A 120,588-nucleotide genomic window follows, 5' to 3' on the forward strand; every position below is an offset into this window, starting at 1 on the left:
TCAGGTCCGGTCTTGTTACACCAGGAGGACAGCTGGTCCGGTGGTTCAGGTCCGGTCTTGTTACACCAGGAGGAAAGATGGTACAGAGGTTCAGGTCCCCACCTGGATGATGTGCCAGAACACTCCCCACACACCAGCTCTCAGTGGGGAGGAGAGCAGAGTGATGGAGCCAGTTCAGAGAGGGGGGTTATTAGGAGGCCATGATGGGTAAAGGCCAGGGGGGAAATTTGGCCAGGACACCGGGGTAACACCCCTACTCTTTTCGAGAAACGCCCTGGGATTTTTAATGACCACAGAGAGTTAGGACCTCGGTTTTACGTCTCATCCGAAGGACGGCACCTGTTTACAGTCTAGTGTCCCCGTCACTATACTGGGGCATCAGGACCCACATGGACCGCAGGGTGAGCGCCCCCTGTTGGCTCCACTAACACCTCTTCCAGCAGCAGCCTCAGCTTTCCCAGGAGTCTCCCCTCCAGGTACTGGCCAGGCTCACACCTGCTGAGCTCCAGTGGGGCTGCCAGGGGTGAGCTGCAGGGCGATATGGCTGCTGGCAGTGCCTCAGCCGATCAAGCAGTGAGGCCTAAGTTTAAGAGATCACACGGCATTCTTCTGGGGTGAGTGTCAGTCAGTTTTAATTTCCTTCTTTTGGAGTTTCCTGGCACACAGATGGAGTGCCGCAGGACAGGGTGTGACTCCTCCCTCCCCCTCCCTCCCCCACTTCAGCTGCTTGAGCCAGAACTCAAACAATGGGGTTTTCTCAAGAAGACGAAAATAAAACCCACTCCAGGCATATTGTGTTGATTAAGGTACCTCAATCGCAATTTCAACACTCAGTGGCAATAAACAAGGAGAGACTCACCATTTGTAATGGCAAATGTCCGAAGACGGGCGGTCCATCAGAGACGAAGACAAACGAGATTAAAAACCGCAACGGGATCCGGTGGAGGGTCGGGGGGGAACGGGACCAAACGCTCCAGGTCCCAGACTTGCCTGGAACAGGAACCAATGCAGAGCCCGGAACAGAGTGAGCGTCTAGGTTTTTAAGGTGGGCTGGATAGGAGGCAGGGGCACAGAACCAACTCAGAAGCGAAAGAGCCGGAGCGCCCCCTTAAGGGGGAGGGGCTGCAACTGTGACAGTGTCTCTTTCTTAAAAGTCTGTAGTCCAGCTCCCTGTTTTCCATTGCCTGGTTCTATCGTATCGGGAGGCATACAACGCCGCCCACGAATAAAAAAAAGGTGCTTCTCCAGTCGGCGAAGGACTTATGGATATAAAGTCGCAGGTAAGCGAGGCCGTCTTCGGTGTAGAGCCGGACGACCCGCCGAGCAAACGGGAAGGCGAACCCTGTGCGGTACCGTAGGGGGTCAAGAGATGAGGGAGAAGATTCCAGAGGGCACGAGGGCAAGGCGAGAGAGGCGAGGTCCGAGCCGCGTTCCGAGGTTCGTAACCAAAGGTCGGCGAGTAGGTTTCCAATCCGGGAGAGGGTAAGGCAGGAGGCGTAGTCAAAAGGCCAGATCCGTGATTCAGAAGGTGAAGGCCAACCAGAAGGCTTCCAATCCAAAAAGGGCAAGACAGTAATAATAATATAATAATAAACTATTTTATATATAGCGCCTTTAAAGGTGGCTTCTCAAAGCGCTTTGCAGGATGACAACAACAATAAATAAGAAGAACACACAAGATAAAACACAATGACAATACACAGAGGAGAGCGTGGATGGTGGTACTAAGACAAGCAGAGGGGTGAAGAATGGAGCCAGTTCAGTAAAGGCTCTTCTACAGAAGAGGGTTTGGAGTCTGGATTTGAAGGAGTTTAGAGAAGGTGGCTCTCTGATATCCTTGGGGAGAGAGTTCCAGAGCTTGGGGGCATAACAGGAGAAGGCCCTGAGGTCACCCCCAGAGTGTAGACGGGCTTGGGGGGACAGTAAGGAGAGCAGAATGAGAAGAGGGAAGGTTGCGAGGTGGGGAGTAGGGCGATAATAGCTCAGACAGGTACTGAGGTGCCAAGCCATGCAGAGCCTTGTAGGTGAGCAGGAGGATTTTAAAGTCTACACAGAATTTGACGGGAAGCCAGTGCAAGGACTCCAGGATAGGAGTGATGTGATCATTTGCACTAGACCTGGTCAGGATTCTGGCTGCTGAATTTTGGACATACTGCAGTTTGTTCAGAGTAGATTTAGATACCCCAGCGGGCAGAGCATTACAGTAGTCAATTCGAGAGAACACAAATGTGTTGATCAGCTTTTCAGCCCACAGTTAGTGATAGCACAGGGCGTAGTCGAGCGATATTTCTGAGGTGAAAAAAAGATGTTTGGACAGTATGCTGCACATGGGGGTCGAATGTTAAGCCAGAATCGAATAGCACCCCAAGGATTTTCAATTTCGATTGAAGCTCAAGTACAGAGCCATCTACAGATAGGGCTACAGGACTGGCTTTACGGAGTTGATGGGGGGTGCCAATAAGCATGACTTCAGTCTTGTCGCAGTTAAGATGAAGGAAGTTTTAGACGCGGACGAAGGAAGGTTCCGAGGAGAGAGTTGCATCCAAAAAAAAGAGAGGCGAGGTAGGGGCTCCTAAGAACGACCCATACCGGGCGAAGAGCAGAGGGTTTTGGGGGGTTTAAGTTTTGTGCGAGGGGGAAGGTGTGCTGATTGATGGAGTGTCCTGGTTGGCTGATTGGCAGGAGCGGTGTCGTTTAGCAGAAGTGCGCGGGGGCTGGAGTGTTCCATCTGAGAATGTGGTGGGATGAAGGCGTGACACTGGCCTTGTAGCCTGGGATCTCAACTGGGAGGCGTTTTTGACAAACTCCCGCCCTCTATAGAGGGAAGTACCCCTGCGTTGTCTGGACAGTCTCACTCGCACGGCCCATGGTTCAGAGGAACTGAGGTCTCGTAGGAGACCTGATTGTCTTCCTCTGATCCAGTCCCATCCAGTTACCATCAGGCTCTCCGTCATTCTGGACATTCTGGAACTGCCCAACCCAGGCCGAGCTGTGCAGGTCGTCAGTGGGCAGGCCGACCTACGTGATGGACCACCCTATGCACCCTACGGAGGGGAGTGAGACAAACACGGGGGGAGAGGAGACTGGGATCGGGGCTGGTAGACGAACGGGGCGGGGGGGCGTGTCGACGGGGCGCTGGTGCTCGGGGGCGTGATCCAGGCAAACGAGTCCGAAGGGGAAATCCAGAGTAGGCGAGAGTCCAGAGCCGGGTGATCCATCCATGACAGAGACATGACAGAAGTTGAAAGCCGGAGCGGGATCCGGCAAAGGATCGGGGGGAATAAAACGGGATAATGAGGCCAGGCGCTCCCAGTCCCGGACCCACTTCCAGGCGTCCATCTTCCAGAGCTGAGCCAGGAATGGCGAGGGCGTCTGGCTTTTGTAGGGAAAGGGCTGGAACAGGGGGCAGGTGCCAAAACTCAGGACAAACGAGGAGGAGCCGGAGCGCCCCTTAAGACGAGGGGCTTCCGATCGGGACCGGCCAGACCCTTCCCTGTGGTTTTCCACTCGGGAGTTTTGGACCATCTCTGTAGCACTAAGCTCCCACCAACCGGGGGAAGAGAGGAGTTGGACATTAGAGACTGGGAGGAAGAGAGATCGGAGAAGGCCTTTCCCTGCACGTCTCCGTCTCCTGCTGTATCCCACACGCCCCAACAAAGTGGGACAATCCCACGGTTTGGACGGTCCGGATGAGGCGTGGGCTGATGCCGCGAGTACTCGTGGGATCATAGTGCTCACTGATGTAGACTGGGTCAATGATGCTCTCGGGCTTCAGTCTGGCGATGAGGCGGTCGATATTGCGCCTGGCCGGAATTCGGGAAGTTGTGATGGTCGCTTGGGATGTGTTCAGGCAAAGCACTCGCAGTGCGATGTTCCTCGGAGTTCGGGTCTCCCACTGTGTAGTACTTATATCTGTTCTGATCGGGCAGCTCAGGGAGAAGGAGTGCTTTCCCGGGATAGTTTCCAAAGAGATGAAATCCATGATCTCTTCTGGGATTGAACTGTCCCGACATGTCGCCATTATTATTAAATTGAATATTACGGGCATACCTCCACATTCCCTCCTCATCCCTCCACATTCCCACCTCATCCCTCATTCCCTCCTCCTTCCCTCCTCATCCCTCATTCCTTTCTTCATCCCTCCACATTCCCTCCTTCATCCCTCCACATTCCCTCCTCCATCCCTGCTCCACCATGGATAACTCTTCGCTCTGCAGGACCATGGGTCCCACGCCCTCAGCCAGGCAGTCCAGATCTCTCTATGACTGAGCTCTCAATAAATACTTTCAAACCATTAATATCTGGGTTTACATTAGAAACACACACACTGCTCTCTGGGTTTACGTTAGAAACACACACACTGCTCTCTGGGTTTACGTTAGAAACACACACACTGCTCTCTGAGTTTACATTAAAACACACACACTGCTCTCTGGGTTTACATTGACACACACACTGCTCTCTGGGTTTACATTACAAACACACACACTGCTCTCTGGGTTTACATAAGAAACACACACACTGCTCTCTGGGTTTACATTACAAACACACACACTGCTCTCTGGGTTTACGTTAGAAACACACACACTGCTCTCTGAGTTTACGTTAAAACACACACACTGCTCTCTGGGTTTACATTAGAAACACTCACTCACTGTTCTCTGGGTTTACATAAGAAACACACACACTGCTCTCTGGGTTTACATTAGAAACTCACACACTGCTCTCTGGGTTTACATTAACACACACACTGCTCTCTGGGTTTACATTAGAAACACTCACTCACTGCTCTCTGGGTTTATGTTAGAAACACACTGCTCTCTGGGTTTACATGACAAACACACACACTGCTCTCTGGGTTTCCATTAGAAACTCACACACTGCTCTCTGGGTTTACATGACAAACACACACACTGCTCTCTGGGTTTCCATTAGAAACTCACACACTGCTCTCTGGGTTTACATTAGAAACACACACTGCTCTCTGGGTTTATGTTAGAAACACACACTGCTCTCTGGGTTTACATGACAAACACACACACTGCTCTCTGGGTTTCCATTAGAAACTCACACACTGCTCTCTGGGTTTCCATTAGAAACTCACACACTGCTCTCTGGGTTTACATTAGAAACACACACTGCTCTCTGGGTTTATGTTAGAAACACACACTGCTCTCTGGGTTTACATGACAAACACACACACTGCTCTCTGGGTTTCCATTAGAAACTCACACACTGCTCTCTGGGTTTCTCTCTCTCTCTCTCGCGGTGTACAGCCGCCCATATGGCTGTATTTAACAAGGGGCAGCCCGCGATGGCCGGTCTTTGTGCCGTGGAGCGCTGAATTGAAAGAAGAGACGAGGACGATACACACGCGCCCTATTGTCCCCCATGACCCACGCGGGGGCTCAGTTCCTCCCCCCTCAGCAGCTAAAAGCTGGACAGTTGGTAGAGAGGGGTGTGTGTGTGGGGGGGGGGAGCTCTTTTGTGCTCATCTCAAAACGCCCAGGTCCCTGTAGCTCAAACGACCACACACACACACACAAAGAAATCGTCCAAATGAACGCACGGCGCGAACTGTCGCGATGAAAAGGTTCTTTCAAAACCTGGAGAAAAAAAAAATCGATCCGTCCATCGATCTGCCTCCGACTGCTCCCGGAGCAATTAGAGAATTCTCAGAGAGAGAGCAATTAAGAGGCTCGCTGTGTCAGGAAGGCTGGGAGTATCGCTAAGGATAACGCTCCATGCCGGTGTCTTATTTTTGTAAGCGGTATAGGAGCATAAAGGCATGAACTCCGAGACAGTTTCTTCCCGCCAGCTGTCAGGTTACTCAACTCTACCCCCCACCCCTGGCTCACACCGATGGGGTTTTTTCTCTCACACTGCTTTTATTTTTTTTTTAAAAGTTGGATGTTATTTAACTGGTTGTTGTTCGGTGTTCGTGTTATCGGCGATCCCTGCAGTGTCTTTGGATGGGAGCAAACACGCACCAAAAAAAAAGAGGCAGGTCGGTGATTTGAACCGAATACACCGAACTGAAAACGTTTTTGCTCTTCTTTTATGTTTTTTTTTTAAAAAAAAACAAGGACTTAAAGACGCCCTGAGTCTGCTCAACTCCCGACCTTACTAGTCCTTAAATCAAGGCTCCCCTCTTCAAAACCAGGAGAGACACACACACGGTCAGATAGTTCTGAGAGCCCTGAAACACACACACACACACACACACACGGTCAGATAGTTCTGAGAGCCCTGAAACACACACACACACACACACACACACACACACACACGGTCAGATAGTTCTGAGAGCCCTGAAACAAACAAACAAACAAACAAACACACACACACACACACACACACACACACACGGTCAGATAGTTCTGAGAGCCCTGAAACACACACACACACACACACACACGCGCGGTCAGATAGTCCTGAGAGCCCTGAAACAAACAAACAAACACACACACACACACACACACACACGGTCAGATCGTTCTGAGAGCCCTGAAACAAACAAACAAACAAACAAACAAACAAACATACACACACACGGTCAGATAGTTCTGAGAGCCCTGAAACAAACACACACACGGTCAGATAGTTCTGAGAGCCCTGAAACACACACACACACACGGTCAGATAGTTCTGAGAGCCCTGAAACAAACACACACACGGTCAGATAGTTCTTAGAGCCCTGAACACACACACACACACACACACACACACACACACACACACACACACACACACACGGTCAGATAGTTCTGAGAGCCCTGAAACAAACAAACACACACACACGCGGTCAGATAGTTCTGAGAGCCCTGAAACAAACAAACAAACACACACACACACACACACACACACACACACGGCCCTCCTTCCAGCAGAGCTTAATATACCTCACTGGAGCATAAACTGAACTCACGATCGGGTATTATTTGCAATTGGGTTTTGTTTATTTTTACTTCTCAGAAGTCGTATCTTAGTCCCGAAACGCAAAGGGCAAAGCCCAGGCCGGTGAAATATCACATAATTTTATTTGTATTTTACACCACAAATACAAAAAAAAAGGAGACAGACGAGTACGGTAGATACAGAAAGAGACGCACTTCGCAGCCAGAGGAATTCACAACTACAAAAGCTGAACATTATACATACAGATTCTATAGAATTTAAATGAAAAAGGAATTCTACTTGAAAAGCATCAATCGAGGGAGCAGTTGTAGACCTTTTACTAGGTGTGGATGACGATGAAGAGCCGGAAACGAACTCGAAAATCGCTCGGCGGGGTCAAATTCGGCCCGCCGTGACGTCAGCGCCGGGGTCAGAGGTTGCGGAGCAGAGAGGCACCCCGAAAATATAATCCTACCCCACTCCCTGCTGCGACGGGGTTCCTCGGGGACGTGACAGATCCCTTCTGAAGGAGGGTAAACGGACTTCATCTCTGCCCCCCCCCCCGAAAACACTCACCGGTAACCCGATCCGCGCTCTCCGACAGCTGGGCTCACACATCTGCTCCGGCCGGAACCGGTCACCGGAGAGGCCGCTGGACAGGCCGGCGGCCCTTCCTGACTGCAGGCTGCCCCCCTCTCCGGGGGGGCTACGGGGGCAGGCCCCTTCTGCAAACTGTCTGACCTGCCGGAGATGAGGTTTAAAAGCCCCCCCTCCCTCTGTCAGCCTCTCCCCCCCCCCCCCAAAAAAAAGCTAACCCTTAAAGCATCTGTCGAGCCCAGTTTCCTGGAGAACTGCGGACCCTCGTAAATGACTGGGCCAAGGGGCCGAGGCGTCCTGTACGGCGTGGACACCGTCCCCTGCAGCGCCACACTCAGCCCGGCGAGAAACGCGTCTCTCTCGGCGTCTCGGCCGCTCCGGCGGCTGTGAAATCAGCGAACGGGCGCAGGTTGGGAGAGGAAACGAGGAGTTTTCATCCTTCTTAGGAGACTCACACCCAGACAGGATTTAGGCACTCTTAGCGTGAGCGATCTTTTAAAGAATGCTTACGAGAAGGTTGGTTTTTTTTGTATATAATAATAATAATAATTGCTTACACTTATATAGCGCTTTTCTGGACACTCCACTCAGAGCTCTCCTGGAGGATCCCCTCCGCCCCCAACAGTGTGTACCCCCACCTGGATGAGGCGCCAGTCCGCTCCCCACACCCCAGCTCTCAGTGGGGAGGAGAGCAGAGTGATGGAGCCAGTTCAGAGAGGGGGGTTATTAGGAGGCCATGATGGGTAAAGGCCAGGGGGGAAATTTGGCCAGGACACCGGGGTGACACCCCTACTCTTCTCGAGAAACACCCTGGGATTTTTAATGACCACAGAGAGTCAGGACCTCGGTTTGACGTCTCATCCGAAGGACGGCGCCTGTTTACAGTCTAGTGTCCCCCGTCACTATACTGGGGCATCAGGACCCACACAGACCGCAGGGTGAGCGCCCCCTGCTGGCCCCACTAACACCTCTTCCAGCAGCAGCCTCAGCTTCCCCAGGAGGAAATGCTCAGGTAGTCCGATCGCTTTAAAGAGGGCTGCTTGGATACCGTTCGCCTATAATGAAGATCAGACCAGCTGATCGACTTAATCGACTTACTTTTCAGGTTGTAACCTCGCCTTTTTCTTGGGGAGGGGTGGTGGCGCTTCACAGGAAAAGCAAAGGTGTATTATTCCGTGTCGGGAAGAGAAGAAACGGGACGTTTCGGCTGTGGAGCCTTCTGTGGCTGGGAGGTTGCCGGTTCGAATCCCACGGCCGGCAGAGGAATCCTACTCCGTGGGGCCCCTGAGCGAGGCCCTTTACCCCCAGCTGCTCCAGGGGCGCCGTATAAATGGCCGACCCTGCGCTCTGACCCCCCAGCTTCTCTCTCCCTGTCTGTGTGTCTCATGGAGAGCGAGCTGGGGTCTGTGAAAAGACACATTCCTAATGCAAGAAATTGTACAGGGCCGATAAAGTGATCTATCTTTTTTTGTCGCCTTTCCTTGCTACCTCGCTTCGCCCCCAACGGCGTCGGTTTTAGTTTCTCAAAGAGGCACGACGAAGTGGAGTCAATTCATTCGAAAAAAAAATATCCCGCCCGCGATAAGTTTTAGGTTTGATTTCGCCACGTGTCCAGCAGGGGGCGGCGTGAGCTTGCTCTTGAAACGCCCCGACCTGCACTCAAACTCAAAACTCTGATCTACGGCTTTCTGACAGGCGCCCGAGCCGAGAATCGCAGAGTACCGTGAGCACAAGGGCACACGGACCACACTCCGGCCTGCGGGTGCAATGGAGGCCCGTCGTTTCACGGGGTTTGAGTGTGAAGCTCGGAAACGATACGAGACGAACCCGAGGGAGACGTGACTGACGGGGGGGGGTGGCCCGTCCATAGCCAGCGGTCTTTTAACGCTGCGACGGTTTTCAAGTCGCCTGCACTTTCTAGGAGACCAAAACCGGTCAAATGACTCTCTTTCAGTCTGGTGTGATGAATCCACACCCGGCCCCATGTTAGCTGAAGGAGGAGGTCGGTTTTAATCCTTCAACTGTCCAGTGCGCGTTCAACATGAGAGTGGTCCGCGCATGGGCCTCATTAATAAAGTCAGAAGGGAAATAAAACTGCTTTTTACTCTTTTTCCCATCCTTCCACTAATTTTCTAAGTGCTTTTTCCAACACAGAGTTGAGGGGGAGCCGGAGGCTATCCCAGCAGGCACTGGGTGGAAGGCAGGGTACAGCCTGGAGGGGACACCAGTCCATCACAGGACACACACACACGCCTGGGACAATTTTCCCACAAGCCAGTTGAGCCATGTCCGTGGACCGTGAGAGGAAGCCCGCCCAAACACAGGAGGAACATGCAAACTCCACACACACAGCACCACAGATCTGGAATTGAACCCAGGGCCCCCAGTGCTAAAGGGCCTCATTTGCTGTCTTTAGCAAACTTCAGCCTTCATTGTCATTGTTGTGCTGCTGCGTGGACGGCGGTTCTGTGCGTGACCTCTGCCCTACGACCCTGCGACCCTGCAGAGTGATGAAGCCAGTTCAGTAGCAGTAGGAGCAGTGTCAGTAGCAGCAGTAACAGTGGGAGCACTGTCAGTAGCAGTAGCAGTGTCAGTAGCAGCAGTAACAGTGGGAACACTGTCAGTAGCAGTAGCACCAGTAACAGTGGGAACACTGTCAGTACAAGTAGCAGTGTCAGTAGCAGCAGTAACAGTGGGAACACTGTCAGTAGCAGTAGCAGTGTCAGTAGCAGCAGTAACAGTGGGAACACTGTCAGTAGCAGTAGCAGTGTCAGTAGCACCAGTAACAGTGGGAACACTGTCAGTAGCAGTAGCAGTATCAGTAGCAGCAGTAACAGTGGGAACACTGTCAGTAGCAGTAGCAGTAGGAGCAGTGTCAGTAGCAGCAGTAACAGTGGGAACACTGTCAGTAGCAGTAGGAGCAGTGTCAGTAGCACCAGTAACAGTGGGAACACTGTCAGTAGCAGTAGCAGTAGGAGCAGTGTCAGTAGCAGCAGTAACAGTGGGAACACTGTCAGTAGCAGTAGCAGTGTCAGTAGCAGCAGTAGCAGTGGGAACACTGTCAGTAGCAGTAGGAGCAGTGTCAGTAGCAGCAGTAACAGTGGGAACACTGTCAGTAGCAGTAGCAGTGTCAGTAGCAGCAGTAGCAGTGGGAACACTGTCAGTAGCAGTAGGAGCAGTGTCAGTAGCAGCAGTAACAGTGGGAACACTGTCAGTAGCAGTAGCAGTGTCAGTAGCAGCAGTAACAGTGGGAGCACTGTCAGTAGCAGTAGCAGTGTCAGTAGCAGCAGTAACAGTGGGAACACTGTCAGTAGCAGTAGGAGCAGTGTCAGTAGCAGCAGTAACAGTGGGAACACTGTCAGTAGCAGTAGCAATAGGAGCAGTGTCAGTAGCACCAGTAACAGTGGGAACACTGTCAGTACAAGTAGCAGTGTCAGTAGCAGCAGTAACAGTGGGAACACTGTCAGTAGCAGTAGCAGTAGGAGCAGTCAGTAGCAGCAGTAACAGTGGGAACACTGTCAGTAGCAGTAGCAGCAGGAGCAGTGTCAGTAGCAGCAGTAACAGTGGGAACACTGTCAGTAGCAGTAGGAGCAGTGTCAGTAGCAGCAGTAACAGTGGGAACACTGTCAGTAGCAGTAGGAGCAGTCAGTAGCAGCAGTAACAGTGGGAACACTGTCAGTAGCAGTAGCAGCAGGAGCAGTGTCAGTAGCAGCAGTAACAGTGGGAACACTGTCAGTAGCAGTAGGAGCAGTGTCAGTAGCAGCAGTAGTAGTGGGAACACTGTCAGTAGCAGTAGGAGCAGTGTCAGTAGCAGCAGTAACAGTGGGAACACTGTCAGTAGCAGTAGCAGTGTCAGTAGCACCAGTAACAGTGGGAACACTGTCAGTAGCAGTAGCAGTAGGAGCAGTGTCAGTAGCAGCAGTAACAGTGGGAACACTGTCAGTAGCAGTAGCAGTGTCAGTAGCAGCAGTAGTAGTGGGAACACTGTCAGTAGCAGTAGGAGCAGTGTCAGTAGCAGCAGTAACAGTGGGAACACTGTCAGTAGCAGTAGCAGTGTCAGTAGCAGCAGTAGCAGTGGGAACACTGTCAGTAGCAGTAGGAGCAGTGTCAGTAGCAGCAGTAACAGTGGGAACACTGTCAGTAGCAGTAGCAGTGTCAGTAGCAGCAGTAACAGTGGGAGCACTGTCAGTAGCAGTAGCAATGTCAGTAGCAGCAGTAACAGTGGGAACACTGTCAGTAGCAGTAGGAGCAGTGTCAGTAGCAGCAGTAACAGTGGGAACACTGTCAGTAGCAGTAGCAGTAGGAGCAGTGTCAGTAGCAGCAGTAACAGTGGGAACACTGTCAGTAGCAGTAGGAGCAGTGTCAGTAGCAGCAGTAACAGTGGGAACACTGTCAGTAGCAGTAGGAGCAGTGTCAGTAGCAGCAGTAGCAGTAGGAGCAGTGTCAGTAGCACCAGTAACAGTGGGAGCACTGTCAGTAGCAGTAGGAGCAGTGTCAGTAGCAGCAGTAACAGTAGCAGCAGTAGTAGCAGAAGCAGTGTTAGAAGGGGCTGTAGTATTAGCAACAGCAGGAGGAGCAGGAGTAGTAGCAGCTACAATTGCAGCAGCAGTAGGAGGAGGAGCAGTGCTAGTAGCAGCTACAATAGCAGCAGCAGTAGGAGGAGCAGTAGTAGTAACAACAGCCAATACAAAGATGAACTGGAAGAGTAGACATGTCTCCAACGACCAGCTTTAGGTGTTTGGAGTTTTTTTTATTTCCTCCCAAAAGGCGTGTGCTCAGTCTCTGGGAGACCCCCGGGACTGTTGGGGGGGAGAGAGAGGAGAGAGAAATAAGCAAAGGCCTACTTGAAGAATTCGGAGCCGCGTTGCAGCAGGTGCAGAGGGGCCGCATTCCTGCCCTAAACCGGGGGGGGGGGGGGGTATCAAAAACATTCCTGAGCAGGCGAGGGCAGGCCGCGACCCCCCCGTCTGCCCTCCCTGCCCGCCCCCCTAACACCCCCCCGCCCCTCCGTCTGCCCTCCCTGCCCGCCCCTCTAACACCCCCCTAACACCCCCCCCCCCCGGCCATTCACAACGCGGACAATTCTGAAACCCCACAGAGCGAGAGCGTGTGTGTGTGCGTGACGTGGGGGGGGGACCTAAGAAGCAGCTGTCTGGCACACACTGGCCCCCCTGCACCCGCGGAGATTAGGAAACAAACAGCCCGCGAGCAGCAGCAACCTGAAAGCAGACGGAGAAGATAAATCCCCGTGTGTGTGTGAGTGACGTGGGGTGGGGATTTCGGTACAGCGCGCGTGTGTGCGTGTTCGTACTTAGTTCACCTGACACGCCAAAACAAAACGCGCCCTCTTTGAAAAAACAAACGAACAAGGAGAAAGAGAGATAGAGAAATAATGACCGTCCCAGCAGGGGCAAGCCCAACACACACACACACACACACACACACACACACACGGTCAGATAGATAGTTCTGAGAGCCCTGAAACACACACACACACACACACACACACACACGGTCAGATAGATAGGTCTGAGAGCCCTGAAACACACACACACACACACATAGACACATACACACACTAGGTCAGATAGTCCTGAGAGCCCTGAAACACAAACACACAGGCACACACACACACACACTTGGTCAGATAGTCCTGAGAGCCATGAAACAAACACACACACACACTAACACACACACACACACACACACACACACACACACACATGGTCAGATAGGTAGTTCTGAGAGCCCTGAAACACACACACACACACAGACACACACACCAGGTCAGATAGTCCTGAGAGCTCTGAAACACACACACACACACACACACACACACACACTAGGTCAGATAGTCCTGAGAACCCTGAAACACACACACACACTCAGTCAGATAGTCCTGAGAGCCCTGAACACACACACACACACACACACACACACACACACACACACACACACGGTCAGATAGATAGTTCTGAGAGCCCTGAAACACACACACACACACACACACACACACACGGTCAGATAGAAAGTTCTGAGAGCCCTGAAACACACACACACACACACACACACACACACACACACAGACACAGACACAGACACACACCAGGTCAGATAGTCCTGAGAGCTCTGAACACACACACACACACACACACACACACACACACACACACACACACTAGGTCAGATAGTCCTGAGAGCCCTGAAACACACACACACACTCGGTCAGATAGTCCTGAGAGCCCTGAAACACACACACACACACACTCAGTCAGATAGTCCTGAGAGCCCTGAAACACACACACACACACACACACACACACACACACACGGTCAGATAGATAGTTCTGAGAGCCCTGAAACACACACACACACACACACACACACACAGTTCAGGCCAGCCTGGACTGCTTCCTGCTACCGCACCTAGGCGCAGACATTTCAGATCCTAGAGGAACCCACGGACGCCTGCCGGAACAATCACCACCGCCCACCCCACGCGTGTCCCCCCCCCCCCCTCAGACGACCGAGTTTCCGGACCGAAACGGCCGCCTTTGAAACCCAAGCGCCCTACCGGCTGCCGCAATCCACGAGAAAATATTCCCGAGCCTGGGAATGAATCCGGTCAACTACCCCGAGGGTCTCCTGCAAGCTGTGTCCTGAGGGAAGCCGGGGTATCGGCCTGTTCCACGCCCCCGCCGCCCTTGGTGTAAAGAAGCCCCTTCTGTCCTAGTCAGCTGATCTCATCCGGCTGTTTCTGAGAAGAAACCTGGGGCTCGACGTTTCTGGGCATGCCTGTTCCATACCCCCGCCACCCTTCGGGCAAGGAAGCGCTCCCCGTTCTCGGCTTTTAGTACGCGCGTCGCAGTTTTGTGTGTCATATTACAGCTTGGAATTATACACTGATGCGTGTTGATACTTTTCAAAAGTGTATTTTCAGTACGAAAACTGTACTAGTTGTTAATCGCAACAGTATTTTGGCCCCGTTCGCCGTATTCTGCACTGTTTTTGTCCTGATTGTATACTTTTCTCTGTTTGCGTATTTGCACACTTTCTGACGCTTTTGCACTGGCACCTAGCTGTTGTCCACACTGTTACTGTTATTGTGTTATTGTCTTGTCTGCTGTTGTATTTATATACCGCACCTGGGAGACTCATGAGAAACACTGTTCGCTGTACTGTGCCCCCGTGTCAGTTTAATGACAAATAAAGTTGAATTAATTTATTTTGAACAGGGCCTTCCTGTTCCTGCCTTGGGAAAGTATTCACCACAGTACAGTGGAGTTCTTCTCCGGCCTGAGGCCGCGGTGTTGTTGTAATATACAACAAGATACAACAACACTCTCTGCGGGTACAACGTGTGGCGGGCTCTCCGGTCCAGTGGCGTGGCGTGGAAACCGAACTCGGCCTCCCCGCACCTGCCGCGTCTCTCGCCACCCACAACACCCGGACACCTGTCCGCGCCACGTCACGCCACCAGCCCCCCGGAGATATCAATGCCGGCGGGCGAGCGAGAACCGTCACGCAGACACACAGCGCCAACGAGCCGTGTCTTTGCCCCCTCCGGGGCATTTTCTCGCCTCCTGCGTGTTGTTCTGTGTCGCTTTTTTTTTTAACACGATTAAAAGGTGCCGGGCGGGAGATTGTGGGCACTTTCGGGGGGCACTTTCACTCCGAAACGCGCAAAAAGAGCGGGAAGCGCCGATGGAATGACGTCGATTGACGTGACGCACTTGAAATTAGTCCTAATGGCCGAACCCCGTGATTGATGGGGCGAGCCGAGCGCCCATCACTGCGATACCCCTAGTTTCTAGAACAGTCGCTAGAGAGCGTGTGGTTATTGATCTGGAGCCCCTAGAGTCGATCGCAAGTCACTTCGGTGCCTCTAGTTTCTAGAACAGTCTCTAGAGAGCGTGTGATTATTGATCTGGAGCCCCTAGAGCCGATCGCCAGTCACTTTGATACCCCTAGTTTCTAGAACAGTCTCTAGAGAGCGTGTGATTATTGATCTGGAGCCCCTAGAGCCGAGCGCCCGTCACTTCGAGACCTCTAGTTTCTGGAACAGTTTCTAGAGAGCGTGTGATTATTGATCTGGAGCCCCTAGAGCCGATCGCCAGTCACTTTGATACCCCTAGTTTCTAGAACAGTCTCTAGAGAGCGTGTGATTATTGATCTGGAGCCCCTAGAGCTGATCGCAAGTCACTTCGAGACCTCTAGTTTCTAGAACAGCCTCTAGAGAGCGTGTGATTATTGATCTGGAGCCCCTAGAGTCGATCGCAAGTCACTTCTATCCCCTTAGTTTCTAGAACAGTCTCTAGAGAGCGTGTGATTATTGATCTGGAGCCCCTAGAGCCGATCGCAAGTCACTTCGGTACCCCTAGTTTCTAGAACAGTCGCTAGAGAGCGTGTGATTATTGATCTGGAGCCCCTAGAGCCGATCGCAAGTCACTTCGATACCCCTAGTTTCTAGAACAGTCTCTAGAGAGCGTGTGATTATTGATCTGGAGCCCCTAGAGCCGATCGCAAGTCACTTCGGTACCCCTAGTTTCTAGAACAGTCGCTAGAGAGCGTCTGATTATTGATCTGGAGCCCCTAGAGCCGATCGCAAGTCACTTCGAGACCTCTAGTTTCTAGAACAGTCGCTAGAGAGCGTGTGATTATTGATCTGGAGCCGATCGCAAGTCACTTCGAGACCTCTAGTTTCTAGAACAGTCTCTAGAGAGCGTGTGATTATTGATCTGGAGCCCCTAGAGCCGATCGCAAGCACGCTGTTCCAGCTCGTGTCTCGTGAGTCGCCAGTGTGTCCCTCCTTCGTGGGGCCCCTCAACGTTTCCTAGGCCCCTAGGCTCTGTGCCTGCAGTGGCTCATGGGAAATCTGGCACTGGGACGAACGTAGAGGGGAAAAAAAAAAGTTTTAGGATAACAGCTTTAGGACAACCCAGATCTGCGTCCGCGTCCTGCGGAGAAACAGTGTTCGCCCAGACACTCTTAGGATTTGAAAAGCACACGTACACGGTGAGGATTTACTGTAGATCACAGGACTGCTTTCAGAACCGACGGCAAAACACGAGCTTAAACCACCCGGAAGTGAAACAGAGAACAGGAGACCCCCGCTTTACACAAAGAGGGGGGGTGGGAGGTTTCGTCACTGATGCCTCGTCACAGCGGAAGGAGGAGAAAGAGGGGACATCCCCTCGGAAGACTTTAGCTGGGATACAAAAGCTGTATCCGTCCATTTTTGGAAGCGCTTTATCCAGTACAGGGTGATGGGGGCGGGTGGGATCTATTCCGGCAGACAGCGGGATACACCCTGGGCAGGACGCCTGTCCATCACAACGCACACACACACACGCACGCACGCACACACACCAGGGCCAGTTTTCCCCCAGCAGTTTATTGGGAAGAAACCGGAGCACCCGGAGGAAACCCACTTGAACGCGAGGAGAACATGCAGACTCCACACAGACAGCACCCCAGGAGTTGAACCCAGGGCCCCAGCTCTGTAAGGCAGCAATGCTGACCACCGCACCGCCCGCAGGGAGTAAGATATATGTAAATCCCTTAACGCCCGCAGGGACAGGAGTCGCTTCAAATATGTATCCCAGGGGTTGTGGGTGATGTCTATATAACCCCAAAGGAAAAAAAAATACTAGATGTGTAGCAGAGGACTGGTGGAATTGCAGAAGACACGAGCTTAAACTACCCGGAAGTGGAGCAGGGAACAGGAGAGGCCACTTTACACCAAGGGGGGTGGGGGCGTGGAACAAGCCGCTCTGCCAGGGTTCTTGCCGGACACAGATCGATGAGGTCGTGGGATCGGTTACCTACTAACTACCAGCCGAGGCAGATGGGCTCCCCTCTGTAGTGACCCCTCTCATGTTCCTATCCCCAGGAACAGAGCTGGGGGGGGGGGGGGGTGTCACCGCCCAGCGAGATCCAGGGCTGGCGCAGAGCACCCCATATCGAGCATGAAACAACACAAGAAAACCCCCCATAGGTACATTATGCAGGTCTGATTCTGTTTGGTTTTTTTTTTATTATTGGTTTAAATATCCAAGCAGATCCGAGACACCGAAGTACAAAACACGAACGAATTTGGTCTCCCCTACCCCCGCCGCCGCCTCATTTTCTGTCCTGACAGAAACGCGTCGCGTTTAAGAGCTCTCGTTGCAAAAATAAAAAGACAAGTACATTTTTTTTTGTCATCATAAATACAGAAATATAGGCAGTCCCGCCAGTTCCATATAAAAAAAAAACCCCAACAAACAACAACAACAACATATAAATAAATATAATTTAAAAGACTCGTTCCTCGCACTGGGGAACACACGCACAGAGACAGTAAGGCTACGTGAGGCTGAACAGTTTTTTTTTTTCCTCCTCATCTGCGCACTTTCTTGGTTAGTTTTTGCGTTTTAAGGCGATTTTCTGGAGAGGTTCCTGACCCCGAAGGAAGCCAGTTTGGGTGATGAATAAATAAGTGACGTTCCTCGGGGGAGTCGCCTCAGACAGCGGCCCGCGCCGTGTTTTGCGTGGGGTGGCACGCGTGGAGGTGCCGCGTCAAGCCGGGGCAGGAGAAGAAAGTCTCGGCGCAGAACCGACACGGGTGGAGCTCTCCCCCGGCGGGGGCCGGGGACTCGTCGCCGCCGCCGCCGCGCTGGGCTGGCGGGGTCCCCGGGCTGGGCCCCGCTCGCTTGTCCGGGAAGCCCGCCGCCTGCCTGGCGTGCAGCGCCAGGTGTTTGCGCAGGTAGGCCTGCCTCCTGAATTTCTTCCCGCACTGCGGGCAGTCGAACAGGAGCTCCTCCTCCGGGCCGGCCTCCGGGGGCGACAGGTCCGGCCGGCTCTGGGAGCTCGGCGGCGGCAGGCTGGGGTGTCTCTCCTCCGGCTGGCCCGCAGCGGGAAGAGAGCCGCCCTCCGCCGGGGCGCCCCTGGGCTTGTGCCAGCGCCGGTGGGAGGCCAGGTTGGCCGGGCAGCTGAAGGCCTTGTCGCAGTCGGCGCAGCGGTACTCCACCCGCACGATGCGGGAGCAGCCGTGCTGGGCCAGGGAGAGCGGGTCGGCGTAGCGCTCCCGGCACAGCTGGCAGACGAACTCGCCCAGCGGGCTGCGGGCGCGCCCCCGCGGCCGGGCGCCGTCCCCGGACCCCTCGGTGATGCGCAGCCCGAGCACGGGCGAGGTGGTGACGGCGTCCCGGCCGCCGGTCCGGGCCCTCTTGGGGGGGGGCGGCGGCGGCGGCGGCGGGCCGGCGGGTCGCTTGAGGTCGCCGGAGAGGGCTGCGCTGCCCAGCTTGCTGGTCATGTCGGCCAGCGACGAAGGGAAAGCGACGGGGGTCCCCCCCAGGGTGGTGTAAGCGGCGGGGGTCGGCTCCGGGAAGGACTCGGCTTGGACCGGGGAGCTGGAGTTGAGCTTGCGGTCGAGAGGGTCTGCGGCGGCCGGGTGTCGCTGTTGGGGTCCCGCGCTGACGGGCCGGTCCGGGCTCAGGGACGGGGCGCACAGCGCCTCCGGCATCCCTCCTCGCCGGAGCCGGTTCTCGACGCTCTGGAAGCGGCTGGCGCCGAGCAGGGGCAGGGCGGCGGCGGCGCTGCTGCTGCTGTCGGAGCTCTCCAGGCAGCGAGGCATCGCCGGGGCGGGGGCCGGGACACAGCAGAGCCCCGGCGCCGGCGGCCCGTCCCGCCCGGGCCCCTGGCGCACCCGGTAGGAGACGGGACCCGCCTTCGCGGTGCGCTTCACTAAAAAACCCCTCGGCATCGCCCGTCCGCGTCAAAAAAAAATAATCAATAAATAAATAAACCGGTCTCCTCCAGACCCCGAGACTGCAGGTGGACTGTAGGGGGTTCTGTACGCAGCGCCCCAGGTGTAGCTCGGCTAAAACGTGAAGAGAGGGTGGGGTAGGGAGGGGGGGGGTGAAGTCAGACAGCCACGCCGAGCTCAGCCGTCTCTTCGCTCAGCGCCGGCACTGCCGGCTCCTCCACGCCGCGGCCGCTATTTAAGGGTCGCGGGCGCCCATTGTCCGCCGGCGGGGCCGCGCAGATGGCCGCGGTCCGAGCGCCGAGCGCGTCGCCCCGGCAACCCGCCCCGCCCCCGGGAGTCTCCGGGGAGCGAGCGGGCGGGCGAGCGAGCGAGCGAGCGGCAGATGTCGGGTTCCCCCGACGCGTGGTCTCCCCCCCCCACCCACACACACACACACCTCCCCCTCGTCATTATGCAGACAAGCCACACGCCGAAACTCTCCCGCGTGTGTGTGTCTCCCTCTCTCTCTCCCTCGGGAGCCTCCATTCAGCGTACACGCGTGCCGCGCCTTTGCCCCCCCCCCTCCTCCGTCGCCGCAACAGGGTGGCCGAGCAGAGACGGGAGTGGGAGTGGGAGTGGGAGTGGGAAGGGGGGGGGCAGTTTTAAAGAAAAAGTGACCGAGCCGACCCCTCGGGGGAGTCGCGCGTTGGTGGGGTCGGCAGGGTCTTGAACGGATCCTGGAGAGACGCGGAAGGGAAATTAAAAGGGCTGAAAGTGGAGGAGTCCCCCCCCCCCCCCCAAAAAAAAAAGCAGTCTGGAAGCCTCACCCTCCCTGGCGCACGTCTGACACCCCCCCGCAACAATAGCGACCAGCCTGGCGGGCCTCCATTGTCCGCGAGACGGGACAGCCCCCCCCCCACACACACACACCCCACTCTAATCTCTAATCTGCCCTCGCAGGGCGCCCAAAAAGCGGCTGGGGGGGGGGGGGAGTCGGGACAGTCCGGTTTCCAATGCCAGGCGAGTAACACTCAGTGTGGCCAACGCAAATAACACGAACATGGAACAGAACAACCAGTAAAGTAAACTCTATGGACATTTACAACAAACACATGTCATAAAATATTTACATATATACTGTAGACAGATGGGGCATTACTGGGAGACAGGCTCACTGTTCCTCAGGCTGGGACAGGAGATCACACACTGTATTATTATTATTGAGAGACGGGCTCACTGTCTGTTCCTCAGGCTGGGACAGGAGATCACACACTGTATTATTATTATTGAGAGACAGGCTCACTGTCTGTTCCTCAGGCTGGGACAGGAGATCACACACTGTATTATTATTATTGAGAGACAGGCTCACTGTTCCTCAGGCTGGGACAGGAGATCACACACTGTATTATTATTATTGAGAGACAGGCTCACTGTCTGTTCCTCAGGCTGGGACAGGAGATCACACACTGTATTATTATTATTGAGAGACGGGCTCACTGTCTGTTCCTCAGGCTGGGACAGGAGATCACACACTGTATTATTATTATTGAGAGACAGGCTCACTGTCTGTTCCTCAGGCTGGGACAGGAGATCACACACTGTATTATTATTATTGAGAGACAGGCTCACTGTTCCTCAGGCTGGGACAGGAGATCACACACTGTATTATTATTATTGAGAGACAGGCTCACTGTCTGTTCCTCAGGCTGGGACAGGAGATCACACACTGTATTATTATTATTGAGAGACAGGCTCACTGTCTGTTCCTCAGGCTGGGACAGGAGATCACACACTGTATTATTATTATTGAGAGACAGGCTCACTGTCTGTTCCTCAGGCTGGGACAGGAGATCACACACTGTATTATTATTATTGAGAGACAGGCTCACTGTTCCTCAGGCTGGGACAGGAGATCACACACTGTATTATTATTATTGAGAGACAGGCTCACTGTCTGTTCCTCAGGCTGGGACAGGAGATCACACACTGTATTATTATTATTGAGAGACAGGCTCACTGTCTGTTCCTCAGGCTGGGACAGGAGATCACACACTGTATTATTATTATTGAGAGACGGGCTCACTGTCTGTTCCTCAGGCTGGGACAGGAGATCACACACTGTATTATTATTATTGAGAGACGGGCTCACTGTTCCTCAGGCTGGGATAGGAGATCACACACTGTATTATTATTATTGGGAGACAGGCTCACTGTTCCTCAGGCTGGGACAGGAGATCACATACTGGGCTGCCAGTTCAATTGAGTTCCCTCCTCCCTCTCCCAGTAGGATTGGGACCCGTTGTGATTCTGGCAGGTGTGGGAACTCTGGGACTAGATTTCTGAATTTCGGGAAGAATGTTTCTCTAATCCCAGAGTATCTGTCACAGTGCAGTAGGAAGTGCACCTCTGTCTCCGTTTTTCCCCGATGGCAGTGGAAGCACAGCCTGTCCTCTCTGGATAACTGCGTGACAGTTAGTGAGCTTAATTAGAATTAGAGAGGACAGGCTGTGCTCCCACTGCCAGCGAGGAGCGACACTACGTTTCTAAACAGTTTCACTGTAAGGGCTAAATATCCTCCACCCGTAGACTTCGTGAAGCAGTAAAATGTATTTTCTAGATTCGGGCCTAGTTACGACTTTAGTTACGAAGTAAAGAAAAGTCCCAACAGTTTCTAAAGACGGCAGCGTTGTTTTGTTTTTGTTTTTGGTGGAAACTGGATTAGCGCCCACAGAAATCAGACGCCAAGTTAAACTACAGCGCAGTTACTAAGATCATAAGACCGGTCGGCGCAGCGAGCCCGTTCGGTAGCGAGTTGAAAGCTGTTCCAGCCGTTGGCTGGGCAGCTTGTTCCCCCCTCCCACCACCCTTTGCATAGAGTGGTATGCCCTGTCCTGACTGGAGGATCTCATCCAGCTGGGTCTTGAGAGATGCCAGGGTATCGGCTTCAACCACAGGGCTGGGCAGCTTGTTCCCCCCTCCCACCACCCTTTGTGTAAAGTGGTATGGCCTGTCCTGACTGGAGGATCTCATCCAGCTGTGTCTTGAGAGATGCCAGGGTATCGGCTTCAACCACAGGGCTGGGCAGCTTGTTCCGCCCTCCCACCACCCTTTGCGTAGAGTGGTATGCCCTGTCCTGACTGGAGGATCTCATCCAGCTGGGTCTTGAGAGATGCCAGGGTATCGGCTTCAACCACAGGGCTGGGCAGCTTGTTCCCCCCTCCCACCACCCTTTGTGTAGAGTGGTATGCCCTGTCCTGACTGGAGGATCTCATCCAGCTGGGTCTTGAGAGATGCCAGGGTATCGGCTTCAACCACAGCGCTGGGCAGCTTGTTCCCCCCTCCCACCACCCTTTGCGTAGAGTGGTATGCCCTGTCCTGACTGGAGGATCTCATCCAGCTGGGTCTTGAGAGAGGTCAGGGTATCGGCTTCAACCACAGGGCTGGGCAGCTTGTTCCCCCCTCCCACCACCCTTTGCGTAGAGTGGTATGCCCTGTCCTGACTGGAGGATCTCATCCAGCTGGGTCTTGAGAGAGGTCAGGGTATCGGCTTCAACCACAGGGCTGGGCAGCTTGTTCCCCCCTCCCACCACCCTTTGCGTAGAGTGGTATGCCCTGTCCTGACTGGAGGATCTCATCCAGCTGGGTCTTGAGAGATGCCAGGGTATCGGCTTCAACCACAGGGCTGGGCAGCTTGTTCCCCCCTCCCACCACCCTTTGTGTAGAGTGGTATGCCCTGTCCTGACTGGAGGATCTCATCCAGCTGGGTCTTGAGAGATGCCAGGGTATCGGCTTCAACCACATGGCTGGGCAGCTTGTTCCCCCCTTCTACCACCCTCTGTGTAAAGTGGTATGCCCTGTCCTGACTGGAGGATCTCATCCAGCTGTGTCTTGAGAGATGCCAGAGTATCGTCTTCAAAAACATGGCTGGGCAGCTTGTTCCCCCCTCCCACCACCCTTTGCGTAAAGGGGTATTCCCTGCCCTGACTGGAGGATCTCATCCAGCTGGGTCTTGAGAGAGGCCAGGGTATCGGCTTCAACCACAGGGCTGGGCAGCTTGTTCCCCCCTCCCACCACCCTTTGCGTAAAGGGGTATCCCCTGTGCCCCCCAATCCAGAACAACACAGGCGGCTTTCATCATGACCGTCTTCACCATCGCCGTCGTCACGAAGGTCTTTTTGCACCTCGACGGGAGCGCGGATCGGAAACGCTTCTTTTTTGCGCGAAAAAACAGTCCCCTTCATCGAGAAAGAAAAGGAACGCGTGGATTTACTTTTTTTTTTGCGCAATGCGGCCCGGTGCGCGAATTAAAGAGCTCCACAAACACGGACGCTGCCAACATTTTGACAAAGGGACACGGGCTTCTCCTTAAAACAAGAGGAAGCGGCTTAATTCCCTCCGTGGGGAGTGTTATACTCATCCCGGTCCGCTTTCGGGCTCGCTGGAGTCTGTTTTGGGGGTGGTGTTGGGGGAGGGGGGGGGGGTGGGAGCTCGCGTAGTGCTCCCGGCGGGATGCGAGAGGTTAATTCTGGGATTCGGGGGGGTGGATGAAATTTTCCAGCTCTATGCTAATGCGGGTCGCGGGGGGTCAGGCTGGGCGCGTGGCTGGGACTCCGAGGCACACTTGCCAACTTCCAATTTCAACAATGGAAGAAAAGGAAGACCCTTCCCCCCCCCCACCCACCCACCTCCTCCGCCATCCCAGGAGAGAGAAAAATTCCAATAACAATTAACATTCCCTGGAGACGGCTAGCCGTTACCGCCGCGCGCGCGTTTGCTCAGCGCGAACCGGGCTGGGGTGTGTGTGTGTGTGTGTGAGTGAGAGTCTGCCTGCCTGTCCCTCTCTGTGTGTGTGTGTGTGTGTGTGTTGTCTGCCTGTCCCTCTCTCTCTGTGTGTGTGTGTGTGTGTGTGAGTGTGTGAGTGAGAGTCTGCCTGCCTGTCCCTCTGTGTGTGTGTGTGTGTTTGTCTGCCTGTCCCTCTCTCTCTGTGTGTGTGTGTGTGTGTGTGTGTCTGCCTGCCTGCCTGCCTGCCCCTCTGTGTGTGTGTGAGTCTGCCTGCCTGTCCCTCTGTGTGTGTGTGTGTGTGTGAGTGAGAGTCTGCCTGCCTGTCCCTCTGTGTGTGTGTGTTTGTCTGCCTGTCCCTCTCTCTCTGTGTGTGTGTGTCTGCCTGCCTGCCTGCCTGCCCCTCTGTGTGTGTGTGAGTCTGCCTGCCTGTCCCTCTGTGTGTGTGTGTGTGTGTGTGTGTGTGTGTGTGTGTGTGTGTGTGTGAGTGAGAGTCTGCCTGCCTGTCCCTCTGTGTGTGTGTGTGTGTCTGCCTGTCCCTCTCTCTGTGTGTGTGTGTGTGTGTGTGTCTGCCTGCCTGCCCCTCTATGTGTGTGTGTGAGTCTAACTGCCTGTCCCTCTGTGTGTGTGTGTGTGTGTGTGAGAGACTGCCTGCCTGTCCCTCTGTGTGTGTGTGTGTGTGTGTGTGTGTGTGTGTGAGAGAGTCTGCCTGCCTGTCCCTCTGTGTGTGTGTGTGTGTGTGTGTGTGTGTGTGTGTGTCTGCCTGTCCCTCTGTGTGTGTGTGTCTGTGTGTGTGTGTGAGAGTCTGCCTGTCTCTGTATGTGTGTGTGTGTGTGTGTGTCTGTGTGAGTCTGTCTGTCCCTCTGTGTGTGTGTGTGTGTGAGAAACCTCGTGGGGTGCGTGGGTTGGACCGGGGTGCCCTCGAGACCCCGAGACACAGGCGGGGTCCCCCGGAAACGATTTGCGAAGCTGAAGGATGAGACGTTCGGATGTTTCCTGCGTGGGAATAGTCAATAACGCAGGACACGAGCGGGTGCCCGTCACCTGCGTAAACTCACAGCGACGCCGGACGGCGCTCGGGGTGGGTGTCACAGTGTTCTAGTTCCTCATGCTGGTTCCTCCCGGTTCGGGAGGCGGGTTGGAGCTCGGGTCCTGCTCCCGTCGAGGTTCGGGAAGGACGCCAGCATCCAGGGGCTACAGGGCGACACCACCTTGACTGCCATAGGGGTTCTCCTTCGGTCTGGAGCTCACAAGCCGCGCGATCACAAACTCCTCACACCTGGGGCGCTGGCTCGCCGCTCTGGGACTCAGGAGAGCAAACCATGACATTCCCTGGTTTAGAGGAACTGAGTCTCTTTAGTCTGAAGGGAGTGTCCCACACTGACAGGCTGCAGGAACTGAGTCTCTTTAGTCTGAAGGGAGTGTCCCACACTGACAGGCTGGAGGAACTGAGTCGATTTAGTCTGAAGGGAGTGTCCCACACTGACAGGCTGAAGGAACTGAGTCTCTTTAGTCTGAAGGGAGTGTCCCACACTGACAGGCTGAAGGAACTGAGTCCCTTTAGTCTGAAGGGAGCGTCCCACACTGACAGGCTGAAGGCACTGAGTCTCTTTAGTCTAAAGGGAGTGTCCCACAGTGACAGGCTGAAGGAACTGAGTCTCTTCAGTCTGAAGGGAGGGTCCCACACTGACAGGCTGGAGGAACTGAGTCTCTTCAGTCTGAAGGGAGGGTCCCACACTGACAGGCTGAAGGCACTGAGTCTCTTTAGTCTGAAGGGAGTGTCCCACACTGACAGGCCGGAGGAACTGAGTCTCTTTAGTCTGAAATGAGTGTCCCACACTGACAGGCTGAAGGAACTGAGTCTCTTTAGTCTGAAGGGAGCGTCCCACACTGACAGGCTGGAGGAACTGAGTCTCTTTAGTCTGAAGGGAGCATCCCACACTGACAGGCTGAAGGACTGTACTCTCGTACACATCTAAAAATGTGCTCACACCTGAAGAAGGCTCCACGGCCGAAACGTTGTGTTCTCTTTCTTCTTTTTTTCAGCATGGAATAAACCTATTACTTGTTCCTTTGCAGCCTACGCATGCTGACGCAGCTACCCACCTAAAAATGTTGGCGCATTCATTCTCTAGCATCACCACCCCCACCCTATCTCCATCCTCGCGGCTACCCCTTGTTTAGAGCGACACCAGGCGCCCCACTAACACGAGCGCGTGAAAATGGACACGTTCGGTGAAAGCCAAACAAGTGTCGCGCGTTCCACTCGCGATAACCACCTGCTTGAGTGTTTTTTTTCGCAGCGCGTGGTTCGAAGCGCTCATTATGTCCCCCTGTAGTCACCAGAAAGTGCCGTTCAATATTTTACACAAAACGACTTCAACCGGTCGCTCGGGCGAAGACGAATGTTTGTTTCCTAGAGAATGACGCGTCAAAGCGTCCGTCGTTTTCCAATATTTTTGAAACTGTCGCTGCAGCTGCTCAGAGAGAGAGCGGCCCCTGTTGACGTGTTTACACTACACGAGAAGGAGCAGGGCGTAATTTAAGGGCATTAAAGATACATAGCTCGCGGTCTCGCTCTGCAGATGCCCGACAACGCTGCTGGAACTGGTTCAGAGCCACAACTGTTCGAAAAAAAGAAGGTTAATTGCTTCGCTGGAGCCACCCTTCGGACGGCTGTGCTGATAACACTGACAGGCGCTCAGGGGTTTCGGAACAGACCGGCAGCCCGCCGCTTCCGCCGGCGGAGTGACGTCACCGCCGTGACGTCGTCAAGCGCCGGCGCGCCAGGCGGATTTCTCTCGAAATGACGAGACTGTGGATGGCGGGAGGGGAGGGGGCACCCTAAGACAAGAGTTCTCAGTTCTGGTCCTGGGGAGCCGCATATCCGCTGAGTTTCGGCGTAGACGAGCGCTTTACTCAAGGGGTTCCTTAACCTGGAGAGAACTATCACCTCAGAGACCTGTGGACAGAAGGAATCCGAAAATCTGTGAAAATAGAGGGCAGAGGACTGAGTCTCAAAAACCTATGATATTGATTATCGTGTAAAGGTGGGTGGCTCTGTGGCTGAGGCTGGGAGGTTGCCGGTTCGTATCCCACGACCGGCAGAGAAATCCTACTCCGTTGGGCCCCTGAGCAAGGCCCTTCACCCCCAGCTGCTCAAGGGGCGCTATACAATGGCTGACCCTGCACTCTGACCCCCAGCTTCTCTCTCCCTGTCTGTGTGTCTCCTGGAGAGCAAGCTGGGGTCTGCGAAAAGACACATTCCTAATGCAAGAAATTGTATAGGGCCGATAAAGTGATCTTAAAGGAAAAAAATGGATCGGTCCTGTTTTGGAAGTGATTGAAAATGACTTGGAAAAATGCGCCTGCACAAGCAATTATTCTTATCTTAAGTGTCGCCTGGTCTAACCCTAACGAGACGTCTTCATATATACTGTTTGCTCATTGCACGTCCCAGGCGTGAGTGTGTGTGTGTCCTGCGATGGACTGGCGTCCCGTCCAGGCTGTACCCTGCCTTGCGCCCGTTGCTTGGCCGGGATAGACGTCGGCTCTTCCGCGACGCTGAACTGGCGTTGGTTAGAAAGTCGACTGATGGAATATTCACAAAAAAAGCAAATTCGCCGACTGCCCGATTCGAACAGACCGCGCAGTGAGGCAGTGCTGACGATCAGATATTCCGACTTTCCGACTTGTCTCTGTCGGTCGACGATAAGAAAATGAACTAACCGAGGGCACGTGTCCCGTTTCTTTCCGTTTAAAATGCGCTACGATAACACACCGTTGTCTGAATTCTCAGATTTTTGGGAAAATTCCCTGTTCATGCCTGACATATCTTGAGACGCCACCGACCTGACGTCCAACGTCTCTCACAAGTTACCGCGCACGGTGAGGGGGGGGGGGGAGGGCTTAACCCTTTCCTTTCGGGGAATTTGTTCAACTTTTGGGGGGCCTCCACCCTCACTCAACTTCGGGAACTGTGTCTTTCGCGAAGTCGGGGAGCTCTTGGCGTGTCGGAATGTCTCTCTCTCCCCCGCCAGGACATGTCCGGGCAGACAGGGGACACCTACGGCTTCAGCCCCCGCACAGATTGAACCAACAAATAACGCAGAGACAGAAAACAGGACAAAACCCAGCACGCCTTTTCCAGTACACTCTGTGTTTTTGAAATTCACAGCGGGCTGTGGATGATTAAAAAAAAAACGGTCAATATTGTCATTTGTTTTAAACGGAATAAGGACTACGTGGCGCCAGTAGGCAGGTCTTCACCGAAACGCGTTAGCGTCCCTCAGACCTGCGGCAGCAATTGAGAGCGATTGATTCCGACACGCCGTCGACACAGAAGCTGACGCGTCGTCCTTTTGCTTTGTGTCCCACGGGTGGGTAACGGTTAAATCCTGCCTCACTGCAGATGCGGGCCGATATTATGCCTCGACATGTCGCAGAGTTGACAATATCAACAAGCAACTCCGCTGCGCTGGTCTCAAGTCGCTCTAACGATAAACCTTCGCTTTCAACCTTTGGTGTCCACTATATATATATAACATCCGAAAGACACACGAATTGTTGTTTTATACAACAGCAGGCGTATGTTCTATACACCTTTTGGAGGTTATATGTGATGTGATCATCTCCACAGCACACAAAAAAATAGACTTGAACTGGGATTTTTGACACCGGACCCTTTAAGTAAAATCTTCGCCCGTCCTTTTCTCTAAAAGACTTTTTTAGACCCTTTCTCTCTCGATAAGGACTATTTTCTGTTTGAAAACACACTATAATATCGCTCTCACACGCACTACAGTGGACCAGCCTGTACACGTCTACAGTCATGCATGCCCCCTTCCCGGCATATTTTGGAAACCAATTTGGGGGCGTAAGATGGGAAAGACATTAGCGGTCAGGGGTGTCCTTACGACCTCTTTTTCCCTAAACGGGGACGTTAGTTCTGTGGCAACACGAAGTGAAATAAAGGCCCCAGGATCGTGTGTTGTCGGTATCTCGACAGCGGGCAGCAGCTGAAGTCTGCCACAGCTCAAGCCCCGTCTTGCGGGGCGACTCCGGTGGATTTGGGCAGGGAGGGGAGGGAAACAAAACACAGCCAAGGAATTCGCCTCAGTCTCCTCCTGGCACCGAGACGCCAGCGAAGGTGGAAACAAAGAAAGGCGAAAACATCTGTACTTTGGAAAAAAAACTAGCTTTTTTGTATTTGGAAAAAAAAAAAGAGCTCCGACAACAACAACATCAACAACCCCCTCGGGTCTTGTTGCTACGGGGTTTGGGGTTGGCAAGGGAGCGCGCGGGGGGAGGAAGTCCCCGCCAGGCAGGGCGCAGCGGGGCCGCTGATTGGCCGACGGGGCCCCTCGCGGGCCATGTGTCACCTCTCAGCCGCGGGCTTGCGGCGCCATTTACATACAGCTGCCCTCGCCGGCCGGCCGGCCGGCCACAGGCCTCCTGCTTCCGAGTTCAGAAAGAGAACAGGAGGAGGGGTGGGCACGAATGCGTTTAAGAAAAAAGAAAGCAAAGCAACTACCCGCCCCCCCCCCCCTATCCCCTCCGCATTCCTGCTTCGTCTTTACTGTCCTGAACAAAATTAAATAAACCCCTGAGGGCCGGTGCGTGTGTGTGTGTGTATGGCGGGGGGGTGCCTCTCATTGTAAAGCTGCAAATTGCGATCAATTAGGCAGGGCTGACGGCGAGGACAGCCCGCTGCCTCCCGCGGCCGGCATGGCGAGGAATGCCGAGGCGAATTCCTCCCGACAGGAGGGAGAGAGACGGACACAGGACGTGTGTGTGTTAGAAGGGGGGAGGATAAAAGGTGTCCCCCCCCGTTTCAAACAGAGTCATCACAGGCTTTGTCTGTGATCGCTTCCCCCGTGGAGCGTAGCGAGCTAACCCGCGAATTCGGGTTCGGGTGGGATCGCGTTAACACACAGCGTCTCATACACACACACACACTCGCCTCCCCGGTGGGTGACACCGGTTTCCTGTGCTTCTGCGGCAAGCCGTTTGTCCAAATACACCTCACAATCCCAGGAGGAGTCCAGTTAAAGTTATTCGAAAGGAGTAGGGGTGTCACCCCGGTGTCCTGGCCCAAATTTCCCCCCTGGCCTTTACCCATCATGGCCTCCTAATAACCCCCCCCTCTCTGAACTGGCTCCATCACTCTGCTCTCCTCCCCCCTGAGAGCTGGGGTGTGGGGAGCGGACTGGCGCCTCATCCAGATGGGGGTACACACTGCTGGGGGTGGAGGGGATCCCCCTGACCTGGAAAGAGCTCTGAGTGGGGGGTCCAGAAAGGCGCTATAAGAAGTGTAAGGATGATCGTTACCTTGACAACAAAAACGAGTTTATTTAAAACGCGAATCTCCCAGAACTCACTCTGTCTGCTTTGGTCTCTGTGCGTGTAAACCCAGCGGGATAGAATATACTGCAGACCAGGTCGTTTCCATGCAATTAGGAATTTTAGGCGTTATTGTTAAATCTATGAATCACCAACAATATCCATGACTATATACTAGACCATTGACGCTGGAAAGTCACACATATGCAGATCTTCACAGAAAGCATATGCAGAAATGTGTGTGTTTTTACTGGACTTATAATTATATAATTATAATCAGCTATATGAGTTTATTTGTATATCCATTTAACCACTGGATCCAAATTCAGGGTTGTGGGGCAGCTGGAGTCTATCCCAGCAAGCAACAGGCGCGAGGGAAGATACACTCTGGACAGGACGCCAGTCCATCACAGGATACACACACGCACACATTCCCAGAAGCCAGTTACCCCAACAGCACGTTCTCGCACTGTGGGATAAAAACCTGGCGGACATGCAAACTCCACCCAGACAGCACCCGAGGAATCGAACCCGGTTCGCCCGGAGTCGGATTCGTCTCGCGCTTGAACGTGAATCGTACGGCGGGATTGGAGAGTGCCTGCGGGTTTTCTTTCACAAGCCCACGGCTCTGAAGGAGGCCCCGCCCGCGGGTTACTGGTTTCACTGGAATTTTCAGCTGGTTGCAACTGGGAATTGCTCAGGGGCCCCACACGAGTAGGATTCTTCTGCCGGCCGCAGGATTTGAACTGGCAACCTCCCAGCCACCGGCGCAGATCCTCAGCCACAGAGCCACCACTCTGCCCACCTTTATAGCAAATGTTAAATAAAAAGATGAAGATAATGATAATAATTGCTTACACTTATATAGCATCTTTCTGGACCCTCCACTCAAAGCGCTCTACAGGTCATGGGGATCCCCTCCACCACCACCAGTGTGTACCCCCACCTGGATGAGGCGCCAGTCCGCTCCCCACACCCCAGCTCTCAGTGGGGAGGAGAGCAGAGTGATGGAGCCAGTTCAGAGAGGGGGGTTATTAGGAGGCCATGAGGGGTAAAGGCCAGGGGGGAAATTTGGCCAGGACACCAGGGTAACACCCCTACTCTTTTCGAGAAACGCCCTGGGATTTTTAATGACCACAGAGAGTCAGGACCTCGGTTTGACGTCTCATCCGAAGGACGGCGCCTGTTTACAGTCTAGTGTCCCCCGTCACTATACTGGGGCATCAGGACCCACACAGACCGCAGGGTGAGCGCCCCCTGCTGGCCCCACTAACACCTCTTCCAGCAGCAGCCTCAGCTTTCCCAGGGATCTCCCCCTCCAGGTACTGGCCAGGCTCCCACCTGCTGAGTCTCCAGTGGGGGCTGCCAGTGGGGAGCTGCAGGGTGACAGGGCTGCTGATAAAGATGGATGAACAGTTCACTCGTAGAAGCCTTTCAGGGGTGAACTCGCACGTCATTTAGGCTTTATCGAGCAAGCCTCAAGAAATATTTTCCGGAGGGTTGTTGGTTTTTTTTGTATTCTACCAAGACCAAAACGCGTCAGGGAGCCAAGCTCCGACGCGTCAGGAGGAAAAAAAAAAAAAAAAAAAAAACGATAACGATAACTTGTTGTTCTCGGATTTAAGCGCGCTTCCAGATACGGTCGGTTCCACTCGTGCTCTCGGGTCGGACATGGCGATATTCCGCTGTCCTCAGAATAACGCAGTAGTGACCATCGCCGCTTCGTAGCGCCGGAACCCAGGGTTCGATTCCGGCCCCGGGGTGCTGTCTGTGTGGAGTCTGCACGTTCTCCGTGCGTTGGCCCGTTGCCGAATTGGATGAACCGCCTTAGAAAAGAGGTGGTCAGACGTGAGATCGCCGACTGCCGCCTAAATTCTGTCGTTTTTTGTTTTGTTTTTTTCCCCGCCCTCGTAAAAGTCTAAATAAACAGTGGCGATGCGCACCGCATCGACGCCAATCGCACCCGCCAACGTCTCATCCCCTTCGGCTCTGAACCTGCGCGCTGTCCCGTGTGGCGGTGCTCTCAGCGCGCCCCCTGGCGGCGGTGGAGCCAATCCACACCCCCCACGCAGGCTCAGGCTGTTCCCGGGCAGGAGCGCTCCGCCTAAGCCAAGAAAGGGAGCGTTAGCAGGTGTTGTGAGATTCCACGACACTGCTCGATAGATAGTGTCGGGGGGAGGCAGAAGTAGACACCCCACTCGACAAAGTCACCCGCTCCGCCGTCTTCCCGTGAAGCCCCGTGGATCTGTCTCGCGCGCCGCGCTCTCCACTCGTGTCACCCGTTTTCCTGTCAAACTTGGGGGGGATTGCCAAGCGGCTCTCGGCAGAATCGTTCAACCCGGCGCGGAGTCGCTCGGCGAGTCGGCCGGCGTCTGAATTTTTTTTTTTATATATACCAGCGAGACGGTGGTGAGTTCCCCGGGCGTGACGCGAAAAATCCCACCCGGTCTTGTCCCGTGACGAAACGAATGAGGACGTTTTCATTTAATTTTAAAAATCGAAGTTTTAGTGACCATAGAGAGTCAGGACCTCAGTTTTACGTCGCATCTGAAGGACGGCGCCTGTTTACAGTCTAGTGTCCCCGTCACTAGACTGGGGCATTAGGACCCACACAGACATCAGGGTGAGCGCCCCCTGCTGGCCCCACTAACACCTCTTCCAGCAGCAACCTCAGCTTTCCCAGGAGTCTCCCCCTCCAGGTACTGGCCAGGCTCACACCTGCTGAGCTTCAGTGGGGCTGCCAGCGGTGGGCTGCAGGCTGTCAATGGTCATAAATAGTGCTCTCTGTGTGGAGTTTGCATGTTCTCCCCATATTTGTGTGGGTTTTCTCCAGGTGCTCTGGTTTCTTCCCACAGTCTAAAGACATACTGGGAGGTGAACTGGCTTCTGGGAAAACTGGCCCTGGTGTGAGTGTGTGTGTGTCTGTGTGTGTGTCCTGTGATGGACTGGCATCCTGTCCAGGGTGTACCCTGCCCTGTACCTTGCTGGGATAGGCTCTGACACCCTCAGGGGACCCTGAGATTTGAAGAATTGGTTAGAAAATGGATAGAGGTATAATTTAGCCAGCAGCCATATCACCCTGCAGCTCCCTACTGGCAGCCCCACTGGAGACTCAGCAGATGGGAGCCTGGCCAGTACCTGGAGGGGAGACTCCTGGGGAAAGCTGAGGCTGCTGCTGGAAGAGGTGTTAGTGGGGCCAGCAGGGGGCGCTCACCCTGCGGTCTGTGTGGGTCCTAATGCCCCAGTATAGTGACGGGGACACTAGACTGTAAACAGGCGCCGTCCTTTGGATTAGAAGTACAACTGAGGTCGTGACTCTCTGTGCACATTAAAAATCCCAGGGTGTCTCTTGAAAAGAGTAGGGGTGTTACCCCCGGTGTCCTGGCCAAATTTCCCCCCTGGCCTTTACCCATCATGGCCTCCTAATAACCCCCCTCTCTGAACTGGCTCCATCACTCTGCTCTCCTCCCCACTGAGAGCTGGGATGTGGGGAGCGGACTGGCGCACTATGGCTGCCGTCGCGTCATCCAGGTGGGGGTACACACTGGTGGTGGTGGAGGGGATCCAGAAAAGTGCTATATAAGTGTAAGCAATTATTATTATTATAATACCATCCTGAGTTATAATACAATATTACAGTACATTGAAGGAGGAGACAGGTGTCTGAGTACATCAAGTTTATTGCCAGGATCTGTCCAGTTAACGTACTTGTACAACACTTGATCGATCTATCGCTGTCAATAACAAGGAATAACAACACCAATGGAAACAGTTTTTTTTTTTTAAATCCAAAATACAGGCAACTCTTATTTGAGCCCCTCATAGTGAGCACGTATGTTCACACCTGTTCACAACTGTTCACACCTGTTCACAACTGTTCACCTCTGCCGGCTGACCAGGATCCCACTCAAACCCACACAAACACACACACACACTCACAGGCATGGGCACTCGTGAACGATGTGGGGGCTTAGCAATTGTCTCCCCAAGTCCTGGACAGTTTCCAGAGGGAAGAAAGTTTGGAGGTGCCCTCGGAACTGCAAGGGTCACCCCTAAGCTTTACGCACAACCACACAGTCACACACACTATAACCCTCCACACGGACATGATCTCACACGCTCTCTTCACACGGTACAGGATTTCACATGTAGACGAAACATGATGCTTGATTTCACATGTCGATTATGCACGGAGCCTGATTTCACATGCATTCTTCACATGGTGCAGGATTTCACATGTAGGAGACACATGTTGCTCAATTTCACATGTAGGCGACACATGGTGCTTGATTTCACATGTAGACTACACATGGTACATGATTTCACATGTAGGCGACACATGGGGCTTGATTTCACATGTAGACTTCACATGGTGCTTGATTTCACATGTAGGTGACACATGGTGCTTGATTTCACATGTAGACTTCAAATGGTGCTTGATTTCACATGTAGAATACACATGGTGCCTGATTTCACATGTAGGGGACACAAGGTGCCTGATTTCACATGTAGGAGAACAAGGTGCTTGATTTCACATGTAGACTACACACGGTGCTTGATTTCACATGTAGACTACACATGGCACATGATTTCAAAGCCATCAAAGTCCTCAGGAGCTCCTGGGGTCACACGTGTTCACGCATCTACTATGGTCAACATTTTAGTAGATGTAGAGTGGAGTTAAAGCTTGAGGACTATAGGGGACTGGGGTCGGCAGACACTTTGTCGAATGTCTTGAGTAAGCCATGTGGAGGAGAGTTAGCCCTATAGCTCAGCTACAGCCCTCAATGAGCTCAGCTCGTCTGGACGGCACCTCAAAACTCCTCAGTTTCTCCCCTGAAAGCACACTTAAAGGGGAAGACTAAGGGATATCCTGTCTGGAGGTGTTCTGTGTGGCTGGTCATTGAGATTAGGGGACGATCTGTCTCACACACACACGCACGCACGCACGCACGCACGCACGCACACACACACACACACACACACAGAGCAGACAGATGTAAAACACCGAACTCTCTCTGTATACGCCCCCCAAAACACACACACGCACGCTTGCCCTCCGGGTCAGCCACTGCCGAAATCAACCCACTTGAATGGTTCAGCTCTCTCCCTGACTGGGGCTCGACTCTGGCAGACACACGCGCACAGCTCACAGACCCCCTCAAAGTTCTGTCCCAGGGTGGGCCGGCGCCGTTTCCCGGTTGAGCGACAGAGACCTTTGCTCTGAAGACACTGACCAGCGATGACCTGCTGCTCCCAGCCCAGACTCATCAGAGGTTAATTCCTCAAGCTCAGGCATATCGGCAGCTGCCAAAGGGCTGGAGGAAACGTCCTAGGGGTCCTAAGGGTTTTGGAGAAATCGGACTCTGGCCTGGGACGGGGAGAGTCATCACTCCTGACCTGGCTGGAGTGTATTTAAACAGAGTCCTGCTGTGCAATCCTTGTCAGAAATAAGAGGGATCACTTTATTGGCCCTATACAATTTCCTGCATGAGGAATGTGTCTTTTCGCAGACCCCAGCTTGCTCTCCATGAGACACACAGACAGGGAGAGAGAAGCTGGGGGTCAGAGCACATTTATACGGCGCCCCTGGAGCAGCTGGGGTGAAGGGCCTTGCTCAGGGGCCCAACGGAGTAGGATTCCTCTGCCGGCCATGGGATTTGAACTGGCAACCTCCCAGCCTCAGGCGCAGAGCCTTAGCCACAAAGCCTCCGCTCCGCCTGTACCAAAATAGCTGTGGTTCGTCACGCCTCAGGGGTATCTGAAAGCCAGGGGGGTAAAGTTATCAGGAAGCCGCTGAAGCCAGAAGTGGATGGATTTGCTATGAGTCCAATACCATTGGTAAAGGTCACTCATAAACCCCATGGTGATAACACAGGGTGACCAGACTATAAACCCCTCTGTGACACTGGAGGTCAGGCCACCGATCCAAGGATTGTATCCCTGCGGTTCCTGCTGATCCCGACCCCCCAGTGTGTAAAGCTGGGGGGGGGGGGGTTCCCCGTTCTGGTGACCCCCACACACACACCTGGCTAGTTTGTGTCCCAGCCGAACCCTCCTCGCTGCCCTCATCTCTGAACTGGCTCCGTCACTCTGCTCTCCTCCCCACTGAGAGCTGGTGTGTGGGGGGAGCAGACTGGCGCCTCACCCAGGTGTGGGGGGGGGGGGTACACACTGCTGGGGGCGGAGGGGATCCCCCATGGCCTGGATCGCGCTTTGAGTGGAGGGTCCAGGAAAGGCGCTATATAAGTGTCAGTAATTATTATTATTCCCAATAACAAGATGGATCTGAACTGTGTGACCCCCAGCTCTTACACCTGCCGGCGCCTTAACTATCTTGTGTCGGTCGGTGAACTAAAACCCCAGATTTGTGACTGGAAGCTCAGTGCAGGTATTCCCCATGAAGCGACGTCTTAGAATCGAGCCAGGCCTCGGCGTTCTGATGGAGGCGGAAGGAAATGAAGACCAGCAGGTGTGTTCGGGTCATCAGCACCTGGTGAATCCATTTCTTTGCAGTCGACTTTTTCATGTGTCGAGTTTTTTGGTGCCCACCCTCATCAGACAGCCGTGCTGGGCTGGGGGGGGGTCCCGCAGAGCTCTCTTTCAGAGCTAGCCTGCAGGTCATGTCTCCTCCACCCTGAGAAATCTACCTCAGGGAGTCTGGGCGTCGGGGGGCTTTCTCTGAGGGCTAACCGGGCCAGTTCACATGTCCCGAATGGGGATTCTGCAGGAGACGGGGCTGGCCTGCTCTTTTGGAACCATGTGGAAGACACGGGAAGCCTTCCTCCTCCCTGACTCCTGCTTACACTTCACATCATCATCATCATCATCATCATCAGAAGTACAGTAATAATTACATAAAATATGGCAAGAACATCATCATTGGGAATAGTCCAGAATTTTTCTTTTTTACAAAACAAAAACAACTTTAAAATCTCCCAACTCACCCCCCCCCCCCCCTCCCCACCCAAATGTAACACACATATTTACATCCCCTAGGTCATATTAAAACATTTAACAAGGAAATCTACATTTGCATGATAAGTTAATATTGTATATAAATACACATATATATATAGATATATATTTATACAGGGTAACCATAAAATTGCATCACAGGTTTTGTTATTACTATCTCTGTTAAACTTTTGCTAGCTAAATGCGTTGTAAACACAGTTTCTCAACAGGTGCCTGTAGTTCACAGGTCCTGCCACCGGGAGGCGCCAGCGCTCCAGCAGTCATTTGGAGGCAGTTCAATGTTTTAAACGCTGGGCCTTCGCGTACTTGCTCCATCTGCGTTTTCAGGTCGCTCTCGCGTTTTGCCAGGTCTTAAAAAGCTTCCCAGTTTACTGACCGGATCAGGTGATCTGCTGAGCCCTGTCGCTGGGGTGAGTCTGTGTGAATTAAGGCAGCTCTGTTCATTCAATTGAAGGAAACCTCATTTTCTCACAGTATTGTTGTGTCCTATTCGATCATACTGCAGTACATCGAACTGCAGTACATACTGCAGTACAACCAGCAATTAAGCTTACACCCAGCCATCAATTTTCTAAACCACTTTATCCAGTACAGGGTCGTGGGGGAGCTGGAGTCTATCCCTGCAGGCAACGGGCACAAGGCAGGGTACGCCCTGGACAGGACGCCAGTCCATCACAGGGCACACACACACTCACAGCAGGGCCAGTTTTCCCAGAAGCCAACTGACCCACCAGCCTGTCTTTTGGACTGTGGGAGGTAACCAGAGCACCTGGAGGGAAACCCACACGAACACGGGGCAGAACATGCAAACTCCACCCAGACAGCACCCCAGGTCCGGAATTGAACCCGAAGGGCCTCCCCAGCGCTGAGAGGCCACCGTGCTGCCCAGCGTTTACGCCAATCGCCCCCAAGATTTAAAACCAGTCTTGCCTGAGATGTCGTGGAACTGGGATGGGGGGGGAACGTTGCTCTAACTACAGGGCGCCCTTTTCATCCCGAACGTTTCCCAGGCACCTGTTAAGAAAGCTCCTCTAAACACCCCGAACTCATGGCACATATCGGGTCGTTGTCCAGTTACCCCCCCCTCTCCCCCCCCCCCACAAAGTATGGAAATGCGTATAGACATATATCTATATACACATAAAGATATACATTTCTATTTAATTTAATCTTATATATCTTACTCTGCTGGTACCTGGTAGTCACAGTGAATCAAAAATCAAACTCAAAATTACAATCGGAAGGAACGGTATATACAGAACAACGCAGGTACACGCGGCTCCACATGTGACAGCCGGGATCGGGCTTCCTGGGTGCGAACGCAGAGCCGAGATGGCCCCCCGGAAGATTTATTTTAAAATGCGTTTCCTGTCCCTCTTTTCGGCGCTCCTGGGCCCCGAGTCCCACCTCCGAGTTTCCTGATCGGGTTTTCCCAGCAGTTCGCAGAAATCAGCCGAAAACCCGAAACTGCGTCGCGCGCTCTCCGAACGGCTGCACTGGGAGGTGGGCAAGGAGGGGTGGAAAAGTATGGGAATCCTGAGCCAGGCGCTGAGAGGGCAGTCGTGCCCATCTCCAGAGGCATAATACTTCCATAGCGGACCCTCAGGAGAGCAGGGGGTGTGGGGGGGGGTGTTTTCCAGACCTGGTAACCCCTCTTGGCAGCCTTCTTCCTGAGAATCCCTCCCGATGTCCTGGCGCGTTTTCCCAGCCTGGGGCCTTTGCTGGAGCGTCCTGCCCCCAGCAGAGGACCAGTACCCGTACTGGACTGTACTGGCCTGTAGCACCCATGACAGGAGACCTGGTTCGCAGGTGTGCGTGTGTGTGTGTGTGTGTGGGGGGGGGGGGGGGGGTTGGGGGTGCTGCGCACTGTGGGGTTCACAGTGTGGAGCCCCATTTGGGGCTCAGTTCCACTTCACAGTATGAGAAAGAGATCTGTCGTGTCAGAGCACCAAGTTGGGGGCGGGGAGTCCTTTGCCGATTCAGGGGGTCACACCCCCGGGGGTGTCCCGGGGGAATTGCATACGTTCGTCGTCGATTGCACCGGATCTAGGGGTTCGGGGAGTGGGGTTCGGTCCGATTCCGAGCGGGGATGTCCATCATGGGGGGAGAGAGAGAGAGAGAGAGGGGGAGAGGAGGGGGGAGCCCCGACAGTGATATCGGGGTACGAATAGTCCCATCCACCCCCGCCAGGGCACCAGGTGAGCTGACGTTAGACAGCTGATGCAGAGGTGACCCCCTACAATGATGTCAGGGTGCAGACAGTTCCAGCCAGAGAAATCAGGGCAACGGGGGATCTGATCTTAAGGTCAGAGTGGGCCCCGACAATGATGCTGGGGTGCAGACAGTCCCCCATCTAGAGGAATCAGGGCACCAGGTGATCTGGCATTCTAGACGACTGGTGCAGAGGTGACCCCTACAATGACGTTGGGGTGCAGATAGTCCCTATCTAGAGAAATCGGGGCACCAGGCGATCTAGACGACTGGGGCAGAGGTGAACCCTATAATGCTGTTGGGGTGCGAACAATGCTTTTGGGGTACATGCTACCGGCTTGCTGGTAATTTACCTGTGGGCTTCTTGGTGGATTGAAATCACGGTTTTGCAAAACCAGCTGCTGGTCAGAACGACTCTACTCCGGTTATTTTCGAGTTTTTCCAGTTTCCAAAATGACCGTGGCCTCCTCCCGAAGCAGGGTTGACGTGGTTACACTCCTCCCCCCCTCCTGGCCCTGGCGGGTTCCTAGATTTCGGGGTGCAGTGCGTGCGCTCGTGCCTGCTGCGAGCCGGGCCCCAGACGCTCTGGGCCTGGACAGTTCTCATCGAACTGGGGGTGGTCAGAGGGGCTCGGGCCCCCCCCCACCACCGATTGGCAACTAGATAGATATCAATCAGGTCTGACAACACGGGGGGCCTCAGCCTTGTCTGGGAGACCGATTTGCTCCATCCTTCCCTCGAAACGGGCCAACCAACCGATCGATCGCTGCTGTCCTGGCTGGTTTTCGGGGCCCGTTCTTTGGGTCCGGGTGTCAGCCTAACCCCTTCCCACAGAAAACCACTCCCCAACCTCCCCCGTGTGCGAACAGCGGGTCATTGCGACTGTCCTGATGGATCTGGCCCTCGATCGGGGGGGGGGGGGGGGGGGGTACTGGGTGCTGGCGGGGCGGCTGGGGTGTGGTCCGAGCTGCTCCGAGGCTGGGGCAGGGAGTGATGGGGGGGGGGGTGTTTAGCAGGGCTTGTTGACGTTGCAGAGCAGCTCGGTGACCTTGATGAGGCGCGCCACGGTGCTCTGGGACTCCTCCTGGAGGCGCTGGTTGTTCTGCCGCAGGTCCTGGACCTCGGCCTGCAGCAGGGCCTTGTCCTCCTTCTCCTGCACGGGGGGGGGGGGGGGGAGGGAGAGGAGGGGTGCATCACGCAACAGAGAGCAGCCCCCACCCCCACCCCCCCCCAAAGACTGGAGTTAGTGAGGGCACAGGTGGGCACGGGGCAGGGTGGCACACCGACCACAAACACACCCACCGCCGAAGGTCATGCATTCACCTACAGCACAGCATCACCAGAAGAGGGCGTCAGGGGTTAGAAAGTTTACCATGGGCACCGGCCAAAATATTAGGAACCCCCCCCCCCCTTCCACCATATGGCATTCTGGGCATCAACAAGCAGGGCAGGTATGTGATCTAGCAGGGGCAATTTGAGACGAAGTTAGGGAACTGGGGGGGGGGGGGGAAGTGTAGCTGCCACACTGAATATGCGTTGATATTCAGTCACTGTATGAGGTCGGCGAGCTGGCGAAATCGCAGCCAGGGGCAAACACAGCACCTCTGTGGTCTACGAGCAGAGAGCATCTTCGCTTTTGCCCGGTTTTACTCGAGCGTCGTGCAACTCTGCGGTTGGCGCTGCTGCCCTGGCTGGGCATTTAAGCTGACGTCTCTGCAACGCCCTTGCGCTGGGGCAGACGCCACTACGCTTGGGCACATGACAAATGAACTGAGCTCCGAGCACATTTTGCCTCATCCAGGTGGGGGTACACACTGGTGGTGGTGGAGGGGATCCCCATGACCTGTAAAGCGCTTTGAGTGGAGGGTCCAGAAAGGCGCTATACAAGTGTAAGCAATTAATATTATTATATTACTACTCCCACTTCGGCTGAAGGGCCAGTTTGCAGCTGTGGGCTTTCTACCATGGTAAACGTTCCGTTTGGAGAGGAAAATCTGTACTCGGATTAATGTTGAACAAAGAAGGTGGATTAATAAAGGAGGGGAAAGAAAGCACGACACCTTTTAAACGAGATCTGTCCGAGGTTTGAGACTGTTAAAGGGGAACAGCGAGACTATGTTTTAAAATTTGGGGGTAAGAAAGAACCTGCACTGAGGAGCGTATTTCAGACCACAGTGAAAGTATAATGGACACAGAAACGAGTTTTAACCTCCAATTTACACCCCCAAATCAGCTAAATTTGCAGGTCAGCTCAGCGCCAAGTTCTGGGCTTCAGAACGAGGCAGCAGGACTTCCGGTGAGGTGAAGCGGCCCTCTGACACTGTAAACAAGCAGGCTTGTGGATCCAGCTCTTCCAATCCAGTAGAAATACTGCTCTCCTCTCCCAGACGGTTTCACTGACAAATACTACTCACTGGTTAGCTCTGCCTGCGGATCAGGCTGGAACATTTCTGTGGTGAAATGTCTGCTGCACAACCTGGACTTATTCGCTCGTACATCTCAGTACATTCGTCAGTACGGGGACTAGTGAGCAGGAAGGGCCGCTTCACATCTCAGTACATTCGTCAGTACGGGGACTAGTGAGCAGGAAGGGCCGCTTCACATCTCAGTACATTCGTCAGTACGGGGACTAGTGAGCAGGAAGGGCCGCTTCACATCTCAGTACATTAGTCAGTACGGGGACTAGTGAGCAGGAAGGGCCGCTTCACGTCACAGTTCATGGGATTTGTAATTTTTTTTTTCTCTACCGTCAATTCATTTATCTCGTTAACGAGACTTAAGAGCCGGTCTGAGAAAATTGGGACTGCAGTTCCCCTTTAAGGAGAGTACGCACTCGGTCTGGCCAAATTATTAGGACCTGTGTCTAATGTACTGTACTATAACGGCACTGTATAGCCACTATATTAGGACCTGGGCCTAATATACTGTACTACAGCTACGCAGTATGGCCACATTAATAGGAACTATGTTTAACATGCTGTAATTTATCTATACTTTCTGGCCACTAAATTAGGACCGGGGTTTGATATACTGTATCTAAACTTCCTGGCCACTAAATTAGGACTGGGGTCTGATTACTGTATCTATGCTGTCTGACCACTTCATTAGGACTTGTCTCTAATATACTGTACTGTGTTTGCCTGGCCTCAGCTAATTGGGGGGGGGGGGGGTCTTGGTCCTAATAAACTGGCCAGACTGGCAGGCACTGTATGCGGATCGCTTGTGGTCAACACGTCAACACAGAGAGGATGAAATGGGATCGGCCGTGTATTATCATCAATCTACATGATGCGTGGTTGGACGTGTGCGTATGTCAGCATGGGTTCGACGCCAGAAGACGAATGGAGACCCCCCCCCCCAACCCACGACCCCCACAAATGGCTGGACCGCCAATTGTTAGCTCAGCTCCTCATGCACGCTCTCTGGATCCCCAGCAGCCTACCGCGCGAGAGGGTGACCTCCATGCTTGCTCTCCCTGCTAGGTGGCTGCAGAACAGGACCGGCCTCGACTGCGATCAGGGGCTGAGCCTAGCATGCCCGGCGGACGGGGGTTTTGGTGTCAGCGGTGGGATCCCTCCTGGCGCGATTGGCGCCATCTAGTGGAGTCTGTGCTGACATGTCAGGAGACTCGGAAAATGAAAACTGGAGTGTCTCTCACTGGGTTGAAGTCACCGATTCAAGAGGCGTGTGTTTGTGTGTGTGTGTGTGTGTTATTACCTTTTACTTCAGATGAGTTTGTCCACTGTGCCAACACTGTCTGTGTAACTTGTCTCAGCAGAACCAGGTCCAATTTTTCTCCATCACAATCTACATTTGGATCGATTTAGGCTGCTTGTCCATACCGGAAGGTTTGGCACCCTTTAAGGTCTCTGGACATTCGTTTGGTGGCAGCGTGTTAAGCAGGAAGAGCCAGAGTTAACCACGTTAGCATCATCTCGGCCTAGACACCTGCCTTTGAAAGGCTGGCCTGGACTTCAAGGAAGAGGGACGCGGGGCGGTTCGCTGTCCCGAGCAAGAGGGAAAAACAAAACGAAACAATGGATTTCTGCTGTGAGATTAAGTCGTTCAGAAAATATCAGGGCACCCTTTCTGATTGGGCTGGTGCAGGGGGCGCCTTCTGAGATTTCCTGCTGCTAGCATCCCAGGCAAGAGACATACGCCCGTGAGGGAGATTCCAAACCAGAGGAGGGCGTTCTGCCCATTTAGTCTCTTTGGTCGTTAGTGGCTAACTGATCTGAGGATCGGAGGGTCTCATCCAGCTGTTCCTTGAAATTGGCCAGGGTATTAGCTTGTTCTACACTCCCGCCACCCTTGGTGTAAAGAAACGCCTGCTGTCCTACTGGTGCGTTACAAAACCAGCTGTTTCTTGAAGGATGCCAGGGCACAGGGTTTTCAACATTGCCTGTTCCACACTCCCGCCACCTCTTAGTGTAAAGGCGTGCCTCCTGAACTCGGCTTTAATCGCACTTCCACATTTCGAGAGAGAGCCCAGCTACATCCTCGCCCTACGGCTTTCTAGATTGATGATAATACCGTGTTAGTAATGGAGGAAGAGGGTTAACAAAATGCATGAGGTTAACAAAACGTGTTTGATTGCACAAGGCAGGCACAAAGAAAACTGGACAAAGAAAATGACTGGTCAGAGGGCTCATTAAAGATCTGTACCGAGATTTACAAGGCAGTTGGCTCGAGAGTAATTTTTGTGTGTGAAGGTGGTTTTTGCTGCAGCTGTTTCAGATCAGGAGGTCAAGCTGTCCAAAAGTTTTGCTTTGGAGCTCTAAATGCATGCTTTTGTGGCCGGCTCTGTATTCCTGATTCTGTGCCATGAGTTTGTATCGGATTTCAACGCCTGCTTTTTTCAAAGCTCTCACTGAGCCAATCAGATGAGGGGATTCCTGCTTGACATTTCCACTTCCTCTCTAACAGGAAGTGACCTCTTCCTCGCCACTACCAGGTACCGCTGTCTCCCCAGGAAGGAGAACAAGACCTTCGGGATAATCCTGGCTTGGCCAAGCTGCACGGAAACTGGATTTCATGATCTTTTTTCTCTTGGAATAGGTGGACGTGTGTGTGTGTGTGTGTGTTCAGATCTTTAAGGAGTCGATGTCAGTCAGCAAGCCAGCCTCTCCCCCCGTCCTCCATTTGCCCACCTCCAGTCCTCAAAGACCCTCTTCTCCGCCACCTCTCCCGGGCTCTGAGCTAGAAGTACTCGATCCATGTCTCGTTAGCGACAATTCGCTCGGGGAATTCAGTAATTCAGCCGTCTGGGAATTGGGAAACTTTGAGACAGGACAGGTTTTTAAAGCAGGCCCCCTCCGAACGGAATGCGTTTGTGTTGTAACTTTGCCCGGGGGTGATAAGTCCATGGATCGCATTGCACAGGTCAAGGTTGAAGAGCTCTTTTTAAGTCTGAGCAGTCAGTGTTTCCGGGGGGGACACATTTCAGCGTCACACCCGGCTGGACGGCAGTGTGCTTCCACGATGAGGCTGGTGCGGCGCTAATATGCTTCCCCGCTCCTTCAGACAACTTCCTGTGAGGGAGGGCGAGAGCAGCCATTTTTGTTCCAAAACACAAATCCACAACAGGACTCCGCAGTCCTACAGCACGGCAGGGAGGCGCTGCCTGCTCCCAGATCAGTTATGAACGGAGCCAGATTTTCATGAGGAGAGCGTTCATCTCTCTTCCCCAAGACAGCCATGGCTAATGTCCACTTATAACCGAATAAGATTTCAGGGTGACCAAATTTCGAAAGCCAGAAAAGATCTTGGAGACGTATATATTTTTAAATCATTTTATATGCAAACACAGCGCCTGGGGGGTCACTATGACCTGCAGTATGAATTCTAATAATGAGCATTCTTTTGTTATCCTTATAGAAACCTCTGCCTGGGGCTGAAAGTTCCCCCTCTTCATTCCCTCAGCAGGTAACAGCATATCTCTGATCTCTGACACTGCGATGCAATGAAATACGTCCTGCGAGTGCTCAGAATCGGGGGTGCATCATCACTGGGGTCGGAATCGGGAAACCAAACCGGACTGGAGGTCCAGCCCCTGGACTGTGATCGCGCCACAACTGGGGTGGCTGTGGTTCTGGGGTGAATACTAGATGCCCGAGGTTGTCCTGCTTGATCAATGCCTGCCATCTGGGGGGGGAAGGGTGTCTGGGGGCCGAGATGGGTGGGGGGGGGGTTACGCTGCTGGTCGGTCGGACCGCGGGTTTGGAAGATCCGATCGGATACGGGGGAGAATGGGAGAGGTCGGAGAAAAGGATCGATGGGACCCCCTAAACCTCCCACTCCCGAAACTGGAGGCTGCACCCTCCTCTTCCTCCTCCTCTTCCTCTATCGCCTCCGTTAAGCCTCGGCCTGGAGCAGCTGGGATACCCCGGGACACTGGTCGGTTTTCGACGGGCATATTTAGAATTTAGAGGTCTCTGGGGAGAGTGGGGGCCCTACGCCCGGGTCAAAACTGGGGTTCCGGAGAGCGCTGTACCCCACAGCTTTTTGGAATCTCTCGTCACCTTACTGAAGGGGTGCTGTCCTGGGTGGGGTGGGGTGGGGTGGGGGGGGGAGTCTGAATCTGTCAACTAGAGCAACGTGCGGCTCTGGAGGAGGAGAGTCTCACGTCAAGGTCTGGCTTTTGTGTTGGCGTCAGAAGCCCTGACAATTCCTCGACACTACCGGGTAGGATGATGGGAAAGAGGGGGGTCCTGTCCCGTGGGGGGCTGGGAGGGAGGCCCGTTCCGATCGCAGCTGAAGTTGGCGGTTCCGCCTGTGTGTCTGGGGGACCCAGATCGCTCCGTCCTTGTCCCACTGTGCCTGCCATTTTCCCTAAAACCGTTCCCTCTGCCGGGGCTCAGCGTACGCTTAGTGTTCAGAGAGCGCGCATGGCTTGGCTGGCTAACATTTGTTCCTCCTGTCCGCTCTGGAATTGGGGTTCCTGCGCCCCCACTTCTCCCTGCACCACCCCCCCCCCCGGCTCTCTGGCTTAGTGGTGGGGTCTGCGGCGGTTGGGGGGGTACCCCGTGGAGCGGTGTGGCGATAAAGGAACGATGAGGGGGTTCACTGTTTGTGCAGGATGCTCTGGGGGGGGTCGTGGTTGGGGCTGTGGTTGGGCATCTGGAGGGGCAGTACCTTTTGGAGATCGTCCTGCAGGCGCTTCAGCATGGCCTCCAGCTGAGATACTTTCTCCACCAGGGGGGCTGGAGAGTCACTGCGGGGGGGACAGAGAGAGACATACACGATCAGAGGAGCCAGAGCTGCAGGGGACAGAAGACAGACAAGATCAGAGGAGCCAGAGCTGCAGAGAACAGAGAGAGACAGACACGATCAGTGGAGCCAGAGCTGCAGGGGGCAGAAGACAGACAAGATCAGAGGAGCCAGAGCTGCAGAGAACAGAGAGAGACAGACAAGATCAGTGGAGCCAGAGCTGCAGGGGACAAAAGACAGACAAGATCAGAGGAGCCAGAGCTGCAGGCGACAGAAGACAGACAAGATCAGAGGAGCCAGAGCTGCAGGCGACAGAAGACAGACAAGATCAGTGGAGCCAGAGCTGCAGGGGACAGAAGACAGACAAGATCAGAGGAGCCAGAGCTGCAGGGGACAGAAGACAGACAAGATCAGAGGAGCCAGAGCTACAGGCAACAGAAGACAGACAAGATCAGAGGAGCCAGAGCTGCAGGCGACAGAAGACAGACAAGATCAGAGGAGCCAGAGCTGCAGGTGACAGAAGACAGACAAGATCAGAGGAGCCAGAGCTGCAGGTGACAGAAGACAGACAAGATCAGAGGAGCCAGAGCTACAGAGAACAGAGAGAGACAGACAAGATCAGTGGAGCCAGAGCTGCAGGGGGCAGAAGACAGACAAGATCACAGGAGCCAGAGCTGCAGAGAACAGAGAGAGAGACAGACAAGATCAGTGGAGCCAGAGCTGCAGGGGACAGAAGACAGACATGTTCAGAGGAGCCAGAGCTGCGGGGGACAGAGAGAGACAGACATGATCAGAGGAGCCAGAGCTGTAGGGGACAGAAGACAGACAAGATCAGAGGAGCCAGAGCTGCAGGGGACAGAAGACAGACAAGATCAGAGGAGCCAGAGCTGCAGGCGACAGAAGACAGACAAGATCAGAGCTGCAGGGGACAGAAGACAGACAGACAAGATCAGAGGAGCCAGAGCTGCAGAGAACAGAGAGAGACAGACAAGATCAGAGGAACCAGAGCTGCAGGGGACAGAGAGAGATCAGAGGAGCCACAGCAGTAGAAGAAGTAGCGGACTAGTTACTTCTTATCCAAGACTACCAAGCTACTCAGCCACACTGCTGAACCCAATAGCTTCAAGACACAGCTAAATGAGATGCAGGACAATCAGGACAGGAGGCACTTCTTTATGCAAAGGGTGGTGGGGGCATGGAACAAGACACCCAGCCATGTTGTGGAAGCCAACACCCAGGTTTCTTTCCCGAAACAGCTGGGTGAAAATCCTCTGATCAGGACACCAGGACAAAGGGTGGCGCCCAGCCAGGTTGTTGAGACCAGTGGTGGCTGCGGCCATCTTCTACGCTGTTGTGTGCCGGGGCAGCGGCAGCATGACAAGAGATGCAGATAGGCCCAATAAACTCATCAAGAAGGCCGGCTCTGTGTTGGGGCTGAGCCTTGACCCCCCCACCCCCCCCGGAGGTGGCGGCTGAGAGGAGAACGCTGACCAAGCTCACAGCCGTCATGAACAACGCCTCTCATCCGCTTCATGGGACTGTTACTGGGCAGCGGAGCACTTTTAGCAACAGACTGCTCCAGCTACGGTGTTCAAGGGAACGTTTCTGCAGGTCCTTCCTCCCGGCGGCTGTCAGGGTGTATAACGCTGCCCTAGGACTAGGCTAGCCCCTCATCTGCTCATCTATGGACTTTTTGGACAATCAGTCTGTATAAACCTATGCACATTTTGCACATATTTTATTGTTTTTACAGTGACTACGAGCATCACACTTTGCACACGCCTATGTATTTATTTTTATTTATTTATTTCATTGCCTTGTGTCTTATAACTATTCTGTCTGCTTTTGCTTGTCTTGGGCTGCTGTGACACATCAATTTCCCTACGGGATTAATAAAGTCTTATCTATCTATCTAAACGCGCAGGGGGATGAGTGTGCCCCTTCTCTGAGGAGTCCCGGTCACGCTCACCTCTCTGTGCTCTCCTTGGTCTTGGAGTCTGTCGGCTCCGGTCCCGGCTCCGGCCCGGCTGGGGAGTCCGGCGTGGCCTGTGCTCCGTCTCCTGCCCTGTGACCTGGAAACGGGGGCACAGGACAGGTCACGGACCGGGAGGAGGAGGCCGATCCACCCCCCTGCCCCCCTGGCCCTCGCCCTCCGCCAAGTGCTCTAACAGCTCGGCCACACTGAAACCAGTACAGCGTGGAGGCTTGCTCCAGACACCCGCCATTCTTTGTGCAAAGGAGGATCTCGGGCTGACGTTGCCCTTTCTCGCAACTTCTGCTTGGCCAGCAGCCATATCGCCCTGCAGCTCTCCACTGGCAGCCCCACTGGAGACTCAGCAGGTGGGAGCCTGGCCAGTACCTGGAGGGGGAGACTCCTGGGAAAGCTGAGGCTGCTGCTGGAAGAGGTGTTAGTGGGGCCAGCAGGGGGCGCTCACCCTGCGGTCTGTGTGGGTCCTAATGCCCCAGTATAGTGACGGGGGACACTAGACTGTAAACAGGCGCCGTCCTTCGGATGAGACGTCAAACCGAGATCCTGACTCTCTGTGGTCATTAAAAATCCCAGGGCGTTTCTCGAGAAGAGTAGGGGTGTTACCCCGGTGTCCTGGCCAAATTTCCCCCCTGGCCTTTACCCATCATGGCCTCCTAGTAACCCCCCTCTCTGAACTGGCTCCATCACTCTGCTCTCCTCCCCACTGAGAGCTGGGGTGTGGGGAGCGGACTGGCGCCTCATCCAGGTGGGGGTACACACTGCTGGGGGTGGAGGGGATCCCCATTACCCGTTAAGCGCTTTGAGTGGAGTGTCCAGGAAAGGCGCTATATAAGTGTAAGCAATTATTAATTATTATTAGTATTCTTTTCATAGTCTGGTGACCGGACACACACACAGTCTTCCAAGTGCGCCTTATGCCCCAATAAACACAATGCTTCCTGGTATTTCACTGGCCTATTTATTGCTTCTCCAAGTCGCCCTCTAATTCCCTGCCTGCCCCCTAGTGGACAGCGTGCTCTCCACGCAAGTTTGTTGTCAAAGCTGAATTTCACTGCCTTCATCGTGACTTTCATCAGGAGTGGAGCTGTGGTTAGGGTTACGAATAGCAGCAGGGATAGGGGGAACTGTAGGGTTCGGGGTACAGACAAGGGTTGGGATTCCAGTTTGAGAATTAGGGGAATCAGTAGGATTTGGATTAGCCATGTTATGAAAGTTTTTGCACCGGTTATGACTTGCTGCTGGAGAAATCTAGTCATATAGTGTCATGCATGTTGCTATATCGTCTAATGCAGCTTCTTAGAAAAGTATTGTGTGGCCGGATTGAAAGGAGAACCGCCCTGTACTGTAAGTGCAGCAGACACTGTGTACAGGAGTGCGGCTGGGCACCCCACCCTCCTCTGCCCCTCCCCCTCCACCCTGCCCCACCCCTCCACTCTGCCCCGCCTCCCCCTCCTCTGCCCTGCCCCCTCCACCCTCCTCTGCCCCGCCCCCTCCACCCTGCACCATCCCTCCACCCCACCTCCCCACCCTCCTCTTCCCCACCCCCTCCACCCTGCACCACCCCCCTGCCCTGCCCTCCACCTCCTCTGCCCTGCCTCCTCCACCCCGCCCCCTCTGTCACTCCCTGCCACCCCCCTGCCCCGCCCACCCCCTCCTCTGTCCCGCCCCCCTCTGTCACGCCCTGCCCACCCTCTGTCATTCCCCTGTCCCACCCTCTGTCATTCCCTGCCCCGCCCTCCCCCTCCTCTGCCCCGCCCCCTCCACCCTCCTCTGCCCCGCCCCCTCCACCCTGCACCATCCCTCCACCCCACCTCCCCACCCTCCTCTTCCCCACCCCCTCCACCCTGCACCACCCCCCTGCCCTGCCCTCCACCTCCTCTGCCCCGCCTCCTCCACCCCGCCCCCTCTGTCACTCCCTGCCCACCCCCCTGCCCCGCCCCCCTCTGCCACGCCCTGCCCACCCTCTCGGGACAGCGTCTCCAGGATGCTGCGGCAGGTGGACTCCACGTCAGAGATGTACTGCCACTCCTCCTCGGTGGTCTCGGACTGAACTGTGGGGAGGAGGAGGAGGAGAGAGGAAGGCCGGGTGATATAGAGAGCACTTGCAGACAGGCGACGGGGGGGGGCTCTGTCTCGCAGCTCCCAACCAAAGCGCTCACGCCTCCCGGTGCTCACCCACGGGGAACAGGAGGCCACACACCCAGTACAAACACAAGCCCTGTCCCGAGGGCTCGTCCAGTTTAAAGACACCCCCCCCCCCCCCACCCTTGTTCCAGTACTGACCTACGACACACTGCCCCCTTTTCCCCGCAGTTACAGGATTTAAGACAAGTTTGGTCAAATTTCGGCCAATTTCGTGTCTTATAATACGTTTTCAGCACTCGGAGTTTCCCCCAGAAGCCACTTATGATCAAAATGGCATTATTCTAATTAGACACAGGCGCACGGCTGGTCCACCCTTTCCAAAATGGATCAGGGGGAATCCCCCCCCCCAGGATAATCCTGCCCCAGCTCCTGATTTTATTAAATTTAATGCGTGTGATCAGGTAATGTTACAACATCTGTCGAGCTGTAAATTTAAATGGGTCTCCGGCAGGCCTGGGGCTGGCCAGCAGGGGGCAGTGTTTCCAGGCTTGCCAGAAACCGTGAGGTAGGTGGATGGAGGGGAGGGGAGGGGAGGGGGGGGCGTGTCGGCCTGCTCATCGCCCCTGTCGGCAGCGGAGAGAATCAGGGCTCTCCCTTGGGGCGGGCGCTGTGGCCGCGAGGGAAGGGGGGGGGGGTGGCAGATGGCAGGCAGGCTGGGCGCTGTTAGCGGGACGTGTCTGAACTCCCATCTGTTCTCTCCTGCCTCTCTCCGAAAACTGTCAGGGGGTGGGGGGGGGGGGGGGAGGACACACACACACACACACACACAACATTGACCGCAGCACGGATTCCTGGACATACAGACACACAGCTCCTCTCCCGTTAGGATCCCGGTGAGGGGGGGGGGGGGGGGGGGGGCGCTGAGGATTCTGGGAGAAACGCTGGGCGGCACGGCCCTTCCACGTCCCGTGCGTGACAACAGCTCCATGCAGAATAAAGACTGTTTTTGCCCCCCCCCCCCCCGCCCCTGCCTTGAGTGGGGTGTGAGGGGGTGCAGAGCACAGCGGGGGTCGGTGGGGTGCGATAAGGGGGGAGAGCAGGGGTGGGACAACAAGGGGGGATCAGGTTGGCCTAGTGTCCATGTTGCCTTTCAATGCGTGTGCACGTAGGTGTGCGTATGCCGATGTGTGCGAGTGCGTGTGTGTATGTGCCCGTGTGCGGGCTTCTGTGTGCTTGTGTTACGTGCTGTATGTGTTTCTGTGTGCCTGCGCAAAAGTGTCTGTGTTTGCATGTGTGTGAACTGTGCGCGTATATGCACAAATGAGTGTGTGTGTTAACTGTGCGTGTGTATGCACAAATGAGTGTGTGAGAGTGTGTGTGTTAACTGTGCGTGTATATGCACAAATGAGTGTGTGTTAACTGTGCGTGTATATGCACAAATGAGTTTGTGTGTTAACTGTGCGTGTACATGCACAAATGAGTGTGTGAGAGTGTGTGTTAACTGTGCGTGTATATGCACAAATGAGTGTGTGTGTTTGTTAACTGTGCGTGTGTATGCACAAATGAGTGTGTGTGTTTGTTAACTGTGCGTGTATATGCACAAATGAGTGTGTGTTTCTTAACTGTGTGTGTATGCACAAATGAGTGTGTGTGTTAACTGTGCGTGTATATGCACAAATGAGTGTGTGAGAGTGTGTGTGTTAACTGTGCGTGTATATGCACAAACGAGTGTGTGTGTGTTTGTTAACTGTGCGTGTATATGCACAAATGAGTGTGTGAAAGTGTGTGTGTTAACTGTGCGTGTATATACAAATATGAGTGTGTGTTTGTTAACTGTGCGTGTATATGCACAAATGAGTGTGTGTTTCTTAACTGTGTGTGTATGCACAAATGAGTGTGTGTGTGTGTTAACTGTGCGTGTATATGCACAAATGAGTGTGTGTGTGTTTGTTAACTGTGCGTGTATATGCACAAATGAGTGTGTGAGAGTGTGTGTGTTAACTGTGCGTGTATATGCACAAATTAGTGTGTGAGAGTGTGTGTGTTAACTGTGCGTGTATATGCACAAATTAGTGTGTGAGAGTGTGTGTGTTAACTGTGCCTGTATATGCACAAATTAGTGTGTGTATGTGCATGAGTGTACACGTGTGTTTGTGCTTATGTGTGTCTATGCATGAGTGTACGTCCATGTGTGTCTGTGGAGTGTGTGTGAGTGTGTTCGAGAGTGTGTGAGGGTGTGTATGGAGTGTGTGTCAGTGTGTGAGTAGAGAGGCAGACGTACTCTCGGCGATGGGGTTCCTTAGATCCAGGGTCCGGAGGCTGCGTTCTACGCTGTCCAGGGAGTCCAGCAGGCAGGGGGACTGAGGGGGGTTGCTGGCAGACGGGGCCTCGTCACTGTGCTCCACCCCCAGGAACTGGAGAAGAGAGAGGGCAGAGTCAGACATACAGCTCACAGCGGCTACCTCACTGCCCGGCTGCCCTCCAGTCAGCGGAGTGGTCACTCAGTGTGGGCTTCAGTCAGTCAGTGGAGTGGTCACTCAGTGTGGGCTTCAGTCGGTCAGTGGAGTGGTCACTCAGTGTGGGCTTCAGTCAGACAGTGGAGTGGTCACTCAGTGTGGGCTTCAGTTGGTCAGTGGAGTGGTCACTCAGTGTGTGCTTCAGTCAGTGGAGTGGTCACTCAGTGTGGGCTTCAGTCGGTCAGTGGAGTGGTCACTCAGTGTGGGCTTCAGTTGGTCAGTGGAGTGGTCACTCAGTGTGGGCTTCAGTCAGTCAGTGGAGTGGTCACTCAGTGCGTGCTTCAGTCAGTCAGTGGAGTGGTCATGTCTTTGGACTGTGGGAGGAAAGTGGAGCACCTGGAGGCAACCCACAGAAACTTGGGGGGAGAACATGCAAACTCCACACAGACAGCACCTGTGATCCACAATTGAACCCAGTGAAGCAACAGTGCCAATCACTGTGCCTCCTATGATTTTGAAATACTGCATCTATGGAGGCTGATCGCTTTACCAGCCCTGCCTCTCGGCATCAGGGGGACCGCTCACCCACGGGGCCCACCTCACCTGTTTCTCATGGTCCTCGTCCAGCCCTGTCTTGGGTGTGACCGCCAGGATGAGGTCAGGGGTGGCGTCCAGCAGCCCGGGGATGTTCTCGCAGACCGCGGCCTGCTCTGGCTCAGTATGCACGCCCACGTTGTCATAGAAATGCCTGCGGGAGAGAACACGGGGGGGAACGTGTCATTATCCACTACCTCGGAGCTTAATGAGCGAAGCCCCGAACGAAGAAATCCGGTTGCCTTGAATGTGCCTGCATTTTAATCAGAACCAGTCTGGATCGACAGAAACAACAGAATAATTCTACACCCATGTGCACCCCTACACTGACAGGCTGGGGGAACTGAATCTCTTTAGTCTGAAGGGAGTGTCCCACACTGACAGGCTGGAGGAACTGAGTCTCTTTAGTCTGAAGGGAGCGTCCCACACTGACAGGCTGAGGGAACTGAGTCTCTTTAGTCTGAAGGGAGTGTCCCACACTGACAGGCTGAAGGAACTGAGTCTCTTTAGTCTGAAGGGAGTGTCCTACACTGACAAGCTGGGGGAACTAAGTCTCTTTAGTCTGAAGGGAGTGCCCCACACTGACAAGCTGAGGGAACTGAGTCTCTTTTGTCTGAAGGGAGTGTCCCACACTGACAGGCTGAGGGAACTGAGTCTCTTTAGTCTGAAGGGAGTGTCCCACACAGGAAGTGGACCTTTTCAGTCTGTAAAACAGAAGACTACAAGGGGATTGTTACATATATTTAAAATCCTCAAAGACACTGACAAGTCATTCCAACACTTTTATTCAGAATGAACAGTGAAACAGGCATCAGAGGGCACACATGGAAACTATGTGAAAGTGCATATAAAACTAAGAACAGGAGGCACTTCATCTTTACCCAAAGAGTGGTAGGAGTGTGAAACAAGATACCCAGCCACATGGCTGAAGGCAGCAAACTGGCTGCTTTCAAGAAGCAGTTAGACGGGATCCTCTCGTCGGCAACGGAGACACGTCTGTACACAAACGGTGGGGGGAGTGTGGCACAACCTCCCCAGCCATGCTGCTGCAACCTGGCCTCCTGGAAGTGTAGCTGCTCTGAGAAACTGTGCGGCAGAAAGGAATCACGTGGGCCTGTTAGTCCACCACATCTTGTTGCTAAATGTGAGTTCCCGAATCTGCAGCCTCTGGATGACACACCAGACTGAGCAGCTGTACAGAGTGCCTGTTAGTGCCACTGAGAAAAAAGTTATTGAGCTAAATGCGATAATGTAATTGCAATACTTAATTCTTATTGTTTAAATGCTCTAATATCCCATATTATTCAATTCATTTTGGGGTTCTGTGCAATGATAAGATAAGAGATAATCTCACTTTTTTGGCCCTATACAAGTTCTTGCATTAGGAACGTGTCTTTTCACAGACCCCAGCTTGCTCTCCAGGAGACACACAGACAGGGAGAGAGAAGCTGGGGGGTCAGAGCACATTTATACGGCGCCCCTAGAGCAGGTGGGGGCGAAGGGCCTCGCTCAGGGGCCCCGCGGAGTAGGATTCCTCTGCCGGCCGCGGGATTCGAACTGGCAACCTCCCAGCCACAGATCCTGTGCCACAGAGCCACCACACCGCCCTAGGGGCTTAGGGTGACTGGGGGGTTCTGGATTAACAGGTTTCTGGGGATCTGTGTGGATTCCTGCAGGACAGGTGGTGCGTAACGTCTGGATCTGGTGCTGGGAGCTGGTTCGGTCCGGTAGGCCGGTTCTACCTGTCGCAGCTGTCCAGCTGTCCGGGGGGGTGTTTCTCCAGGGAGTGGCTGCGGGTCATCCCGGGCAGCTCGGCAGGCCCGGAACGGGGGCTGTCCTGCAGGGATGTGGCCCGGTGCAGGGACAGGCTGGGCGGCGCCAGGTCCTGCCCTCCTCCTCTTCGTCCCTCTCCGGGGCCGTCCGGCTCCACTCCGTCGTCCCCATCGCCCTCCTCTCTCTCGGCGTCCTCCAGCACCCAGGCCTCTCCCAGGATGCCCTCTGCCTTGCGGTCCGTGTCCTGGATGGCCCTCAGGTAGAGCTCTGAGTAACTCCTGTCCCCCAGACAAACCAGTCAGAACCTGCCAGTGCCCCTTACTGGGACTGTACTTCACTGTACATCTGTCCATCACCCCTGTCCCTCTCCACCGGTCCTCTGTGTCTCTGTCCATCACCCTCCAGTCTCTGTCCATCACCCCCTGTCCCTGTCCACCGGTCCTCTGTCTCTGTCCATCACCCCTGTCCCTCTCCACCGGTCCTCTGTGTCTCTGTCCATCACCCCCTGTCCCTCTCCACCCGTCCTCTGTGTCTCTGTCCATCACCCTCCAGTCTCTGTCCATCACCCCCTGTCCCTCTCCATCACCCCCTGTCCCTCTCCACCGGTCCTCTGTGTCTCTGTCCATCACCCTCCAGTCTCTGTCCATCAACCCCCTGTCCCTCTCCACCGGTCCTCTGTGTCTCTGTCCATCTGCCCCTGTCCCCCTCCGCCACCCCTCAGTCTTTGTCCCAGACGTCCGTCTCTCCCTTGTCCCTCCCTTTCCCTCTGACCCATCTCTTCCCCCACTCTGTCCCGTCTCTCCTCCCCCCAGCTCTGACCTGCGCGGTTTTCCGTTCTCGTCCGGCGGGATGACGGTGAGCCGGATCTTGGTGGCGGCGCGCAGCAGCTGGAGCCTCTCCTGGGGCGTGAGGGAGACCAGGAGCCGGTCGCAGAGGCGGGCCACGCGGGCCCCCACCTGCAGCCCGCTGCTCTCCGCGTAGCTGAAGGGCCGCAGCTCCGTCACGAAGCCGTCCTCGCTCAGCCTGAAGTCCAGCTGCCCCACGCTGTCCCGCAGGGGGGTCAGCTCCTGCGCCTCGCAGCCCCGGGTCACCAGCTGGAGCGAACAAGAGGGTCAGAGTTCACGAGGGGCGGTGGGTATGCGGGTCAGAGGTCACGAGGGTCAGAGGTCCAGATGATTGGAGGTCGCAAGGGTCAGAGGTCAAGAGGGGCGGTGGGCATGAGGGTCAGGGTCACGAGGGACAGAGGTCCAGATGATTGGAGGTCACAAGAGTCAGAGGTCACGAGGGTCAGAGGTCAAGAGGGGCAGTGGGCATGAGGGTCAGAGGTCACGAGGGACGGCGGTCCAGATGATTGGAGGTCACAAGAGTCAGAGGTCACGGGGGTCAGAGGTCATGAGGGGGCAGTGGGCATTAGGGTCTGAGGTCACAAGGGTCTTAGGTCCAGATGATTGGAGGTCACAAGAGTCAGAGGTCATGAGGGTCTGAGGTCCAGATGATCGGAGGTCACAAGAGTCAGAGGTCATGTAGGTCAGAGGTCAAAAAGGTCAGAGTTCAAAATGGATCAGGACCTGGGCAAGCACAAGCTAACTGGCACTTCCATGCGGGAAGAAAAAGGAACGCGCTCGAGAGCTCACCTCTAACCTCTGGATCACTTCCTTCATCTCCTCCCCCTGGCTCTCCGGCATGCTGATGGACACCGCCTCCCCCCGCTCGTAGAAGATATCCAGGCTGGCCCCGCCCCCGGATCCGCCCCGCCCACCGCTCCAGCCAATCACGTCGCGGCAGGAGCAGTTGAAGACCACCTGCCGGGAGCTCCTCTCGATCAGCACCACGGACTCGGCCGAGATCCCAAGCAGGCAGGGCACCCAGTCGCCCTCCCCGTCCCCGGCCCGGGCCCCCGCCGCCCACACCAGGGCCCCCGCGCTGTGCATCTCGGCGCCCTTGGAGCCCTTGAGCTTCTCCTTGCGCTTGCCGCCCAGGGAGAGCAGGGGGAACTTGGTGGAGGAGTCGATGGGGGTGGTGGTGACGTAGTTCTCCGCCAGGTCCTTCAGGTACTCCTGGCGCGTGCGGGTGGCCATGGAGCGGAACTTCTCCGACTTGTCCGCCCCGTTCTCCGCGTTGATGGCCTTGGCCAGCAGGAAGTCGCGGAAGGCCGGCGACTTGGGGAAGCGCGCCCCCTGGGGGAAGAGCGGGCCGAACAGGGGGATGTCCTTGGAGCGCGTGACCGCCACCCTGGGGGGGGGCAGAGCGAGAGAGAGGGAGAGAGAGGGAGGAGATTGAACGAGACGGAACGGTAGCAGTGTCACCCCCGTAGCCTGGGCTGTGTCTCAGCAAGGACAGACCTGGTCAGTCCTGGGATGGGACAGCAGTGACCAGTGTGTGTGGATCAGCAAGGACAGGCCTGGTCAGTCCTGGTCAGTCCTGGGATGGGACAGCAGTGACCAGTGTGTGTGGATCAGCAAGGACAGGCCTGGTCAGTCCTGGTCAGTCCTGGGATGGGACAGCAGTGACCAGTGTGTGTGGATCAGCAAGGACAGGCCTGGTCAGTCCTGGTCAGTCCTGGGATGGGACAGCAGTGACCAGTGTGTGTGGATCAACAAGGACAGGCCTGGTCAGTCCTGGGATGGGACAGGGGTGGTGTGTGTTACCTGTAGTAGGTGTGATTTGTACAGGGGTGGTGTGTGTTACCTGTAGTAGATGTGATCTGTACAGGAGTGTGAGTGTTACCTGTAGTAGGTGTGATCTGTACAGGGGTGGTGTGTGTTACCTGTAGCAGGTGTGATCTGTACAGAGTGTGAGTGTTACCTGTAGCAGGTGTGATCTGTACAGGGGTGGTGTGAGTTACCTGTAGCAGGTGTGATCTGTACAGAGTGTGAGTGTTACCTGTAGCAGGTGTGATCTGTACAGGGGTGGTGTGTGTTACCTGTAGCAGGTGTGATCTGTACAGGGGTGTGTGTGTTACCTGTAGTAGGTGTGATCTGTACAGGGGTGTGTGAGTGTTACCTTTAGCAGGTGTGATCTGTACAGGGGTGGTCTGTGTTACCTGTAGTAGGTGTGATCTGTACAGGGGTGTGTGTGTTACCTGTAGCAGGTGTGATCTGTAAAGTGGTGTGTGTGTTACCTGTAGTAGGTGTGATCTGTACAGGGGTGGTGTGAGTTACCTGTAGCAGGTGTGATCTGTACAGGGGTGGTGTGTGTGTTACCTGTAGTAGGTGTGATCTGTACAGGGGTGGTGTGTGTTACCTGTAGTAGGTGTGATCTGTACAGGGGTGGTGTGTGTTAACTGTAGTAGGTGTAATCTCTACAGGGGTGGTGTGAGTTACCTGTAGCAGGTGTGATCTGTACAGGGGTGGTGTGAGTTACCTGTAGCAGGTGTGATTTGTACAGGGGTGGTGTGAGTTACCTGTAGCAGGTGTGATCTGTACAGGGGTGGTGTGTGTTACCTGTAGTAGGTGTGATCTGTACAGGGGTGGTGTGAGTTACCTGCAGCAGGTGTGATCTGTACAGGGGTGGTGTGTGTTACCTGTAGTAGGTGTGATCTGTACAGGAGTGTGAGTGTTACCTGTAGCAGGTGTGATCTGTACAGGGGTGGTGTGAGTTACCTGTAGTAGGTGTGATATGTACAGGGGTGGTGTGAGTTACCTGTAGTAGGTGTGATATGTACAGGGGTGGTGTGTGTGTTACCTGTAGTAGATGTGATCTGTACAGGAGTGTGAGTGTTACCTGTAGTAGGTGTGATCTGTACAGGGGTGGTGTGTGTTACCTGTAGCAGGTGTGATCAGTACAGTGGTGGTGAGTGTTACCTGTAGCAGGTGTGATCTGTACAGGGGTGGTGTGTGTTACCTGTAGTAGGTGTGATCTGTACAGGGGTAGTGTGCCCGTACAATGATGAAGACGTGCTGAAAGTGTGACCGGATGGTTTTCGGGGTGAAGGGGTGGGCGCCGGGCTCCTGGAAGACGATGGTGACGATGTCGTTGCCGATGTGCCTCTTCCTCAGCAGCTGGGACAGAGAGAGGGAGAGAGAGGCTGTCTCCTTGAGAGCCATTTCTTAATGTAGAGGATAAGCTACATTAACATGTAATGTGGTCAACATGGGGCTATCAAGCATACAGCGCTATGGAATCGGACATGCTGCGGGCTACTGGGAGCCCCTAGTCTGCCAAAAGGGGGCGCTGTGGAGTGGCAGGCTTACCCCACCCCGTCCTGCAGAGGCCCTGGGCGCAGGCCTACCTGTTGCGTGTTGTTGGCGGTATACGGGAGCATGGTGGACACGTGGAACATGATCTCATAGTCCTGGTAGCGCGTGTACAGAGAGTGAGAGCCAGTGGAATCCGCTGTGGAGAGACACGGGAGAGCACAGCTGCTGGTTAGGGTCCAGTCAAAGGTGGACACAGAGAGGCACAGTGCAGTGAAGCATCCACGGTGTGCTACAGGTGTGCAGTAGAGTGCAGTGTAGTACAGTATGTGCAATAGAATACAGTGTAGTACAGTGTGTGCAGTAGAGTTCAGTGCTCTGTGTACAGTGTAGTACAGTGTGTGCAGTAGAGTACAGTGTAGTACAGTGTAGTACAGTGTGTGCAGTAGAGTTCAGTGCTCTGTGTACAGTGTAGTACAGTGTAGTGCTCTGTGTACAGTGTAGTACAGTGTGTGCAGTAGAGTTCAGTGCTCTGTGTACAGTGTAGTACAGTGTGTGCAATAGAGTACAGTGTAGTACAGTGTAGTACAGTGTGTGCAGTAGAGTTCAGTGCTCTGTGTACAGTGTAGTACAGAGTGTGCAATAGAGTACAGTGTAGTACAGTGTGTGCAGTAGAGTGCAGTGCTCTGTGTACAGTGTAGTACAGCGTGTGCAGTAGAGTGCAGTGCTCTGTGTACAGTGCAGTACAGTGTGTGCAGTGCTCTGTGTACAGTGTAGTACAGTGTGTGCAGTAGAGTGCAGTGTAGTACATTATGTGCAATAGAATACAGTGTAGTACAGTGTAGTACAGTGTGTGCAGTGCTCTGTGTACAGTGTAGTACAGCGTGTGCAGTAGAGTGCAGTGCTCTGTATACAGTGTAGTACAGTATGTGCAGTAGAGTGCTGTGCTCTGTGTACAGTGTAGTACAGCGTGTGCAGTAGAGTGCAGTGCTCTGTGTACAGTGTAGTACAGGGTGTGCAGTAGAGTGCTGTGCTCTGTGTACAGTGTAGTACAGTGTAGTGCTCTGTGTACAGTATAGTACAGTGTGTTCAGTAGAGTGCAGTGCTCTGGGTACAGTGTGTGCAGTTGAGTGCAGTGCTCTGTGTACAGTGTGTGCAGTAGAGTGCAGTGCTCTGTGTACAGTGCAGTACAGTGTTTGCAGTACAGTGCAGTGCTGTGTACAGTGTGTGCAGTAGAGTGCAGTGCTCTGTGTACAGTGTTTGCAGTACAGTGTAATGCTCTGTGTACAGTGTAGTACAGTGTGTGCAGTAGAGTGCAGTGCTCTGGGTACAGTGCAGTACAGTGTTTGCAGTACAGTGCAGTGCTGTGTACAGTGTGTGCAGTAGAGTGCAGTGCTCTGTGTACAGTGTTTGCAGTACAGTGTAGTGCTCTGTGTACAGTGTAGTTCAGTGTGTGCAGTACAGCGCAGTGCTGTGTACAGTGTGTGCAGTAGAGTGCAGTGCTGTGTACAGTGTGTGCAGTACAGTGCAGTGCTCTGTGTACAGTGTTTGCAGTACAGTGTAGTGCTCTGCGTACAGTGCAGTACAGTGTTTGCAGTACAGTGCAGTGCTGTGTACAGTGTGTGCAGTAGAGTGCAGTGCTGTGTACAGTGTGTGCAGTACAGTGCAGTGCTCTGCGTACAGTGCAGTACAGTGTTTGCAGTACAGTGCAGTGCTCTGTGTACAGTGTGTGCAGTAGAGTGCAGTGCTCTGTGTACAGTGTTTGCAGTACAGTGCAGTGCTCTGTGTACAGTGCAGTGCTTTGGGTACAGTCTAGTAGAGTGTAGTACAGTGTGTGCAGTACTCTGGGTACAGTCTAATACAGTGCATTCTGTGTCGAGGGCTGTACACTGACTTTTTTCCTTTTCAAACTACCCTGGTCTTTGAGATCAGATCAGATGTTAATTGAATCTGCTGCAGGACCCCAGAACCAAACTATGTACCCTGGGTGGCCCTGTTTCTCCATGTCAGTACAGAGTACAGTGTAGTACAGTGTGTGCAGTGCTCTGTGTACAGTGTAGTACAGTGTGTGCAGTAGAGTGCAGTGCTCTGGGTACAGTGTAGTACAGTGTGTGCAGTAGAGTGCAGTGCTGTGTACAGTGTGTGCAGTAGAGTGCATTGCTCTGTGTACAGTGCAGTACAGTGTTTGCAGTACAGTGCAGTGCTGTGTACAGTGTGTGCAGTAGAGTGCAGTGCTCTGTGTACAGTGCAGTATAGTGTTTGCAGTACAGTGCAGTGCTCTGTGTACAGTGTAGTACAGTGTAGTGCTCTGTGTACAGCGTGTGCAGTAGAGTGCAGTGCTCTGTGTACAGTGCAGTACAGTGTTTGCAGTACAGTGCAGTGCTGTGTACAGTGTGTGCAGTAGAGTGCAGTGCTGTGTACAGTGTGTGCAGTAGAGTGCAGTGCTCTGTGTACAGTGCAGTACAGTGTTTGCAGTACAGTGCAGTGCTGTGTACAGTGTGTGCAGTAGAGTGCAGTGCTCTGTGTACAGTGCAGTACAGTGTTTGCAGTACAGTGCAGTGCTCTGTGTACAGTGTAGTACAGTGTAGTGCTCGGTGTACAGCGTGTGCAGTAGAGTGCAGTGCTCTGTGTACAGTGCAGTACAGTGTTTGCAGTACAGTGCAGTGCTGTGTACAGTGTGTGCAGTAGAGTGCAGTGCTCTGTGTACAGTGCAGTACAGTGTTTGCAGTACAGTGCAGTGCTGTGTACAGTGTAGTACAGTGTGTGCAGTAGAGTTCAGTGCTCTGGGTACAGTGCAGTACAGTGTGTGCAGTAGAGTGCTGTGCTCTGTGTACAGTGTAGTACAGTGTGTGCAGTAGAGTGCAGTGCTCTGGGTACAGTGTAGTACAGTGTGTGCAGTAGAGTGCAGTGCTCTGGGTACAGTCTAATACAGTGTAGTACAGTGTGTGCAGTACTCTGGGTACAGTCTAATACAGTGCATTCTGTGTCGAGGGCTGTACACTGACTTTTTTCCTTTTCAAACTACCCTGGTCTTTGAGATCAGATCAGATGTTAATTGAATCTGCTGCAGGACCCCAGAACTAAACTATGTACCCTGGGTGGCCCTGTTTCTCCATGCCTGCTCCTCGCTTGTGGAACAGCTTCCCTGATCATCTCAGACACACAGTGTCAACTGAGACCTTCACAAGTTCCTGAAACCTTTCAATACCAGTAAGCCTGTCTCCTTCCTTCTGAGTCATTGTTCTCATTTCCTTATTTCTTAGTTCCTTGACTTCTCTTTGAACTTTCTGAAGTGAAGAACATTGAGATTTACAGTGTGGTTAGTAAAGTACAGAGCAACGTGTTCAGTATAGTATAGCACAGTATAGTGTGGTCAGTAAAGTACAGAGCAGTGTGTTCACTATAGTACAGTACAGTGTGGTCAGTAAAGTACAGAGCAGTGTGTTCAGTATAGAACAGTATAGTGTGTTCAGTATAGTACAGTACACTGTGGTCAGTAAAGTACAGAGGAGTGTTTAATGTATAGTCCAGTACAGTGTGCTCAGTAAAGTACAGAGCAGTGTGTTCAGTATAGTACAGTACAGTGTGGTCAGTAAAGTACAGAGCAGTGTGTTCAGTATAGACCAGTACAGTGTGGTCAGTAAAGTTCAGAGCAGTGTGTTCAGTATAGTACAGTACAGTGTGGTCAGTACAGTACAGAACAGTGTGTTCAGTGTAGTCCAGTACAGTGTGGTCAGTAAAGTACAGAGCTGTGTGTTCAGTATAGTAGAGTACAGTGTGGTCAGTAAAGTTCAGAGCAGTGTGTTCAGTATAGTACAGTATAGTGTGTTCAGTATAGTACAGTACAGTGTGGTCAGTAAAGTACAGAGCAGTGTGTTCAATGTAGTCCAGTACAGTACGGTCAGTAAAGTAAAGAGCAGTGTGTTCAGTATAGTACAGTACAGTGTCATCAGTAAAGTACAGAGCTGTGTGTTCAGTTTAATCCAGTACAGTGTGGTCAGTAAAGTACAGAGCAGTGTGTTCAGTATAGTACAGTACAGTGTGGTCAGTACAGTACAGAGCAGTGTGTTCAGTGTAGTCCAGTACAGTGTGGTCAGTAAAGTACAGAGCAGTGTGTTCAGTATAGTACAGTACAGTGTGGTCAGTACAGTGCAGAGCAGTGTGTTCAGTGTAGTCCAGTACAGTGTGGTCCGTAAAGTACAGAGCAGTGTGTTCAGTATAGACCAGTACAGTGTGGTCAGTAAAGTACAGAGCAGTGTGTTCAGTATAGTACAGTACGGTGTGGTCAGTAAAGTACAGAGCAGTGTGTTCAGTGTAGTCCAGGACAGTGTGTTCAGTATAGTCCAGTACAGTGTGGTCAGTAAAGTACAGAGCAGTGTGGTCAGTAAAGTACAGAGCAGTGAGTGCAGTACTGACTCTTGGTGTCCAGCTGGGCCCGGTATTTCTCGAAGCCCTTGAGCCGGACCCGGTCCCCCAGCAGGTCCAGGAACTCTTCGAAGGCGGGCCCGGCGCTCTCGTTGTTGTACATGTCCTCCTCGGTGCTCTGGTGTGAGCGGCAGTACAACACCCCCACCTTCCTCTGGAAGTTGAGCTGCACAGGGGACAGGAGGAGAGGGAGACATGAGAGACCCATGGAGACATCACGTCACATGAGCGCAGCCTGCAGCTCACACATCACGTCACCTGAGCGCAGTCTGCAGCTCAGACATCACGGCACCTGAGCGCAGCCTGCAGCTCAGACATCACGTCACCTGAGCACAGCCTGCAGCTCAGACATCACGTCACCTGAGCGCAGCCTGCAGCTCACACATCACGTCACCTGAGCGCAGCCTGCAGCCCAGACATCACGTCACCTGAGCGCAGCATGCAGCCCAGACATCACATCACCTGAGCGCAGCCTGCAGCTCACACATCACGTCACCTGAGCACAGTCTGCAGCTCAGACATCACGTCACCTGAGCGCAGCCTTTAGCCCAGACATCACGTCACCTGAGCGTAGTCTGCAGCTCAGACATCACGTCACCTGAGCACAGCCTGCAGCCCAGACATCACGTCACCTGAGCACAGCCTGCAGCTCAGACATCACGTCACCTGAGCGCAGCCTGCAGCTCAGACATCACGGCACCTGAACGCAGCCTGCAGCTCAGACATCACATCACCTGAGCGCAGCCTGCAGCTCACACATCACGTCACCTGAGTGCAGCCTGCAGCCCAGACATCACGTCACCTGAGTGCAGCCTGCAGCTCAGACATCACATCACCTGAGCGCAGCCTGCAGCTCACACATCACATCACCTGAGCGCAGTCTGCAGCTCAGACATCACGGCACCTGAGCGCAGTCTGCAGCTCAGACATCACGGCACCTGAGGGCAGCCTGCAGCTCAGACATCACGTCACCTGAGCGCAGCCTGCAGCCCAGACATCACGTCACCTGAGCACAGCCTGCAGCTCAGACATCACGTCACCTGAGCGCAGCCTGCAGCCCAGACATCACGTCACCTGAGCGCAGCATGCAGCCCAGACATCACATCACCTGAGCGCAGCCTGCAGCTCACACATCACGTCACCTGAGCACAGTCTGCAGCTCAGACATCACGTCACCTGAGCGCAGCCTTTAGCCCAGACATCACGTCACCTGAGCGCAGCCTGCAGCCCAGACATCACGTCACCTGAGCGTAGCCTGCAGCTCAGACATCACGTCACCTGAGCACAGCCTGCAGCCCAGACATCACGTCACCTGAGCACAGCCTGCAGCTCAGACATCACGTCACCTGAGCGCAGCCTGCAGCTCAGACATCACGGCACCTGAACGCAGCCTGCAGCTCAGACATCACATCACCTGAGCGCAGCCTGCAGCTCACACATCACGTCACCTGAGCGCAGCCTGCAGCCCAGACATCACGTCACCTGAGTGCAGCCTGCAGCTCAGACATCACATCACCTGAGCGCAGCCTGCAGCTCACACATCACATCACCTGAGCGCAGTCTGCAGCTCAGACATCACGGCACCTGAGCGCAGTCTGCAGCTCAGACATCACGGCACCTGAGGGCAGCCTGCAGCTCAGACATCACGTCACCTGAGCGCAGCCTGCAGCCCAGACATCACGTCACCTGAGCACAGCCTGCAGCTCAGACATCACGTCACCTGAGCGCAGCCTGCAGCCCAGACATCACGGCACCTGAGCGCAGCCTGCAGCTCACACATCACATCACCTGAGCGCAGTCTGCAGCTCAGACATCACATCACCTGAGCGCAGCCTGCAGCTCACACATCACATCACCTGAGCGCAGCCTGCAGCTCACACATCACATCACCTGAGCGCAGCCTGCAGCTCAGACATCACGGCACCTGAGCGCAGCCTGCAGCTCAGACATCACGTCACCTGAGCACAGCCTGCAGCCCAGACATCACGGCACCTGAGCGCAGCCTGCAGCTCAGACATCACATCACCTGAGCGCAGCCTGCAGCTCACACATCACATCACCTGAGCGCAGTCTGCAGCTCAGACATCACGGCACCTGAGCGCAGTCTGCAGCTCAGACATCACGGCACCTGAGGGCAGCCTGCAGCTCAGACATCACGTCACCTGAGCGCAGCCTGCAGCCCAGACATCACGTCACCTGAGCGCAGCCTGCAGCTCAGACATCACGTCACCTGAGCGCAGCCTGCAGCTCACACATCACATCACCTGAGCGCAGTCTGCAGCTCAGACATCACAGCACCTGAGCGCAGCCTGCAGCTCAGACATCACGTCACCTGAGCACAGCCTGCAGCCCAGACATCACGGCACCTGAGCGCAGCCTGCAGCTCAGACATCACATCACCTGAGCGCAGCCTGCAGCTCACACATCACATCACCTGAGCGCAGTCTGCAGCCCAGACATCACGTCACCTGAGCGCAGCCTGCAGCTCACACATCACATCACCTGAGCACAGCCTGCAGCTCACACATCACATCACCTGAGCGCAGCCTGCAGCTCACACATCACATCACCTGAGCGCAGCCTGCAGCCCAGACATCACGGCACCTGAGCGCAGCCTGCAGCTCAGACATCACATCACCTGAGCGCAGCCTGCAGCCCAGACATCACGTCACCTGAGCGCAGCCTTTAGCCCAGACATCACGTCACCTGAGCGCAGCCTGCAGCCCAGACATCACGTCACCTGAGCGTAGTCTGCAGCCCAGACATCACGTCACCTGAGCGTAGCCTGCAGCCCAGACATCACGTCACCTGAGCGCAGCCTGCAGGTGACTGCGAGACTGCGAGACTGCGAGACTGCGAGACTGCGAGACTGCGAGACTGCGAGTCTGCGAGTCTGCGAGTCTGCGAGACTGCTGGACTGCTGGACTGCAGGACTGCGAGTCTGTGAGGTGGTGAGTCTGTGAGGTGGCGAGTCTGTGAGGTGGCGAGTCTGTGAGGTGGCGAGTCTGTGAGACTGCGAGTCTGCGAGACTGCGAGATGGAGAGTCTGCGAGTCTGCGAGTCTGCGAGACTGCGAGTCTGCGAGTCTGCGAGTCTGTGAGCCTGTGAGACTGCGAGACTGCGAGACTGTGAGACTGTGAGACTGTGAGACTGTGAGTCTGTGAGTCTGTGAGATGGCAAGACTGCGAGACTGTGAGACTGTGAGTCTGAGACTGCTGGACTGCGAGACTGCAGGACTGCGAGTCTGTGAGACTGTGAGACTTTGAGGTGGCGAGTCTGTGAGTCTGTGAGACTGCGAGTCTGTGAGATGGTGAGACTGCGAGACTGCGAGACTGTGAGACTGTGAGTCTGTGAGTCTGTGAGTCTGTGAGTCTGTGAGTCTGTGAGTCTGCGAGACTGCGAGACTGCGAGACTGCGAGACTGCGAGACTGTGAGTCTGTGAGACTGTGAGCCTGTGAGCCTGTGAGACTGTGAGATGGCGAGACTGCGAGACTGCGAGTCTGCGAGTCTGCGAGTCTGCGAGTCTGTGAGTCTGTGAGTCTGTGAGATGGCGAGAGTGCGAGACTGCGAGACTGCGAGACTGTGAGTCTGTGAGTCTGTGAGTCTGTGAGACTGCTGGACTGCGAGACTGCAGGACTGCGAGTCTGTGAGACTGTGAGACTTTGAGGTGGCGAGTCTGTGAGTCTGTGAGACTGCGAGTCTGTGAGACTGTGAGACTTAGAGGTGGCGAGGCTGTGAGTCTGTGAGACTGCGAGTCTGTGAGACTGTGAGACTGCGAGACTGTGAGACTGCGAGACTGCGAGACTGCGAGACTGTGAGTCTGCGAGTCTGTGAGTCTGTGAGACTGTGAGACTGTGAGACTGTGAGACTGTGAGTCTGTGAGTCTGTGAGATGGTGAGACTGCGAGACTGCGAGACTGCGAGTCTGCGAGTCTGTGAGTCTGTGAGTCTGTGAGTCTGTGAGACTGCGAGTCTGTGAGACTGTGAGACTTTGAGGTGGCGAGTCTGTGAGTCTGTGAGACTGCGAGTCTCTGAGACTGTGAGACTTTGAGGTGGCGAGTCTGTGAGTCTGTGAGACTGCGAGTCTGTGAGACTGTGAGACTGCGAGACTGCGAGACTGTGAGTCTGCGAGTCTGTGAGTCTGTGAGTCTGTGAGTCTGTGAGACTGTGAGTCTGTGAGTCTGTGAGATGGTGAGACTGCGAGACTGCGAGTCTGCGAGTCTGTGAGTTTGTGAGTCTGTGAGTCTGTGAGTCTGTGAGACTGTGAGTCTGTGAGTCTGTGAGTCTGTGAGACTGTGAGTCTGTGAGTCTGTGAGTCTGTGAGACTGTGAGACTGTGAGACTGTGAGTCTGTGAGATGGAGAGTCTGTGAGTGTGAGTGTGAGTCTGTGAGTCTGTGAGACTGCGAGTCTGCGAGTCTGCGAGTCTGCGAGTCTGCGAGACTGTGAGACTGTGAGTCTGTGAGTCTGTGAGTCTGTGAGTCTGTGAGACTGTGAGTCTGTGAGTCTGTGAGATGGAGAGTCTGTGAGTGTGAGTGTGAGTCTGTGAGTCTGTGAGACTGTGAGACTGTGAGTCTGTGAGACTGTGAGTCTGTGAGTCTGCGAGTCTGCGAGTCTGCGAGTCTGTGAGACTGCGAGACTGCGAGTCTGCGAGACTGCGAGTCTGTGAGTCTGTGAGACTGCGAGTCTGTGAGACTGTGAGTCTGTGAGACTGCGAGTCTGCGAGTCTGCGAGTCTGCGAGACTGCGAGTCTGCGAGTCTGCGAGACTGCGAGTCTGCGAGACTGCGAGACTGCGAGTCTGCGAGACTGTGAGTCTGTGAGTCTGCGAGTCTGCGAGTCTGTGAGACTGCGAGTCTGCGAGTCTGCGAGTCTGTGAGTCTGTGAGACTGCGAGTCTGTGAGTCTGTGAGACTGTGAGTCTGTGAAACTGTGAGATGGTGAGACTGCGAGTCTGTGAGTCTGTGAGACTGCGAGTCTGTGAGTCTGTGAGACTGCGAGTCTGTGAGTCCGTGAGACTGCGAGTCTGTGAGTCTGTGAGACTGCGAGTCTGTGAGTCTGTGAGACTGCGAGTCTGTGAGACTGTGAGACTGTGAGACTGTGAGTCTGTGAGACTGCGAGACTGCGAGTCTGCGAGTCTGTGAGTCTGTGAGTCTGTGAGTCTGTGAGACTGCGAGTCTGTGAGACTGTGAGACTTTGAGGTGGCGAGTCTGTGAGTCTGTGAGACTGCGAGTCTCTGAGACTGTGAGACTTTGAGGTGGCGAGTCTGTGAGTCTGTGAGACTGCGAGTCTGTGAGACTGTGAGACTGCGAGACTGCGAGACTGTGAGTCTGCGAGTCTGTGAGTCTGTGAGTCTGTGAGTCTGTGAGACTGTGAGTCTGTGAGTCTGTGAGATGGTGAGACTGCGAGACTGCGAGTCTGCGAGTCTGTGAGTTTGTGAGTCTGTGAGTCTGTGAGTCTGTGAGACTGTGAGTCTGTGAGTCTGTGAGTCTGTGAGACTGTGAGTCTGTGAGTCTGTGAGTCTGTGAGACTGTGAGACTGTGAGTCTGTGAGATGGAGAGTCTGTGAGTGTGAGTGTGAGTCTGTGAGTCTGTGAGACTGCGAGACTGCGAGACTGCGAGTCTGCGAGTCTGCGAGTCTGCGAGTCTGCGAGACTGTGAGACTGTGAGTCTGTGAGTCTGTGAGTCTGTGAGTCTGTGAGACTGTGAGTCTGTGAGTCTGTGAGATGGAGAGTCTGTGAGTGTGAGTGTGAGTCTGTGAGTCTGTGAGACTGTGAGTCTGTGAGACTGTGAGACTGTGAGTCTGTGAGACTGTGAGTCTGTGAGTCTGCGAGTCTGCGAGTCTGCGAGTCTGTGAGACTGCGAGACTGCGAGTCTGCGAGACTGCGAGTCTGTGAGTCTGTGAGACTGCGAGTCTGTGAGACTGTGAGTCTGTGAGACTGCGAGTCTGCGAGTCTGCGAGTCTGCGAGACTGCGAGTCTGCGAGTCTGCGAGACTGCGAGTCTGCGAGACTGCGAGACTGCGAGTCTGCGAGACTGTGAGTCTGTGAGTCTGCGAGTCTGCGAGTCTGTGAGACTGCGAGTCTGCGAGTCTGCGAGTCTGTGAGTCTGTGAGACTGCGAGTCTGTGAGTCTGTGAGACTGTGAGTCTGTGAAACTGTGAGATGGTGAGACTGCGAGTCTGTGAGTCTGTGAGACTGCGAGTCTGTGAGTCTGTGAGACTGCGAGTCTGTGAGTCCGTGAGACTGCGAGTCTGTGAGTCTGTGAGACTGCGAGTCTGTGAGTCTGTGAGACTGCGAGTCTGTGAGACTGTGAGACTGTGAGACTGTGAGTCTGTGAGACTGTGAGACTGTGAGACTGTGAGTCTGTGAGTCTGTGAGATGGTGAGACTGCGAGACTGTGAGACTGCGAGACTGCGAGACTGCGAGACTGTGAGACTGTGAGACTGTGAGTCTGTGAGTCTGTGAGATGGTGAGATGGTGAGACTGCGAGACTGCGAGACTGTGAGACTGCGAGACTGCGAGACTGCGAGACTGTGAGACTGCGAGTCTGTGAGTCTGTGAGACTGTGAGACTGCGAGACTGCGAGACTGTGAGACTGCGAGTCTGTGAGTCTGTGAGCCTGTGAGTCTGTGAGACTGTGAGACTGTGAGTCTGTGAGTCTGTGAGATGGTGAGACTGCGAGACTGTGAGACTGTGAGACTGCGAGACTGCGAGACTGCGAGACTGCGAGACTGGGAGTCTGTGAGACTGTGAGACTGCGAGACTGCGAGATTGCGAGACTGCGAGACTGTGAGTCTGTGAGTTTGTGAGTCTGTGAGACTGTGAGTCTGTGAGATAGCGAGACTGCGAGACTGCGAGACTGCGAGACTGGGAGTCTGCGAGTCTGCGAGACTATGAGACAGCGAGTCCTGCACGTACCCCCTGCTCGTCCAGCTTCAGCAGGGTCTCCCGGACCTTGGGCGAGGTGGAGGCCAGGCGGATGGAGTGCAGGTTGAGCTCGGGGATGATGAACTCCAGCAACTTCTTGGGGGACAGGCCCCGGGGGGTCGTGTGGCGGGCGGCCGAGAGCACCGACTCCTCCAGGATGGAGCCCCTCAGAGTCTTGAGCTGAGAGGCAGAAGGCAGAGACAGAGACAGCGCGTGAGAGAGAGAGGGTAAGATAGATACTTGATCAATCCCGTGAGGGAAACTGCAGTGCAACAGGAGCTTGACACAGACAACACAGCCACAGTGTCACGAATGATACAATAATACGAACACAACACATACGATACAATCAGTACAGCGAGAAGTTACTCCCAGTCCAGAACACACAAGGAACAAACCAGAACAGTCCACAAAAAAGTCGTATTGCACAATCTGAATATAAATATAAATGGATTGCACAGGTCCCTGGCATCTATTGCACAAAAACAGTTGTAAACAGGAAAGAAAAAGAGCAGATGTATCAGTTTACTGCTCAGTCCAGACACAGGTCCCTGTCAGTGTTGCCTCTGCCCAGACACAAGGTGGAGGAGTTGTACAGTCTTGTGGGCCAGAATGACCCTCTGTAGCGCCCCCTGTCGCACTGTGGATGGATCAGCCTATTGCTGAACCTGCTCTTCATTTCCACAAGCATGTCGTAGAGGGGCTGGGAGACGTTGTTGTCCATGATGGCCTCTAGTTTGGACACCATTCTCCTCTCGGACACTACCTCCGGGGGGTCCGGGCCAGACCCAGTGACAGAGCTGGCTCTCCTGATGAGCTTGTCCAGCCTGTTAGAATCCACTGCTCTAATCCCAGAGCCCCCACCGCATAGAAAAGGGATGGGGGGGGGGGGGGGGGGGGGGAGAGGTTTACCTCTGTGGTGCGGAAAATGATCCTGTAGTTGTACTGCGCTCCGCTGGAACCCTCTTTCTCCTCCCTCCGGAAGCTGATGGCCACCGGCCCCAGGCGCTCGTCCGTTCCGAAGAAGTTCTGGTGATCTGGGAAGAACCCCACAGCAGGGTCACTCGGCCTGCCTGCAATCACATTGCTATCCTTTCCTTCTGGGGGGGGTCTACCTTAGGGTAGCAGGGTGGCATTGCTGCCTCGAAGCGCTGGGGCCCTGGGTTCAATTCCTGGGGGGGGGGGGGCTGTCTGGGTGGAGTTTGCATGTTCTCCCCATTTCCTCCGGGTGCTCCAGTTTCCTCCCACAACCCAAAGACACACTGGTGGGTTAACTGGCTTCTGAGAAAGCTGGCCCTGGTGTGAGGGTGTTTGTCTGTGTGTATCTGCCCTGTGACGGATTGGCGTCCCACCCAGGGTGTACCCTGCCTTGTGCCCATTGCGTGGTGGGACAGGCTCCGGCTCCCCCGAGCTGGACGATGGATTATGCCATACAAAGTGCTCCTGTTCCCCTGCTTCTAAATCCCCCGAATTTGGATAACCAGGCAGCTCCCTGCTGGAAGACGCCAAGAGACTGTACCCCCGCTCTGCCCCACAATGCTCTCTGCTTCCTGACGAGACGCCTTCGACGCTTGTTGACAGGGACCTGAGTGGCTGCAGCTCTCAAGACAGCTGCTGCTGTTTTCAGCAAAAACCTTTGACGCGGACGAACGCCAAACTAGCAGGAAGAAGGTGGGGAGGTGTCAGCTCAGAGTTTCCTCACCCATTCCTGGTCTCCGGAAAACTGAGGGAACTCTGTAGTGGAAAACTGAGGGAGCTCTTCAGGGGAAGACTGAGGGAACTCTTCAGGGGAAGACTGAGGGAACTCTTCACGGGAAGACTGAGGGAGCTCTTCAGGGGAAAACTGAGGGAGCTCTTCAGGGGAAAACTGAGGGCGCTCTTCAGGGGAAGACTGAGGGAGCTCTTCAGGGGAAGACTGAGGGAACTCTTCAGGGGAAGACTCAGGGAACTCTTCAGGGGAAGACTGAGGGAGCTCTTCAGGGGAAAACTGAGGGAGCTCTTCAGGGGAAGACTTAGGGAACTCTTCAGGGGAAAACTGAGGGCGCTCTTCAGGGGAAGACTGAGGGAGCTCTTCAGGGGAAGACTGAGGGAGCTCTTCAGGGGAAGACTCAGGGAGCTCTTCGGGGGAAGACTCAGGGAGCTCTTCGGGGGAGGAGTCGGGGAACTCTTCGGGGGAAAACTGAGGGAGCTCTTCGGGGGAAGACTCAGGGAACTCTTCGGGGAAGACTCAGGGAACTCTTCGGGGAAAACTGAGGGAGCTGTTCAGGGGAAGACTCAGGGAGCTCTTCGGGGGAGGACTCGGGGAACTCTTTGGGGGAAAACTGAGGGAGCTCTTCAGGGGAAGACTCAGGGAACTCTTCGGGGAAGACTCAGGGAACTCTTCAGGGGAAAACTGAGGGAGCTCTTCAGGGGAAGACTCAGGGAGCTCTTCAGGGGAAAACTGAGGGCGCTCTTCAGGGGAAGACTCAGGGAGCTCTTCAGGGGAAGACACAGGGAGCTCTTCGGGGGAAGACACAGGGAGCTCTTCGGGGGAAGACTGAGGGAACTCTTCGGGGGAAGACTGAGGGAGCTCTTCGGGGGAAGACTGAGGGAGCTCTTCGGGGGAAGATTCAGGGAGCTCTTCGGGGGAAGACTCAGGGAGCTCTTCGGGGAAGACTCAGGGAGCTCTTCAGGGGAAGACTCGGAGCTCTTCAGGGGAAGACTCAGGGAACTCTTCAGGGGAAAACTGAGGGAGCTCTTCAGGGGAAGACTCAGGGAACTCTTCGGGGAAGACTCAGGGAACTCTTCATGGAAAACTGAGGGAGCTCTTCAGGGGAAAACTGAGGGCGCTCTTCAGGGGAAGACTCAGGGAGCTCTTCAGGGGAAGACTCAGGGAACTCTTCAGGGGAAGACTGAGGGAACTCTTCAGGGGAAAACTGAGGGAGCTCTTCAGGGGAAGACTCAGGGAGCTCTTCAGGGGAAAACTGAGGGCGCTCTTCAGGGGAAGACTCAGGGAGCTCTTCAGGGGAAGACTCAGGGAGCTCTTAGGACCCCCAGAGACGAGGCGCGGGGCTCACCTTTCATGTAGAAGTACTTGCGGTAGTAGTGCGCCCCGAGGTCGGCGTGCTCGATGAAGTACTTGCTCTTGCCCTGCTGCTGCACGTGGCTTTCCCGCGGCTCCTCCAGCACGGAGACGGCGTCGTCGGGGCACCGCCCGGGCCCCCTGGCCCGCCCCAGCCCGGCCCGCTCCTCGCCCCCGATCTCGTTGCGGAAGTGCGGGCAGCTGAGCAGCAGGTCGTTGTCGTTGCCGTCGCCCTCGTCCAGCACCAGGGTTTCGCGCAGGGACTCGGGGTCCTCGCCGGTGGCGCTGCTGCTCCCGCCGCCGCCGCCGCCGCCGCCGCCGCCGCCGCCGCCGCCGCCGCCGCCGCCGCCGCCCCCCCCGGCGCCCGGCTGCGGGGAGGGGGGCGCGGGCAGGGCCGGGTTGCGCTGCTGGGAGGCGGCGGAGGCGCCGGAGGTGATGTTCTTCTTGCGGCCGATACTGTCGCGGTTGGAGGCCGCCTCCGTCAGGTCGAAGAGGATGCTCTGCACGTCGTAGTGGGCAAAGTTGCGCACCCAGCCGCCGTCGGCGGGGAGCGGCGCCTGGGGGGGCACGGGGGACGAGGGCTGGGATTTGGCCTTCTTGTTCGGCGGCTCAGGCTTGGCGGCCTTGGGCAGCTTCGGGGGGTCGCCGCAGGGGGCGGAGAGCATGCGGAAGAAGCCGTCGGTCTCGGAGGCGGCGGAGGGGGCGGCGGCGGCGGTGGAGGGAGACGCCTGCAGCCCCAGCAGGACCAGGGGGTCCCTGAAACGGAGGGCGGAGGGGCTGAGGGCGCCCTGCTCTTCGGCACTCGTCGCCCGCGGGCGGCTCTGCTTCTCCAGGGACGAGAGGCTGCCGTACTCCCTGTGCAGCACCACCCCGGAGTCGCTCTGGGCGGCCGGGCCCCCCGCCGAATTCTCCCCGCCGCCGGCGTGGGCCCCCAGGCCGCCGGCCTTCCCAGAAGCCTCCAGGTCCCCCAGGGTGACGTCGCTGTTGCTCCTCTGAATGACGTGGCTGGAGGAGCGCAGGCCGCTCAGGCCCGCCGCGCGGCCCGCCGCCGGGCCCTCGGGGGCCCCGTCCTCCTTGCGGGGCGGCCACTCGGCCACCACCCGCGCCCGGATCCCCGGGTCCCGCTTGGGCTCGAAGCTGACAGCCGCCAGCGGGGGCCGGGGGCTCTGCCGACGGAACTTGCGGATGAAGAGGTCGTCGGACTGCATGGTGTCTCAGCCGCCCCCCCCCTCCTCCTCCTCCTCCTCCCTCCTGCCGGCCACGATTCCCTCCCTGGGTCCTCTTCTCCCGGGGTCGGGCTTTCTCGGTCGCCGGCGGTGCCCTCGGGAGATCCGGGTCTCAGCTGCGCGGATTGGGATACAACCCGGGCAAGATCGCAAGTGGGATGCAGGGCCAGGGGGATCCCTCCCGTCCAACCATGGGGGGGCGTCGGCGAGCCTCCTAGGGACTCATCACCCTGGGCCACCCCGAGTGTGCGAGAAAGACTTTGGCGGGAATCGGGGGTGTTCTGACAGAAGGGGAAAGGTCTGGTGCATCTACGGGTATCGGGGAGGATCTACGTCCTGGGCAGGCTGTCCTGCTTGACCCCGCTAACGAGCGCACAGTGGGGGGTGGAGGTGGTTGACTCCCCTTTCAAAACGAGGTTGTCTTGGAAAACCAAACCTCACGGGCGGTGGTGGGTGGTCTGAAACGCGGGAGGATGGCCCTGACCCGAGAGGTGCCAACTTCGGCAGCCCTTCCGAGACGATTCTGGCCCAGAAAACCTGGGGGAGCCCTTGTTTTCAGTTCGGGGAAAAACGAGCACCTGGGTATTCCTACACCAGATCTGCGGCAGGACCGAGATGCATAGAGCAGAAGCTGGTGCCCTCTTGGAAGCGAGAGGGGACAGATCTGATCTGGACACCACTTCTGGCCACCTCTTGACCAAGAACGACTTCCAACCAGCCGGGAGCTCTTCGGAATCAGGAGACAGAGGGACTCTCCTCTTCTCCGAAGCCTGATCCCAAAGATTTGCAGGCCCCTATGGATCTAGGTTCTCCACTGGGCTGCCTTCATCCACGAAGTGCCGAGCGGACCTCCGGTTTGCTTTTTCCTGCAGAATTCGGGGCTTTGCTTTTTGGGGGGACACCTGTGGAGAAAGGAATGTTAGACAGGAGTCAGAGAATCCCTGCACTGTCCCTGGATCAAGTCCCTCATCCCTCATCGTCCCAGAAGGTACCTACAAAATCCTAGACCCTAAATCTAGTGTACTCCCCACCCGGTTTAGACAAAGTGATAAGCTTAGGTCACAAGTTTGTGAATCACAAACATTTTTCACAGCTGCCCATGAGGAAAAACCCTCTTTATCTGCTAGATTCTGGTGTTGAAGTGTTGTCCAGGATGTAATTCCCAGGAGTCCTCCTGGGAAAAACTAAGGTTGCTGCTGGAAGAGGTGTTAGTGGGGCCAGCAGGGGGCGCTCACCCTGTGGTCCATGTGGGTCCTAATGTTCCAGTATAGTGACGGGGACACTAGACTGTAAACAGGCGCCGTCCTTCGGATGAGACGTAAAACCGGGGTGCTGACTCTCTGCGGTCATTAAAAATCCCAGGGCGTTTCTCGAAAAGAGTAGGGGTCTTACCCCATGTCCTGGCCAAATTTCCCATTGGCCCTTTCCAATCATGGCCTCCTAATAATCCCCCTCTATGAATTGGCTTCATCACTCTGCTCTCCTCCCCACTGAGAGCTGGTGTGTGGAGGGCATTCTGGCGCACTATGGCTGCTGTTGCATCATCCAGGTGGGGCTGCACACTGGTGGTGGTGGAGGGGATCCCCATTACCTGTAAAGCGCTTTGAGTGGAATGTCCAGAAAAGCGCTATATAAGTGTAAGCTACTATTATTATTATTATTATTATTATTAATTCTGGTATCGTTGAGCTGGGCCAAATTCTGGAATCGTTCAGCTGGGCCCAATCCCGGGATCCTCACCACTGGTGCTGGAAGTTTTTACACCGAAAATAAGGTTCTCTTGGAGACCTGACTGGGAAAACAACTGTAGAATTTGATCTGTGTAGCATCTGCTCTGGGGATTCAATTTTAGTCTGCTCTTTGCAGGGAGACAGACGTCTGCTGCGTGTGACATTTCGGAATACCTGAATGTAACTGGGATGACAGTTGTCATAGGAGAAAAACAAAACACTGGAACATATGTGCACATCTTTGTATGGGCTCTAATGCACATGCAGTGATCACTCCTCGACACCCAGCTGTAGAAACCTGACCTGAACAGGGTTGCGTCTGAAACAGATACACCGACAACTGACCGTGGGGGCACGGAGGACAGGAAAAGGAAAACTCCCAAGGCGGGGAAGAGACCTCTGTGGGTCCCAGGCCCAGCGCTCCAGGCAATGAGTCTGTGGTACATGAATCCTAATGGATGCTCTCTGCAAAGTCCAGGGTTAGTATCGTGCTCTCCAGGGTCTGCTGCCTCTGGGCTTGTGTTTCAGGACTTGATGTAATAAGGAATTAAAAGCTCTCATACCTCATACTTTATTCCCACGTGCCCTGTGTCCCTATACAGCCAACGCCATCCTCTCTGTATGTCCCTGTGCCAGATGTGCCCAGCCCAGCTGTTTCCCTGCTCCAGAAATAGCCGTCTCCACCCTTGCAGACAATGACAATGGTGGGCTGGGGGACTTTTCCTGTGTTGAAACGCTTGGAAAACACAGCCCTGCCAGCCCCACAGGAGCCCTGTCTCTGTCCGGTACTGCCCCCCCCCCCCCCACTAGAATGCAGCCTCTCTAAATATGGCTTCAGTCTTTCCTCGGGTCTGCTACTGGTACAGCTATCCACAATAGTTCAGTGACCTGGTACCTCAAGCCTTGTCCAGCCAGCAGAAACAGCTATCCACAGTGCCCACAGTGACCTGCTACCTCAAGCCTTGTCCAGCCAGCAGAAACAGCTATCCACAGTGCCCACAGTGACCTGCTACCTCAAGCCTTGTCCAGCCAGCAGGAACAGTTGTCCACAGTGCCCACAGTGACCCGCTACCTCAAACCTCGTCCAGCCAGCAGAAACAGCTATCCACAGTGACCTGCTACAGGTACAGCTATCCACAACAGTCCAGTGACCTGCTACCTCAAGCCTTGTCCAGCCAGCAGGGACAGCTGTCCACAGTGCCCACAGTGACCTGCTACTGGTACAGCTATCCACAACAGTCCAGTGACCTGCTACCTCAAGCCTTGTCCAGCCAGCAGGGACAGCTGTCCACAGTGCCCACAGTGACCTGCTACTGGTACAGCTATCCACAACAGTCCAGTGACCTGCTACCTCAAGCCTTGTCTAGCCAGCAGGGACAGCTGTTCACAGTGCCCACAGTGACCTGCTACTTCAAACCTTATCCTACGAGCAGAAACAGCTGCTCACAATGCCCACAGTGACCTGCTTCTGCTACAGCTATCCACAATAGTTTAGTGACCTGCTACCTCAAGCCTTGTCCAGCCAGCAGGGACAGCTGTCCACAGTGCCCACAGTGACCTGCTACTGGTACAGCTATCCACAACAGTCCAGTGACCTGCTACCTCAAGCCTTGTCCAGCCAGCAGGGACAGCTATCCACAGTGCCCACAGTGACCTGCTACCTCAAGCCTTGTCCAGCCAGCAGGGACAGCTGTCCACAGTGCCCACAGTGACCTGCTACTTCAAACCTTATCCTACAAGCAGAAACAGCTGCTCACAGTGCCCACAGTGACCTGCTACTGGTACAGCTATCCACAATAGTTCAGTGACCTGCTTACCTCACACCTTACCCAGCCAGCAGAAACAGCTGTCCACAGTGCCCACAGTGACCTGCTACAGGTACAGCTATCCACAATAGTCCAGTGACCTGCTACCTCAAGCCTTGTCCAGCCAGCAGGAACAGCTGTCCACAGTGCCCACAGTGACCTGCTACTTCAAACCTTATCCTACAAGCATAAAGAGCTGTCCACAGTGCCCACAGTGACCTGCTACCTCAAGCCTTGTCCAGCCAGCAGAAACAGCTATCCACAGTGCCCACAGTGACCTGCTACAGGTACAGCTATCCACAACAGTCCAGTGACCTGCTACCTCAAGCCTTGTCCAGTCAGCAGGAACAGCTGTCCACAGTGTCCATAGTGACCTGCTACCTCACACCTCATTCAGCAAGCAGAAAAAGCTGTCCACAGTGTCCATAGTGACCTGCTCCCTCACACCTCATTCAGCAAGCAGAAACAGCTGTCCACAGTGTCCATAGTGACCTGCTCCCTCACACCTCATTCAGCAAGCAGAAACAGCTGTCCACAGTGTCCATAGTGACCTGCTACCTCACACCTCATTCAGCAAGCAGAAACAGCTGTCCACAGTGCCCACAGTGACCTGCTTCTTCAGACCTTGTCTAGCGAACAAAAACAGCTGTCCACAGTGGTCCAGTGACCTGAGACCTTTCACCTCGTCCAACGAGCAGGAATACCTGTCGACAGTGGTCCAGCGACCTGCGACCTCGTCCAACAAACTACCAAACGGGCGAGACGGGTCGAAGGGCCTCCTCTCGTTTGTGTCTCATGTACTGGACTGGGGGTCCCCAGAACCAGAGTTGGACCTTTATCAAAAGGATATATAAGACGCGGCATTTTTTGCAAGTGGGAATAGTACATTTATTTTAAAACCTTCACAACAAGAGCAACAGAGGCTAGGGAAGCTAACGCGGTCAATAAAACAGACCCCTGCACCGAGATCACGTCAGCGGTGCTGTCAGCCAGTAGCTTGATTTTCCAACCGCAAACGCCTGTCTGCCGAGGTTCCAAAATGACGCACCGAAGCTCAGAACCCGCCCACTCTCTAGCCCCGTCTGGTGCTGCGCCTGATCGCTTTTCTCTCTATTTTTAAATGCCGCCTTCGCATGGCTTTTCAGGGCGCCTCGAAACCTCTGTTACTAGAATGGCAGACAGCCTCACCAGCAGCTCCTGGAATATCGGCGCCCCCGAGCTCAGGGGCAGCTCGCGCGCGCACGCAGGCCCTTCGGATCCTACAGAGATCAAGTGGAAGTGTCGTCAGGTACACTGTACGAGCCGAACGAGACTCACAGGTACGGGGGACACCTGAGGCACATTCCAGGGTTAGAGGAAGAGCCCGGCGCAGGGCATGATGGGAAAAAGGAAGCGTCAAAGGCTGGGTTGCGTCACCAGCTGGGGCTGATGTCTATTTTTCACACCCCCCTCCCCCCAAACCGACGAGGAAACCACGTTTCCCCTCCCCCTCTCTTGCCCGAACCCGACTTGGTGAGGATGTCTGAAGGGTCGGTGAAGAGCAGGATGTCGTTAGAATCGATGTTTTAGAAATCTCATAACGACCTCGGGAACTTCTGAAAAGCGTTGGCGTTTCGGACACGTCCCGTGCAAGTTAGTGAATCATGAAAGATCGGTATTCCAATTATCGATTTTATTTTCCTCATTCTTAAGGTGGGGCTCTAGGAATCAAGATTCATACTCTGTTTTTTTTTTCCCCGTCAACAAAGATTGATTGAGCTCTCTCTCTTGCCCGAACCCCAGGGGTTCCAGCCGTACCCCAAGGACGACAACACAAGGTCCGCCGTTAGCGTCTTAATGGGAGCTCCCCCAACCCCACCCCACCCCACCGCAGAGGGGGGTCGCTGAAGCTGGGAAAAATGTGTCCTGGGTCGCTCGACTTCGGGGCCCAGCATCAGCTGTCCCCCACGGTCGGCATAAACACACCGAAGTGGACCGCCGAGTGAAAAAGGAAAGGCGTGGGTGTGGGAATGTGATGCTTCTCCATTCCTCTGCTGCCCCAAGAAGCCGGGTTCCGTTCCCACCGGCGCGGCTCGGAGACGGTGCTTACCCACGCTGCCCCGGCACGCCGACACAACAACACGACAGACGGACGGGGGGGGGCCGAGATGCCCGGCGATAAGGATAAGTGGCTGCGAAAGAGCGAGGGAAGGGAGGAGATAACCTTACCCGCGGAGAGATCGGGCCCCGAGCCGAGGGACAGGGGCCCGGGGGCGAGCGGAATGGATTTGAGACACGGGGAACCCCTTAAAAAAAAACAACGAAACAAAAATCGGTCTCTCTCTCCGTCACGTCCCTCCGGCCCGTCAACCTTCTTGTGTTTCTCTTTCTTCAGCTCTCGTTTCTGTCTGAAGGGCACTGGGGTCGGGGGGGGGAGGGTTTGACGTCAGCGTCTCCGCAGATCGGAAACTTTTGCCTCTGCGAAAGAGCTCGCCCTCTGTCACGGCCCCCCGCGCGAGCCGGCTCTGGGCTCTGGGCTCTAGGCTCTAGGCGCGTGCGAGAGCAGCTGTTTCCTGCCCGCGTCGCGCCTGCCCGCGCCGCGCGGCAGGCAGGTGTTGCCAGCGAGAGACGTGCTGCGCGAGAGCAGGACACTTGTTCACGGTGTTGACGCGGACTTCGGGGCGGGGGCTTGTGGGTTTGAGGTTTCCTAGCAAAGGACCTTGCGAAATACTTTTCTCCCTTCCTCAAAGCTGGTTTTGCAATTTTTTGTCAGTTTCTTTCGTTTTCCCCTTTACAAGTGAAGCCTCCCCCCTCATCCTTCTCCCTCCCGCCTTTTTTTTCTTCCCTCCAAAGGGATAGGGAGGCCGCCATGCTGTGCGGGTGCATTGTGGGACGACGGCGGAGTGGAATGGAAGACGCGGGCACGGGGTGGCGAGGAAAACGCGGGGTCAAATCCGCGACAAAAAAAAAAACAAACCGCAGCGGCGACGCGTCCGGTATCGGGACCAGCCCGTGAACTGCCGTGCAAAATCCCTTTCTTCACCCGCGTCTCGTCCTCCGCGCCGCCAGCTTTCCAAGCGCTGCCCGCCATGTCAGGGCGCGTCGGTTCCCCCTCCCCTCGGCGACGGGCGCGCTCTGATGACGTCACGACCGCTCGCCCGGCCGCAGGCGCGCCGGGAATCGCAGAACGGACTCGTCTTCCCGGCGCTTCTCCGGGCTGCCCCCCCGAGCAAGTCGGCAAGGAAGCTGAGAAGAAGGCGGTGATGCGGTTCGCTCTCTGTCCACCGACAGGCGCTCTTGGGTAAGAGCGAAAGAAGATGCAAAACGAGCCGAGTTCGGCAACCAGTGTCTGCTTTTCTTGAGTACTAATAAAAAATGCCCATAGCTACACCTCGCTGGCAGCCCCACTGGAGCTCAGCAGGTGGGAGCCTGGTCAGTACCTGGAGGGGGAGACTCCTGGGAAAGCTGAGGCTGCTGCTGGAAGAGGTGTTAGTGGGGCCAGCAGGGGGCGCTCACCCTGCGGTCTGTGTGGGTCCTGATGCCCCAGTATAGTGACGGGGGACACTAGACTAAACAGGCGCCGTCCTTCGGATGAGACGTAAAACCGAGGTCCTGACTCTCTGTGCTCATTAAAAATCCCAGGGCGTTTCTCGAGAAGAGTAGGGGTGTTACCCCGGTGTCCCGGCCAAATTTCCCCCCTGGCCTTTACCCATCATGGCCTCCTAATAACCCCCCTCTCTGAACTGGCTCCATCACTCTGCTCTCCTCCCCACTGAGAGCTGGGGTGTGGGGAGCGGACTGGCGCCTCACCCAGGTGGGGGCACACACTGCTGGGGGTGGAGGGGATCCCCATGACCTGGAAAGAGCTCTGAGTGGAGTGTCCAGAAAAGTGCTATATAAGTGTAAGCAATTATTATTATTATTATTATTACTACTTTATATTCCTTTCCTCATCAAACCTGCCATCCCTGCCCTGGCCAGTACCTCTCTCATAACACCAGGGCGTCTGCGGTTCTCCTGCGCTCATGACCCGGCTGCACTGGGTGACGACTTCACCCTCCTGAATTTAAAGTGGATGAGAGTCTGTATAAGAGGCCTGAAGGCTCAGCCTCTCCAGGGCTTTTAATCACAGCAAATGGGTACTAAATGTTTCAGCAGTTCCAACGAGAGAGGTTTTTTCCATCATCCTCCTCATGCAGTATTCATCACGACTGGTTAACTCACACCTCAAGCTCCTGGCTCAGTGTCCAGAGCCACACAGCTGTGGGCGACCAGGGTTTTGTATGTGTAATAATAATAATAATTGCTTACACTTATATAGCGCTTTTCTGGACCCTCCACTCAAAGCGCTTTACAGGTCACGGAGATCCCCTCCACCCCCAGCAGTGTGCAACCCCCACCTGGATGAGGCGCCAGTCCGCTCCCCACACCCCAGCTCTCAGTGGGGAGGAGAGCAGAGTGATGGAGCCAGTTCAGAGAGGGGGGTTATTAGGAGGCCATGATGGGTAAAGGCCAGGGGGGAAATTTGGCCAGGACACTGGGGTAACACCCCTACTCTTCTCGAGAAACACCCTGGGATTTTTAATGACCACAGAGAGTCAGGACCTCGGTTTTACATCTCATCTGAAGGACGGCGCCTGTTTACAGTCTAGTGTAGGGGCATCAGGACCCACACAGACTGCAGGGTGAGCGCCCCCTGCTGGCCCCACTAACACCTCTTCCAGCAGCAACCTTAGTTTTTCCCAGGAGTCTCCCCTCCAGGTACTGGCCAGGCTCCCACCTGCTGAGCTCCAGTAGGGCTGCCAGTTGTGAGTTGCAGAGTGATATGGCTGCTGGCTATCTTTGGAGTTGCAATCTGACCTTGAATGGTTCCACTCAAGCTCTTGTGGTCCCAAGAAAATTCCAAATAAAAGGATTTTTGCACCCATCCGATTTGGAACAAGGACTTGGGGTTGTGCTTCACATTTCAGCTGGGGGGCTACAAACCCCGCAACCGCACACGGGGGAGAAAAGGAGGAAGTGAGGGGGCGGAGCCCCCACCTCGGCCCCGCCCACCTTCCCTTTGAGCAAATTGTCCTTTAACATGTCACAAGGCAGCGCCGCCCCCGTACCCTGTGATTAGAGGAGGCGAGCGTCCCTCACTGACAGCTCCCCATGCCTGTGGTCCAGGATGTCGCATCTAATAAAGACATCTGATAAAATTATTAGATGTCTGGAAAAATCCGTGACAGCTTCCTCACAGATGGGAAACCCAGATGGACCATAATCCTGTTGTTCTTCTTCTAATCTGCGTCTCCGGCATTTGTGAAAGTGAATTCCCGACACACGTGCAGCCGGCACAATGCCCAGGGAGCAGAGCGTGACGGTAGTGCTCTCATTCCACTACAGCTGTGCTGAGAGCCCAGATACATCCTGGATGGGATGTCAGTCCATTGCAGGGCACGCACAGACACACTCCCACCAGGGCCAATTTTCCCAGAAGCCAATTGACCAATTGGATTGTGGGAGCACCCGGAGGAAACCCACCATGAACACAGGGAGAACATGCAAACTCCACACAGACAGCACCCCAGATCCAGAATTGGCCCCCAGGCTCCCAGCATTGCAGGGCAGCAATACTCACCACTACAGTCTGTGTTCAACCGGTCCTCTGAAAGTTTCTCAGCGCAGAGCCTCCCGCAGACCTGGAAGAGCAGACGGAACGTGGAGAATTAGGAAAAGTGCTCCATTCTCTTAGCCCTCCCCAAAAAGTGTCTCTGGTCACCCATTTTCAAGGCGCACCGCCATCCCAGTTTCTCAGACTGGTTATCAGATCTCGGGAACAAGAGACATTCATCGACGATATGGGAAAATTTCAAATTAAGCACAAAATCGACGTGAAGCGGCCCTTCCTGCTCACTAGTCCCCGTACTGACTAATGTACTGAGATGTGAAGCGACCCTTCCTGCTCACTAGTCCCCGTCATGACTAATGTACTGAGATGTGAAGCGGCCCTTCCTGCTCACTAGTCCCCGTACTGACTAACGTACTGAGATGTGAAGCGACCCTTCCTGCTCACTAGTCCCCGTACTGACTAATGTACTGAGATGTGAAGCGGCCCTTCCTGCTCACTAGTCCCCGTACTGACTAATGTACTGAGATGTACAAGTGAATAAGTACAGGTTGTGCAGCAGACATTTCACTGCAGAAATGTTCCAGTGTGATCTGCAGGCAGAGTTAACCAGTGAGTAGTATTTGTCAGTGAAACCGTCTGGAAGAGGAGAGCAGTATTTCTACTGGATTAGAAGAGCTGGATCCACAAGCCTGCTTGTTTACAGGGTCACAGGGCCGCTCCACCTCACCGGAAGTCCTGCTGCCTCGTTCTGAATCGCAGAAACACGGCGCTGAGCAGACCTGGAAATGTCCTTTGTTTTGTGATGTCAATTGGAGGTTTTCCATGTTACTGTGAACAGTTTACTTCTATTGTGATTTGAGATATACTCATCAGTGCTGATTCTTTCTAACCCCGAAATATGAAAAGAGTTGCAGTTCCTCTTTAAATATCTCCTGGCTGATGTCTCGGATTTCTTGTGTGCTGTTCATTCAGCGAAATAAAATGGTTTTGGATAGGGGTTATAAAGTTAGCAGGAACAGCTGTCTTAGCTATTCACACTGCAGGGATGAGAGACCCTATCTGTTCATAATAATTATAATAATTGCTTACACTTATATAGCGCTTTTCTGGGCACTCCACTCAGAGCTCTGTACAGGTCATGGGGATCCCCTCCACCCCCAGCAGTGTGTTCCCCCACCTGGATGAGGTGCCAGTCCGCTCCCCAGACCCCAGCTCTCAGTGGGGAGGAGAGCAGAGTGATGGAGCCAGTTCAGAGAGGGGGGTTATTAGGAGGCCATGATGGGTAAAGGCCAGGGGGCAAATTTGGCCAGGACACCGGGGTGACACCCCTACTCTTCTCGAGAAACGCCCTGGGATTTTTAATGACCACAGAGAGTCAGGACCTCGGTTTGACGTCTCATCCGAAGGACGGCGCCTGTTTACAGTCTAGTGTCCCCCGTCACTATACTGGGGCATCAGGACCCACACAGACCGCAGGGTGAGCGCCCCCTGCTGGCCCCACTAACACCCCTTCCAGCAGCAGCCTCAGCTTTCCCAGGAGTCTCCCCTCCAGGTACTGACCAGGCTCACCCATTGAAGCAGACAGAAAATGGATCGTTTGATATCTATGTAATCTACCGCACCTGAAAGGGCGTTCCTGATCAAATACACAAATAATTTGTTGCAGTGTTCAGAGCCACGCTGCTGCGCCCTAAAAATGAGCACTGCCTGCCAGCTGTGACGTCAAAGACAGTCCCGCCTCCTGCAGGGATGTGATTGGACCAAAGAGGTCGTTAATATTCATACCCATGATTCCCTTACAGCCACCAACGTCCTCCTGTCTGCCTGCAGTACGGCTCTGGCACTGACCCCAGTGGGACAGTGTTAGGCTTGTTCAGAGATATTTAAAAATGCTATATGCTCAGGATTAGACACAGATTAGCCAGGGAAGGCATCCAAAAGATTAAGCCGCGCGCCAGGATCGGAGCAGATTGTAAACGTTAATTACAGCCCATCCCCCCCCTCCCCTCACTGGTATATCCAGAGCCTCTTCCCAGTGTGAAGCTTAGTGACTTTAACACAGCAGGAGCTGGCAGCCCAGCCCGGTCTCAGAATGTCATGGGACACCCCGAACCTGGATCTGACAGGGCACGGGCAGGGGGATCGGGTGCTGCTGGCTGGCCCAGTGACAGTCCAGGGTGCTTGAAGGCTCTTCTGCCGGGTGCAGAGACCAGCTGCTGTGTTCTGTGGGTGCTTACTGCAGGGTAGCCCTGTTCTTCATCTGAGATTAATCTGAGATCTGCTGAGTCAGGCCTCCTCTCTCTGCCTCAGGCCTCACTGACACTGTGGGAGACACAGCCTCCTCTCTCTCCCTCAGGCCTCACTGACACTGTGGGACTGTGGGAGACACAGCCTCCTCTCTCTGCCTCAGACCCGACTGACACTGTGGGAGACGGAGCCTCCTCTCTCTGCCTCAGGCCTCACTGACGCTGTGGGAGACACAGCCTCCTCTCTCTGCCTCAGACCAGACTGACACTGTGGGAGACAGAGCCTCCTCTCTCTGCCTCAGGCCTCACTGACGCTGTGGGAGATGGCGCCTCCTCTCTCTGCCTCAGGCCTCACTGACGCTGTGGGAGACACAGCCTCCTCTCTCTGCCTCAGGCCTCACTGACGCTGTGGGAGATGGCGCCTCCTCTCTCTGCCTCAGGCCTCACTGACGCTGTGGGAGACACAGCCTCCTCTCTCTGCCTCAGGCCTCACTGACGCTGTGGGAGACACAGCCTCCTCTCTCTGCCTCAGGCCTCACTGACGCTGTGGGAGACGGAGCCTCCTCTCTCTGCCTCAGGCCTCACTGACGCTGTGGGAGACACAGCCTCCTCTCTCTGCCTCAGGCCTCACTGACGCTGTCGGAGACGGCGCCTCCTCTCTCTGCCTCAGACCAGACTGACACTGTGGGAGACACAGCCTCCTCTCTCTGCCTCAGACCAGACTGACGCTGTGGGAGACACAGCCTCCTCTCTCTGCCTCAGACCAGACTGACGCTGTGGGAGACACAGCCTCCTCTCTCTGCCTCAGGCCTCACTGACACTGTGGGAGACAGAGCCTCCTCTCTCTGCCTCAGGCCTCACTGACACTGTGGGAGACACAGCCTCCTCTCTCTGCCTCAGGCCTCACTGACGCTGTGGGAGATGGCGCCTCCTCTCTCTGCCTCAGGCCTCACTGACGCTGTGGGAGACACAGCCTCCTCTCTCTGCCTCAGGCCTCACTGACGCTGTGGGAGACACAGCCTCCTCTCTCTGCCTCAGGCCTCACTGACGCTGTGGGAGACACAGCCTCCTCTCTCTGCCTCAGGCCTCACTGACGCTGTGGGAGACACAGCCTCCTCTCTCTGCCTCAGGCCTCACTGACGCTGTGGGAGACGGAGCCTCCTCTCTCTGCCTCAGGCCTCACTGACGCTGTGGGAGACACAGCCTCCTCTCTCTGCCTCAGGCCTCACTGACGCTGTCGGAGACGGCGCCTCCTCTCTCTGCCTCAGACCAGACTGACACTGTGGGAGACACAGCCTCCTCTCTCTGCCTCAGACCAGACTGACGCTGTGGGAGACACAGCCTCCTCTCTCTGCCTCAGACCAGACTGACACTGTGGGAGACACAGCCTCCTCTCTCTGCCTCAGGCCTCACTGACACTATGGGAGACACAGCCTCCTCTCTCTGCCTCAGACCTCACTGACGCTGTGGGAGACGGCGCCTCCTCTCTCTGCCTCAGACCAGACTGACACTGTGGGAGACACAGCCTCCTCTCTCTGCCTGAGATCTTCAAATCAAGTTGGGGAGGGGGTGGGGCAGCCTGGAATGTCTTTACCCAAAGGGTGGCGGGAGAGTGGAACGAGCGGAGAGCCAAGTCGGCTTCTTTGAAAAAAAAACAGCTGGATGAGCTAGACTGTCAGGACTGACTCCTCTGGTCTGCGGACGCCCCCCCCCGTTCTCATGTTCCTCCCTGAGCCCCCCCTTCAGATCAACCCGCCTCGTCCGACCTGGCTGGGCGCTACACCGATTCCTCGGTCAGCCAGCACAGTCAAGCGCAGTGAACGGGCTGTGGCAAGCAGAGAGGGTATAGCGCACCAGCTAGGGCTGGCAGGCATGGGAAATTACCGTGAGCCAGTGAGCCAGGCGATCCTTCAGAGATCCTCCAGAGGACATGTCCCAAACAAAAAAAGAAGTTATCCCATTGGCTGGGGCATTCCCCGTCACCCGTCAGGAACGGCGATCTTGATCCCACAGGGAATCTCCAGAGCTCTGGCCCCGAGGAGAGTGGCGGAGAGCTCTTTTTGGGGGGGGGGGGGAGAAGGGGGATGTCCCGAGTTAAGACCCCCCCCCCCACCTCACTTTCCCTCCTCTCCCAGCTCCGCGCCTCACAGAAAACGTGCTGATCTCAGGGCGGGGCTGACGGCCGCCAGCGTCACCCAGCCCTTATCTCAGCTCCCTCACCCCTTGCGGTCACACGCATATCTGCTGCCCGCACACACGCAGACACACACAGACGCTCTGGGTTGGCCCGACAAATACCGAGTGTTTCTGAAACCCCAGGCGGACAGCCAGGACAGCGTTTAGGCTCTAGTTTAGAGATCACTGTATCGGCCCTATACAGTGTCTTGCATTAGGAATGTGTCTTTTCGCAGACCCCAGCTTGCTCTCCGGGAGACACACAGACAGGGAGAGAAGCTGGGGGGGTCAGAGCACATTTATACGGCGCCCCTGGAGCAGCTGGGGTTTTTAAGGGCCTCGCTCAGGGGCCCCAACGGAGTAGGATTCCTCTGCCGGCCGCGGGATTCGAACCGGCAACCCTCCCAGCCACAGGCGCAGATCCTCAGCCACAGAGCCCAGAGGGAGCGGCCTGAGCTTCCGAGAAACGCGGCTGACGGCCTCCAAGACCGCCGCCTGTCCTGTCCTGCAGCTGAGCCGGTGTTGTGCCTCTGCAGGGTGGCCATGTCTGTCTGGGACTGTGTAACAATAGACCGGTGGGTGTTTGCGTGTGTACGTGTGTGGGAGGGGTTGGGCCCCCCTGAGACCTGACTTCCTTTCGGCTTTTTTGTGCCATTTCTAACAGCCGGTACTCCACTCCCCCCCGACCCCCCCCCCGCCGACAATTCCCCAACCTGCACTGTTCTACGGCTGCTTCCTGTGCGGCAGGAAGTGATGTCATCACACCCATCCTGACCTCTGCCCCAGGAGGAAGCAAAACGTCATGTGCCCCCCGCCCATCACTACCAGGCGATGAATGCCGGTTATTCCTCTCTCTGTCAAGGCCAGACTTTTCTTCCTTCCTTCCTCTGCTTTCTCACTGTTCTCAGGCGGAAGGTTTGGGGGGGGGGGGGGCAGGACTGGGGGCCGTGTCGGTACGTCTCTCGCCCCCCCCCCCCCGAGAGCCACCAGGGCCTCAGTCACGTCCGTCTCACAGTCTCGTTAACTCAATTATTGCAGGAACCAACCGGATGACTGCTGAGCGTACTGCTCGTCAGCCCGTTCCTGAAGGGTGCTGGTCTGTATTCATTCCTCACTTCACAATAATAAAAAGCAAAACTTTTTTTTTTTTTATCTAGCGCCTTCAAAGGTGGCTTCGCCTAGGGCTTTAAAGAATGACAGCAACGGCGATAGGATGAGAACACACAGTTAAAGACGGTAGATGGGGGTTCTGGATACAGCAGGAGCAGAGGGGTGAAGAATGGAGCCAGTTCAGTACAGGCCTATTCGACAGAAGAGGGCTTGGAGTCTGGATGTGAAGGAGTTTAGAGAAGGTGGCTCTCTGATATCCTTGGGCAGAGAGTTCCAGAGCTCTGGGGCGCAGCAGGAGAAGACCCTGTCACCCCCAGAGTGTGGACGGGCTTGGGGGGGGGACAGACAGGAGAGCAGAATTCGAAGGGCGAAGCTTGCGCGGTGGGCGATAGTAACTCAAGACGGGTACTGAGGTGCCAGGCCATGCTTATAGGCGAGCATGACCCTTCCTGCTGTATATACTGGGCAACACTGCTGCAGTCTCACTCAGAAGTCCGATTGTACTGCAATTTTCCCCGTAAGTGTCGGGTTTAAGGGTGTTGCGCTTAACCAGGCAAACGCACTGCAATCAGTAGCCGAGCTAGAGGCAGACCCCTCCTCTTTACAGCTTAATCTGAACGCACACTCCTGGCTCTGAACAGGCAAACCCGGAGAGCTGAGACCATCCCAGTTCAATGCGTCACCTGCAAATATGGCTTATTTATGGATTAAAGCGGGGGGGGGGGGGGTGACATGATGTGGCCCCCTGGGGTGCTGTCTGTGTGGAGTTCGCATGTTCCCCCTGTGTCCGCATGGGTTTCCTCTGGGGGTGCCGGTGTGTTCCCATGGTGCAAAGACGTGCTGGTAGGTTTATTTGGCTTCTGGGGAAATTGGCCCTGGTGAGGGTGAGAGTGTGTGTCCTAGCGTCCTGTCCGGGGTGTACCCTGCCTTGCAGCCCTTGCTTTTCGGGGAAGTCCAAAAGGGGGAATCCAGGGGACCCATCCAAGACAAGACAGGGTTAAAATCCGGAACGGGATCCGGGACAGGGACTAAAACCATGACGATGAGCCCCAGACGCCGTGAGCTAGCCTGTGCCGTCTGGTCTCTTCTGGGCTTCGGGGCGTCCATCTCCCAATGCTGAGCCAGGAATAGCAGGAGCACCCGGGCTTAAATAAGGAGGGGCTGGACAGGAGGCAGGTGCACGCGATCAACTAAGATCCGAAAGGGTCCTCCTGGATCGTGACAGTCGTACCGGCCAGGCGCACAGCCCATTGGGGTGCTGTCTGTGTGGAGTCTGCATGTTCTCTCCAGGTTTGCATGGGCTTCCTCCCCACGGTCTAAAGAGATGCCGGGAGGTTCGCTGGCTTCTGGGAAAACTGGCCCTGCGGCGTCTTTGTGTCTGTGTGTGTGTGTGCCCTGCGACGGACTGGTGTCCTGCCCAGGGCGTACCCTGCCATGTACCCATCGCTTGCTGGGATAGGCTCCGACTATCAACCCGTATCAAACGTATCAAACACAGAAGGGAATGTGATTCAATTCCTGCCTACGTCGCGACTGACGTATCGTCATTTTTCTGTGAATTCAGCTGAATGGACTTAGGAAAAACAAAATCGTTTTCCAACAGCCACTGATCTCACACACACGCAAAACAGTCAGAACCCCTCGTCTCCACAACGACACGCCTGGCCCTCATCAGATGAGGAATCGGCAGTTTCCAAATACACGCCCTGCGAGTTTTATCCCTTCAGTCACACGAGAAGAAACACCACGAGCGATTGCAGTGCATATTTTTACATTTCCGCTGGGTTACATTTTCAGCTGCATTTCAACATTTGATTGACCACATCTGTGGGGTTTTTTTTTTTAAAAAAAGGGTGTCGCCGATCTAAAATACCCTCGCTGGATGCAGGTCGACGTGTTGTTTTTTTTTTGTATTTTCTCGCATCCGGGCGTGAGCAGGTCTGACATCCCCCTGCTTTCCTGTTCGCCGCTCGCCGGCCGTGCGCGCTCACGGCTGCGGGCGCGCCGCGGCAGGCGTGCGCGGCCCCGTGTTGTCCTCTCGGACCCGGTGCCGCGGACAGGAGGGAACGAGAGGCTGAGTGATACAGCACCGGGCAGGAACTCGTTTGCTCATCTGACCGGCTTGATGAGCGAGGCAGCCGGAAAGAGCGAAGAAAAAAAATTAAAAAGGAAGCACAGCTCAACCGCAGAGGAAGAAACACAAACAGAAAACTTCCTCCGCGCACACGCACGAACCCTCGCCAGGGGGAAAAAAAAGATTCGACTCGATTTGGACCCAGAACTCAGGGCATTTCAAACCGGGCACAAAGGGTGGTGGGAGGGGGGAACAAGCTGCCCAGCCCTGTGGTTGAAGCCCCTACCCTGGCACCTCTCAAGACCCAGCTGGATGAGATCCTCCAGTCAGAACAGGGCATACCACTCTACACAAAAGGTGGTGGGAGGGGGGAACAAGCTGCCCAGCCCTGTGGTTGAAGCCTCTACCCTGGCTGCTCTCAAGACACAGCTGGGTGAGACCCTCCAGTCAGGACAGGAGGCCCTTCTTTACACAGAGGGAGGTGGGGGTGGGGAACAAGCCCTGAGATCCATGGTCTCGGCCTGCTGTCACTCATTTTTACAGCGCCATAAATGAAACGATAACTTCCCCGCGATGAAAGACGACAGCAGGACGCTCTCCCGAGTCAATACGCGGTTCTAGGAGCGATCTCTCTCTCTCTCTCTCTCTGTGATCAATCGATCGGCCTGCGTCGCCAATATCAGCGATCGGTGAAGGGTGATTGAGCCGATCAGCCTCGCGGCCGGGCTAGACCGCAGCTCATTGATAACGCAGCACGAGGGTTCACACTCTGGGTCGCCCTGGCCCCGATCCCCCCCAGAATCGAAACTCTACCCCCCCCCCCCATCTCATGGGATAGCCCCAAGTGTTAAGATTCCACAAAAAAGCCGTTGGCGGTTGGCTCACCACGCACCCGCTACTCTTGGCGTAAAGACACGCGCTCCTCATGCGCACGGACCTTCCAGCCTGCTGGGTGCCCCCCCTCCTCCTCCTCCTCTCCCACCAGGGTGTCCTGATTTTCACGTCGGGAATCGCGTTCCCCCTTGGGCCAGCTCTGTGGGTCTGAATTTCTCGATTTGGGGGCGTCGCCTGGCTCCGAGAAGTGACCCCCCCCACCGATCGTGGGAGACTCCCGGTCCTTCTGCTCCGGGTCGCAGTCCTACAGGGGGGGGGTCCGGTCCAGCCGGCAGACTGACGTGCTCCGAAAACCGGAATGTCAGCTCTGGTTCGAAATCGACAGGTTCAACCCCTTACCAGTACCAGGGCCGGATTGGGGGGGTGCGTAGACCCCCCCCTGGGGGCACGCCGATTGAATGAGGTCGACTGACGTGACCCCCTTGAAACTGTTCTTCATGCCGAACCCCGTGATTGATGGGGCGAGCCGAGCGCCCCTCACTGCGATACCCCTAGGTTTCCTGCAGCCGGCAGAGGAATCCTACTCCGCTGGGGCCCCTGAGCGAGGCCCTTAACACCCCCAGCTGCTCCAGGGGCGCCGTATAAATGCCCGACCCTGCGCTCTGACCCCCAGCTTCTCTCTCCCTGTCTGTGTGTCTCCTGGAGAGCGAGCTGGGGTCTGTGAAAAGACACATTCCTACTGCAAGAAATTAGATATGGCCGATTAAGTGATCTGATCTTCTAGAACAGCCCCTCGAGAGCGTGTGATTATTGATCTGGAGCCCCTAGAGTCGATCGCAAGTCACTTCGATACCTTTAGTTTCTAGAACAGCCTCTAGAGAGCGCGGGATTATTGATCTGGAGCCCCTAGAGTCGATCGCAAGTCACTTCGATACCTCTAGTTTCTAGAACAGTCTCTAGAGAGCGTGTGATTATTGATCTGGAGCCCCTAGAGCCGATCGCAAGTCACTTCGGTACCTCTAGTTTCTAGAACAGCCTCGAGAGAGCGTGTGATTATTGATCTGGAGCCCCTAGAGCCGATCGCAAGTCACTTCGAGACCTCTAGTTTCTAGAACAGTCTCTAGAGAGCGTGTGATTATTGATCTGGAGCCCCTAGAGCCGATCGCAAGTCACTTCGGTGCCTCTAGTTTCTAGAACAGTCTCTAGAGAGCGTGTGATTATTGATCTGGAGCCCCTAGAGCCGATCGCAAGTCACTTCGGTACCTCTAGTTTCTAGAACAGCCTCGAGAGAGCGTGTGATTATTGATCTGGAGCCCCTAGAGCCGATCGCAAGTCACTTCGGTACCTCTAGTTTCTAGAACAGCCTCGAGAGAGCGTGTGATTATTGATCTGGAGCCCCTAGAGCCGATCGCAAGTCACTTCGAGACCTCTAGTTTCTAGAACAGTCTCTAGAGAGCGTGTGATTATTGATCTGGAGCCCCTAGAGCCGATCCCAAGTCACTTCGGTGCCTCTAGTTTCTAGAACAGTCTCTAGAGAGCGTGTGATTATTGATCTGGAGCCCCTAGAGCCGATCGCAAGTCACTTCGAGACCTCTAGTTTCTAGAACAGTCTCTAGAGAGCGTGTGATTATTGATCTGGAGCCCCTAGAGCCGATCGCAAGCGCACTGTTCCAGCTCGTGTCTCGTGAGTCGCTAGTGTGGCCCTCCCTCGTGGGGCCCCTCAACGTTTCCTAGGCCCCTAGGCTCTGTGCCTGCAGGGCCTGCTGGGAAATCAGGCACTGACCGGGGACACGCTCACACCCGGAGTCGACTGAGGGGGGGGGGAATCAGGGAATTCTCATTGTGTCCGCCTGTCCGCTCCTGGGACCGGCAGATCCGGGGAGAGCGTTTCCACGCCGCGCCTGTGTGTCGTGAAATCTCTCTTCACCCGGGACGGCGGTCTGATTGTTGGAAGCATGCATTATTGAGAAGGCGTTCGCAGCCTGTGGCACAGCTCGGCGAGCCATCTGGTGCTGTTGAATTATTCATGAGGAGGAGGGGGGGGGGGGGGAGGAAAGTGGAAGGCACTCATTACTTATTCATGAGGTGCTGTGATTGGGCTCAGGAGGGGGGGCGGGGCTTTTTAGCCAGGCTGGCCCCGCCCTCTCCCACGCCAGCTCTGGTCCACTGTAGGTTTTCGGGTTCACGGTTTTTGTAGGCTGGTGAATCAGTCCGGTAAAACCGATCTACTGACTGAGGCCATGGAGAACGGAGCTGGAATCCGAAATCCAGAGGCCCCTGTAACACTGGATGGGATCCATCTTCTTCCCTTTTCTTTTTGTATATAAGGAACCGAATCTTCAGATGGGGGTTTTTTCCGAAGAGGATGTGTTTGGCCGTTCTTCCTCACTGGGCTACGCGCGTGGTCGATGCTGGTCAAAGAATCTCGCACAGCCTCCTTCTCAAAAGGACGTGGAAGTGACCCCTTCACTGGGTTGTTAAGCCACCCAGCACCTCCTGTCTGCAGCAAATACTTCTCCCAAAGTGGGGGTCATGGCACCCTGTATCCTGTGTCCCCTGAGTTCTAAAATCCATCCTTTTCAAACCACTCCCCCCTATCCCAGCAAGCAACGGGCGCAAGGCAAGGTACACCCTGGATGGGACGCCAGTCCATCGCAGGGCACAATTACCCCCCCCAAGCATGTCTTTGCACTGTGGGAGGAAACCCACATAAACCTGGGGAGAACATGCAAACTCCACCCAGACAGCACCCCAAGTCTGGAATTGAACCCGGGGCCCCCAGCGCTGCAGGACAGCAATGTAACCCACGGTGTCATGCCCCTGAGCTTCATTTCGGCTCGGTTGCCTCTCGTCCGGGCAGTTCTGAGCCCCGTCCTGTACGCTGACTTCCTGGGAACCTTTCAAATCCTATTCCCCCTCGGTGCAGAACTACAGAGATTCAACCCTCATGCCCCCTTGACAAAGAGCAATACCGTAGCACCACCGGCACTGCGATGCCCTGGACGCACACACAGATCGAACTTCAAAGCCCCCAGCGCGCGTCGGGCTGCATCTCACGACAAGGCTAGATCACAGACCGGACGGAGACTCACAGCTGTAGCAGGCCATCTCCGTGCCTCAGAGCCCTCCCTGTGGAGTCGAGGAGAGAGCCTGGATAAAGGGGGTTCACTTGGCAGTGCTTGACTGTCTAAACCTGGCGGGGACTGGGTCTGTGCACGTGCAGCGAAAGAGAACTCACTTTGTGGAGCAGATTTTGGTAGCATTGTCTGCGGTTGCAACACTAAGGTTACATTTCCTCTCTGCAGTCCTGTGATCTGCACAGCAGGGCCTGAGAACACCTCTCTCTCTCTCTCTCGTTCTCTCGCTGCCTGATTAACCCTCTCCTCTCACAGTCGGCGTCTCTGTACTTTTCCTCAATCGGTGCTGTTTCTGTATCCGTTCCTCTCTGTGCCACAGCACAGACACGCTGATGCTTGAAGAGGAGTTAGTCCTGACACACTGACACAGAGAGAGAGGCTATCACAGACACAGACACAGAGGGGTTAACCTCTCTCTCTGTGTCAGTGTGTCAGGACTAACTCCTCTTCAAGCATCAGCGTGTCTGTGTTAACCCCTCTGTGTCTGTGTCAGGACTTACTCTTCTTTTAACACCAGGGTGTCTCTCCCTGAACTCAGTCTCTTTAGTCTGAAGGGAGCGTCCCACACTGACAGGCTGAACGCTCTGAGTCTCTTTAGTCTGAAGGGAGCGTCCCACACTGACAGGCTGAACGCTCTGAGTCTCTTTAGTCTGAAGGGAGCATTCCACACTGACAGGCTGAAGGCACTGAGTCTCTTTAGTCTGAAGGGAGCGTCCCACACTGACAGGCTGAAGGCTCTGAGTCTCTTTAGTCTGAAGGGAGCGTCCCAGACTGACAGGCTGGAGGAACTGAGTCTCTTTAGTCTGAAAGGAGCGTCCCACACTGACAGGCTGCAGGCACAAAGTCTCTTTAGTCTGAAGGGAGCGTCCCACACTGACAGGCTGGAGGAACTGAGTCTCTTTAGTCTAAAGGGCGCATCCCACACGGACAGGCTGAAGGAACTGAGTCTTTTCATCTTTGAACAGAGGATCCTTGAACGCAGTGGAGTACAGAGCGAGACACAAACCAGAGGACACAAGTCGAAGCCGTGTGGTAATGCGCCCTTTAGACCAAGGGGGGCGGGAGTGTGGAACAGTTGCCCGCCGGACTCCTTCCTATAACTGACTCTGGTTTGATCGGCGTACACCACAGCGTCTACAGAGCACAGCCCGTGTCACTTCCTGTCTCCCCGGCTCACATCTAACAAGAGCCCGACTTCAGCCTGCCCAGAAATCCTCCTGTTCTGTTCCTCTCTCGTTGCGAAACGCATCCTCCAATCGCCGGCGTTTGTCAAGGGCGCGCGGCCCAAACCGAGCTACTTCCTCCCTGGCCCTGCGGCCTTAAAAATACCCCTCCGCCTTCCTGTGAGCCCCTTCCTGTGTGGGGAGGCCATTTTGCCCCCCCCCCCCTACTGGCTCGGAGATCTGCTCGTGAACTCCAGCGCCTTTTGTGATCCTGCCCACTGTGCGAGGCGAGGAGCACGTGTCGCCTCATCCTCAGGGAGCGCCTGGGACCCTGCAGCCGGCGTTGTCGGAGCGAGAGAGGAGCCTATGGACGATCGTGGCACCTGTGCACCACCGGACGCGCCTCGCAGGCCCAGCAGCGTTTGTAGGTGAGACGCGTCACAGCATCAGCCCAGCCAGATGTCCGCGGACAGTGTGAGGCCTCTTAGTCTCTCACTTTAACCCGCCTCCCCCTGCCCCCCTGCCGAGGCTGTCGGAATCGACACATGAGCCGGGTCTGCTGTTGCCTTCCGAGGGCCGGTGGAGGGGGAGGAGGGGGGGGGGTCAATAGTCTTGCCTCCCCCGGGGGTCGCTGGCGTTGGTTTGGCCGACCCAGAGACGCACCAAGGTGAAGGGCCTGGTTTGCTACATCTTTACAGTGCTCGGGGTCACAGTGAGAAACGCAACATCCCCTTAATAACTCGTGTTACGGGTCACCGTTACTGTGCCACACAGGCAGAAGGGACGACTCACTCAGGGCTCCCAGCAGACACAGCTGACAGTCCCCATGACTCAGAGATTCCCAGCTTAATGACACAAAACCTCTTTTTTTTTATTCCTTATTTTTCTTCAGTGCTACGGTACGCGCTAAGACTGGCCTTTGTTACACACAGTCCCTTATGTAGTGCACAGGACTGCTCTTTCCCCCTTAACATCCATCCGTTTTCCGGCCACTTTATCCAGCAAAGGGACGCAGGGGTGCCGGAGTCGATCCCAGCAAGCAACGGGCACGAGGCAGGGTACACCCTGGACAGGACGCCAGTCCATCACAGGGCACACACAGACACACACACTCACACCAGGGCCAGGTCAACTACCAGTGTGTCTTTGGACTGTGGGAGCAAACCCATGCCAGCACGAGGAGAACATGCAAACTCCACACAGACAGCACCCCAGGGACTGAACCCAGGGCCCAAGCGATGCAAGGCAGCAATACTAACCACGGCTCCACCGTCTCATTTGACAAAGCTATTAAGTGCAGTAGCCTTAGACTCAAGGAACACTTAAGGGGATATTTAAGGAGAAATTTCACTTAAGGGGGTGGGGGTATTGTCATTCAATCATTCTGAAGGAAGCAGGTTTCCCTGTGTTTGCACTGGGCCATTCAGACGAAAACAAAGACGACTTTCAATAATGGTGACAGTAAGTCTATACAGTATACACTGCCCAAACAGCAGAGTTAGATGACATGAGAGTACTGGCGCTGGTACTGGCCCAGTCTGCGCTTAGCCCCATGGGTCCTGAGCACTGTACAGTAGTAGCCAAACACGGGGAAAGTGAGAAGTGAGAAGACGCATGGGATCAAGTGCCTCTGAAGCATCCCGGAAGGCAAAAGCAGACCCGGCTAATGCGTTGATCCAGACAGCCTCGGTTGACAAATGATGAGTCTAGCGTCTCAGAAGGACTGCCGGATGGGGCTGGAAATTAATCAGCCCTAATTCCCTGAGCGCCATTAAGATTAGCCTCTTAATTAGCAATTTAGCAATATGTCAGAGGCGATGATGAGATCCGAAAAGAGGTAAACAGAGCACACAGCTGGCTGGCAGGTACTCATCTGTCATCTAGGGTGAGGTGGGGCCTGCAGTCCCAGCCACAGGTCTGAAAAACTGCCCCAGAGTCTCGGGTTCGAGCGTGTGCCCGTGAAAGGAACTGAGAGAGTTCGGAGGTGAAGGAATGAATTATTGATCCATTGTCAGCCCCGCGCAGTGGGATGAATTTGAATGAAATTCAGTGCGTGGAACACAGAGGAAGCGCTAGAAAGCAGTCAGGAGAGCAGCTCACAGACCGGAGCTGCTGTGACCTGAGAGCAGCCGAGCTCCCAGCACATGGCTGGGCCGCCGGTGCCACGCTCCTGCCACTCTTTGTGCACAGCCACGAGCTTCGGGGAGCCCCCGTGCCGACGGAATGGCGAAAGACAAGCTGGAGTGGGGGCCCAAGAGGAAACGATACGAGACGTGTCGTTACACAAAGGGGGGCGGGAGGGTGGAACAAGGGGCCCAGCCACGTCGCTGACTTTTTTCAAGAAGAGATGGGAGAGATCAATTAACTAGCAAATGCAAAAGGACTAGAGGGCCTCTTGTTTTGGCACTGTTCTCCTGTTCTAACGCAACTCTTCTCCAGGACTACAGCAGGTATTTGATTAAAGAGCCCTCAAGGACCAGGAACTATGGTTGAGCTGTCAGGTTGGCGATATTAGGCCTACCTAGGTCCAAATCGTTTTGGTTTTGGCAGGGGAGTACTAGGACTCCTGCTTTCAGGTGCGCAGGCAGAAACAGAACTCTCTCTCGCAGGTTTCAAAAGCCTGCTGCTCTCCACAGAGAAGTTCCCAGTTTCACAATGAAATCTCCCCTCTCTCTCTCTCTGCGGCAGCGTGTGCTTGTGAGGCTGTGTGTAGGGGTGTGTATGTCTGGGTGTGTGTGTTGTGTGTTATTCTTGTTTGTGTGTGTGCTTGTGTGCGCCCATTGTGATGCGTTGTTGGTGTGTGTTTGTGTGTGCAGGTTGTGGTGTTTTGGTGTGTGTGTGGGCATGTCGTTTTGTGTTGTTTGTGTGCGTTTGTGTGTGCAAGTCGTGATACGCTGTTTGTGTGTGTGCGCGTGTTGTTTGCGTGTGTGCGCGCGTGTGTGCATATTGTTATGTGTGTTTGTGTGTTTGTGTGTGCATGTTGTTATGTGTTGTTTGTGCGTGCAGGTTGTGTTGTTTTTATGTGTGTGCGTGTGTTGTTTATGCGTGTCTTTGTGTGTGCATATTGTTATGTGTTGTGTGTGTTTGTGTGTGCATGTTGTTATGCGTTGTGTGTGTGTGTGCATGTTGTTAGGTGTTGTTTGTGAGTGCATTTCATGTGTTGTTTGTGTGTTTCTGTGTGTGCATTTGATTGTGTTTGCGTATGCCTGTATGTGTTTATGTGCTGTAAATGTGTGTGTTTGATGCTTCTGTGTTGTACCTGTGCGTGTTTGTGTGTTCATGCCTGTGTGTATCTGCAGCTGCGCCTGCTACAGGAGCTACTGCTGCTAATACAGGCTGTGTGTATGCCTGTGTGTTGTTCGACCTGGGAGGGTTGGATTGGTTATAAAGTGGACTTTGACAACAAGAGAGGACGGATTGTAATTATCTTGCTGACGAGCTCGAGCCTCCTGGAGTCTTCCTCCAGTAAACTGCTCGGTGTTTTCTCACGCGGTTCAGTCCCAGCTGCTGTGTCCCTCACCACACAGCCTGCTTCCGAGACCGCCCTCCACCCTGCAATCTCGGGGCTCAGCCGCAGGCCCTGCGAACTGTCCCTGCCTCTCGATTGTACAACACGCATCATTGCTCCACCCGAGAGTGGTTTCACCAGGGCGGTCGGGAGCCCTTCGGCTCTGGGCTTTTTGGCGGACCAGTTCGAGAGACCCTCCTGATCGGGTTCGACCAGTCCCACCCACTAGGATCAGACCTGAACTTGGGGCCGACCTGCTCTTTATGGTTGAGAGGGATCCCACTGCGTTGAGATCACGCCGCCTGACTCGCTGCCTGATGTGCTGCCTGACCCTCTGCCTGACCCTCTGCTTGATGTGCATCCTATCTTGCTGCCTGATGTGCTGCCTATCTCGCTGCCTGATGTGCTGCCTATCTCGCTGCCTGATGTGCTGCCTATCTCTCTACCTGATGTGTTGATTATCTCGCTGCCTGATGTGCTGTCTATCTTGCTACCTGATGTGCTGTGTGACTCGCTACCTGATGTGCTGCCTATCTCTCTACCTGATGTGCTGCCTATCTCTCTACCTGATGTGCTGCGAGACTCGCTACCTGATGTGTTGCCTATCTCGCTGCCTAATGTGCTGCCTATCTCGCTGCCTGATGTGCTGCCTATCTCGCTGCCTGATGTGCTGCCTATCTCTCTACCTGATGTGCTGCCTGACTCGCTACCTGATGTGCTGCCTATCTCTCTACCTGATGTGTTGATTATCTCGCTGCCTGATGTGCTGCCTATCTCTCTACCTGATGTGTTGATTATCTCGCTGCCTGATGTGCTGCCTATCTCTCTACCTGATGTGCTGCCTGACTCGCTACCTGATGTGCTGCCTATCTCGCTACCTGATGTGCTGCGAGACTCGCTACCTGATGTGCTGCCTATCTCTCTACCTGATGTGCTGCCTATCTCGCTGCCTGATGTGCTGCCTATCTCTCTACCTGATGTGCTGCCTGACTCGCTACCTGATGTGCTGCCTATCTCTCTACCTGATGTGCTGTCTATCTCGCTACCTGATGTGCTGCCTATCTCTCTACCTGATGTGTTGATTATCTCGCTGCCTGATGTGCTGCCTATCTCTCTACCTGATGTGTTGATTATCTCGCTGCCTGATGTGCTGCCTATCTCTCTACCTGATGTGCTGCCTGACTCGCTACCTGATGTGCTGCCTATCTCGCTACCTGATGTGCTGCGAGACTCGCTACCTGATGTGCTGCCTATCTCTCTACCTGATGTGCTGCCTATCTCTCTACCTGATGTGCTGCCTGACTCGCTACCTGATGTGCTGCCTGACTCACTACTGATGTGCTGCATATCTCTCTACCTGATGTGCTGCCTATCTCTCTACCTGATGTGCTGCCTATCTCGCTGCCTGATGCGCTGCCTATCTCGCTGCCTGATGTGTTGATTATCTTACTGCCTGATGTGCTGCCTATCTCTCTACCTGATGTGCTGCCTGACTCGCTGCCTGATGTGCTGCCTGACGAGCCACTAACAGGCGTTAGAGTTGTGGGGAATAGTGCCATGAAGCGAACCGATATTCTGATGCGCTCGCTGAATTCTGCACTGCTCTGCTGCCTGACAGGCCGCCTGACTCGCTGCCTGAGGAGGCGCCAACCTGCTGAGCAACTGACAGGCGTCCCACTGGGCGGATGTGGAGGGGGAGGTGGCCACGTCGCTATGGAAACAAGGAGACTGAACGGGGTCAGAGAGCAGCCAGCCCCTTGACGAGCAATGACAAGGAGTGATCTGCTGCTGTGCTCTTCTGGAAAACGCAGGGACGAGTCGGCACAGGAGACACGTGCGCGAATACTTCACTGCTGATACTCTGTTGTAGTTATTTACTAGTGCTGAAGGAAGTGTACAGCAAGCCTGTTTAGATGGGCTGTTCATCATACATGGGGCTCTGTGAGAGCTTGTTCCTCCTTCTGAAGTGATACATTGCTACTGTGAATACTCCCACTACTGGTATTTCTACAAAGATTGTTGCTACAACAGCTATTACTGCTGCTAATACAGCTACTACTGCACCTAATACAGCTACTACTGCTGTTAATACAGCAACTACTGCAGATAATACAGCTACTACTGCTGTTAATACAGCTACTACTGCACCTAATACAGCAACTACTGCTGTTAATACAGCTACTACTGCAGCTAATACAACAACTACTGCAGTTTATACAACTACTACTGCTGTTAATACAACTACTGCTGTTAATACAGCTACTACTGCAGATAATACAGCTACTACTGCAGCTAATACAGCTACTACTGCTGTTAATACAGCTACTACTGCAGCTAATACAGCTACTACTGCAGATAATACAGCTACTACTGCTGTTAATACAGCTACTACTGCTGTTAATACTGCTACTACTGCTGTTAATACAGCTACTACTGCTGTTAATACAGCTACTACTGCAGCTAATACAGCTACTACTGCTGTTAATACTGCTACTACTGCTGTTAATACAGCTACTACTGCTGTTAATACAGCTACTACTGCAGCTAATACAGCTACTACTGCAATTAATACAACTACTACTGCTGTTAATACAGCTACTACTGCTGTTAATACAGCTACTACTGCTGTTAATACTGCTACTACTGCACCTAATACAGCTACTACTGCTGTTAATACTGCTACCACTGCAGCTAATACAGCTACTACTGCTGTTAATACTGCTACCACTGCAGCTAATACAGCTACTACTGCTGTTAATACTGCTACTACTGCAGCTAATACAGCTACTACTGCACCTAATACAGCTACTACTGCAGCTAACACGACAACTTCTGCAGCTAATACAGCTACTACTGCTGTTAATACAGCTACTACTGCTGCTAATACAGCTAGTACTGCACCTAATACAGCTACTACTGCAGCTAATACAGCTACTACTGCTGTTAATACAGCTACTACTGCAGCTAATACAGCTACTACTGCTGTTAATACAGCTACTACTGCTGTTAATACAGCAACTACTGCTGTTAATACAGCTACTACTGCAGCTAATACAGCTACTACTGCTGTTAATACAACTACTACTGCTGTTAATACAACTACTACTGCTGTTAATACAGCTACTACTGCTGTTAATACAGCTACTACTGCAGCTAACACGACAACTTCTGCAGCTAATACTGCTACTACTGCTGTTAATACTGCTACTACTGCTGTTAATACAGCTACTACTGCACCTAATACAGCTACTACTGCAGCTAATACAGCTACTACTGCAGATAATACAGCTACTACTGCTGTTAATACAGCTACTACTGCACCTAATACAGCTACTACTGCTGTTAATACTGCTACTACCGCAGCTAATACAGCTGCTGCTACTCTTAAAGTAAGAAGTGCTGGGTTTCAGACTGGTGACTTAATATTCGACTGCTTTCAATCACAGAACGTCAGTTTGCTTCGGGGACGTGCAGAAAATTCGATTTGAAACCCCAGGGCTCCATCCATCCAGTTTCTAACCACGTCATCTGATTCAGGGTCGTGGGAGAGCCGGAGTCTCTCCCAGCAAGCAACGGGCGCGAGGCAGGGTACACCCTGGACGGGACGCCAGTCCGTCACAGGACAGACACACACACACACACACTCACACGCCAGGGTCCGTTTCGCCAGAAGCCCGTTAACCCTGGACTGCAGGAGGAAACCCACACGAACGCGGGGAGAACATGCAAACTCCACCCAGACAGCACCCCAGCTCCGGAATGGAACCCGGAGGCCCCCCAGCGCTGCAAAGCTGATCTGCCGCCCAGCAGGTGAATCGTTTCCCTAGTTGTACCTCCCTGTATTTCACGGGAGAGCACTGAGGGGGGCTCTCCTCTCTCACGTCCTGCAGCAGCTCCGGAGGCCTGAGCCTAGCCAACCCCTCCGCTGGGCTGGTATTTAATTGCAGTTGGCACCCTAGGACAGCAGACCAGCGGCTACTCCGCGCCTCTCAGGCGAGGTGATCTCATAATGACACAGCGCTCGAGACACAGCCATTTCAGACGATGTGTCATCGGGGGGCCCTGTCTGTATGAGACAGAGAGCTGCCCCCACACGAACCGGGCGCTGGTGTGTGGCCGACACAACCAAGCGCGCCCAGGGCCGGATTTTGGGGTGCATAGACCCCCGGGCACTTTACTCTGAAATTTGCACAAAGAGAGGGGGAGACGCCAATGGAATGACGTCGATCGATGCGATGCGCTTGAAATTAGTCTTAATGGCCGAACCCCCTGATTGATGGGGCGAGCCGAGCGCCCCTCACTGCGAGAGTTTCCCGCAGCTGGCAGAGGAATCCTACTCCGCTGGGGCCCCCGAGCGAGGCCCTTAACACCCCCAGCTGCTCCAGGGGCGCCGTATAAATGGCCGACCCTGCGCTCGGACCCCCAGCTTCTCTCTCCCTGTCTGTGTGTCTCCTGGAGAGCAAGCTGGGGTCTGCGAAAAGACACATCCCTAATGCGAGACATTGGATATGGCCGATAAAGTGATCTGATCTGATCTGATCTTCTAGAACAGTCGCTAGACAGCGTCGGATTATTGATCTGGAGCCCCTAGAGCCGATCGCAAGCACGCGGTTCCAGCTCGTGTCCTGTGAGTCGCCGGTGTGTCCCTCCTTCGTGGGGGCCCCTCAATGTTTCCTGGGCCCCTAGGCTCTGTGCCTGCAGGGCCCCGTGGGAAATCGGGCACTGAGTGGGCTGTCGTGCAGGCCACCTTCCTGGATTTTACCACGGCGGGGGTATCTGTGTTTTTTAAAAGCCCTGCTTCGTGCTTCAGAGAACACGCACCAGTACAGCAAAGACCAGAGCACAAGAGAGCTGTTGCATCAAGGTATACACACACACACACAGACGCTCGCTGAACACACGGCCGCGTAGATCTGTACTGCACAGGAGAGAGGGGCAGAGAGCTGGGGGGGGGGGGGGGGGCATGGGATCTCCGGTCCCCCCTCGCACACAGGAAGGAACGCGCGCAGCTCACGGGGATGACAAGGGATGCGCCGCGCGGACGTCCCGCGGAGAGCTCTGCAGAGACGGGGGAGAGGGCAGGCCGGACCGCCCAGGCCCCCCTGCTGGCGGTCGACCAGCTGCCTGAGATAACGAAATCTCTTCCCCCCCCCCCCCACCACCACCCCGAGACCCCCAGTCTACAGAAGCCGCCCCTGTTGAAAGAGACAGGCTGGGGCTTCAGACACACACGCACAGACGCAGATCCAAGCGAGACTCAGAACCCTAGATCCTTTGCTATATAAAAGACAACCTCCCCCCCCCCCCCCACCTCCAGTGTCGCTGTAATGGCCTCCCCTCCAGCCCGACGCTGCCACTGCTGTCGCAAAACCGGGTCTACCTCTTTCACCCCACCTCTCTCCCTGAGGCGTCTGTACCACAGCGCCCCTCCCTGCCCCGAAACCTGCCCTGCACCCCGGATAACAGGCGGGGGGGGGGGGGGGAGGATCTGCTCTGGGAACCGGCACGAGGAAGATGTGTGAGGCAGAGGTCGCCTGAGTCGAGCCCCCCCCAATCCCTGCCGCCACCGCCTTTTTGTTGGGGGGGGGGGGATGTGAGGCAGAGCGCCTTACCTCTCGCCGTCCGCCGTGTCTGCCTGCGCGCGGTGTGTGTGTGTGTGTCTCTCCTAGCCCTCCTCCCTCCTCGTCTCTCCTCCATCCTCCGGAGCGTCGCGGCGCGGGGCCCGTCAATGTCGCGCATGCTGCTCAAAACAGCCGCCGCGCGCCCAGAGAAAAGAGAAACGGCCCGTGCCCCCCCCCCCCCTCCCCAGCAGGGCAGCATTTCCTCTTTTGTCAAAGCATTTCCCCTAGTGTGAGTGTGTGTGTGTGTACGCGCTGTGACATCCTTCTAGGCTCCTTTGTTGCTCGTGCCCAGCAGGAGCCACAACAATCCGTAAAAAACCAAATATCCCCGGATCGATTCCCGGTCTTTTTTCCCCGAGTGTGGGAGAAATTAAAAGCCACCCCCCCCCCCCCTCCCCCAGACCTCTACCAGCCCCCACCACCATCAACACAACCCCCCCCCCCACCCCAGCAACACACACACACACACGAATGGCAAATCTGTGCGCTCACCCATGGGCGCAGAATCTGGGCCGATCCGGGCTCACCTTCTCTCGCGGCGCGGTGTCATCCCCTCCGTCTCTGTCCCTCGCTGCCCCTCACATTTCCCGTGTGTCCACTCCTCGCTCCCTTCCTCCCTTCCTCCTTTCCTCCTTTCCTCCTTTCCTCCGGCCCTCTCTTCCCTCTCTCCTCTGGACAGATCCTTCTGGGTCAGCGTGCGGAGGTTGGAGGGGGGGGGGGAACGAGGGGGGGTTTGCAGCTCGGTCCTTGTCTCCCGGCTGCTGTCAGGACCAGCAGGTCTCTCTCTCTCTCCTTCAGCTTCTATTCCAATCACATCACAACTGAAGCCCCCCTCCCCAGCCTGCACAACACAGCCCTCTTCCTCCCTCCTCTTCTCTCTCTCTCTCCGAGCCCCTACTGATCTCAGAAAAGCAGAGACAGCAGCAGCCAGGATGTCTCTCTCTCTCTCTCTCTCCTCCCCCACCTCTACCTCCCCTCCCCTCTCTCTCTCTCTAAGCTCTTCCCCTGGAAATCGATGTGCAGATGATTCGCTCGGTTAGATTAAGGACCTGTGCAGCTGGCTGTTCGCTCCTGCCCCGGGCCAGGGGGGCTGTCCACCTGGGGCGGCTGGGTGTGCCGACGTACCTGCGGGCTCCGGACCGGGTCGCCGGGCCAGATCCCCAGCAGGTGCATATACCAGCAGCCCTGCGCTGGAGACTCAGCAGGTGGGAGCCTGGTCAGTACCTGGAGGGGGAGACTCCTGGGAAAGCTGAGGCTGCTGCTGGAAGAGGTGTTAGTGGGGCCAGCAGGGGGCGCTCACCCTGCGGGCTGTGTGGGTCCTGATGCCCCAGTATAGTGACGGGGGACACTAGACTGTAAACAGGCGCCGTCCTTCGGATGAGACGTCAAACCGAGGTCCTGACTCTCGGTGGTCATTAAAAATCCCAGGGCGTTTCTCGAGAAGAGTAGGGGTGTCACCCCGGTGTCCTGGCCAAATTTCCCCCCTGGCTTTTACCCATCATGGCCTCCTAATAACCCCCCTCTCTGAACTGGCTCCATCACTCTGCTCTCCTCCCCACTGAGAGCTGGGGTGTGGGGAGCGGACTGGCGCCTCACCCAGGTGGGGGTACACACTGCTGGGGGTGGAGGGGATCCCCATGACCTGGAAAGAGCTCAGAGTGGAGGGAATTATTTCGTATTAATATTATAATTATTATTATTATGTCTCCCATTGCTGTATTTCATTTTGGCCAGACTCCAATGGAGATACAGTGTATCAGACACAGGTCCTGATGAACTGGCCAGTGTAGTGCTGTAGATACAGTGTGTCAGACACGGGTCCAGATGAACTGGCCAGTATAGCGCTGTAGATACAGTGAGTCGGACACAGGTCCTGATGAACTGGCCAGTGTAGCGCTGTAGATACAGTGTGTCGGACACAGGTCCTGATGAACTGGCCAGTGTAGCGCTGTAGATACAGTGTGTCGGACACAGGTCCTGATGAACTGGCCAGTGTAGCGCTGTAGATACAGTGTGTCGGACACAGGTCCTGATGAACTGGCCCGTGTAGCGCTGTAGATACAGTGTGTCGGACACAGGTCCTGATGAACTGGCCCGTGTAGCGCTGTAGATACAGTGTGTCGGACACGGGTCCTGATGAACTGGCCAGTGTAGCGCTGTAGATACAGTGTGTCGGACACGGGTCCTGATGAACTGGCCAGTGTAGCGCTGTAGATACAGTGAGTCGGACACGGGTCCTGATGAACTGGCCAGTGTAGCGCTGTAGATACAGTGAGTCGGACACGGGTCCTGATGAACTGGCCAGTGTAGCGCTGTAGATACAGTGTGTCGGACACGGGTCCTGATTACCTGGCCAGTGTAGCGCTGTAGATACAGTGTGTCGGACACGGGTCCTGATGAACTGTCCAGTGTAGCGCTGTAGATACAGTGTGTCGGACACGGGTCCTGATGAACTGGCCAGTGTAGCGCTGTAGATACAGTGTGTCGGACACGGGTCCTGATGAACTGGCCAGTGTAGCGCTGTAGATACAGTGTGTCGGACACGGGTCCTGATGAACTGGCCCGTGTAGCGCTGTAGATACAGTGTGTCGGACACGGGTCCTGATGAACTGGCCCGTGTAGCGCTGTAGATACAGTGTGTCGGACACGGGTCCTGATGAACTGGCCAGTGTAGCGCTGTAGATACAGTGTGTCGGACACGGGTCCTGATGAACTGGCCAGTGTAGAGCTGTAGATACAGTGTGTCGGACACGGGTCCTGATGAACTGGCCAGTGTAGAGCTGTAGATACAGTGTGTCGGACACGGGTCCTGATGAACTGGCCCGTGTAGCGCTGTAGATACAGTGTGTCGGACACGGGTCCTGATGAACTGGCCAGTGTAGCGCTGTAGATACAGTGTGTCGGACACGGGTCCTGATGAACTGGCCCGTGTAGCGCTGTAGATACAGTGTGTCGGACACGGGTCCTGATGAACTGGCCAGTGTAGCGCTGTAGATACAGTGTGTCGGACACGGGTCCTGATGAACTGGCCAGTGTAGCGCTGTAGATACAGTGTGTCGGACACGGGTCCTGATGAACTGGCCAGTGTAGCGCTGTAGATACAGTGTGTCGGACACGGGTCCTGATGAACTGGCCAGTGTAGCGCTGTAGATACAGTGTGTCGGACACGGGTCCTGATGAACTGGCCAGTGTAGCGCTGTAGATACAGTGTGTCGGACACGGGTCCTGATGAACTGGCCAGTGTAGCGCTGTAGATACAGTGAGTCGGACACGGGTCCTGATGAACTGGCCAGTGTAGAGCTGTAGATACAGTGTGTCGGACACGGGTCCTGATGAACTGGCCAGTGTAGCGCTGTAGATACAGTGTGTCGGACACGGGTCCTGATGAACTGGCCAGTGTAGCGCTGTAGATACAGTGTGTCGGACACGGGTCCTGATGAACTGGCCCGTGTAGCGCTGTAGATACAGTGTGTCGGACACGGGTCCTGATGAACTGGCCCGTGTAGCGCTGTAGATACAGTGTGTCGGACACGGGTCCTGATGAACTGGCCAGTGTAGCGCTGTAGATACAGTGTGTCGGACACGGGTCCTGATGAACTGGCCAGTGTAGGGCTGTAGATACAGTGTGTCGGACACGGGTCCTGATGAACTGGCCAGTGTAGCGCTGTAGATACAGTGTGTCGGACACGGGTCCTGATGAACTGGCCAGTGTAGCGCTGTAGATACAGTGTGTCGGACACGGGTCCTGATGAACTGGCCAGTGTAGCGCTGTAGATACAGTGAGTCGGACACGGGTCCTGATGAACTGGCCCGTGTAGCGCTGTAGATACAGTGTGTCGGACACGGGTCCTGATGAACTGGCCAGTGTAGCGCTGTAGATACAGTGTGTCGGACACGGGTCCTGATGAACTGGCCCGTGTAGCGCTGTAGATACAGTGTGTCGGACACGGGTCCTGATGAACTGGCCAGTGTAGCGCTGTAGATACAGTGTGTCGGACACGGGTCCTGATGAACTGGCCAGTGTAGCGCTGTAGATACAGTGTGTCGGACACGGGTCCTGATGAACTGGCCAGTGTAGCGCTGTAGATACAGTGTGTCGGACACGGGTCCTGATGAACTGGCCAGTGTAGCGCTGTAGATACAGTGTGTCGGACACGGGTCCTGATGAACTGGCCAGTGTAGCGCTGTAGATACAGTGAGTCGGACACGGGTCCTGATGAACTGGCCAGTGTAGCGCTGTAGATACAGTGAGTCGGACACGGGTCCTGATGAACTGGCCAGTGTAGCGCTGTAGATACAGTGAGTCGGACACGGGTCCTGATGAACTGTGTAGTGGTGCTTTCAGTTGGACTGATAGTGAATCTTCCAGTCTGGTGTGTTTGGGTGCAGCAGGTGTCTCCTGGACCATTTGCAACACAAATGACTCAGTCACTGAAGTCGCTCAAGGCCAGGCCTGAGGCGGTGCTGGCAGAAGTGTTCCGAAGTGTGAACGATTTCGCAGGGAAATTTTTCCCATCCAGGCACTTCGAATTTATCCCTCGTTGCCACACCCTTCCCAACATCACCCCTTCCTTAAAACAGACTCGATTTCCGGGGGTACTGTCTGTGTGGAGCTTGCATGTTCTCCACGTGTTCCAAAGGGTTTTCCTCCAGGTCGCTCCGGTTTCCCCCCACAGTCCAAAGACATACTGGTGGGGTAATTGGCTTCTGGGAAAACTGGCCCCGTGTGTGTGTGTCCTGTGATGGACTGGCGTCCCGTCCGAGGCGTACCCTGCCTTGCGCCAGTTGCTTGTCAGGGTAGGCTCCAGCTCCGCCGTGACCCTGAATTTGGATAAAGCTGTTAGTGAAAGGATGGATGGTCAATACCTCATACCCCACTACACTGGTACAAACTGCCAAATCCCAAGCGCATTTACCCGGTTTATCTCGCAGAAGCACTGGGAACAATGACCCCCCCCCCCACCCCACCCCAGTCCGAACTGCTCCTCAGGCCGTTAGCCCGTCTGGGGACGACACTGAGCATCTGGAGGCAGGGGCCGGCCTCTCTCCCCCTCGCCGCAGGCCGAAGCCTCCCCCTCGCCTAGCCATCTGGTCCCAGCCCAGGGGTCAGGGAGCCAGGTCAGGCTTGGCAGGATACTGGGGGGTGGGGGTGAGGCTGGGGGAGGAGATTAGTGGCTGCAGTGGGCAGGGCCTGCCCATACTGATTCAGGGACTGCCAGCGCCGTTCAGGGGAAGATTTACCGACCAATTTGTTTTTGAATGAATGAAATTTGGTCCACAAAATCAACAAACAAGAAGCCAGGCCCCACTGGGTCTGCATTTCACAACTGATCGGTCAAGCAGCCTGTATGGGTCTCCTCGGATAGTGATCAATCAGGACTGGACAGGATAACAGGATAATGGTCAGCAGTTCAATTTGCTACACGGAGATCTTTCTGAGAATAAAAGTCTGTATCTACAGACTGCATTGTTTACATTATTGCTGTCTAAATTAAGCTACAATTACCCGCCTCTGAGGTAGAGATAAGTTATTTTAACAGGAGTTGTGGGAATAAGAGGCATGCTCCTTCTGGAGGTATCAAACCGGTCAATTTAAAACTATAGTAAGCAGAAGCAAACTAATAGATTTGCTCGATTCAAAGTAAAACGCTCTCAAGTTTTTGCACACCTAAGAGAAACCCTAGTGTACCCTAGGTGTTTTTTTTTTTTAGTATCAGGCAAGTTTAGCATCGGCAATTGTTTTCATTTCATGCTAGTCTGATGATTTGTGAGAATGGTGGCTACTGTGAGATGTTTTCTTTGAAATAACATTTGTTCTGGTAGAAAGAAAGAGTTCCTTTTCGCATTGGGCAGTGTCTCCTCGCCCTCCTAGTTTTCCCGAACGAGAGAAAAACCGCCTTCTTGTTTTCAGAGCGTGAATTAACGGCCGACCCACCATGAAATTGAAACTCCCCTCCAGCCACTGCCTCAGGACGCCAGGGCCCTGGGCCCGCTCCCAGCTCAGAGTGCCAGTCTGGGGGGTGCTCGCATGTTCTCTCTCTCTCTCTCTCTCTCTCTCTCTCTCTCTCTCTCTCTCTCTCTGGGTGCGTATTTGCTGGGTGCTGTGGTCCCCACCCGCCTCCCAAAGACACACTGTCGATATTCCAAATTGTCCCTTTCGTCCCTTATTCTGCTATGGACTGACACTTTGTTTGGGACCTGCTGTGCTGCGTGCCCTGTGTTTTTGGCACAGACTGCGGATTTTGGAAGCTCTCAACAGGATAAGCAGCTTTGTGATAATGGATGGATGGAGGTATCTGGCATGCTAACATAATCCTGCTCTTCTTTGAATATATAAGATTTTCCTGCATTATATCATTCAAATTCAAATTCTTCATCCAGTAAAATACAAAACACAGTAATCATGGCATGCGATTTGCAATACAGTATACAGTCTATTTACAATATGATAAAGATTAGCATTACCTTGTACTAACTTATCTAAATACAAATGTTTATACCAATGGATTATATCTCCTGGCATGCAGTCATAAAATAAACTCTGGGTTCACTTCAGGGTCTGTCTGTGTGGAGTTTGCATGTTCTCCCTGTGTTTGTATGGGTTTCCTCTCCTAGTCCAAAGAATGCTGGGAGGTGAATTGGATTCTGGGAAAACTGGCCCTGGTGTTTTTTTTTTTGTGGCATGGACTTTTTCACTTTTTATATACACATATCTATATACTCAGTTGACCTTTTGAATCTCACCTTAAAGATTTCAATTTAAATCCGTTCCTGCACCCTTCGTTTAAAGATGAAGTGTGCCAACTTCTCCCACTGTGGAAAAAAATGCCCAATTTTAATGAACTCCTGCGAAAATAACCCCTACAAAGACAAATGTTCAACCTTTGATTCCAAACCATTTGGACTTGGTGTACAGGGAACCTGTCAGGAACAGTACAACATCTCTCGAATAATTATGAATATTTATTGTTCTGGTTGTTGTGATTGATTATGTACCATTTTGTGATGTGCTGTCTGCATTGTGTGCTGTTGTCTGCTGTACTGTGCCTGTCCTGAGAGACCAGCACGACTATAAGAATTCCAGTTCCAGCAGCCATATCCCCCTGCAGCTCACCACTGGCAGCCCCACTGGAGACTCAGCAGGTGTGAGCCTGGTCAGTACCTGGAGGGGAGACTCCTGGGAAAGCTGAGGCTGCTGCTGGAAGAGGTGTTAGTGGGGCCAGCAGGGGGCGCTCACCCTGCAGTCTGTGTGGGTCCTGATGCCCCAGTATAGTGACGGGGGACACTAGACTGTAAACAGGCGCCGTCCTTCGGATGAGACGTCAAACCGAGGTCCTGACTCTCTGTGGTCATTAAAAACCCCAGGGTGTTTCTCGAGAAGAGTAGGGGTGTTACCCCAGTGTCCTGGCCAAATTTCCCTCCTGGCCTTTACCCATCATGGTCTCCTAATAACCCCCCTCTCTGAACTGGCTCCATCACTCTCCTCTCCTCCCCACTGAGAGCTGGGGTGTGGGGAGCGTTCTGGTGCATCATCCAGGTGGGGGGTACACACTGCTGGGGGTGGTGGAGGGGATCCCCATGAAATGTAAAGCGCTTTGAGTGGAGTGTCCAAAAAAGCGCTATTATAAGTGTAAGCAATTATTTTTATGACAATAAACTCCTCTCTGCTCTGTTCTCGGCGTCGTGTACGCGACCTCCGCAGCAGACTTTCCCATTTTGTGTCCCGCAGCGACACCTCGCGGCCATTGTCGGTAGTACACTCGGCGGCGGGGGGCGGGGCAAATTGGATTAGGAGACAAGCGTGTCAGAGGTGTGTGACGTCATACCCCCGTCTCCCCCCCCCAACCACATCAGCCTGCCTAAGCTTCGCGCTACAAGCGCTAGAGGTCCCCCCGATCTGCGTCCATCTGCTGTCTCGTTTCAGTGCGGTGTTAAAATTCAGCCCTGACGCGTCCTTTCCTCAGGACCTGAGGGACTGACGCTGTTTGACATTACTCAATATTATTCTTAAATACCACTTCCTCCAAATCAGGTCAACCAAAACATCAAATAATACCCACATCTCCTAATTAAACATTCACCTTTAAATGTTGAACAGTAGCGTTTTGCGAATCGAAGGGACATGTTTTTATCCGTAATCTGTTAATTATTTTGGCGAAATACGTCATCCACCAAAGTAAACGGTCAAATACCGCTGCCTCTATGAACACTTTTAAGGTCGAATTCCCTTTTTTTAGTTCAATTCTCTTAGAAATTTAATCAAAAGGCGAGACGATACGAGGGGAATACGCAGAAAGCTTAATGTGATTGTGAATAGAAGTGTGTCTATCTCTGTATCTGTTTTAATATTGTCTCCTCTCCTTTTTTTTTTGTTTGTATGTATGATGTTTAAATAAAAACATTAAAAAATATATATTATCCTTAAATTCCGTTTTTTTTTCACCCGGAAATGCCCTCAATTGAAGCCTCTTTAGTCGCCGGTCCGAGGAGGGATTTTCACACATTTCCAGAAAAAAAAAACGGATGTCTTCTTGAGGGAATGTTCAAGTGCGGACGGGTAATACGAATATCACGGGCATATTCCGACGCAAATTGCACCCGCCGGTGACGGGTCGTCCTGTCTTTGGATGTTTGCGGGCTGAAAGCGAATCTTTGACGCAGTTATTTGCGAGGTGCAAGCTTGTGAAGTTGTTTTGGACGGAGTTTTGGTTTGCAGGCAGTTAAAGGTGTTTTTTTTTTTAGATTTAAGGATGTTGATATTTTATTGTATTGCTGCATAGAACATTTGGAAAAAGAGCATTTATTTATAGTCAATTTATGAGTCATTCTGGGTAAATGTCCCATCCATAAATCAAAAGGGGTCTCATAATACTCCCCTTTCTAGTACTTTTGAGGTGGAGCTGAAAAACTATTTCAGTTCTCTACAAAAATGTGAGAAATCATAAAGCAAGGAAAACGTATATGTTAAAAATACAATTTGTTCACAGAATTTACTTCATTACCTCTGGGCGGTTAAATGGTGTTTTTTTTTCTCTTGTACCTGTTTTTGATCCTCTGGTTGTGGTTGTATTTGTAAATTCTTTATACGTTTAATGTAAAAAAAATAAAACAAAGATTGTTCTTTCCGTCAAAATAAACTTTATCGCGCAGAACACATCTCACAATAAGCACCCATAAGTTTTTGAGAACTTTATTTTATTTTCACAAATACCTCCGTCTAAGCCCCAAAATAGAAAACTTTACATTAAAATATATACACCTAAAACGGTATATATGGACACATCTCCTTAAGTTTAGACCAGGCAATAGTTTCATTACAATGATTTCCTCTTGTTCAGGTGTATTTTTTTCCCCACAGTCCTGAAACTGTGCTCATGCGGCGGATGTTTGAGATGGGGGGGGGGGGGTATCCCTCCTGGTATCGGTGGTCTCTTGCCTTGCAGGCCAGGAGCTAGAAATATCTGACCGGCGTCGGCCGATCAACCTCAATATTCAGTTCAATTCGAGGTGCTTGATTAGCGCGACCGACGGGCACGATCAGTGTTGCCAAAGCAGATGAAAATAGTAAAATTAACATGGAGCAAAACGTTAAAAAAAAATCTACAGACATTTACAACAGAGACGTACCATAAAATATTATATTTCAGTGCAATATCGCCGCTTCCTGTCTTTTTAACGCCGCTTTCGATGTGAATGGGCTTTATAATATCTTGTCTGTGCGGAATGCGCTCTTAATAATGAGTCGTCGTTGTTGTAGTACTATATTGCGTAGGAATGCTTCTTAAGGCACTAAAACAAAGATTTGGCCTTGTTCTCGGCTCGTCGGACAGCTCCGGTCCGACTGCGGGCCCTGTGTGTGTGTGTGAAGAAGCCGAAGACTTAGTACGAAACCTCCCCCTCTCCTCCCCGACTTCGGGAAACGCTTTCCAGTAGCGCTTGTCCCATTTATCATCCTGAGAGACGGCGCTTGAGCCGGACGTGTTTACAACAGCGCGGACTCCCGACACACTTCATCTTTCACGCCGATACCCAAACAAGCCGGGTTCTTGGGGTTTTTTTTTTTTTTGGCGAAAAGCCCCCTTAACCGATGACTTTATAAGGGCCGGTGCCGCGTTCAGCGCCAGGGCCGAGGGGCGCCGTTGTGTCGTCTCGTTGGGCGCGAAGATTTACGTCCGTTTAGATTCAAGATGGCCGCCGCCATGTCCCTGACCGCGCCGCCATGTGTCTGGAGCTCCTTCTGTCGGGCGGCTGGGGTTGTCGGCGCTGGGGGGCAACGGCCCGGTGGGGGTGGGGACCGGGGTTCGAGGCGGCGACGGGCCGGCGTGTCGCCCGGGTGGCGCTGCTGGTGCAGAACGGCCGCTGGGTGACCCACTGGTTCAGTGTCCAGTTTGCCCCCGACGCCAGTTCACCCACCAGCAGCTCTCTGGACTGTGGGAGGAAAACCCATGTGAACATGTGGAGAACGTGCAAGCTCCGCACAGACAGCACCCCAGAGCCGTGAGGCAGCAATATAAACCACTAAGCCACTGTGCTACCCAGCTTTTATTGTATATTGTTTAATTGTATATTTGCTGCATATTAGATTCATTCTGAATTCACTACCATAGGCTATGATAATTAATTAATTGCTTACACTTCTATAGCGCCTTTCTGCACCCTCCACTCACAGCTCTTTCCAGGTCATGGGGATCCCCTCCACCCCCAGCAGTGTGCAGCCCCACCTGGATGATGCGCCAATCCGCAACCCCAAATTTGGCCGGGACACCGGGGTAACACCCCTACTCTTTTTGAGAAACACCCTGGGATTTTTAATGACCACAGAGAGTCAGGACCTCGGTTTTACGTCTCATCCGAAGGACGGTGCCTGTTTACAGTCTAGTGTCCCCCGTCACTATACTGGGGCATCAGGACCCACACAGACCGCAGGGTGAGCGCCCCCTGCTGGCCCCACTAACACCTCTTCCAGTAGCAGCCTCAGCTTTCCCAGGAGTCTCCCCTCCAGGTACTGGCCAGGCTCCCACCTGCTGAGCTCCAGTGGGGAGCTGCAGGGTGACAGGGCTGCTAATCCAATCCAAACCTCTCTCTACAGTATCAGTACACTCTTCTTCCTCTTGTAGATTACACAGTACAATCAGGACAGACCATGGCCAAGTTGCCACTACAGGAAAGTGTAGACACCCACACATCTGCCTTGGCTCAAGTTTAAGGGGACCAGGGGGCGCTCTAGATCAGAGTTTCCAAGTCAAGGTCCCAGTGTGGCGACCGTGGTCACCGGACAGGAGGTGAATGAGGTGCTAAACTGAGGTCCTGACTAACTGTGATCAGTGAAGATCCCACAGCTGTTTGGAAGAGTGGGGGTGTTCACTCTGGGGGGCCCTGGCTAAACTCCACTGTGGGCTTGACCAATCTGGGCTCCCTGCTGTTCCCACTTTCTCTCTCTTCCCCCTGATCTGCTGTGCAGTGGGGGCTGCTGGTGCAGAATGGTCACCGTGCGTCTCCCAGGTGGGGGCTGCCGGTGCAGAATGGTCACCGTGCGTCTCCCAGGTGGGGGCTGCCGGTGCAGAATGGTCACCGTGCGTCTCCCAGGTGGGGGCTGCCGGTGCAGAATGGTCACCGTGTGTCTCCCAGGTGGGGGCTGCCGGTGCAGAATGGTCACTGTGCGTCTCCCAGGTGGGGGCTGCCGGTGCAGAATGATCACTGTGTGTCTCCCAGGTGGGGGCTGCCGGTGCAGAATGAACACCGTGCGTCTCCCAGGTGGGGGCTGCCGGTGCAGAATGGTCACCGTGCGTCTCCCAGGTGGGGGCTGCCGGTGCAGAATGGTCACCGTGCGTCTCCCAGGTGGGGGCTGCCGGTGCAGAATGGTCACCGTGCGTCTCCCAGGTGGGGGCTGCCGGTGCAGAATGAACACTGTGCGTCTCCCAGGTGGGGGCTGCCGGTGCAGAATGATCACTGTGCGTCTCCCAGGTGGGGGCTGCTGGTGCAGAATGATCACTGTGGGTCTCCAAGGTGGTGGCTGCTGGTGCAGAATGGTCACCGTGCGTCTCCCTGGTGGGGCTGTGTGTGATTATTAAATACCCTTGAATGACTTTTCCCTGTCACACTGATTTAAACACTAAACCCAACAGCATGGCTTCGGGTTTCTGACACCCAGTCCCCGCGATACCTGCAAAGGTTTCGAACTGGGAGATGCACCCGATGCTCTAAAGCAACAAGAGCTGTGTTATCTCCACACCCCTCTCCCCTGCTGTCCCTGGCATCCCGAATCCAGTCCCAGCTGGGGAGACGCGCGGTCGGGAGGGAGACGCACAGAGAGAGGAGTCAGAGGTAGAGGGATGAGGGAGAGTCAGAGAGAGAGGGATGAGGGAGAGATTTGAATTGAATTGAGATTGAGAGGCAGAGAGAGAGAGGGGGAGAAAAGGAGAGGGAGGGAGAGAGAGGAGTAGGGAGAGAGGGGAGAGATTGAGAGAGAGGAGTAGAGAGAGGGGAGAGGTTGAGAGAGAGGAGTAGAGAGATAGGGAGGGAGAGAAGGGAGAGATTGAGAGAGGATTAGAGAGGAGTAGAGAGGGGAGGGACTGAGAGAGAGGAGCAGGGAGAGAGGGGAGAGATTGAGAGAGGAGTAGAGAGAGAGGGAGGTAGAGAGGGGAGAGATAGAGAGATAGGGGAGAGATTGAGAGAGAGAGGAGTAGGGAGAGAGGGGAGAGATTGAGAGAGAGGAGTAGGGAGAGAGGGAGGTAGAGAGGGGAGAGATAGAGAGAGAGGGGAGAGATTGAGAGAGAGAGGAGTAGGGAGAGAGGGGAGAGATTGGCAGCCCAGTATGTGATCTCCTGTCACAGCCTGAGGAACAGTGAGACTGTCTCCCAATAATGCTCCAGCCGCCTACAGTATATGTCAATATTTTATAATATGTCTTTGTTGTAAATGTCTGTAATATGTCTGTAGATTTTATTTTACTTCTATTTTTTGTTTTGTTTAATGTGAATATCATTACTTTCATTTGCTTTGGCAACACTGATTGTACCCATCGGTCATGCTAATAAAGCACCTTGAATTGAACTGAATTGAATTGATTAGAGAGGAGTAGAGAGAGGGGAGAGATTGAGAGAGAGAGGAGTAGGGAGAGAGGGAGGGAGAGAGAGAGAGGAGTAGAGAGAGAGGGAGGGATTGAGAGAGAGGAGTAGGGAGAGAGGGGAGAGATTGAGAGAGAGGAGTAGAGAGGGAGGGAGAGAGGGGAGAGATTGAGAGAGAGAGGAGTAGAGAGAGGGGAGAGATTGAGAGAGAGGAGTAGGGAGAGAGGGGAGAGATTGAGAGAGAGGAGTAGGGAGAGAGGGAGGGAGAGAGAGAGAGGAGTAGAGAGAGAGGGAGGGATTGAGAGAGAGGAGTAGGGAGAGAGGGGAGAGATTGAGAGAGAGGAGTAGAGAGGGAGGGAGAGATGGGAGAGATTGAGAGAGAGAGGAGTAGAGAGAGGGGAGAGATTGAGAGAGAGGAGTAGGGAGAGAGGGGAGAGATTGAGAGAGAGGAGTAGGGAGAGGGGAGGGATTGAGAGAGAGGAGTAGGGAGAGAGGGGAGAGATTGAGAGAGAGGAGTAGAGAGGGAGGGAGAGATGGGAGAGATTGAGAGAGAGAGGAGTAGAGAGAGGGGAGAGATTGAGAGAGAGGAGTAGGGAGAGAGGGGAGAGATTGAGAGAGAGGAGTAGGGAGAGGGGAGGGATTGAGAGAGAGGAGTAGGGAGAGAGGGGAGAGATTGAGAGAGAGGAGTAGAGAGGGAGGGAGAGAGGGGAGAGATTGAGAGAGAGAGGAGTAGAGAGGGAGAGGAGAGACTGAGAGAGAGAGGAGTAGAGAGAGGGAGGGAGAGAGAAGTAGGGAGAGAGGGGAGAGATTGAGAGAGAGGAGTAGAGAGAGGGGAGAGGTTGAGAGAGAGGAGTAGAGAGATAGGGAGGGAGAGAAGGGAGAGATTGAGAGAGGATTAGAGAGGAGTAGAGAGGGGAGGGACTGAGAGAGAGGGGAGAGATTGAGAGGGAGAGGAGAGATAGAGAGAGGAGTAGAGAGAGAGGGAGGGGTTGAGAGAGAGGAGTAGGGAGAGAGAGGAGAGATTGAGAGAGAGGAGTAGAGAGGGAGGGAGAGAGGGGAGAGATTGAGAGAGAGGAGTAGAGAGAGAGGTAGAGAGGGGAGAGATAGAGAGGGGAGAGA

The 120,588-nt window shown here is 54.5% G+C and overlaps 2 protein-coding genes across 9 annotated transcripts; both read right to left on the reverse strand.

Annotated features, from left to right (window-relative positions):
• Nucleotides 1-17,508: 17,508 nt before the first annotated feature.
• On the reverse strand, nt 17,509-19,504 carry LOC148815960 (insulinoma-associated protein 1b-like). The gene has a single exon (XM_088904846.1). The coding sequence runs from the start codon at nt 19,238-19,240 to the stop codon at nt 17,999-18,001; it is 1,242 nt and encodes a 413-aa protein (XP_088760972.1). The 5' UTR covers nt 19,241-19,504; the 3' UTR covers nt 17,509-17,998.
• A 14,501-nt stretch (nt 19,505-34,005) lies between these two features.
• Nucleotides 34,006-107,283, reverse strand: sipa1 (signal-induced proliferation-associated 1). Of its 8 annotated transcripts, XM_088904776.1 has the most exons (18): nt 106,895-107,283; nt 84,544-84,604; nt 74,176-76,308; nt 72,032-72,156; nt 71,111-71,299; nt 64,192-64,366; nt 59,871-59,974; nt 59,483-59,640; nt 57,274-57,871; nt 56,459-56,733; nt 55,609-55,917; nt 53,876-54,020; nt 53,098-53,230; nt 50,693-50,782; nt 48,711-48,813; nt 46,667-46,745; nt 44,683-44,811; nt 40,626-40,685 (listed from the first exon to the last, which is right to left on the reverse strand). In XM_088904776.1, exons 3-17 carry the CDS (start codon nt 75,386-75,388, stop codon nt 44,692-44,694), a joined length of 3,816 nt encoding a protein of 1,271 aa, XP_088760902.1. In that variant the 5' UTR covers nt 75,389-76,308; nt 84,544-84,604; nt 106,895-107,283; the 3' UTR covers nt 40,626-40,685; nt 44,683-44,691. The 8 variants fall into 8 exon arrangements, with proteins under 8 accessions (XP_088760898.1, XP_088760904.1, XP_088760897.1 ...); XM_088904772.1 differs by lacking the exon at nt 44,683-44,811 and having other exon boundaries at nt 34,006-40,685; nt 106,930-107,283; XM_088904778.1 differs by lacking the exons at nt 40,626-40,685; nt 44,683-44,811 and adding an exon at nt 34,006-37,737.
• Nucleotides 107,284-120,588: the final 13,305 nt, after the last annotated feature.

The sequence above is a fragment of the Atractosteus spatula genome, chromosome 24 (genome assembly GCF_055471065.1).
Source record: "Atractosteus spatula isolate fAtrSpa1 chromosome 24, fAtrSpa1.hap1, whole genome shotgun sequence".
NCBI lineage: Eukaryota > Metazoa > Chordata > Actinopteri > Semionotiformes > Lepisosteidae > Atractosteus > Atractosteus spatula.

What these genes read in the sequence shown, in the direction of transcription:
- LOC148815960 (XM_088904846.1), bottom strand. Translation starts at nt 19,240, where the DNA reads ATGCCGAGGGGTTTTTTAGTGAAGCGCACCGCGAAGGCGGGTCCCGTC.
- sipa1 (XM_088904772.1), bottom strand. Translation starts at nt 75,388, where the DNA reads ATGCAGTCCGACGACCTCTTCATCCGCAAGTTCCGTCGGCAGAGCCCC. An exon ending in ACAGATCACACCTACTACAG is followed by an intron (nt 57,872 to 59,482) that starts GTAACACACACC and finishes GCCCCCCCCCAG; the next exon opens with GGTGGCGGTCACGCGCTCCA. An exon ending in AAGTGATCCAGAGGTTAGAG is followed by an intron (nt 56,734 to 57,273) that starts GTGAGCTCTCGA and finishes TGTTCGCTCCAG; the next exon opens with CTGGTGACCCGGGGCTGCGA.